Source organism: Diuraphis noxia, unplaced genomic scaffold (genome assembly GCF_037042655.1).
Source record: "Diuraphis noxia isolate RWA-SAM2 unplaced genomic scaffold, SU_Dnox_SAM2 contig0002, whole genome shotgun sequence".
In the NCBI taxonomy this organism is placed as follows: domain Eukaryota; kingdom Metazoa; phylum Arthropoda; class Insecta; order Hemiptera; family Aphididae; genus Diuraphis; species Diuraphis noxia.
Genome location: NW_028301712.1, coordinates 46,551,510 through 46,695,688, shown reverse-complemented (window position 1 = coordinate 46,695,688; position 144,179 = coordinate 46,551,510). Strand labels below are relative to the sequence as shown.

Below are 144,179 nucleotides of genomic sequence, written 5' to 3'. Positions count from 1 at the left end.
TAAGGTATTACAATAGTTATTATGAAATACAATATTTAGTTATAATTTTTAAAAATGTATTTTTCTTGCTTTTGATGACGCAGAATCTTTAACTAAATCGTCAATGTCAAGATCATTCGCAATTTGATTTTCAATTGAAATTGTCGCCAATCCAACTAAACGATCCTGTGAAATTTGTGATCTTAAATAGTTTTTTACAATTTTTAATTTTGAAAAGCTGAAAGAAGCTGAAGCTGCAGTTACTGGTAATGTTAATAAAATTCTTAGAGCTACGTATACATTAAGAAATAATTCTATTAATTTGTTTTCACATATAAATTGTAAAATTGCTTTTGGATCATTTTCATTTTTCAAATGTTTTTGTAATGCATTTATTTCTTCACAAAGTTCAACAGAATTTATATCAGAATTTAAACCGTCATTTGAAGAAAGTGCTAGCTGAAGATATTTACAGCACTTCATTAAATGTTCATAATTATTGACATTAGAAATATTATAAAGAAATGAAAATAATTTACTATGGTCTTCAAGTTGAATAAATCGGTCATTTATTGATTGGAGCATATTGTCTAATATTTGATGAAAAAAATTTATTTTGAAATTCTGTTTAGGATCTGTTATAGGAGTATCACGAGATTCGTAATCAAAATGAGTTTTTCCACGTCGATACCTATTCTATACCTTCTTCTAGTCCTAACCCAGTGGCGTATTTACAATTTTTGATTAGGGGGGGGGGGGTGTCATATCATAATACAATAATTTATAAATATAATTATTATTATAATATTTAAATATTTAAAATTTAAGGTCTCCAGACGCATTCAATAATTCTTTCCCCAGCACCCCCCCCCCCCTTCCCATAAATACGCCACTGTCCTAACCTATTGTGTAATTTCAAGCATAAAATAATTTACGAATTTTCGTAATTTTTACGTATGTTGTCAAAATTCAAACTTTGAATGTTTATAAAAAAAAATTGTGACAATGCATTTCCTTTATTTTGCAACTGCTATTATAAAAATATGTTAGGAGCTTTGTATTACATTTTCAAATCTTAGATCTAAAAAGAAAAACTCATGAATTTCTATCTAAGATAATTTGAACATTGTCGTAATTTTTACGTATTAAGTCAATATTTGAACTTCTAAAGGTTAATAAAAAAAAATTGTGCCTATGTATTCTTATAATTTTTTAACCACTATAAGAATAAGTTATGAAAAACTTTGTATTAAATTTTTAAGTATTTAGATAGGGCCAAAAAAATTTTATCGACACTTCAAAAAAAAATTTTCAGTAGAATTGAAAATTTCAGTTGTCTATAAATATCTCAAAAAAAAATCAAAATATTTTGAAAATTAAATCATGTAAAGAAAATGCCAATCTAAATAACTGGTAAAATTTTCAAGTATCTACGACTTATACTTTTTGAATAATAACAAATATTTAAAATCGTTTGAGGATAAATCGTTATCGTTACGGTTTTTCGTAAAAATTTAAAATTCAAACGCACTTAAAATTTTTCCTATAATGATGCTTCGAGTTTTCTCTATAGCTACTTGAAGGAAAACTTAGTGTTGTATTTGTAATCCTTAGTTATAAACGCAAAAAAATTTATGATTTTTCAACTTCAAAATTACTTGCAAACATTTATATGTAATGCGAATGTATTCTTGGCAATTATCATTTGCCAAAATTACGACTAGAGCCATCGAATTAAATGTTTTATAGCGTTTAAACTTTTCTATAATTGCCTGTACGGGGATTAATGCTATCAATCATAAAATCAGAATCTCGGCGATAATTTATATTTTGTAAACAACCAATGCCTATTATTTATACAAATGGTTAGAGCTGTTTTTAAAATCTATTTTAAAAAAAACGGGTAAGTGGATGTTGCTCTGTAGAGCCTCTGCTATAAGTTAGGTAAATTTTGTAAGAAATAGAAAAAAAAATCATATACATTTTTACTAGGTACATTTTTTTTCTTATGGTAGGTGCGGGATATTTAAAAAGGCTTAGGGCCTAGGGCGGCACCTGTTTTAAATCTGGTACTTATAGTATCGTGTCACTTAAATCTAGTTCATAAACTAATATATAGGGCTATAAATTTGTAGGAAAGTGTATTTTAGTTTCTGAACGGAGTGATGAAGGTATTGATTTAGGTATCATTTTATAATGATGTGTTTATTTTTTGTGTCTGTGTACAGCAAAACTAGTCGAAATAATGCTTCAATTTCAAACTTTGGGGGAGGTTTCCGATGGCAAAGTGAATATACTTGGTGCATTATAGAGGTCAAAAGTAAACATTTTCCAACAGTTTACAAAAAAATCGAGAAAAACAAAAAAAAAGTGACGAAAAAACGGGAATTTTTACGCATAACCAGTTTTCGACCAAATCGATTTTTTTTATATGGTTGTAACTCAAAAACTAATCATTATAAATACTTTAAATTTTCACCACATGTTTATATTATAGTTATTAATAAATGGCTAAATCTATCATCAAAATATTTTAATTTTTGTTTAGCTATTTATAGATCACTGAAATTTTTGATTTTTCTGAGAATTTTTTTTTGAAGTGTCGATAAAAAAATTTAGGTTGTCCAAAAAAACTTGAAAATTTAACACAAGTTTGCTAAATCGTAGGTATAATTCATAAAAATGTTTGTATAAGTAAGAGTTGAAAAATAAATACGAGATTTTCCATAAATTTAGCTTATAATAATTATAAAAGAACTTAAATTTTGGTGTATTCATCAGGCCATTAAAACATAAACCAGTTTTTTCACCAACTACCTATTCGAAATTATATCATAGGCTGACAAATCATCTTCGTTCAAAATTATTTTTCGTATACAATGATACCTATCATTGGATTAAAATTTAACATTCATATAATATATAATAGTGATCTACGTGGCACCTAACGTACAGCAGAGCGGTACCCACTTACCAGCTTTTTTTTTTGGTGATTGTGAAACGTAGCTTTGTGAGTACATAATTAAAATTATGTAACAACAAATAAATGTATGAACATTTTATTTTGCATTTTTTAACTTTTTAATTCTTTTGGTAATTTTGTTTTTTGCATTTTAGGTCATATTTTATTGCATTTTAGATTCTGAACGAAGTGATGAATGTATTGATTTTACAATGATGTGTGTTTTTTTTTTTTTTTTTTTTTGTTTTTTTTTTTTGTGTCTGTGTACAGCATAACTAGTCGAAATAATGCTTCGATTTCAAACTTTGGGGGTGGTTTCCGATGTAAAATTGAAGATCTTTGGTGCATTATAGAGGTCAAAAGTAAACATTTTCCAACAGTTTTCAAAAAAATCGAGAAAAACAAAAAAAAAATGACAGAAAAACGGGAATTTTTACGCAAAATCAGTTTTCGACCAAATCGATTTTTTTATATGGTTGTAATTCAAAAAATAATCACTTTAAATACTTGAAATTTTCACCAAATGTTTATGTTAGTGTTCTCTATATTCAGTTTAATTTTCAAAAATTTTTGACTTTTTTGAGTTATTTATAGACCACTGAAATTTACACTTTTTTTGAGAATTTTTTTTTTGAAGTGTCGGTAAAAAAATGTTGGACGACCAAAAAAACTTGAAAATTTAATACAAGGTTCCTTATGAGTTTTTCTTATTGTATCTAAAAAAAATTAAAAATCGTAAGTCACAAATTTTTTTAATAAGCTTTTATAGTTCAAAATTTTACGAAATCTGTCGAAAACGCGAAAATTTGCAAGTAATTTTGAAGTTGAAAAATCATAAAATTTTTTGCGTTTATAACTAAGGATTAAAAATACAACACTAAGGTCTCCATAAGTTTTCCTTCAAGTAGCTATAGAGAAAACTCGAAGTATCATTATAGAAAAAATTTTAAGTGCGTTTGAATTTTAAATTTTTACGAAATAGCGTAACGATAACGATTTATCCTGAAACGATTTTAAATATTTGTTATTATTCAAAAAGTATAAGTCCTAGATACTTGAAAATTTTACCAGTTATTTAGATTGGCATTTTCTTTACATGATTTAATTTTCAAAATATTTTGACTTTTTTCGAGATATTTATAGACAACTGAAATTTTCTATTTTTTGGATATTTTTTTTTGAAGTGTCGATAAAATTTGTTTGGCCCAATCAAAATACTTGAAAATTTAATACAAAGTTTCTCATAAGTTATTCTTATAGTGATTAAAAATTTATAAGCATACATAGGCGCAATTTTTTATTAGCATTTGAAGTTCAAATATTGACAAAAATTTATCAAAACCATGAATATTTGCAAATTATTTTGAAGTTGAAAATCATAAAAAATTTCGTGTTCATAACTAAGGATTAGAAATACAACACTAAGTTTTCAATAAGTTTTTCTTCAAGTAGCTATAGAGAAAACTCGAAGCGTCATTATAGGAAAAATGTTTTGAGTGTTTGAGTTTTAAATTTTTATGAAATCAGGTATATGTATATCTATTATAATATAAGGTATTATAAATTATGATAACTACATGCAATGTTTTTGGAAAAATTGATTAGCCATGCCTTATGCAAAATACGTCTTAATTGATAAATAAAATATTTGTTTCAAAATAGAATATATGACAATATTTAAATATAATATATCCTAGACTGACAAATCATCTCCGTTCAGAATCGTTTTTCGTATACAATGATACATATCATTGAATTCAAATCTAACCTACCCTAGTCAGAGGTCTACCCCACCCCCTAATGTACAGCAGAGCGATACCCACTATCCCGCTTTTTATTATTGGAATATTATTCTCAATAAGTTTTGTAATCAATGATTTTACTCTAAGATGACTATCTATGTAATGGCGTAGGCCGTAGAGAGAAAATGGTGCGCGAACAATCCTATTAATATAGGATATTAATATATATGTAAAATAAAAAATAAGAAAAAAATAGATAAGCCTATTGTAATTCAAAATCAAAATGTACATTTATAACGTAGTTTTCATTCGAAATGTTATTATTGAACTTGAATGTTTCATGTTTATAATTATATTTCTGATGATTGTTGAAAACAAAATTTTGAATTTAAAAACACTACCCTAACACAGATAATAGGACCGGAGAACTCTTGAATTTAATTGACGTAGAAAATAATCGCGGCGAATAGTTCGCGGCGAAATGATCAGCGGCGAATAGTTCGGCGGCGAAATGGACGGCGGCGACTAGTTGGCGACGAAACGATGGCGGCGAAACGACGGCGGTGAAATAAACGGTGGCGAAACGATCGCGGCGAAAATACCGGCTTCGCTATTCGCCGCTGATCATTTCGCTGCCGAAAGAAATTATCTGCTTTAACAGTTTAAGAAAAATAACTTAAAACATTACATTATTATTATATCTACAACAGATACATTAGATAAAATACAATTTTCTAATCATTATACATATTTATTTAATTTAGTTACGACTTAGCATAATTATAAAATAATTTTATAACCTAGGAATAAATTATAGTTAGAATTGTACATTTAAGGTACATAAGTATTATATAAAATCTAAATTTGACTAAATGATTAAAAACTTAAGAACGATTTGAAGTCTAAAATGAGGAAAGTTTTTATGATGTATATTTAATTTCATCCGTGTAATATAAATCTAAAATCATTCAATTTAAACAAAATGGGCAAAAGATTTTTAATGTTGAATCAAATTTTTCCATGTAAAAATACTAGTTGGGAACATCATAACTCTTACAAAGGAAATTTTGTTGAGTCGTTAGTTTAAAAATTAAGACTTTGTAATTATCTCTTCTGTCTTACACTTCCCTTTGTTTTAACAGTCACAAAATTAAATTCTAATCCATTTTTACATGTTACGACTTATTATGTTTATTTTTTGCTAAGGTATGCACATACCTACAATTAAAATATAATATAATGAGTTACTCATATATAGGTACTTTGATAGAACTTGGAATTAAATTAATTTTTTTTCTTAAGTTATATAAAATAGTATTAGACAATTGAAATTAGTTTATAAAATTTAAAACATCTTCAATTTTAAATACATTTAACTAAACAACCAAATTTGCTAAAAGCACTAAAATGTAGATACAACTTTTAAACTAAATAGGCATTATTGGTATATTCCCGTGATACTAAATGATTAATTTGCTTCAGGTCTATTACAATTCAAAATGTTACATGTAATAATAAATAGATAATAATCTTAATGTTTCCTAAAGGTAATCATCTTTAGAACACAAATCTTTAAAAAAGGTATGCTTAAAATGTATAGATAGTTTTATAATTTACATACCTACGGCTCGAATGGTTATATACAGAGTGATTCATGAGGTGTAAAACACTCATTATTTATAAAAACTATTTACTTTTTTCAATTTTTTTTTCTTCAAAATTTTAGATCTATGCTGTTCTAAAACTATATAAATTTTTATTATTTTTCACCCTTATATTTATTAGGTAAACCACTACCACCTTTTATTTTTAAATGTCAACCTATATTAACAATATCATAAATTAATAAAGGTATTTTTTTTAATGAATTTTCACGTTTAAATTTTCATTTTTCGTTAATCCGTTGACGAGATATAGTCTTCCAAAGTTGGATGGTTTTGGGGTGGTGTTTGTGTATAAAATATGTGTTATACCATATGTCAGTACCTCGGCCGCGGCCACTGGGATTTTTGTACTCTAGCGTAAAACATAATACACTTTTCAAATAAATTCAGTAAGTACGATAGTTAAGCCTCAGTTTTGCCCCAAAATAGGTAAACATATTTACACAGGACAAACCAAAACCATCCAACTTTGGGAGACTATATCTCGTCAACGGATTAACGAAAAATGAAAATTTAAACGTGAAAATGCATTAAAAAAAATAACCTCATTAATTTATGATATTGTTAATATAGGTTGCCATTTAAAAATCAAAAGTTGATAGTGGTTTACCTAATAAATATAAGGGTGAAAATATTAAAAATATAATATATAATTTTAGAACAGCATGTACCTATCAAAAATTTTGAAAAAGTAAATAGCTTTTATAAATAATGAGTGTTTTACGCCTCATGAATCACTCTGTATGTTACGGTCAAAGTGTATAAACAGACATTGTAGTACAATGCGTCAATACCCAATTTCAATGGAGAATGTGGAAAATTATACACTTTGCCCGGGCTTTGTACAGAATGACCAGAGCACAGTGAGTGATTACAATTAATTAATTAAAAATGTATACAACAATTTTTGTTATCTTAATAATTTACAATAATTTATTTTATGAATATTAACAAATTTTTTTTTATTTTTTTTTTTTTGCAACTTAAGCTATCATGACATTTAGAAGTACACAGTTTACCTGCAGCCTTACACTTATATTTATTTGTTTTGCATTAATGTTTACAGTTACACCGGTCATATCCTTGACCGCCAAGATTAGAAAATTTTTTAGCCGCTTCTCTTAATGATATCGGAGATGTTGTTGGTAGGTATTGTTTCAATCTGGACAAATGACTCTTTGCATATTTAAAATTGATTTCTAACGTAAATTTGTTGAATTTTACTTACAGTAGTACCAATTTCATAATTATTGTTATTTACTGAAAAAAAATCAGGTTTTAGTTATAACATAATAAAAAAATAAAAATCATTATACAAATTACCAGACATAATGACTACTAAAATAGATCGCAGATCACTCCGTGCTTTATCAACATCAGGTATTCTAGTTTTAACACTTTCGCCAATTTTTCCTTCACGAAGTAGATTTTCAGAGATAGTCTTCATTTTTGAGGCTTTCACCTGTATGCATAGTCCGACACTTTAAGGCACCTTAAATCACTTAGGTAATACTTAATCACGGGACACCTAAGTGATACGTAGCTGACACGTAAGTTTTGGTTGCATAGTTGAAATTTAAGTAATCCGTAGTTACTACTTAAATATTAAGGTATTACTTAATAATTATTTTTCGTCAAAATTAATTTATTATTCCATGCTTATCAATAATTTTTATGATAATTATTGGTGTTATCAGTTTGATACTTATGAATAATAAATACATTATAATCAAACGGATTTTTTCAACTGGAAAGTGAAAGTACCTACTCGCACAAAATGGATTTAAAGACAAATAAAATTTCGAAACTTGAAAGATGTCCAAATTGGGAAAAAGATGAAAAAACTATGTTTTTCCATTGCTACCAAAATGTGGCCAAAGTATTGGAAGATCCGAAAAAGGATTTTAATACAAATACCAAAAAAAGTCAAGCTTGGTTAAATCTAATGAACAATTTTAATGGCCATTCTAATGTTAAAAAAGTAATTATTAAACACTGCTTTCAAAATAATTGTTTGGAGTATTATGTGTGTGTGTGATGTGTATGTATGACATGTATAAAATGTACAGCATAAAAATAGGTAGGTAAGTTTAGTAGGTACCTAAATTAGTATACTGTGTACAATTAATATTCATGTAATCTTCTAATAATTTTGAAATGTTATTCAGTATAATAAATAAAATATAAATACTCACAATAAGATAAATAATAGTTTGCTAAGTTTCCAAAAAAGACTAATACAAATCAAAAAAGTAATGGTTCTTGGTGATTTTAACTCCCATTCTAATGTACAAAAGGAAATTAATCTATTATGAATGTTTATGTTTAGTTTAAATGTATTACCTATATAGGTAGTATAATATAAACATTAATTGATACCTAATTATTTAAAAAAATATTTATTTATGTACCTATTATAATTAATAAAGAGAAAAATTAAGAATTTGAAAAAGTTTTGGGAGTCTGAAAAAGCAAAATCCCGCAATGCCTTCACAGCAGAGAGAAGTGCAAGATTAGGCACTAGAGGTGGTTGCCTACCAGAACTCCAACAATCTCAAGATCCTGCCGTGGAGGAATTGATTGGAAGACCGCATATTGTTGAATGGACCAACAGATTTGACAGTGATGGTGTTGCCATCTTAAATTTGAATAGTAGTTTTACTGTCTCATATAATATTAATTATGTTCAGTTTCTATAGTATGTTTATATTAAATTTTTATTAATATTTAGAAATTTTAATGGACAATGGAACTCTTGGGCAAAGTATAAGCATAACTGGTATGTATATTAATAAAAACATTAAGAGGATGTCAGCAATGTTTTCTAGCATTAATAATAATAAATATAATGAATTAATAGTCCAATTACTTCAAGGTTAGGTAATATGAGGTAATGAGGTAAGTGGAACACAATTTAAAAATTCAACTTCATCTTAAAACTGAAATATGTTTTGAGGCTCTATACAATTGGTTTCACATTAAAATTAAATACATCTTTAATATTACCTATAATTTTTTTGAATCAGGTCATACTATGATAATTGAATTTAAAAATATTTTAAGTTACCTTAGATGTATGATGTATTTATCCTGCTATTCTCCTACCAGCATTTAAATATCCTGCTTTTCCGCCATACCTTATATTTTTTTATTAATGTTAGAGAGACAAAACTTTTCTTCTAATAATATTAGTTAAATATAATGAGTCATTATATTTAAAAGATTATATTTAATAGACCTTATACTAGTATATAGACCTTATACTAAACACACGTAGTACGTACACGACTCGGGTCTCGGCATGCCATGTTGTTATCATTCTATAAATAATCACATCATGTATTCGAGTATCGTTATAGTCGGAAATTCCCGGCCGATCGTACGTCAATGTGTTTGTCCGCGGTAGTGCTTGTTCATACCGTTTTAAAAAAAAAGACAAAATGCCAAAAACTTAAATTTTCAAATATGTTATTTTAAAAGATTTATATTTTTTTTTAAGTTTTCTATTAGTTTTTTAAGAGTAACTTCAAATGATCTAAAATATTTATTTTATATCATATGTATATATTTTATTATAATATTTATTTTATTTATAAATGATTTGAAATAAAGAGCAGTGGATATAATCATTTTTTTTTGTTTTTGATAAAATATTTAGAATTTTCTTTGGTGTAAAAGTGTAGTTTTTTAAAAAAAAAAAAAACACATTTTATAAGTGTAACATAATGCATATAATTGCATATTTAGCCACTTTTTCTTTGCATATTTGCGTCATATTTGACACTTTTTTAATGCATATAAATCCGGGCTCTAAATTAATGACACTTTTCAAAAATGTAAACTCTAAAACCAAATACTATAGATCAGAATGATTCTACCACACAAGGGATAGTGTTCGAAGAAAATGTGGATACTGAAGCTTTAATTACAAATGGTTTGTACCTATGCAACGAATATATTTGAATAATATTTTACATTTAATATGTAAAATTACATATATTATAATACTTATCATCATTTTCCAGATGATAATCCTATTGTCATTACATTAAGAGAAGATTCTATAGATAAAGGTAATTGTTTTCAACTTTGACATTGTGGAGGTATTAACTATTAGGTATTACATTTGATAACTTAGGTTGTTAATTTTTAATCACTAATCACTGCAATTGAGTACCCGTGTTAATATTAACAATATCTCTATTGCCTTGACTATTATATATAACACAGTAAAGAAAAATCATTTAACAAAAGACAGATTTTAATTATAAAATACAATAATTCATAATCTATTTTTTTAAATAAAATTTGTGTTTAAATGAATTTATGTTATATAATGCATTATATAACATATAAAACAAATACAATACATATACAAAATATGTATTGTAATTAAAGTTGAATTTTTTTTATAACATATTAATGACTCTTGTTTATTATTTAATAATACTATACCAAAATATTAAATTTGTATATTAATGTATTTATGTACCTATGATTTTGATTAGTAAAATCTGATACTGGTATGGCTTCAAAATATGTTAAAGGTAATAAAACGGATCATATTTTAAAAGAATGTGAACTAAGAGTCAAGCGCCAAAAAATAGCCTTAGATCATGAACAAAAAATGAATGAATTGCAGGTAAATATAATATACAATTTTTAAGAAGTGGATATACTTCAAATAATTAAAATACAGATGCAGATGATAAGTCACAAATAATATGAATAATGCATTATTAACAACTTGGTGTAATAAGTATCTATTCAAATATGAAATTGTATCTATTTTTCAATTGTACTTAATTTTTTTTGGGATTTCATAGATTACAAACATATGGCCGTATTCATAGTCATTTTAAGTAACACTTAAATGATTTTAAGTGATACATAAGAGACTTCCCGTAACTTTGCGTTGCATAGTCATAATTATGGGACTGTTGGTACATAAAGTAGTCCGTAAAGTTAAGTGGTCAATATTCATCACCTAACCATCCCGTAAACGTTTATTTTGTTGTTAACATACATTTTATTTTTAACTTGTTGTAGTAATAATTTTTATTATTATTGTATTTAAACAAATTTTCGTTTAAAGTGTTTTGTTATTGTTTATTTATTGTGAAATGGAGGAATTCATGGAATTTATTGATTTTGTTCAATACTTAGAAGAACCTACTCCAATGGCATTAAACTTTGCAAATAAATCGGTCATATAAGCAACATCGCTTTTAAATAGTAACAACCTGTTTTTGAGCTTTACATCTTTCTCATCAAGAAACTCAAGCACAGAATCGAAAAGATTCCAAAACCTATTGAGGCAGGCACCTTTGGAGAGCCAGCGAACTTCGGTGTGTAAAAGCAAGCGATTGAATTCTTCGTCGTTTTCCTTGCATAGCTTTGTAAATAGTCGATTGTTCAACGAATTACTACGAATTTTATTCACAGCAGATATGACATATTGTAATGACTGATGCAAACGGTCACTGAGGTTTTTTGCAACTAAATGTTGTCTGTGAATGACGCAGTGAATAGCTAAAATACCGGGTATTTCATTTTTTTAAAAAGCTATGAACCCACGATGACGTCCTACCATTGCAGGTGCTCCATCAGTGGCAATAGATATAACATTTTTAAGAGGAATATTTTTTTCTTTAAAAAAGTCTTTGACTATATTGAAAATAGATTCACCTTTAGTAATGGCACAGGCACAGGCTTACATTTACAATAGCAATTATTTTTATCATAATAATATTAAAAGTTAAAATAAGGTAAAATATAAATTATCACATTAAAACTTAAATAAACATTTTCTTTCTAGATTTTTTGGAAGCGAATATATCAATGAGATGTTTATAATCGACTGTGGACGATACTTCTTCTTCGATTGATATTAAAGCTAGTTCTGATAGTTTGTCTTGACCTAATTGATTGCGTAAATAGGTTTTTATTAATTTTAACTTGGAAAAGCTTCTTTCCGCACATGCTGATGTCACAGGAATGGTTAGCATTATTCTTAAAGCAATGGTTAGATTAGGAAATGATCCGTAAGTAGTTTTTAAAATATTAAGTGCCTGTAGCGAATTTGTGTCATCGTCAACTAAAGATCGAAAAATAATCAGTTCAGAAAATAAATCAAATCCATCTACATCTTTTAAATCGTTATCTGTTAAAATAATTTGCAAATCTTTACAGTGTTTTAATAAGACATCATTTTCCATTGTTTTCAACTTGCCAATTCGATGCAAAAATCCAAAATTGTCCGAATAAGTCTAGCTGTTTAAAGCGTTTCTCAATTGACTGTATTGCATGGTCAAGAATGATGAAAAAATAATTTGTACGAAACCTGTCTTCATTATTTAACATGGGTTCGTCGACGTTTTCATATTCGAATAATTTTTTCTTTTTTCTTACTCGTGGATTTTTGAAAACCACTGTAATATCAGCATCTTCGGCTAATTTGTTAGCAGCAATTTTCGCCAAATTAAACCCATTTTCTCTGTATTGGTTTAAAAACTGAAGAAGACTTTGAACCATTTTTACAGAAGTATTTATATCCATGTTATGATCTTGTACATTTTTGCTCACGATATTTACTTCTGTTAAAATATCATACCAAATCACAAGACTTAATATAAATTCATAGTTACCGATTTCATTAGATAGTGAAACAGCCTCACTCTTGGCCATCAAATCATTAGCGGTGTTAGAAACTTCTTCTAAAGCATCTAAAATACTAGAAAGTTGAAAACGTAAAGCTTTCACGCTATTTATACGACTTTCCCACCTCGTTTCTGACCATTGTTTAACTGTGAATTGTGTACAATGCTTTTTAATAATACTCCAGCGATATGTTGACGCAGAAAATAATGTGTAAACACGTCGAACTATACCAAAAAATGTAATCGCTATTGTTGAGTTTTTAGCAGAATCGCAAAGGACTAAATTTAAATTATGGGCAGCGCAAGGAGTAAAAAATGCTCGAGGATTTATATTTAAGATACGGTTTTGAACGCCTTGATATTTTCCTGTCATGTTCGATCCGTTATCATAGGCCTGGCCTCGGCAATTTTCAATATTTATTTTGTACGATTTAAGTTGTGCGATGAGAACATCTGATAAATTTAAACCAGTAGTAGAATCAACTGTCACAAAATCTAGGAAATATTCTTGTATACTAGGCGTACTGTTTTCATTTTCTTCATCCATATGTACTATCCGCAAAAGAATAGCAAGTTGCTCTTTGTGTCCAATATCTGGAGTGCAATCCATTATGACCGTAAAGTACTTTGCAGACTGTATGTTTTTTATTATTTTTTGCTTAATTTCATTAGCCATCATATTAATAAGTTCATCCTGTATTCTGTGACCTAGATAATGGACATGTGTTTCTTTATTTTGAATTCGGCTTACATGTTCCATGATTACTGGATCGAATTTCGCCAACATTTCTATTAAGCCAAGAAATTTCCCATTACTTTTTGTATAAATAACATCTGACGAACCTCGAAATGCATCATTATGAGCAGCTAAATAATGAATAACTGATAAAATTCTGTTCAGTACATTTGTCCAATGAATTTTCTCCTTTTCAATAATAGACAAGTGTTGTTGATTAACAGATTTTTCTTTCAAAATTCTTTTTTTTAATTCTGTCCAGGCTTCAATGGATTTAAAATGTTGAACAGAACGCTCATGAGTTATAAGTTTCTCAGGCAAGTGTTTCCAGTCATTTGTCCCGATAGTGCTTAGATGATTGAGATGGGGGTTTTCAAAAGAGAAAAGCTTACAACTATAACAAAACACGCAGTTTTTCGAAATTGAATAAATAAGCCAAACTCTATCAATTTTTTCACCATTAATTAAATTTCTTTTATACATATTTTTGGTAAATTTTCGTTTAGAGCCATCATCTTGGAGAGTCGTTGGAAATTCATAATCCATTAAGCGTATAGGTCCTAACTTTATTATATCATATCTTATTTGATCGTCTATATTGCTCGGCCAGTTTCCAGGGTCACTCCATATATGTGATTGATTTTTTAAACAATCATTATTATCAATAATATTCTTTTCAATAAACTTATTATTTTTCTCTAAAATATTGTTTTCAGTTGAAGTCTTATCGTTATCAATATTTATAATAGTTGGTGTGTTATCTAAATGTAACGAATTTGATTCTTTTGGATTTTCAATAATTTTGGTATCTTCATTTTTAGATGTAGACGATGTAGTTAAGAATTTGTGCATAGTACCCCGGTGTTTCTGCATTAACTCTTCAGCCTTCCGTTTTTTTTCCCGTTTTACATTTCCTGACTCATATTTTCGAAACTTGTCACGTTCGCGACTAGTCATTGTTTTTTTATTACTTTAATAATAACCAAACACTAGCGACTAGCCAATAATCCTATCAATTTTAAACGTATCAATTAATTATTATTTATATTAATTTCATAAATTGAATATCCAATAATTATATTATTTAATAAAATTGATATCGAATACGACAGGTAAAAACCGTGTAATATCCTATCTTAATGTGATGACTACCTAGAGAACGGATTTAAATTCTTTGAAAAACAAGAAAAATGTCTAAAAAAAATATGATTTAATGCACTCAAACAGACACTTATTAAAAAAATTCACTAATAAATTCTCTTAAAATTATTTTTATTTTTAACATTAAAAAAATTCTTATTCTTATATGTATACATATGTATTTAAGTGTCTATATGTGTCAAAAATAATTTCGTTTGACAACCCGTATTATAGGTGGTTACGATGCGTCGATGCCATATTTATCTAATCGGTAAAAACATAACAATTAATAATAAAAACAGAAGTATGACAAGGCAAAATAAATAATATTAATTTTAACTGTATTCTTTTAGAATGAATTTTAACTTAACTTTTATAAAATGTTATCCATTCAGCATTCTTATTTAAAAAATAATTTAAGAACATAAAAATGTACGAAAAATGTAAAAAAAAAATCAAATCCGTTCCCTATTGTTAACCTAAACTAAATGGTAGCGACGCGAAGGCGCGTAATGCGTATAATCCAGGGATGGCAATTTACATTATATATTTGTAAAAACTGTAGGTACTTCTATAGTCCTATATACGTTTGTAATTGTACAGTTGTACATTACACGTTATTCTATATTATACGATCTACAATTTTCCAAAGATAACAATTCAAGTAGAGAATAATAATTATAACAAAAATAACTTAATAATATAGCTTAAAAAGTTATATGTTATTTTAATTAATTGTATTTCAAGTTGTTTTCTCCGAACCGACAATTTCGTTGCCAACATGTATGTATAAGAGGGCGTTAAGACCCATTTTTAAAATCTTTATTTTTGTAAATTTTAAAATCCTCAAAACAGTCAATTTACTTAAAAATAAAAATATAAAAAAACCTAATACTCGGCAGAATAATGTAATTATAGACGATAGCGTATGCATAGAGGCAAATGAATAATTGTACTCCCGATTCCCGGCATCCCGCCTACATGACCGCGTCGGTCTGCGATCGTTCTATGTTTTGTTATTGATATTATCGATAATAATACAATAATAATACCTATAATAATAATAATAATAATAATAATAATAATAATAATAATAATAATAAAAATAATAATAATAATAATACCTATGAAAATAACTGTCGCTGTATGTCGGTACCTACTCTATACCTGTATGCAGTTGCCAACTGCGTACATTAAAATTTATTAAATGGTAATAGACATGGTAAGTAAATTTAACTACTGAAAATAGTTAAAATGTTAGAAATATTTTGACTCATTTTGATAAAAAAATAAAGAGTGATGTGCAAAACCTTAATATAATATGTAAAGTGTGTAGAAAACAATTTGAAGTACAATCAATTTTATAAAAATAGTATAATAAATTAAAGTATTGTATATTTTATACCTACCTTTGTCGTTTATAATGTAATAATATTATACTCGTACATTAAATAAACAGTAAAATTTAAAAAAAAAATGAATTTCCCATCAAGACTTCTTTCGTTGGCGACGTCTAAATGTCAAATAAAACTAAGTAAAAAGTGAAATGATCGGTATTGTCGAGTCGTATTGTTTTCAAATTGTATATGTACAACAAACAAAAATAAAACGAAATAAACCACAGACTGATTGCATATACCGAGCATTAACTGAATGATGCGATAAAATATTAATGTGATAAATCACTTTTCGACTAGCTATTTTTATAACTTATTACTATTATTGACCACGACCACAATATAATACCTATTAATAACAATAATAATGTCAATTTTGTATAAAATACAATAAATACTATTTCATCAACATAATATACTACTTTAGGTCTTCAATGTATATTTTTTTATTTAATTATTTAGCTATCTAGTTTTTATGACGTAAGCGCGGGGCCCTAAAATTCGCGCGGGGCCTAGGACAAATGTCCCAGTTGACCTACCCTAGGGCCGGCCCTGGACACAAGACGCCGAATTTGATCACCGACCTTCAAACTATACAAATCTCGAGTTTCAGAATCGTCGTACAAAAACTTAACTTTTTCCAAAATACACTTAAGGGGAGGGGGGGGGAGTCGAAGACCCCCGACTCCGGCAGTACGTTTTAGAAGGGCTTAAATCGAAACGTTTGGTAACTTAAAGTCTAATATTATCCTATGTGAACGTCATCTACAACTTATAAATGATTTATTGAACTTTAAAAACAATTACATTTTTACATACGTTTGTTCGCATATGGTAATTATGCAGTATACCTATTCATATAACGACATAAATATTAAATCTTTTTAAGTGTGTTAAACATGAACAAGTGCTTATATAATTGATGAACTTTAAATTTCAATCATCACAGTTAGGTAATGATGTATACGTCTCGAAAATGCTTATAATTAAATATATTTTGTTATAATACGACATGTCTTAAAATCTACTAACACTGTACAATAGATATAGACTTATACTAAATTAGTAAATGACAAATGTATATTATAATATTAGGTATCTATTCAGAACTATTGTGGTCGTCCGTTTGTGTATGAGATTAATCCTACATAGGAGAACGAGAAATGAGGAAATTTATAGTTTATCGATAGAAAATTTTATGGAGATTCCATTTAAATGGTTGGTGTAATGAATTTTCCAGTAGTTAAAAAGATAGTTTTCAAAAATCATAAAAAAACCAAAAATCCATACATAATCATTGATTTTTAATATGATAACGAATTATTAATTAGTTTTTATTCTTATCACTCCGGGAGAACTGGGGTATCACCGTTCATTTCCATAAGAAATTATATGGGATGGGATATGAATTTTATCGTTGGTACCACTGTTGAACTTGTCCATTCAGTCCATTAAGTTCAGTCAATTAGACTCTCCTCACATTAATGTTGGTTGTATTACTTATTAAAACAAAATTAAAACAATTAAAATGTTTTTAGATTATTAGATAACAGTTATCTGAAACATTTTAACATATTAACATATCAAATAACCTTGTTTGGTAATTAACATAATAAAAAGAAAAAATATAGTAAAAATTATAACATTCCTTGCAAACTGATTTTAATAATTATATTATTTCTAATTCATAAATTATTCCTTTAATTGCTTAATTTCCATTGCTAATTTTTGGCATTGTAGTTTGTATAATTTTTTTTCTTCTAATCTATTTGCTACTAGTCCTTGCATAATGAGTTTTTGATTTAAAATCTAAAACCACAAATAGTTAATTCTAGTTATATTGTCATTTAAAACTTTCTAGTCAGTGGTTGACCACTAAACAAAAAAAAATAATATTTTAAAACCACTAACTAGTTTGAAAGTTTGTAAAAACCCACACAGCATAGATATATTTATTCAATGTTAAATAAATATTTAAGAATAAATGTCAATCATTATTAAATATCGAAATTTTATTGACAATAGATTTTTAAATATTTAATTTTGATTAAATAACCATTGGGTGAACCCTTTTGCATTTTCAATTAAATATTGAAAACCAATGTTAAATAAATTTTTTTTATAAATAATTATTTAATAGTATACATCCAAAGTTAAATCAACATTTATAAAAGACATGCAATAAATGTTGGCCTAATTTTTGTATAAAATATTGTAAATCCAATATTTAATTTGTATTGCAAGACACCTAGCTAGTTAATGAATATTTATAAAAAATAAATAAATTACCAACGCATTATGATTATTATATTAATTATATTTATTTATTAATACAAAAAATATTGATGCATTATAAAAATCATTATAATATGTATTTCAAATTATAATCTTTAGTATCCTTTTACATTTTGAAAAATTAATAAAAATTAATAATAAGTATATAGAAAATTATAAAATTTAATAATTAAAAGAATATAGAATCATTTTTTTTTTTCAAGTCTTTTAATATTGAAAGGAGCTTGTGCCAATACATATTTTATAACTTCCTCCATGTCATTTTGAGTAACGTTTTTGAATTTATGATTTTGTTTAACTGCATCTGCAAGTATAAAATGTATTGGAAATCATTATTAATATAATAATAATTAATAGGTATACATCAGTTGGGTCAGTAATTAATCATTACATACTAATTATTTAAATATTAGAATTAAGATAATATTAAGTTATTTAATTCAAAATACTAAAGAAGTTGATTAGATGTAAAAATATTTATTGATTATAAGAGCAATAATAAAAATCTGCATGCATTATTTATATTTTTTTAATGAAATCTAGAATTATTTGGAAAAATTGATTAGGTAGTCACAGTTGTTAGCGATTATGTATTGAAAACAAATTTAAAACTTTAAAAACGGAAAAATTTCTCTGCTGTATAGTAGTTTTCGAGTGCACCTCGCCATTAGGTAGGCCACTCGTAGATGTTTTAAATTTGAATTCAATGATAAATTATTGTATATAATAAAAAGTGATTTTGAAGAGAAATTATGATCTCTATCAGATTAAGAATTAAGATATCAATATTTTAGGATATTAATATTTATTCATCGCTCTATTCAGAATCTAAAATAAATTAATAAAACCAATGTAATTGTGAACTTACCAAATATGACTGAACAAACAGCCAATTGTGAAAACTTAATTTTTCCTTTTTTCCCGCTAAATGAATACAATTTCAACAACTCATCTGTAAACAGCTTACTCATAATCCTTTTAATCATTGACTTACAATGTTTTCCACCGATGTAAGATAATTGATTGGTCTTAAAAAAACAGAAAATAATTTGACTATAGGTATGGGTTATAAATAATAATGTTAAAATAATTAGGGCTGTGAATCTGATTATTATAATCTGATACATTCAATATTCTTAAAACACCGTACAATTCATTAAAAAATCAAAATTCTAATATAAGAGTCAATAGTCATATAGAAAATAAAAAACCATTTTATGAATAAAAAATTTTAACATTTAAACTATTTCAATAGTTCCTCAATTAAAATAAAAATATTCATCAATGGAAAATTATATTTTGCAATAAGCTTAATAAAAACGCTTATCCAAAAAATTCTCAGCTCTATTCAAAAGTAATTAATGTTTAAAATATGTTGGTTAGTATACCAAATTAATTCTGAATTTGCTATCGCCAGATATTTTATCGTTAAACGTCTCAAGGTCAATTGTATTATCCATAGGTAAAGGACAGTCGATTATATTGTTCAATAATGACTGGTTATCTGGATGACTAGCATGTGAAATGTCTTCAAATTTGGACTCAAATGTTTCAAATCTCTGGCTCAAATCCAATTGATTGTTTACAACTCTTCTTAACTCATACTTTATAAAAGCCAATCTATGCAGGACATCTTTTTGAAAACCATTATCTATATTGCAGGAAATTTTAAAACCATATTTGTATAATTGTTTTTTTTTATTAATGAATATCACACAATGTAACTTACCCACTGATTTATATGAAATTATATTAGTTAATGATTGGTCATCTGGGGAAGCGGATGTATTATTAAAACTGTCATTTATTTTCACAAAATGCTCATAATTTTTTACAATACCTAGTCATGGATTAATGCATATTGTGTAATTATTAGTTTTGATAATTAGAAATAATTAATTTAATTTACCTGGTTGGGATTCAATAGGTTTTGTTATATTTTTATCAACTTGTAAAACATCAGTGGTATTAATGTCATTATTATTTCCAACACTGCAGTCCCCATCATTATCAATTGTATAGTCATTGCGGTTTAATGGTTTTTTAGTTATAGTTTCTGTTACTGTAAATTAGATTACAATTTATAAATTATAATAAGATGTTTCTATATTATTTTAATAGTACCTATATTATATTTTTACAATGAAAGAAAATAATTTGCAGATGTAAATGTTTGTAAATGCAAAAAAATAGCTATTTATACTGAGTATTGTAGTAAAATTGTATAAAATGTTCATCTTTTACTCCCAATGCCGTCACTACCAACATTTACGCGTCTTAGGCTGAAAATAATTTATTTAAACCAACATACCTTCATTTGCAATATTATAAGAAAGTTTTCTGGAGATTGATTTGGTTTGTGAATGGTGATCCATTTCTTTGTAATAGCTGCTGTTTACGATTTTAGTATTTGGAGAAATTGGACTTATCAAAACTATATACAAATGGGATGTATTACTTTTATTTATTATTTTATAGTAGGTATTTCAGAAAAGTATAAGTATTTAACTATCACATTTACTTTTTTTCGGTGACGGTGACCATCCACTCATAGGTGTATTCCTAGCTTTAGGTTTGTCAGTACTATTGTCATCATCATTTAACCCACATTTAATTTTTTTCGGTGACGGTGACCATCCACTCTTAGGTGTATTCCTACAGGAAGCTTTACGTTTGTCAGTACTATTGTCATCATCATCATCATCCTCAGATGCTAAATTAAAAAAAAATCTTTGTTTTTTAACAAACATCCAAGTAGTTTGGTATTTTAATATTTAATGTAGATACCTGAGTAAGTTGGGCAGGAGGAACCGGGCTCCATTATATTTTTTAATGTTGTACCCTTACTTTTCCGTTTGGTTCTTACAATATTATCATAGTCCTCGGCAGATGATATATCTGTTCTATTTAAACCTTTTTTTGTCATTTCTCGAGCTCTAAGCAATGAATCTATAATATTGTACATTTTTAAGTATAATGTATAACAACTATGAATATGATAGTATGAGATATATCAACATATTCATTGATGTTCTATACTGATTCTTTATAAATGTATAATATAATAATATGTTACTATTAAGGTTATATTATAGTACTATTATGTTTATGTTATAAGCAGGACTTATTGCTGTCTCGATAGTTAAATAAGTGACATATTATGGAAATTACATTCAAGATATTAACCTTTTATAGCTTATTATTGATGAATTTTGTTTCTTAGTGCACAAACTTACAAGTCATGTTGGTTTATTATAACCATACCTAACTTGGAATGCAAATTAAAAATACATAATGATACCCATAAATAATAAGAAATACCTAACTATAAATATAACAATACCAAATATACACTAAATTAAAAACTATAGTTAAGTTTACTTAAGTTTAAGTAAGTATTTTACCAGTTGTTTTCAATACTTTGGCGTTGAAATAAGTATATTCAATTTCATTAGGGACACTTCTTCGCTCAATTAGTTTTCTAATTGTAGAATGATTTTTGGTTATTGGCCAGGCACACTTATTATTTTTAAACCAGTTTGTAGGAACAGCTTCAATAGAATTATCTTCGGTGAAAACGACCACTGAATAGGTATTCATTTTTATACCTTTATAAAATATAATACATATAGAATACAGTAATAATTTTGTTTATTAAATTAAAATTTCACACATTTAGCAAATACAAATTATATAATAATAACTGATAATTTAAAAATATTTAAAAAGTGACAAAACAATAAAATAAAATTCTTAATACCTATTATAATTAATATTCACACTATTCATAATATGTATGTATAATAGGATATGCAATACTATGGTTGAGACTATAATCATACATAATCATATATTTAGAAAATTCCGTTTCAATATCAATAATTGTAAAATTTTTTGATAGATTACCAACTTTAGCTATACCTAGCTTCAAACTGTTAATGGGTTTATCAAAAAATGGTTCAACCTGAGTAAAACTTTTACTTAAAAATACATTTTTACCTGAACGAGGATCATGACATATGTTTAGAATTTTAAAAATGGATAGTTTGTTTTGTTCTTTGAAACCAATATATACATCAGACCCAGACTTAGTATTAATTTTAAGGTTATTTTTAATAAGAATTTGAAATTGAGGTCCAGTATAATGTTCAGTTAAAGGACCATTGGTATGTTCTTTTTTGAAAGATACATTGCTATTATTATTGACCAATGGTTTGTTGAAAGTTATGAATTCTTGGTAACGATTTATCACCTGTTCCAAAGGTTTTTCATGTTTCCTAACCATTTTTTTTAAGAACTTCATGAAATTCTCAAAAGGGAAACATGAACAATTATCCAGGGCTCCATATTTTCTGTAATCATCAGCAAGGTGTATTAAACCATGTATATTAAGAGAAGAAAACTGTGCCCCATATAATTCTTCAAATGTTTCTACAAAATATACGAGTAACTTTTCAGCAAACTCTACACGATTCATACTACTGTGTGGTGATAACAGAATCCTAAAGGCTACATGTAAACATAGAAAATGAGAATAACATTCATCTGTAATTACACCTTTTAAAACAATTGGTCCAACATATACTAGCATAAATTTAAACTCAGTAGCCTTAAACCTCAAAATTTCATTTAACCCTCTAGTCTTTCGAGGGAAATCACTTGTAATAAATGATTTAATGGATAAAAGATGATTAGATATTTTTGTTACATCACAATTTTGTAATCGAACTGATACAGATGCATTTTTCATCATTCCTAACCAAAGGAGAATTAACTTTTTCATAACACCTAAGCACCCTAAATGCATATAATCTAAACTGAAACATGTAACCATATCAATATATGGTACTTCAGTTAATATAGAAACATCATTAGTGACATGATGATCATCATCAGTACGATTTAAAAAGTCACTATGGGTTCTTTTACAAAAAATTGTTCCCAAAAAGCATGTTGTAAAATTAATCCTTTCACCCACAACAGTGCATCTTGAACAAGAATTGTATCCATTGAAATTCTTAGTGCGAGTAACAAAACTTCGAGCAGGAAGATCACAACTTATTAAATCTAAAACAACAAACTTAGTACCAAATTCCGTTATCATGCCACTATAGGATAAACGTTTAAGTTCATCAACCATATCACTCAGAAACAAATTACTACATTTAGGTTTTTCTTTCCCCCAATAAAGACCTATTATAAATAAATTCGGTTTATATTTAGGATAACGAGCATAACCGAGAATGGGCCAGAATGTACTTGAAGAACTCTTGGTCAGTGGTAAGCCATCAATCCCCACAACTAAATTAATTTTTTCCTCAAAAAGACTCAAATCATAAAGAGATTTTAAACCATTTTCAATACCAAAATGGTAATATAAACCAGGATGAATAGTTTGAATTTCACTAGATTGATTTTTCTTATTTGTTTTTAAAATTGTTCTTGAATCAATAGGAAAATTGTTGAAACAACTATGACCTTTTAATATTTTTAACAAACTAGAAAAAGATTCCGATGTAATTGAATAATTCACAGTCCATTTCGCTAAAGAATTTAATATTGATTGTTTTTCATCAAATATGTCCAGCATATTAATTTCATGACAAATAGATTCATCACTACTAGAATCAGAAGTTATTGAAAAAGAACCATGTACAAAATTATTTTTTTCAGTAGCATCAAGTGGTTGGTTTAAAATGTTTGATTCAGTTATAAGATTATTAGAGCTCTCAGAACTTGACATAAAAGGGATTTCATAAGATGAACAAGATGGTTGAGGACCTAATTCAGGTTGGTCATCGATCAAAAAATTTACTGTTTCAAGTTCTTCTAAAAACCTTCTACGCTTAGTAGATTTACTAATATTATGGTTATACATAACTGAATATTGTTTTTGATTATATAAAAGTAATTATTTAACTTAGTAGGTAATACCTAGGTGTATAAATACAAAAATTACTTACTGGCTATCAAAGCTATTTACTATTAGTCTAAATCTATGGTGATCGTCAGATTAGGCTTGATATATGTGCAACAACTAGCTGAAATAAAAATATTGTATGTAAACATAATTATATTCTTATGTATAAATAAATTATAATTAATATACCAATAAAGTTTGATCATTATAGGTAAAAAGCTGCTATGTCTTAGTGTTTACTTGTAGGTATATGCTAGGATTTATTAATTGTTGTCAGTAACTTTAATTTTATTTTTGATATTTCACTAAAAATTAAATTTGTACAAATGAAGATTTACAAATCATGATGATAAAAGTTGATGCATAACAGCAAAAACCAAAATTAAATTATTATTATTTCTTTACACAAATTTAGCATAGTCCAGGTAATATGCCTACCTAGTATCTTTAATTTACATTAACTTCAGTTATTGGTAATACCCTTTTTTCTAGCAATTGCATCTCAAAAACCATTGCTCATCCAACAATAATTAAAATAGAACAATATGTCGTATTATTATGCTTGTTATTTTGTTTAATTTGGAACACTCAATAGAGGAAAGTATTTTCTTTTTTTAATAAAAATAAATAGGTTAGGTTAGGATACTATCGGGGCGATAGTCAAAGGCGATGAGTAATATTATTATGATATGCGATTATAACTTATAAGTTAGGTAATTATTATGTGCATATAGGTATAATATATAGTATATACTCATTATTATAATATCTATTATAAAATTAGTACCTACTGGTTACTACCTACCTAGATATATTTCTATTAATTTAACTGCAAGTAGTGCATTTATAACTATATTAAAATTAGAGTCCCTATTCATAGATGTATTTAATATTTATAATAAAATAAACAAAACAGCAATACCTAAACTTCAAAACTATATAGTAGTTTCCAAATTATTTTTTTGCATCATGGTTCTTAACTATTTAAAATAAATAAGTAAAAGAAAATCAAAAAATACAGTAGGTAGTTAAAGTGAAAATTTTCCAAAATTCAATTTTCGATTTTATGGAATATGATTAGAAGATAATAGGTACTTCCTAAATTCTAATAACAGCTATAGTAAAACCTAGCAGCTTTTTACAAAGCGATCGGACAAGAATACGTCTATTATTATTTAGTAATATAAGTAGGTATAGCAACAATAATAATATTGATTAAGTTATATACTTACAACATTTATAACTCCATGTGTGATATGTGTCCATATAGGTATATCGTAGTGAGGTAGTGAGTATATAATAATAGTGTCGCAGTGCCAAATACTTGAACTTTCGATGTCGCACCAAAATAATTGATTATTAGTTATTACCTATAACGCGTTTGAGTTTCTTGTCTACGGGACAGTTTCGAGTTTTCGACGTCTCGGACTTGCTCGAGCGGACAGTGGACATGGAAAAAGATTAAATGCAGAATTGCAGACTGCAGACGCGCAATACGCGCTACGCAGAACAGCGGCTGAAATTCGTAGTTCGTACCGTCGTAGATAATGAGGAGTAGGGTGGGGTCGTAATTATACGCTTCTAGAAAATTCACGGATAATATAAAAATAGCCAATATTTCAAATTTTCCAATAGATTACGGAAAAAACAACTGTTCATTTATCCATGATACGCGATAGCTCTGGCATTATAAAATACTAATACGTTGTGTGCTTGCGTGTATATAATAAATATTACCTATCTTATATTAATATAATTATTATTCAACTATTACAAAAAATCAAAATAAAATAATAATTATAAACATTGAATAAATTATTAGTATTAACAAAAAATAAATATTAATATAGTTTAGTTATTTAATGTTACATCATAAGATACATTTAATTTCCAATTTGCATTGGAAATAAAATATATTTTATTCAACAAATAGAAAATAAATATAAAATATTAATATTAAAGAATGAATAAATAATGAGTTTTAAACCAAAAATAAATTTTTATTTTGTCATGTTAATTAAATGTTAAATTTTAAGATTTATTCAATTTTTAATCATCTTTAAAAATTAAATATTGTTAAACCAATATTTATTTGTAACTATACAATGTTTTGATTAAAAGGTAAAAAATAAAATATGTTATCAATAATTTATTAACTTTTAAATTTAAATATTTGAAACCCAATTCAAATTTAATATTTATACAATTGTTTTGATTGACAAATGCTGTGTGGGAATAAAATATTATTTGTACCTGTAATTTATTCATTTTGTTTTCATGTTGGATGGACATTTTTTGTTTTTTTACTCTCAATTCAGATTCTTCAATAATACCAGCAGTTTTTTCCCCTTGAAATAGTTTTTTTACTTTTTTGTTTGTTATGGCTTTGGAGTTTTGAGTTTGTGGATCTGGTGTAGACATTACAACAGGAGTATCATCTAAAAACAAGCAAGGTATTTTAATTGATCAAGTATCAAGCTTAAGAATAATAAAAACAAACCATCAATAATAAAGGTCATAGTTTCTGTATTTTCTTTAAATGTGTCATCTACATAACTGGTGGCGTTGTCCACAGTGTTTAACTGCATAAAACTGGAAGTATTAAGGGGGTTCTAGTCGGTCATTTTCTAAGGAGTAAGATTTAGGCAAATTATGTGTCACGTATAACCTGGCCATATCAATGTGTGCGAGTGTAAATGATCATTAGTGTGTGTGCGCGCTGCCGCGCTGGTGTACAGTGTTCAATAATGCATTACGACCCGTATCCGCATTCTAAGAATCAAACAATAGACTACATTACTTGTAAGTTATAGTCTACCGGGTACCCACTACCCGCACGCATCATACACTACTATTATTATAATATAATATTTTTTTTTGTATTATTTATAAATGCATAGATAAAAAAGAGCTATAAAGAGCTCACTGTAAATTGCGACCCATTTTTTATTTTTTATGTAAATTGCGGCCCGGGCATATTTTGTACATACGTAAACTGCGGCCTGGCTATATTTTATATATACCTAAATTGCGGCCTGGATATAATTTTTACTACCTACCAAATATTTTTATTCATAAGTAATAATTACGTCAAAGGTTTTTATTGAAAAATCAATATTTTCCTTCTCATTTTCAGACTTAGGACTGTCATATAATTATATCAATTGCTCAAGCAATGCTGTTTTTTTGTTTTTAATTAAAAATATTATATTATTAGCAATTAGTAATAATGTGTATGGTTAAAAACCAACCTTACGTATGTTTTAAAAGTACATAGGCCGCAATTTACGTAGTACCTATATTGTATTTATAACTATGACCTTTTTTGGGGCAATTTACCGACTCCGAGATAAAGATAACGCACAATAAATCCAATCAACATCAGTGATCTGTTTATTTTTTAATACTGCATGATTTAGTAGAAATCATAAGTACAATGTACATACATAATTACATAAGTACGTAGAAATTTAAGTTGCTATAGCGTGATAATAATTATTCAGTGTAGCATTTTAAATTTTTAAATTTTTAAACAATTCATATTTTTTTAATACATATTTTTAAAAACGATTTATCTTGTAAAAGCATATTTTATTTTATAATAGATAGGTAGTAATAAATATTATATTAAAGCAAAAAATAATAATAAATGTATATAGGTATACCGTTACCTACCTTACATATTTATATATTACCTATTATGTAAATATTATTTAGAAAGAATAACTTATGGTACCTAGTAAATAAATGTAAAAATGTAAAAAAAAAACTAATGTTGGACATAATTACAGTTCAATTTATACAAAGAATAAACTGAAAAAAGTATTCAATAAAAAAAGCAATAGGTACCTAGTTTATTAGCTTAACTCATTCAGTCCATCTCTCAATGGTAAATTTCTATCATAGCGTGGATCAACCATTTCAGGTAATAAACAATTATTATAAAAGTTAACTAAATGGGGTAACATTTTTACTTCCCAAAAATTGTCATCTCTTTTTATTTTTTCATAAAGGATACCTCGAGAAGTCCAAATACAAAAATAGCAAAACTTTTTTTTCGAGATGTGGAGTTTCCCCTGTACCTGGTAATAATAAGAATTCGTTCGTTTAAGTTGCATTTTTCCATTTTTTATTTCGCAACTCTTTATTTTTTTTTTTTGCAATTCCATCTTCAGGCGATATATCCTTAGCGCTTATTGGACATTTGATTTCTACTAAAGAATCCTCATCTATTAGGCCATCTGGAGAAGCAGCTAGAAATGGTAATTCATAATCAATAATTAATCCAGACGACCTTATGGGTTTATTTATAATGTTAGACAACGCCGACTTCGCATTTTCTTCATTTTGTATCCCATATTTCGTTGCGTCGTTACCACAAAAAGAACCGTATAAAATATGTCTGCTGTTGCTCCGTAATGCTGATCTGGTCCCGATATTGTTTTTTTGTAAACGGGAGGATTGAATAATCGACGTTTACTTCTCTGAATACTTTTTGAAGTAGATTTTGAAATAAATTTTTTAGTATACAGACCCGGACTGTGTTTTGCAATTTTTTTATGTAACAAATGCAAACGTCTAGGCCCTGCATTGTAGGATGTTACTGCAGCGTTGCACCGTAAATTATACGATCCACGAAGAGAAAAATTTACTCGCTTACCACCAATAAATTTTGCTAAAATTGAGTTGTACGACTCTGCTGCATTATTACTTACTCTGTACAATAAACTTTCAGCATGATATAATACAAGACTTTTCGCTGCAACTAATTCTTCCCAAATACCCAACGATTTCATTTGTGGCACTAAATTTATTTCACCGTCTTTTTGTCCTTTGTAAAAGTAAAACTGACAATTTGTATGATCGCCAAAAACATGACTTGGTCCATTTATTAAATCTTTTTTTAAATTTAATAATTTATGTTCAAATGATATATCTTCATGATGTTTTCTATATTTTACAGCTTCTGTTATTGCATACCTAAGTCTAAGAATTCTATCTTTTATTGCTTGTCTTATATTTCCCGGAATATTTACGCCTCTAGTAGTTCTTCTTTTAGTAGATATGTCTTTTAATTTATTTACATAATTGCGCAGAATATGGTTGGAACATTCAATTTTTTTAATCACAAAATTATACCCGTATGGTTTAGCTAGATGTAGTCTTTTCATCACGCTGCTATCTTCATCACCTAAAATTAAAATATGTGGTTAAAATGCGCTATCAATTTTTTTAATGCTCAAAATTAATATTAAAATATAATCCAATTTAAATTAATACCTATAAGCTTAGAGTATATCAGATTATGCATATCAATACTTCTTTTAAAACCTTCTACAATAATATCTGCTTCCATAGCGGTTGAAGGCAAGTTCCAATTTTTGAAACAAAGGTGTTCTTTAGCATCTATATTATTTTTAGACGCTCTCTGACAAATACAACAATACTTATTTCTTACGCCAATGAATAAAACTTTTTTTGTTTTAGCTCCAATTATGCAGGCCTACAAATATTGATAAATAGGTAATTTAATTGATCACATTATTAGCTTATCAAAATAAGGTCGGATTGTATTTTGACAATAAAATAAAAACATCTGAGTAAAAAAAAATATGCAGTTTAAAAAACTTGAAAATTTAAGTTGTTTCTTAATGATTTTAAAAATTTCAAAATGTATTTGTGATATTTTTTTTTTTTACCAACGTTATCAAATTTAACGAAATATGTTAAAATAGCAATAATTTTGCATGTTATTCGTTGTTAAAAAGTATACAAATTATTATTCTCAATTATAGCTAAGAAATAAAAATCTAATTCCAGGGCTGTCAATAATAAGGTTTGTTTACAATAATTATAAAAATGTCGAGTGTTTTTCTATATTAGAACATTTTTACGAGTGTAAAGTATAAATTATTTCGAAATCAAAAATTATAATTATAATGATTTTCCTAGAAATTTGAAGGGTAACAATGTCCAAATACAGCCCTGTTTTCAATAATTATTAACCTTGATTTTATTGTGATATTAATTAAATTATTAACTTACAACTCCAGAAAGTGCATTGTATTTCGTTTTGTAAGAGCGTTTAGACCAAGCACCATCTGCAATCACTGCTATCATTGGTCTTCCCCTGACATCAACTTCATTATTTTGTATGGCAATCTTTGCTTCTTCCTTACCAGCTAACTCAATTTCTTCCCAAGATATCTCATTAAAGTACGTGGCAATTTCGTTGTGCAATAATTGATATTTACCATTAGACATTACTGGCATGTTTAAGATAGCTCCCAATTCTTCTATCTGCGCATGTCTATTACAAAACATATAGGGTGAGGAAAAAACATACTAATACGAAAATTTTAAATTAAATAACTTACCCTTGTCCTATATTAACTGCTGCTGTTACAATTGCTAAATTGGTGTTAAATTTGTTGCCAGGTTCTTCTGAATGTATCACCTCTACTTGATTGCAAAAATTACATTTAAAATAAAATGAACTTATGCATCCATTACGTATTTCATGAGTAAAAATTAAATTTTTAAAAGTGCACCCAAATGGATGTGAAAACGATTTTATTGTATTGAATATATAATTTATGTCCACAATTCGTCTTCCTTCTAGTTTCATATCGGCTAGATTGCAGCTTTGATTTAAATCTAGGGATAATGCCAATTCTTCCGTGTCATTTATATTCGTGGTTCTAAAAGTGTATTAAAATTATGAATAATACTGTCTAAATTAATATAGTTATTACCTAGCGTTCAAGAGAAATTGAGTTGTACCTAATTCAAATGCTCATAAAAATTTAATTTGACTTTCCGGTAAAAATTTTTTATTTGATAAAAGTAGACAAACTTATGATGAATTTTGTATTGAATTTTAAAACCTTAGATTTAAAACGATAAATTTTTATGAATTTCTAACTCAAAATAAAATTTAAATTGCAAATTTTCGTGATTTTTACGTCTTTTGTCAAAATTCGAACTTTGAATGCTTATTAAAAAAATTGTGACGATGTATTTTTAATAATTTTTAACTGTCGGTGTAGCTATATTATATTATATCGTTTATGTCGTTGTATATATTAGGAGCCTTGAATTAAAATTTGAAGCTTTTTCACCAAACGAATAAAATATTACTGTAATTTATAAAAAAAAAAAAAACTAAAAAGATCGAAAAGTTCAAATGTCTATAAACAACTTAAAAAGATTTGAAATATTTTGAAAATTTTATCTAGTATAGAAAATTTTAGTATAAACATTTAGTGAAAATTTCATGTTTCTACGGTAATCAGTTTTGGAGTTACACCAATATCTAAAATCAATTTTTTCAAAAAATTTTTTTTTTGTTTTTCCCGGTGCTTTTGATGCTTTTATAAACGATTGGGAATTTCATGTACACAGACACAAAAAAAATTTTAAACAAAAATTTAAAAAAAAAACCACACACACAACGACACAACATTGTAAAATCAATACATTCATCGCTCCGCTCAGAATCTAAAAGTGGACTTCGCGTATAAAGCTATACATTGGAATGGACAACTCTCTAACTCTCTATCTCCAACACAAGCCTTTTTTCGAAAAAAAAAAAAATAAAAACAAAACAATTAGACTGAGGCGAGCCGCTTCGTACTTTTAAAATATTACTATACTTTTTGAACCAAATTTTGGATATTTTTCTCAATTAATACTATAGTTTTATTTTATGTTTTTTTACTTACATCTGGACATTACGCTGTGATGTTACTAATTGTCGTTCACTGCTACTACATGGTATCATTGTTAGGGCATTATTGTCTTCGGAAATGTCATTATGCCCTACTACAAGATCGGTTTTCTGTGAAAATTTACAAATAAAAAATATAATCTTGGACAAAGAACTATACTATGTGAATATGTGGATCACTGATTTGTTTATATTCATCCCTAAAGAAGTTTAGTCTTATATATCTATTATAAAGTCATTTTTATAACATGAAATACTCGTTTTCATATTATTTTTTTATGCAAAACAACTTCTAATCTTCGTGATTTTCTAAGGTATTTAACCAGCAAAATTGAATTTTATATTCTGATATGTATGGTGTTCATATAATTTTACATAAAAATGTGTAACATTTTTATAATAATATTTTGTGAAATTAAAATTTAATATGACCAGTGACCCAACCAAAAGCAATTATGACAGGTTTTTCAATTTAATTGTACAAACATTAACTTCACTTACCTTTTTTTTTACAAGTGCAGCAATATTTCCTTTATTTTTTCTGCTTTTACTCGGAAAACATTTTGATTTTTTACCCATTCGCCAATTTTTCGTATTATCCATCGTTAAAAATATTTGAAAATAGGTAGGTAAAAAAAAAATCACAATATGTTCAAATTACAATCAAAAATAAGAACTGTGGTATAAGAGTAAGGTTTATGACTGACTAAATGTGATTATGTGAATTTGCAGTTTTGTGGTGTATTATAGAAAAACATTATTATTATTATTGTTATTATTATTATTATTGAACGTATATTATAATATGATAAACATCGAAAATTGTTTCTCGGTAAATGGTCGGCATCCGGTCGACGCGCGACGATCCGGGTAAACGTCGCGTAATTAATTGGTTATCGGTATTTGGCGTTCTCGCACTCGCAGGCACATGTCAGGTTAAATTATATTAGAAAAAAGTATTCAGTTACTCTTCGTGTAAAAACATACTTCGGCTGTGACAAAATTGTGAGACTTAGGTTGGTGTTATTTTAATTCTGTAAAAATCCTAAAATATTTTAACACCTCCTCTATAGAACGGATGAAGAGTTTTTTTATAAATATTAATTTATTCAATACATATGATTGAGCGAAAATGTTGTAAAAACTGAAAGTTGTATGATATTATAATACTGTCAAAAATTAAAACTTAAAAAAATTACCCCGGCGGTTCTACAGAGGAGATGTTAAGAAATGTTATTATTTTTACAGCATTAAAATCGAACCATCCGAAGTCTCACAATTTTGTCATAGCGGAACATCTAAAAACGATATTTTTTGATCGACTGGAACCACCTTAAATAATAAATTTATTTTATTTGTTAATACAACATTATAATAATATTATATAAAAATAATAAACATATAATAAAACATTTATATAACTATTTAAATTAAAACTAAATACCTAAGTGTATTTGTAAAACGTCATTATAACATAGCATCAGTCAATTGATTTTCAGGTACAGAGTCACCGTCATAATCATTACACCATTCAACTATATGGGGTTTACCTAATAATGTTTCCACATCTGGGTTTGATGAATCAACAATTTTTTCTTCTTCACCACCGCCAATTTTCATTCGGCTGTTTCGTTCTGTAGTGAATGCTTTTCTTGATTTGGCTTTCTCAGTCTCCCAGAATTTTTTTAAATTGCGTACTTCTCTCTAAAGATTATTTTGAGATCAATGAAAAATAACTTTTATGCTAAATTCCAAATAATTTTTTTTTATCATTTATGCATTTACACAAAAGCATTCAATTGTAAAATTAAAAAAAATACATACAAATTAAATATTTAAAATCATGTTAGTCATATTAACTACCCTAACCTAACCTTTTTTTTTTGTTTTTAGAATCGCAAAAAGGGGAGGTGTTGTTTATCACAGTACTTCTCTAATATACAATTATTTTAACATTTATCTGGGGGCCTCTAACCACCCTGTAGTTGGCCTTCGGCCTACAACCTGTAAATCCTTAACTACTTTTACTCTTGACTAGTCAGCTCTTCTGCCTCTCTAACCTAACCTAGCCTTCTTTTTTTTGCGTGGTATCGAGGACCGGAGCGGGGACTGCTTTCGCATTACTTCCGCTCCGGCCCCCATCGTTTATTTATTTAAAACAATAAATAACATTAACGACACTGAAGGAGGGTGGGACAGTCCCCCACCTCACCTACTCACAATTTCAATAGTTACATGAGATTAATTACAAAAAATAATGTACGTTTATAAATCGCGGACTCTGTGCTTACACCCTTGCGGAAACCGTATTGGTTTGTGGCCCTCCTCCGGCCGCCGTGGGCGTCGAGGTGAGACTCGAGCCTTTGTAGCAAGAGTCTCTCGAGAAGCTTACCGGAGGAGTCCAACATGCAGATAGGCCTATAGCTGGAGGGCTGATCTGGTGGCTTGTCCGGACCCTTTTTGATCAGGACCAGTCGCGCTCTCTTCCAGCAGGGCGGGAAGGTAAGGGCCGTAAGGCAGTCGTTGAAAATATCAAGCGTGGTCTGTGGGCGGAATCTCGCAAACATCTTTAAAACCTCATTAGGGATTCCCGAGGGTCCCGGTGCCTTCCTAGGTGACAACCTCTTGACGGCTTTGGAAAGTTCGTCAGCTGTAAACCGGGGAATCACCATGGCGAAGTCGAACGTGTTTAGATCAACGTCGAACGCCTCAAAAATATTATTTACTGCGGGAGATGGAGCCTCGAACCAGATCGTCACTGGGGCGGCAGGGAAAAGGAAGTCGGCTATCGCGGCCTCTCTGTCCTTCGAGTCCGAGCCGCGGTGGCGGGAACCGAGTTTTCCCATCACAAGTTCAAACGGTTTGCCCCAGGGATCGTTATCCACCTGATGGCATAAATCCGACCAGCATCTCTTTTTTGAACCTAACCTAACCTAACCTAACCTTTTTAACATTGGAATGTGAATTGAAATTTTCGGTAAGGCTTAACCATGCTTGGTTTTTTTTGCTATTGGTGTAGAAGTCTTTCTTGGTATCCTCCAATACTTTAGCCACTTTTTGGTAGCAGCGGAAAACAATTATTTTTTCTTCTTGTTCCCAATTTGGTCCTCGTTCACGTTTCATCATTTTGCCTTTTACATCCATTACGTCCATGCTTAATGGTTTAGTTTAAAAATTACTCAATAATTTAAAAAATTCAATCAAGTAGTCAAGTCTCAAAGCACAGACGGAGGTAACGGTATTATAAAATGGTTATGAATAAATAATTGTTATAAGCGTTTAAACAACACTGATAAGTGATAATACAGCTAAAACTTAATGATAAGCATGGAAGAATAAATTAAATTTTAAGAAAACAATATTTAAGTAATAGGTAACTACGGACTACTTAAATTTTAACTATGCAGACAAAAATTAAGGGTCAGCTACGTAGAACTTAGGTGTCCCATAGTTAGGTATTACCTAAGTGATTTAAAATGTCCCTAAGTGTCGGACTATGCATACGGCACATAAGCAGGTACACATTGATAGTTCAACATTTTTAAATATATTTGTAATACCTCATCCACATTATTATCAGTATTGTGTCTTTTCTTATTATTTTTTATTGTTCCTTTTTCTGAATCATATATCGGGCTAAACCTTTTCCTTAAATTAATTCCTTAAAATATTATGTTAGAACCAGATGTAAGTAGCTTGTATATTTTAATAATATTATAGTTTGCTTCCAAAAAATTATCTTTGCGCATTCACGATTTTCTGCATACTTGTATTACATTTTTGTTTAAAGGCTTTTTCTTATTTAAATAATTGTCTTTTTTTAAAGAGTGGTATTTAATATTATTTATACATTTTTATAATAATAGTCATAATATTAAAATAATCAGTTTTAAAAATGCATACATGTAAATGGTATTCTTGTGAATTTAATTCACAGGCCTGGTAGTAAATAACATTTCATGGTTTTAGATTTTGAACCAAAAACTCATAATGCAAGCTACAGTGGCCAAACGGTTGGAATAAAATAAATTGTTTAAGCTCCAGTGTCAAAAATTGGCCTTAGAAATCAAAAAAATACATCTTTAGAACCATACCCTTGCAGTTGATCTAAAAAAAAAAAAATTTAATAACTGTAAGCTAAACATTTCTATGTCAATTCAGATAATAATATTTAGACAAAAAAAGTTAACTACCACCATCTCCAAGTAATAACATGTTATCTGTACGTTCATCAAAATATTTATTTGTGTAACTGCTACTGAAAATAAAACTGTCATGACAACTGCCTGGTCATCTAACTACTATATCCATAAACTCCATTGATGGACCACATACTGCCTATAGAATAATTTAAGTATTTTAATTATTAATGGTATTAGTTAGGAATGCTATGGATAAAAGTGAATTGAATAATGTTTTTATAATTATTTATTTTATTTTTTTTATAGGGCTTTGAAAACAGTTCATTAGCTTGAGATACTGTAGGTTTTTAACACGTGTATGTGTGGTAATGATTGGCCACTAAAAATCCCGGGTGGACACCCATTGCGAAGCAAGTGACACCGGTCGGTGCGTACACTCAGAAAAGGTTTTGTAAACTGAATGCACACAACAAGCCACTGTTTCCAGTATTACAAATATTCATTTGTGATATACAATATAATAGTATAATGTAATATAATAAAATAACATATTTTAATATAATGTAGTATAGGTACCTTAATATGTTATTATGATATATAATTATAATTATATTATTAACCTGAAAACTTACATGGACATTTAAAGAAAAATAACCCTTAGGTACGGTTTCTAAACACTTCCGAATCCTGACCACCTGAGTTTTGAATTTTAATGTGGGTGCAATCAATGCATCTACCAATTCCAGGCATTTTGTACATTTTATAAAATTTATCCTGTACAACTTTCCATTCGTCAACATTTCTAGGAAAATGTACGTGGTGTTTTGCATTACTAGCCATAATTTTTGATAGACGAGTTATTATTCTGGAAACCGTTGATTGGTAAATTTGCCTTAAATCACCATTAACAATCTTAAAAAAATGCCCTTGTAATATAATTAAGGTAAGAGCAGTATTGATGGTTGGAAAAGGTTAATCATACATGGTGGGAACAAAAAGCTCAGAAATACTTTTAGAGGCTTACTTGAAAGTTGGATGTTCCATACAACCGCGAAAGGGCTAGAAGCTGAAATAGAGGTGTGATTGGTAAACCATGATTGTTCCACCTATCTTCAATGTTTATCATTGGCATTAATTTGTCTCTTACTATTTTTTTCGAGAACCTAAATTATGTTGAGTGTATTTTAGTTAATCTGCTTTTTAATCTTGGTAGGTATTCCTTCATATAGGTACATTCACTAATTTATAATGAACAATGTACAAAATTAATTCATTATTTTTACGAAAAAAAAAATAATGAATGTTTTTTTAGAGCAGTGGAAAAAAATTAAGTTACAAAAAATGTCCTATATCACGAATTAGATTTTTATGATTTGTATAAATGTATATATAAGTAGAACCGTAGATGTAACAGGAAAACCTGATGAATAAAATAACTTTGTCTATATCAATATTTTTTAATTTTTTTTTATATATTCTTAATTAATTTACAAACGCTTAGGTTACATGTTTCAATGTGTGTACCAATAAGTAGTAGGTAATAGGTATAAAGATGTGTGTTTTACTTTTTATTTTTGTGTCTATCATTTACGTTTGGGGCAGTAAAACTGATTTGATTTTCTTCAATAATATCTTATTTGAAGGGAAAGTGAATCTAGTTAGTGCTTTCAGGAGGTCAATATTTTAAATTCTAAATAGTTAACAAAAGCGCAAAGAAATACAAAAAAAAAAAAAATTAAGGAAAAACGGGAATTTTTACTCAAAATTGGTTTTCAACAAATTGATTTTGGTTTTTGGTGTAAGGTAACTTTAAAACAAGTAACCGTAGATACAAGATACCTACGTGATATTTCACTGTGGTATTTTCTATACAGCTTACGATTTTCAAAATATTTTGACTTGATTTTAGCGGTTTAAGGACATTTTCATTTTCCAATTTTTTTTACTCTTTTTTTTCTATAAATGGCAATACAATTTTATTAGTTGGGTAAAAAAGCTTGAAAATGTAGTACAATACTCCTAGTACATTGTTACAATAGCAGTTGTTCAAAAATATTAAAAATAAATAATTACAATTTTTTTATAAGCATTTAAACTTCAAATGTTGACAAAATACGTAAATCACGAAAATTTGCAAATTATTTTGAGTTAGAAATTCATAACAATTTTCATTTTTAAATCTAAGAATTGAAAATAAAAATAATATAAAATAATAGTTTTTTATAAAAAAAATTTATTAGATGTAAAATTTTCTTTTTAAAATAAAAATAAAAAATTGTCATATTATATACGTGTAGCACACGAGTCAAATAAATTATATAAAAATAACATCCATTATCAAAGAAAACCATCAGCACGCTATATAGTATCTACTACCTAAATATACTCGATATTTTTTCTGTAGGTAATAGGTATAAATGTATAATTCAAATTGATACGATTAGGTATTCATAATATCAAAAACTTTTTGAAATTTGACCTCATAGTCAGAGAAAAAAATTTTGAATCCAACGCAAAAACATATGTATGTTAAAAAAATTTAAAAAATAATAAAACAATTTATTTTTTTGTCATGTTTTCCTTCGACCTGCTGCAGTATATTTTATATTTTATACAAATTTCTCCTCATCCTAAATACAATATCATCTGTAAGAAATATGTTACAGAAATGTGTGTAAGTCACAGTGATGCTGGTATTGGAATGTTAGATGTACTGTATGCTGTAGGTAGTTAAATAGAATATGGATTAAAAGTTTGGAATAGTTTTGAAACATAAACACCAAGTATAGGAGTTTGGATTACTATACAAACATGAATTTGCATCAACAAAATGTAGGTAACTATTCATATAATAATTCAACATTTTTTTATGAAACAATGTTTTTTGAAATGTAGATACTAAATTTAAATGAAAATGCTAATATAGAAGTAGTTTCATTTATCGGTATATACTATATTTTATGTCGTCCCTACTCCCTAATGAGCGTGATGATTTGAATTCTGCATAAGTTTATACCCCCATCTTCTATATTTGATATATGTTAGGAACGACAATGAATGCAGCACGAGTTTGTGCAGGAAGAGTAGTCATTGATAGGCCACTTCATTTTAAAACTTAATAGAATAGATAACTTTTTTTTGTCATTATTATTTACATATAAACACTATTTTATATAATGTTTTTTTAATTAATTAATTTAGTTTTTGAACGTTTTATTAAAAGATAATTGTACGAGATAAATTGGCTAAAAATAGAAATAAAAGAATAAGTTATAAGATGTATGAAAATATGAAATTATATACTTTTATGTAGAAAATATGAAATATAATAAACTTGTAAAAATAAAAGCTTTATGAAATATTAGATATTGTAGTATTTATATTATACTTAGTCACTTTAGGATCGTTTTTACTAATAATTTGTATTGATAAATCAATGATTTAAAATGATAAAATAAATACATTCTTCCATTTGTATACTACAATATAATAAATAAAATTTTAAAGAAGTGCTATAAAAAAACTAATGTAAACGCCATGTACTTATCAACATAACAAAATGTTATTTATAAGCGTGAAAATTTATTTTAGTGTGTTACATAAGTTAATGTTAACAATGTAATAATGTTAAAAATATTGTTCCTATTCTGTAATTGTATTTTCGAAATAATTTTTTTATAACTACATAATATCTAGCTAATTTTCACGAAAATCTATTAAATATTCGATTTTAAAAGTGTTTTTTTTTGTTCCTGTAAAAAATGAAAATGTGATTTACCCCCTTTTACCTAATTATTATTTATTACGCTACATAAGTGGCATCAATATAATAAACTATATCCAATAAATATCAAAAGCATGAAAGATATAAAAATGTTATATTATTTATACCTATAATAGTATTTTAAGCTATATTTTATACATTTCAAAATATTTAAAATTGTCAACTATCAATATTAAACAAAATTACTAAAATTATAATCAACAAGACATAATTGACAGATACCTAATCTAAATTAAAATAAATTAACATTCAACATAATAATATTATTTTATATTATTAAAAATTTTCTATTTAAACAGGTTAATTTTTTAATTTCACATTTTTCAGATATTATATTCTACTTATTTCTTCCATTGTAAAATTATGCTCTCATGAGATATCCTTAATTTCGAGATTAAAAGGCAAATTATTTAAAATTAATGAATAAATATGTTTTCGCTTTGTAATTTTTGTTAGACATCAATAAATTACTAATAACAATATAAACTGAGCAATAAGCAACATAAAATCAATTTTTAAAGCTGATGATTCAGCTGAATATCATGTAATTCATTTAATATTTATAATTGGAATTTAAGTCAAAGACTGTCCATTTATTTTAAATATTCATATCATTGTTCTTTTTAAAATGCCTTTAGATATTTGTAATTATTTTTAATGAAATTAATTTTTAATAGCTAACTATGTATTATAGTTACTAATAATGCAATGTTATAACTGTTATAAGTAATTACCTACACAGAAACTAGGTAACTCTGATTCTCTATCTTAATCGGATAATACTTGTTACTTAACTTATTAGAACTTGATTTCTGAAGTATATATTATATACATTTTTATTTGTAAAAAACTTTCAGAACCAACCTTATAGTGAACTTAGATTAGTTTGGACGAGTTTTATTAATATGGCAATAATAATATTGTGTCAAAAAACTAAATAATTTGTTCATACATTTCATCTTAATTGTATATCTATTATTTAATAAATAACATTGAATTAATTAAAATTTGTAGTATATATCTTAAATTTAAATAATATAGGAAAATAATAAGATAATTAATACATTAGAGATGTTACCGACCATAATATTTAAGGTCAAACCAAACTTTTCTATAAATTAACGAACTCTAACAGATCTAACCTACACACTTTTAATCGAACCCGAACCGAACCGAACTCTTCAAATATTTTATTGAACTCTAACCGAACATTAAAAGTTAAAATGGATATTATTTTATTTAATATTAAATATTTATTTATTTATTTATCATTTAGCCACCATACCTCAGAATTATTGAATAAAGATTTTACTACCTACTATTTACTTAAATACTTTAAATATTTTAATAGTTAATAATTATTATGCATGAGGTTTTTAATTTTTGATTATTAATATGATGATAACTGATAAGAAAAAGCGAAAAACATCAATATTTAAAACAAGCAAACATTAAACAACTAATATTAATCTATTAATTATTTAATTATAATTTATAATTTTAGCCGTTACTCCATAGACTTTTATTTTTATTTCTCTGGTTCGATTATCGAACAGAACTATTAGATATTTGGTTCAGTTCGATTATTTGGAATTTCCAGTTCGGTTCGAAAATCGAACAGTTCATAACATCTCTACAATAAATAAATACCTAATGCAATAAATTAGTACCAATATTTAAAGGGGCATCATAAAACATAATTTGATACAAAGGCGGGGGATTTACATTGCTTTTTCTTTTAGTCTAGTAAAAAAATTTTGCATTGATTTTTCTATAAGTTGTCCATATCTAAATTATAATTCATTTATCAAATATCTGGGATTTTGTCACTTTTATACAATATAAAATACTAGCTGTAGTTAAAGTTATAATTTATATTTTAATATATTTATTCATTGTTTAGGTTATTTTAAAATTAAATATATTTATGGATGTTCGATTTTGGTGCCATCATTTGATGATCCCTGATATAATATTACTATCCTTCAAAATAAAAAAAAAATAGTAAAACTGTAAAAACCAAATTTTGAAAAATAAGATTATTTAATGGAAAATGATATGCTTCAATTTCTTAAAGAAAAACTCAGTAAAAACTATTATGAAAATCTTTAAAAGTTATTTAAAAATGTTGTATCTACCAGTTAGTTCAAAAATATTATGTAAAACTATGAAAAATACAATAGTTGTTTAAGAATATTTTACATTTTGTTGTTTAAATCATTAATTGATCAATTGGTTAACATTTTCATATAAGTGTAATGATTATGATAATCTAAATAGCTATAATTTTTAAATAAATTGTTATAATCTATAGTTCAACTTTAAAAGGAAGTTACTCAAGGCTTTTTAATAAATTTTTATTTACATTGTTAAATAATAGATCACCTATATATTTATCTAGAATTAACAATTTTTAAAAGTCAAATCTTGAATTTAATTCTATACTTTTTTTACTAATTTGCTATCCGGCCAATCTAGTTGGATTGTGCCATACCTGTGCCATTCTTAGCAATGCGTTTTCTCATTATCACCAATTTCTTGAGCTGCTTAAAAATTTTCTGGACATCTTTCAGCTTAGCCATGAGTATAATATCCGATCCAATGAACCCGTTTGATCGCAACATGGCCAAGTGATAACTGTCAAAATAGATGACGAGTGAAATTGATTAACCACTGATGATCACAGTCAAATGATTAGAAGTAGAATAATGATTAGTGTAAAGAGAATAAAAATAAAAATATGAGGAGTCTAGATATTTGTCACTTACTAATCTCCCCTGTATAGCGCAGTATCAAAGTATTTAAAGAATATATGAGCGAATGTTTTTGTATTGCTTGAAGGCAACAATTTCTGGACTAGGTCATCCAAGATCACCATCAAATCCGAGTATATATACGGTGATAAATTAATGCATAGAATATTTTGTCCATTGATTTTTCTTTTCTGAATCTATATTTAAAAAAATATACAGCATGCATTTAAATATATATTATATTAAAATAGTAAAAAAATAAATATCTGGTACTCTAAATATTAAATAGATAAATTATCTAAATAATAAGGTATTTTTATTCATACTACATGCTTTGAAATGCCTATTTGATTAAAGTATCATAATCCTGTTATTTATTGCTATTGTTATTTCAATTTTTCGAATAATAACCATTTAAATAATAGTAATAGTCTTAAAAATATTCCAAAAATACTAAGTTGAAAAAAAAAATTAAAGAGTAACTTTTTTCATCTATAAAATATACTGTGTACCTACTGTATACACATTGCTTATAAAAACACAAATTAAAATCATTACTAAAAAACAACATATCCATAGTATGGGCAGTATATTACATTCAAAAATAAAACGTGTGTATATAAAATGTAGTCAATAAAATTATAATTTATTATTAACCATTATAGTATTTTATGTAAATTATTAACTTATCTATTGTGTATGAAGTTAGCTTAAGCTGATGCATATGCAATTTTTGTAAACAAAATACCTACCAATAAAAATTTTTGTTGAAAAAAAACCAATTAGTATTAATATTTAATAAAAGCTGGAAAATAATATTATTTTATTCTAAACCATAATTATTTCAGCTAATATTATAATATTAAATATTATTATAACCTTATACTTAATGTTATCAAGTGTTTGAGTTAATAATAAATTGTTATTTGATGTCATAATATCAAGGCATGGTAGTGGATAAGTAAAATCAGTAAAATCCATTGAGCTGGTTTGATTAATTGAACTTCTGTCTTGAGGCATAATTGTTGAATCTTGAAAATCCAATGAAAACACAGTGTGAAAATCTATCGATTTACTAAAAACATTATTTTTATATAAGGTCACAATGTAATATTAATAATAGTATAGAAAATATAACCCTAAGTTGAATCCAAGCTCTAGATAATACTACTATTGCATTTTAAATTAACTTAAATTAAACATTAAATGATTTTAAATTTGTTATACAATGATAACAGTCAGACCAGAGCCATTTCAAAACAATGTTAACTATAAAAACTGTATATGTATTTTGTATGATTAATTATTATTTATTAATCTATGAAATGCCTAAAATTTTACATAAAAAAAATATTAAGGTCAGTCTAAGATCCCATGTAGGAACATCTTATGTGAAGATAATAACTGGCGATGGCACTGTAAGAAATTGAATGTACTCATTAATATGAAGTTAATATTATTATTATAAGCTAATTACCTTAGTTGTTGATACTGTACCAAAAATAAAACAAAAAATTATTTATGTGTTTGGAATAGTTCATACCTATTTCTTAATAACTTTAAATATTATCGTGGATACTACTATTGTAAACAATTACAAATATTGAAGCAAATAATTTCAAGTTTCTATGATTTTGATGTATAGTAAATACAGATCAGCAGCCAAAAAGTATCTGCTAACAATGGATTTTCAATTGTACCGTCTTACACTGTAATAATAATAATACGGATGACCAAAAATTAAAAGTAGTTAGGAAATTGCTATCAAACGAAATTACAGCAGGACGATGGAAAAAATTACGTCAACTACAACTCTTGTAGCATGATGATCTTAATCACTAATAACTATTGACCGATTCCGATCTAAGATAGTAAGATCTCTCACTGACACCGCATTTATCGCCACCATGGTTAAGATAAACCGGTATCAATGGAGTAAATAATAAAATCCTAGGATTTGTAACCATATACCTAATACCTTAGTATAACCATAGAACATTATAGAACCGATACACTAGGACGGCCAACGTAAATGAGTCTACATATTCCATCAGATTAAAATGGCTTATAATTTCTTGTTTTACTGACAAAATCATTATACATCATATTACATATTATTCAAAAAGTAATGACAATCTCCTTTTGTTAGAAGCAAATAAACTAATTGATTAAAAAAAATTTTATCATACCTTTGGCGGTGTATATTAATTAACCCCAAGCTACTCAGTCTTTTGTTTCCCATCCTATTTCTAACCCATATATTTAAACGGTGTATAGTGCTAAAACATAATAAAAAAGTTATTGTTAAATATGAATTTACACACAGAATAATATTTTGTAAAAAATTTTATTTAAAAACCATACCCAAACGATCTTTCTACTGAGCAGGAAGTTACAGGTTAAGTAATTGAAATTTGTATTGTTTGGCATACCGCTGGGTAATATGTGGCGTAATCGAGAATATCAATTAATTTCATAGAGAGTTCGACTTCTTTCTTTTTCCATAGATCATACCATTACAACGCTTGCTCTTTAAAATTGTCTAGAAGTGAACCATAAAGTTTACAAATAAAGTAACACTTCCTACAATTTGTTGGTCGCCTTTTAGATTCATATTTTATGAGTGTAGGTTGTATAATGCAAATATTTTGAATTTTTCATCTGAAATCTATCTTTTAGAGACATATAATTCCAAGTATGGTATAAATAAAGATTTTCTAAATCTAAAATATACCTCCACATCGTAAGTCGGATAGTTTTTGCGATGTACTAGTTTAACACTACGCCGTGGTAACTTTAACCCACGATCTATTTTAGAAGCATCTAATTTTACTTCATTAAATACTGTATTAAATATGTTCTCACAATTATTACGGTCTGTTGGTCTTGAATATGTTTTGTAGCTTCTTGCAGGACAACATATATCAACATATTCAAATATTGATGACCAAGCACAACCTTTAAATCGCTTGTACAAAGTAAGACCATTAATTAACTATTTTAATAATAAAATGAATGCTATATACTATCCAAAAAAAGAGCTTTCCCTTGACGAATCTATGGTTTTGTGGAGAGGACGTCTTGTTTTTCGGCAATACATTCAAAATAAGTGCCTTAAATATGGCATAAAACTTTATATGCTAACAGAACCGGATGGTTTAGTTATAAAGTTCGCTGTTTATACTGGAGTATTTGATGATATGGAAGGACAAGGTAATGCTTCTATAGTAGTTTTGTATTTAATGTCTGAAAAATTAGAAAATGGTCACTCCTTGTACATGGATAATTTTTACAACAGCTTTGATTTGGCAACTTTATTAATTCAGAAAAATACGTATTGTACCGGAACGTTGAGATTAAATAGGAAAAATACACTAGTAGAAGTGAAGAAGGACGAAACTATTGCTAGGTATTCAAATGGCGTGGTAATTGGAAAGCGGAGAGACAAAAGAGAGGTAGCTTATATATCAACAGAGTTTAAAAATAACTTGGTAGTTTCTACAAATACACGTGGCCATAATCAAACTAAACCAGAACCTATTGTTAACTATAGCAAGTTCATGAGTGGTATAGACCGTCAGGACCAAATGCAAAGTTACTATCCTTGCATTAGAAAAACTATTCGATGGTACAAAAAAATTGGGATACATATTGAACAAATGTTGTTAATGAACTCATTTTACTTATATAATAAGTATAAAATTTGATCTAATATGCTGTTATTAATTTAGGCGCCTACAATATTAGTAAACATCCTGTTTCTTAACAGTATATCGAATAAGGATTTTTGGGCTACTAAGTGGACTGCATTTTATTAGGTCTAATTTAATAATAAATAGAAAATAAGAATATGTTGCTGACTAGTATAATATAAGAATAATAAATATGTTCACTATTAGAATAACAATAATATGATATAATGTGCTCACCATTGGTATAATAAAAATACCAAATTTGGTTAATAATTTAAATAATTTAGCTACAACAATTGATAAATAATTTTTGGTGTAACAATTCAATCAATATAAAAAAAAACAAATAAAATGATATGTTTATTGAACTAATAATAGTAGCAATTACAAATAACAGAGGTGCTCTATGCTATAATAATACAAATATCTAATAGATGCAACTATCATAAGCTACAAATAATAATAATAATAATAAATAAATAGTGGTGCACCACCTACCTAGGTATGATTATGGCTTGAGCAATGCCGGGATCCGTAGTTAAGAAATTATACAATAAGAAAATAACAGGTGTGATCCCGCACATATGCTTCAACACCGCTAACCACACAATGACTAGACACGCTGAGATCACAAAAACCAATAATAACCGCAGATTTCTTAATGCTGAGTTCTTCGCACCAGGCATCAACAATAATTAGATAAATACTACCTAGTTAGGAAAAATGATATAAATACAAATGCAATGATGAATAATATAGGAACAATTTTTACCAGATTCCTCAGTGACTGGCGACTGCAACTAGTAATAAAATAATGCAAAATTACTACTTGACCAGACTCGGTTGCGACAAGAATAATAAAAGAACCTTTAACAAAGGCAACGAAACCATGTGCGTTGTCCAGACTCGGCTGCGACAAAGGTACAAAAGTACAAAAGAAAACAAACTTCGAAGTATTCTACGTAACCGTGTTGACTGCTCGGCAGATGTAAGAAAAAAGAAATGATAACTGACAATCAAGACGCCGGCCGTCTTTGCCGGTGGACAGTCGTGGTTACCGCACAGCTGTTGCTGATAAGCCCACTGCCACCAACATAATAATAACAAGATTTGAGCGCGAACATATGCTTTTATACGACTATCGATTATTTGTATTGAGCGCTCTTCTACCAAAATTCCATAACCAAGATTATTATCCTCAAAAGTGAATCATTTACCAAAAAAAACACGAAGTCGGAAAAAATGGAAGAGCAATAAGAAAAATATGTCAACTATGTTATACGAAGTAGATTCGAAAAGATACTGTATGTTTTTGTGATGCTTGCCCAGAAAAACTCAATCTGTGTCAACAACCATGTTTCAATGATTTTCATTCAAGAATAAATATTTAGGACAAGTAACATATATGTAGATGAGGTTAGTATAAAATTTCAATAATATTTAAGTTTTTTAATAAAAATAAAAATGTGATTATAAAATGTTTAATAAGCTGTACACGATTGTTTTATAACTAATATTGTAATAAAGTATTCAAGTATTTGAATAATAATTATTTTAATTTATATATTTATACCTTGACACCCAATGGCGTCGAACAGCGTCTGGCTAAAGAATTATTCAGTGAGACGCTAATGACGTCCATGGGGTTAAGAAAAAAAAGCAAGTGAGAAAAAAGCATATTGTAAAAAAAATCAAAAACCAATTATTATTATAGTTATAAATTTTACATAATAACAAAAATTACTACTATAGTACCTATAAATATTAGGATTATAACGGGCCTAGGTAAATTGAGTCCGAGATAAGTTTGGTACATTTTGAAAGCGGTAAATTGAGTCCCGGGGAAAAATAGGTAGTAGGTAAGTTGAGTCCCGGCATAAAAAAAAATGCATATTGCTATTTTCAAAATCATATACATGCAGTCAATGAATTGTCCACAAATCACAAATAAAAATTTTATAGTGCATATTTTTAAATTTTAAATGCATATAAATCGTTTTTCCCTGGGACTCAAATTACCTACTACCTTATTTTTTCTGGGCCTCGCCTACTACCTATTTTTACCTGGGACTCAATTTACAGAGTTAGGGTCATTTGGGATTCAATTTAATTTACAAACCCCCCAATTTACCAAATTATGACAATGATGATATTGATGATAATTATTGTCATATTCTAATGACATAAGTGTCGGATCCTACTACCCGTTTTATCGGTTGCCAATTTAAAAATCGTTGGAAATAACTCGTCAATATTTTTGTTATCGCTGCAGCTCGGATAGCTTACGACAGCAACGTGTTTCCAAATCGCACACCGATTATAGATTATAAAAATTTAAAATTACCCAAATATAATATTTCAGACTTCAGTCTGTATGTCATACCTACACTTATGACTTATTATAATATACATAATATATTTAATTAATGAATTATTTTTATTTGATTTTTTTCAACAAACTATTTGTAATAACTTATACCTATAATAATAATAATTGGTTTTCGCTTTTTTTTCCATATGCTTTTTTTTCACTTGCTTTTTTTCCCTTTGCTTTTTATTCGCTTGCTTTTTTTTCCTTTGCTTTTTATTCACTTGCTTTTTTTTCCTAAATTCGACGTCCATAGGCGTCATACAAAAAAAACCACGAACATTTGACCAGCACCGGAGAAAAATGTGAGTTTTATTTTTAAATAGTTAAAAAGATTACTTACATTATAATTAATTAGTAGTAAATAGTTATATTCTTAAAAAAAAATTGTTTTAAATACATCCTATTTGTTATTTAAGTAGGTACCTAGGTATACTATTGTAATTGTATTGTATTATTATATTAGTTCATTTTTGATAAAATATTAACAAAAAATTAAATAAAAGTAATCAAATGTAAGAAACTCAATTTATATTTTACAACATGCTTACTTCTTTAAAATTAGCTACAGTACATTCAATTTACCAAATGGTTAGCTCATATTATATTATATTACAAAATAGTTGTTGTGCAGCTTATCAAAATGTTGTATATTTTCTCCAACTTTTTGTCTTATGTACCTATACTGACAATACCTATTCACTATTCAGATGATGAATTATCAGACAATGATGAGTACTATCAAGACAAGGACAACAACCCATACTATGTGACTTGTAAGACTATGTTACATTTAATTAGTATTTTAAAACATACTTAAAAAATACTTGCATATTAGAAAACTATAAAGAATACCAAGAAGTTTATACAGACCCATCTGAGATACAAGACCAAGTACGGATCTCAATACTATATAGAAACAACAACGTATTATTTAAGTTATCAAACTGATGCACCATAATATACACTACCAAGGCAATAGCGACACTATAGAGGTACCTATTAAAAGAATCATAGACGATGAGCACCCTACCATATAATATGCGGTGACACCCTGGATACACTCAATTTGCATAGAAAAATCAGTTCAAATCCGTTGACAGTGCAATAAAAATAATGAATAAATTAAATGAAGCATTATCCAAGAACAAATAAATCACTCTCACATGGATTCTCGGGCAAATTCGCCTTGAAGAAAATGAACTATCCGACAAACAAGCCAAGATCTCAAATTGCCACAAATTCCAAAATTAAGACTATACCAGGGCCGTCCTACAACGACCTTAAAAAGCGCATAAATGGAATTACCAACAATAAATGCCTCAACACATGGAAACTACAAGCCCCCATGCTCAAAACAATAAAAAGAAGTACTTCGGTAGTAAATATTAAAAACAAACATATATTTACAAATAAAATTAAGTATTGTTTAAGTAACAGTTTTTTTTCTAGCTTTTTGAGTAGCAAATATTTCTAACGTTTTATCGAAGCTTAAATTTTGAAGAGCATCATTTTCTGTTGATAAAATCATTAATGATGACAAATTATCTTGTGTTTGAGAAGATCTATTTTTATTTTTAATTCTGGCCAACTTCGAAAATGCTCTCTCAGCAGTACAATTAGCAACTGGAACGGTAAGATATATTCTTAAAGCAATATGAATGTTAGGGAAAATATTAATAACATTACATTCAGTCATCCATTAAAATATCTTGAGTACATCACTTCCATCAAATGTTGGTTTTAACTGATCCCAAAACTGCTTGAAATGTATTATTTCATACTTTATTGAATCATCAATATCATCTTTATATTATACACTGATGAATTTGTTAACACTTTCCTCAACATCAATAGTAGACTCAACATGTAGTCTAGTTAAGAATAAAAAATTTTCAACCACTACACTACATGCATTTATTCTTTTGTCCAGTTCTGAGCAATATTTATTAACTATAACATGATATGTTTCAACCCGAAATTTATCAATACCACTAAGTGCAGTTAAAGTTTTATTGTTACCATCAGGAAATTTTTTTATAATTTTTCTTTTATTTTCATCTTTATATATGATACTTATTTGTGAGCAAAACTCTCCAACCCTACGTTCATAGACCATGTTTAAATCCCTTAAACTTGAAACAACATTTTTTAAACTTTTCAACAAATTCACAGCTTTTAAAATATCATTGTTTTTGCTTTGTAAATCAATAGATATTTTATTAAAATGTTGTAATATGTCATTCCAAAATAGACACAAATAGCCTGTTTCTTTTTTCTTCAACAACACCTTTGCATTATATTTTTTATCCCCACATGTGTCCTATGTGTCCCCACTTACCATGCTATAGGTGGTAAACACGGTCGACGGGCCCCATCGCATGTTAGTTCAACCAATAAAAAAATAAAAATATTCTTGTAGGTACTATAAAAAGTGAAAATTATCACTCGATGTAATTTTAAGCCGAGAAGACTATGGGCCCTTTACACTCGTGGGCCCCGGGGACTTGGACCCCCCATGCCCCCCCTTAATCCGGGCTTGGTACTACCAGATGGATTAATAATTCATTAAAAAAGAAAGAAGAAATGGTACTACACCGATTGAAAATTGGATATACGTGACTTACGCACGGTTACCTAATGATAAAGGATCCTAAGAGGGTTGGGCTATACGAAGCCTGCAGTGTCCAACTAACTATGAAACACATAATCACTGAATGTCTCAAACACCAACAACATCGACTAATCATTGGGCTAGATGGGTCGTAGGCAGTTGTCCGAAAAATGATAAGAACTCAAGTCGAATGACGGTACCATTAAAGTTATTGCCAACATACAATTTAAAAAAATTATATTATAAAACTTTTTTGTTTGTTTGTAGGGTAACACTGATCAACTAAATGATAATTCTTATATTTTTTGATAATAATTATATTATTAAATACTATTGCCAGACTATTAATAGATGTAAGATGTTTACCCACTGATTGCCGATTGTAATTTCAAGAATTTATTGAATTAAATAATATATTAAAGACCAATTTAATACGGAAAATAATAATCCTACGTTTTATCATTTTATACTGTCTATATTTTTAAAATTGTTATTTGATTTTTGAAATGATTACAATTGATTATTGTTGTCGTTTAACTAAAAATAAAAATGTTGGCCGATAACAATTAAACAGCGACGCAGCGTTAAATCACCCTACAAGAACACTATCATGTGCTAATATTATAAGTTATAACATTAATACAATAACATTATATTATTTTCATCAGGCATAATGGACATTATTATCATAAATAAAATGATTTCATTATCGATATTCGATAACAATTTCATTTGCTTTTGGAACACTGTCGTAAGTCGTAGTGGTACGTGCAGGTTCCTACAATCCTACTAATATACGATTCATTTAGAGACGTCAAAATTACGTGAGTAAATATTTGAATTATTCGATTTTATAAGGCTCATGTGAAATTAAGAAATACTCGTACATGTAAAAGCTGTATAATATAATATGTAAATACGTAGGATAATTCGATAGATTATCGGGAACGAACATTGAACAAGTCTTATTTCAACTCTTCATGATTAATAAAAATTTTCTGAAAACATTAAATATATAAATATAACATTTAGATCATAAAGTATTTATTTATACGATATGAAGTAAAAAGACCGTACAAATTATTAAAATCCCTTTATTTAATTATATTTAATATGAAACATTAATTTACAAAATAATTCTTATAATATTATGAAAGACACAGTCTTGTAAAAGATACTTTTATAATAATTGTCAAAAATATTGTAAAATTAGGTAAGTTTTTGTTGTAGGTAGGTGGGTGAATGCTGAAAATATCAAACCTCTACAGTAGGATAAGAACCTAAACATATCTCTTGTATAATATAACCATCTACTCTGTGTCCTGCACGTCTCAAAAAAGATAAGAGGCGATCTGAATTTAAGTCTTGAGTGTAGTCTACCAAAAAATCTTTAATTACTTCAGTATTGGCTGTTCTTGCCCTTGTTGGAACACCATTTCGAATCTATGAAATATTCAAAGGGTATGAATGACAAGAATTTATAATTTTCAAGAAACTTTAAGTTTAATTCTAACCTTCAAATTTTGTTGCAGTTGTCTGAATTCCACAAATGACTGATTTTCTAAGAACAGTAGTTGGTCTATAAATAAAGTAAAGAATTTAAAAATTAATTAGATTAAGTAATTGTCATTTCCTAAAGATAAATATAAAATAATACATTTTTAAATACAATTAAAACAAAATACAATTTTGGACTTACTTATACCTTAGGTTAGGTAACAAATTAATACAATTAACATATAAATATAAGTTTGGTTTAAATACACTGCCATTATTGTGGAACATCTTGCAATAAAAACATTGCAGATTCATACTATACTCAACAAAATTATTAGTAATTAACTCACAAAAACAATAAAAAAAAAAATTAAAAATACAATTTTAGACTTACTTATACCATGTACATTGTACATCCTTAGGTTAGGTAACAACTTAATTCAATAAACATATTAATATAATTTTGGTTAAAATATACTTTGCCTTTACCGTGGAATATATTTACCTTTACCGTGCAATAAAAACATTTTACTGTTTTAGGTACATAGTAAACTGCCACTATTAATTCACATTTAGAACAAAATTAATAATTAGTGTTAAATCCTACTAAGGAATTCCCACACTTTGGGATGAGGTTTGATGAGCCTTAACAATGAAGCGTGGTAACTTTCAACAAAGTTATATGTTCGGATATCTTTTTTAAACACTGTTATTGCTGTAGGTCCCATCGTTTCAAACCAATATCTCCAAATATAATCATATAAAAAATGTTCAAAACACATCATCAAATTGGGAAATTGATTAACGTAATCAACAATTGTTTGAAATCCATCCTCCATTGATGGGATATCGTCAGTTTTTACAGCAGGCAAATATGGTAAAGCTAAAACCTGTAAGTAATGAATCTAAATTAAATTTTTGTTAAATTAAGAAAAGTACTATTTTATAGTTTTAATATTCAAAAATTACCATTCTTAACACTCTGGCAGCTATTGGATTTTTTGTAATTAAGTGGTATATGCTAGTTTTTTTATTTCTAACAAAACGTATTATTGCCTAAAAAAATAAAATATTAATCGAATAGGTATACTTTCATAGCCATTAAAAAAAAAAAAAAACTTAAGTGTTTGAAATTAATTTTATATAGGTATTAGGTACCTGGCAAAAATGAAAATAACATCCTTGATGATCGCTTTCAGGGAATACTGTTTTCACTGCATTCATCAATCCATATTCATAATCCGTTATAATTGTGAGTTGGCTATATGTTAATGGTAACACATTTCTAATATATGACAGCAACTCAACATATATTTCTTCGGTCTTTCCTGACAATATTGCGTACACCAATGGAAAACTCTACAACAAAGTATGTGCATTATGCCATTATTACATAATTGCTTATTTTATTTATTGTTATGATTTTTAATTATTTGCCCATTGATTATAATATTTATGCCTTACCACATTTTTATAAATTATTTGGAAAGTAAATATTTGGTATGCATCTTTTTTTTTTTAATTTTGGCACTGTTTTAAATGTCCCATCACATCCTGCTACCTGAACCTAATATTTTAATTAATAGTTACTTAAATAATTATCATAATATAATTTTAGCCTTAAGGTTTAAAACATTACATACATTTCTTAATAATTCTGGTCCTAGTTGTTGAATATTAGTTGTATTGCAAAAAATTAAACCTTTGATTTGTTGGTTTATTAATAAAGGACCTTGATAAAACCTATTAAAATTTAAAGTTGTTGATATTTAAACTACTTAGATTAAGGAATAAATATTAATTTACTTATTTGATGGATTTTGCAGTGTTGATGTATATTGGCTATTTGCCATTAGTAATATGTGAAGATCTTCAATATTGTCAGGTGTTGCAGGAAATGACTTTCCCCCCCCCCCCCCCCCCCCCGAAAACAAATCCTGGGTACGGCACTGTCATTATATATATTATTAATTTTGAGTCTATACATCTATAATCATGATTATTTATGTCAAATGTTAATTAAATTCTTTAATTCTTACCATGCTCTTGATTGGTAAAATTATAGGCATGGTCATGATTTACAATATCTAAACAAACTTTCAAAATAATTTTTTTAAAAAATGTATAAAAAAATCAATATTATAATAATAATATTTACCGTTATTTGTTGGTACATCCATTTTAAATAATAATTTAATGTCCAAGTCAAACAAAGATTTTCAGATGTAGAATAATAATTTTTATATATATGTAGAGTATAATATAATTTTTATGTATATGTGGAGAATAATATAATTTTTGTATATATGTTGAATATAATATAATTTTTATCAATTTTAAAATAGAGATTTTTTTGTCCGATGGTTGGCAATAACTCCATGCTTTCGGAGTCTTATCAAGTTTCTCTCTCTTATCATTTTTCGGACAACTGCCGATGCCCCGGGTGCATGATTTCCAAACCTATTAGAGTTGTGAGTACAGTGGATCTGATTGGCCCATATTTTTATGGCGGTAAATTCAAAACTATAAAATCAAATAACATTGTATAAATGTGTATTATTATTATGTATTTTGTGATATAATTTAATAATATTAAATATTATATTATATTATTATATATTATATATATTATATTATATTATATATATATATATATATATTATTATATATATATTTATATATATAAAATGCAAAAAATACAATATAAAATGTCAAACATTACAGTATAAAATGCACTTAAAAAGGTTTTTAATTTAATTTTTATATTTATATCGATATTATAAGATATTATACAATAGTTCATTAGTACATTACATTTTACATGTATAATGTAAATAATGTAAATTTTACATCAATAATGTTGATTTTGATTTAAATTTCACATGAAACATTTTTTTAAATTGTGTAATACTTACAAAGCTATGTTTCACAATCACCAGAAAAAAAATGCACTTGCCTACAAACTCACAGCCCTAATTATAATATTTATTTTGTTTATAATATTTAGATATTAAAAAAGCATAATAGGTGATTAGGTACTGATTATTATAAAAAAAAATGTGGTAGGTACTCATTTTCCTTTGTAGGTACTCTTCTATCCACCTATATTTTAGATTCCTTTCTCTAATTCTGTTTATTTTTATAATACATTATTATTCACTATTCTTTATTCAGTAATCTTGTATCTTAACATTTAATAAGCGTTTAATTTTTTTTTTCTAGTTGTAGCCAGGTATATTTATTGCAAGTTGTTTACCATATTTAATTGTATATTATATTATTAAGAAGTAAATGTAAACACATAATATTTATTCATTATAATACAACTTATTAGTAATTTCAAACTTCAAAAGTATTTACATTTAATGAAAGCCAAATAGGTAATCATTATTATTATAATATCAGAAATTTAATTAAAATTATATTATAAATAAAACATAATATGAAAGCTTTAAAATAATTGAACCATTCTTGTCTAATTATATGAAAAATAAAAATAATGTTAATACATATTACATAATAAATAAAAATTATACATTTGTTTCATCTCAAAACAGTCAAAACTATAAAATCAAATAATAATAAATTATTGTTTTTTTAAATGTTTTTTGTGATAAGGATAACATTTAAAACTACACTGCAAAGCTCTTATTAACAATCTAAAAATACACATTATTTGATATGAAATTTGGATCTTATGATTGAATTCACAAATCAATATTATTTTGGGTTTCTATACCTATTGACTATTATGTTTGTTTAAAATTACCCTCATTATATAAATATATGATGCATACATTTCATGAGAATTGTTCTTTGGTGTCGAGTGAGCTGAAATGTAAAGTAAGTACACACATTTACCTAAGTTTGAAATACCTACATATATTTATATCTTTTTATAGAGATACTTAAAATTATTTTATGTCTAGATATCACAGATACTACCACCACAATATCGCTCGTTAATATTACAAATAAATAATGTGGATAATGGTTTTTCTTGTTTATTGCGTACATCAATTAATAATAAAAGTAATGCTATTGAATGGAAAAAAGAGTTTGAATTACTAAGTTTAACAACTTATTCTGTGAGTGGTTCTTTTCCTGAAAATACGCAAAAATTAGTGTTTAAAGTAAGTATTTACAGATGAAATTTGTCTTGTTAAGTATTCTATACTTGCCTATTACCTACCTTTACAAAATACCTATATAATAAACACATATATTTTCCTCGATTTCAGAAGAGATATCATTGCCATCACAATACTCGACCAAATTCGAAAACAATTAAGCCTCATGCAAAACATACATCATGTACAGCAAGATTCACCATTACTGTAAAGCAGAGCAACATGAAAAGGTAAAATAATATTCACTTATTTGTTGGTATAATATATATATATAATATATATATTATTATAAAATATGCATTTAAATGTTGATCTATTAAACTAGGATTTTTAATTATTATGTAAATAATATTATATTACAGAGTATATTTAAATAGCTTATTTGACATTTAATACTAATTGGTTTTGGTAACAATTAATATGGTTGCTAAAAATGTATGTCGTTCAAAGTTGTTAATTATTAGTAATTTTTAATTGAATAACTTATCATTAAAATTTAAATGTATATACAAATATAATGCTAATAGCCTTAGTTGTCGAAGCAGAAATTTATATATCAAGACCTATAAAAAAAAATTTACTAGTATTTATTTATAAAAATAAAAAATTGTGAAATGAAATTCTTAATTGTGTACTAATTATAGGTACTTATATTTATAATGATAATTGTTATTTTTCAGAAGCAAAGATATATACTTAAAGGAATATCCATGTGAAATAGATATATATTTTGTACATAACCATCTTCTGAATAATGCTGAGGCTTTAAGACATAGGCATCCTACTGAGGAGTTGGAAACTATTTTTTCTGAGTATTACTCCAACAATCATTCTCCTTCATCTGCTTTAGAAATGTATAAAATTGATTTACAAAGTAAGCATGGTGATGAATATTTTAAAATTATAGCAGATGGTTCAAAGTGTCCTACTAGGAAGTGGTGCTATGATTTATATTATAAAATTTTTAAACAACAATATGGGGCACCATCTGGTGAACAAATGGTTGTTTGTTTGAAAAAATGTATCGAACAATATAACGAAATTAATAAAATGGAGTGTGCTATGTTGAAAGAAGATTCTGGATCCTTAATATTAGCAATTTGTAGCCCTCTTATGAAAAGAGTATTAATTGAATTAAGAACATCCCATGAAATAATGTTTATGGATAGCTCTGGAAATATGGACAGACATAATAGTAGAGTATTTTTATTATTAGTACCGTCAGTTGCAGGAGCCTTACCTGTGGGAATTATTGTTACGTTTTCTGAAACAGAAAACAATATTTATCAGGGTCTTGAACTTTTTAAGAAATTAAATGGCGTGGACAAATTTTCACCCAAAATAATTATCACAGACGATTCAACTGCTGAGCGAAATAGCTTAAGAAAAGCATTTCCTAATTCAAACCTCTTGCTATGTAAATTCCATGTTTTACAAGCAATTTGGCGGTATATTTGGGACAGTAAACACAACATTGATAAAAATGATCGTCAGTGTTTATACCGAATGTTCAGTAAGACATTAAATAGTGAAACCAAAGAACTTTTTGAGAAACATTTTGAAGAAATGGTGTTGTCAGTTGTCACAAAAAAGTATCCCAAGTATATTAAATACTTATACGACTATAAAGTTAGAGCTTCAGAATGGGCTATGTTTTATCGAAATAATTTAATGACCAGAAATAATCACACAAACAATTATAGTGAATCATCTATAAAACTTTTAAAAGATAAAATATTAAAAAGAACAAAAGCATTCAGTGTTGTACAACTATTTGATATTTTAACTAAAATATTTGATAGCTTTTATGAAAGAAAATTAATTGATATAGTTAATAATAGATTTGAAGGATACACAAAAATGAAGTACTTCATCGATGAAAATAAAATAAAAAAGTTAGTTGTTAGTAAGATTAATAATCAAGAATATAAAGTTGACTCAAACTGTAAAGAATATTATGTGGACTATAAAATTGGAAATTGTACCTGTGTAATTGGTAAACATGGGGCTCCATGTAAACATCAATATGCTGTTGTAAAAAAATTTAATTTAACATCTGAACAATTTTTTCCTATACATGATAATTTAATGAAAAATAAATTATATTTTATTGCAACTGGAAAACATATAGATGACAAAACGTGGTGTGATGATTTATCTATTAAGAACACAAACAAAGTAATAGAACAAGAACCTACTGAAGAACCTACTGCATATGAAGAAAATATTACAGAACAATGTACTGAATCAAATTATGCAAAACAAAATACAACATCACAACCATTTGACGAACCTGTAGTTCAGGTTGTAGACAATTTGAAACAAATATTTAATGTTTTAGAAAATAAATTAACTATTGATAGTCAATTGTTCCAAGAGCCTATAATCAAATTCATTACTTTATTTAATAATATAAAAACTGACTCTGGTCTTATAAGCGCACTACATACTTTTGGAAAATACAATGGTGGCTTGGTGAGGCGCGGTCGTACGCTCAATCTGCGGAAACGCACTGAGCGTACGTACCGGCCGCAGTTGCTAGCTCCCGGATGGGTGACCACCCGGGATTTTTAGCAACATATCCTTGCCACACTTACACAAACACGTGTTACAACCCTACCCAATTAAAAACCTACAAACAAATATACAAAAATAATCTCTACCGTACCACCCCACACCCAATGGCCTATGTTGCCGCGGGTTCTCCTTACAAAAAAAAAAAAAAAAAAAAAAAATACAATGGTGCTGGAATTCCACAGATTAAATCAAGAAAAAATCTACAAGGATCCAAGGTAATTGGAGTACAACCTACAACAATTTCCAGAAGAAAAGTATGCCTCGGAGGACGAAAGGTACAGACAGCAGGAAGACCAACAAAAGAAAGCAGAGTACATGAGCATGGCTATAATAAAAGAAAAGTACCATTATCTATTGACAACATACCATTGAACAAAAAAAAGGCACCTCATTCAATTGAATATTGTACCAATCAAAATATAAATTTAGGAAAGCAACATTAATCTCACAATAGTTAATCTTTTATAAGTTTAATTTTTTGTTTATTATATTATATTACACTTTGTCACTTATTATTTTAATTGTTTGATCGTTTTATTATTATTATTTGATTTTATAGTTTTGACTGTTTTGAGATGAAACAAATGTATAATTTTTATTTATTATGTAATATGTATTAACATTATTTTTATTTTTCATATAATTAGACAAGAATGGTTCAATTATTTTAAAGCTTTCATATTATGTTTTATTTATAATATAATTTTAATTAAATTTCTGATATTATAATAATAATGATTACCTATTTGGCTTTCATTAAATGTAAATACTTTTGAAGTTTGAAATTACTAATAAGTTGTATTATAATGAATAAATATTATGTGTTTACATTTACTTCTTAATAATATAATATACAATTAAATATGGTAAACAACTTGCAATAAATATACCTGGCTACAACTAGAAAAAAAAAATTAAACGCTTATTAAATGTTAAGATACAAGATTACTGAATAAAGAATAGTGAATAATAATGTATTATAAAAATAAACAGAATTAGAGAAAAGAATCTAAAATATAGGTGGATAGAAGAGTACCTACAAAGGAAAATGAGTACCTACCACATTTTTTTTTATAATAATCAGTACCTAATCACCTATTATGCTTTTTTAATATCTAAATATTATAAACAAAATAAATATTATAATTAGGGCTGTGAGTTTGTAGGCAAGTGCATTTTTTTTCTGGTGATTGTGAAACATAGCTTTGTAAGTATTACACAATTTAAAAAAATGTTTCATGTGAAATTTAAATCAAAATCAACATTATTGATGTAAAATTTACATTATTTACATTATACATGTAAAATGTAATGTACTAATGAACTATTGTATAATATCTTATAATATCGATATAAATATAAAAATTAAATTAAAAACCTTTTTAAGTGCATTTTATACTGTAATGTTTGACATTTTATATTGTATTTTTTGCATTTTATATATATAAATATATATATAATAATATATATATATATATATATATATATATATATATAATATAATATAATATATATAATATATAATAATATAATATAATATTTAATATTATTAAATTATATCACAAAATACATAATAATAATACACATTTATACAATGTTATTTGATTTTATAGTTTTGAATTTACCGCCATAAAAATATGGGCCAATCAGATCCACTGTACTCACAACTCTAATAGGTTTGGAAATCATGCGCCCCGGGCTAGATTGGTAAGTGCAGATAAGCCTACGCATTCTGGTGGACAATAATCATACTACTGAAAGTAGGAAAAGTTCATCAGCAGCTGCTCGAATCCGCATTCCGCATGCTGCATGCACTTAGTGGTCTTGCGTAATATTACTAATATTAGTATTTAGTAATATTATGCACGGTGTTGTTTAAATTACGATTTCTCATTTGAATAATATATTTGGTTTTTGTCATTTACTTAATGTTAGTTGATTTTCTTCTTTAATTTGGTAGTAAGTGTTTTTAAAGACCATGACCGGAAAAAAGAAATGTAGAGTGTACTGTTCTGTATTTGGATACAATACCTACTATTCAAGTGACAATTTGTAGAACACCAAGTGATCTAAATAGTATATCTATTGGTTCAAATTTCATTAGGTATAGTACTTATACATTGGCTTATAGTTTTATTATCTTTCTAGCACATATTGGGTGGCTTTGTATAAATTTATTATTTTTTCTAGAAATGAATTCATTAAAGTTTCTGATACAACAACTTTATCACTACATGCCCAAGGTAGAAATACTTATTTGGACAATCCAAAATTGGTACCTTGTCCAGTAAATGTGGATTTGTTTCCTATAACTGACCATGTACTTCTTACTGCTGTGGAAGAATATGCAGTATTAAACTTAGGAGATTGCTGCAAAAAAATGATGTTCATACTAATTATGCAGTATGATTTGGTATACATCAGAAAAATAAGTGAAAATAATAAGGCATTTTGGCATAGTACCAGACAATTTAAGTAGGTACCTTTTAATTTTAAAATTATTTGTAACAAATACGTTATCATCAACTATTTTACAGTATTTATTCTGTAAATTGTTCATACATTAATATTATGGTTACAAGACTCATGTATCATTCTTTCAAAATAAATTATTTTTAAACTTAACAATAATTCAGTACAAAAATTAATATTAATTTCAACATTTATAACAAAAATAGATTTTTCTAAACTATCAAATATGATAAAATCACAACTATTTACATTTAACATTATCACCCCCAATTAAATTTGTGCATAGTATGCATCTTTATTTTTAAGTTTCCCTTGACCGTAAGTTCCTTTAACTAGAAAGTTAACATTGCTCAATAGTTCTGCTAAACCAACCAAACTTCCTTTAAACGGACATTTTATTTCTATGAGCTTTTTTGGGTGCTTCAAAGTATCCAAGACTACTCCATCTGGAGAATAGCCTAACCATGGACACTTCTTTTATGTAATGAAACCTCTTGTGATAACATTATTTCCAGTGTTCTTAATGTACACATCTCTTGCTGTTAGTTCATATTGTATTCCATGTTTCACAAACTTGTTAGTGAATACTTGAGACCAAAAATATTTACTTATTTTTATAGCCCAATCTTCATCGGTATGTTGACGTTTACCATAAGTAAATAACTGGTAACATCTGCTGCCTGTTATTCTAAATTGTCTGGTACTATGCCAAAATGCCTTATTATTTTCACTTATTTTTCTGATGTATACCAAATCATACTGCATAATTAGTATGAACATCATTTTCTTGCAGCAATCTCCTAAGTTTAATACTGCATATTCTTCCACAGCAGTAAGAAGTACATGGTCAGTTATAGGAAACAAATCCACATTTACTGGACAAGGTACCAATTTTGGATTGTCCAAATAAGTATTTCTACCTTGGGCATGTAGTGATAAAGCTGTTGTGTCAGAAACTTTAATGAATTCATTTCTAGAAAAAATAATAAATTTATACAAAGCCACCCAATATGTGCTAGAAAGATAATAAAACTATAAGACAATGTATAAGTACTATACCTAATGACATTTGAACCAATAGATATACTATTTAGATCACTTGGTGTTCTACAAATTTTGTTCACACAACAATAATCACCTGATATCCATAAAATATATATTATTGATTAAGATAATTAATGTTATAATTTATAAGTAATATATAATAGCAATAATTTTCAAGACTTGACAAGTTAGCAATTAATAGTTGACATTTTCATACTGTATATTATATATAAATACATTGTGTTAGGTACCTATATATGCATTTTGAACTTATTTATTGGTACAGGCTTATACTGCTGCAATGATGGCTGCTTCAATTTGTTCCATTGGCACTTAACATCTGTCGATGGTAGGTAGATTAAGTCTTCTAAATGAGTTCTGTGTATAAATATAAGTTTATTACCTCAAAGCAAAATTAAAAATCAAGCAAATTTGTACCAACCTATTTAAATGTGATAATACAGCTACAGTATGCTTACAACATTCAGAAGCACCTGCTTTGCATGAGCAAAAAAATTGTTTGATAACTAATTTAAATTGCTTTGAATTGTTTAATTGCGCTTTCAGCAATTTCCCAGTAATTTCATGAGGCATTTCAGAAATTTTAGATGTTTGAATTACTAAAGATTTTATGGTTATATTTAGGTCCTATGAAAATAAAGCAGTATAACTTTGATTGGTAGTTATGAAATTAGATATTGTTTTTCTTTAAATTTTTGTATTATACATTATCTTATATTTTCAACTAGTAGTTTTCCAGACAAAATAACTTGGTTAGAATTCAAAACTTCTTCGGCTTCAATACAATTTCTCGTGTTTGGAGTGCATTTAGCATATGAAAAGATGTCACTTAATGTTAAAATCATATTTAAATTACATTTGTAATCAATAAGCAATCCAAACTTGGTGCAAAATACAAAAGAAGAATACGAATATACGAAAACTAAAAATAAACTCTTAATGTTTTTCATAATCAGTGTTTGGCGGTAAAATCTATCCTACTTTCGCGGACATTTAATAATGACATACAGCGCTCCCAGTGTTATCTAACTTTACCAATAGTATCACAGAACTGATTAAATCAGAAGGGACACTTTCAATGTAAACAAAAACGGGGCGGCAATGTTCCCATTGGCTACTTTATCAATTTAGTGTTATCAGTTAAAAAACTGAGTAGTATATATTTGTATGTTCACAGCCAGCTTTTCCACGGTAAAATTTTTTTTTCAAGGGGAAAATTCTCGCTTGGAGCACACTGATTTACCGCGTAACACAATACGGTGATTACACAAGATTGTCCACCTATTTGCCCCTTACACAAAAATATTTACCGTATCAACTATTTTTTCCCTTTTTTTAAAATTTTTTTAGTTAAATATCGCTAATTTTTATAAAAATTATATTTCAAGTAAAGAACACAAATTATTTAATAAACTTTTTTTATTTTGTTCAATAAAATTACACAAGTTTTCTTACTTCTCTAGTAAAAGGTACATATTCTACAATACGATCATGAATTAATAAACAATAAGCAGTTACACCTGTAAGGGATTCCGATGCTTCAATTTCCAATTGAACATCCACTGCTGAGGCTGCTGCCGAATCATTCTGTTTTGAAGTATCAATAACTATGATGGGTGCGTTTGATAGAAAAGTAGATGGACTCAATATAGGGTTCCGTATACTTTTTTCATAGTACGATTCTTGAAATGATGTATACATATCATATAATAATGTAAAATTATTTTTTGAAAAATCTAAATTCAAATTATCATACGGATATGCAATCGAGTTTAGAAATACTTTAACGTTCGTTAGACTACAATGGTCAAATATACTACAATCTTTTGTTATTGTATTTTTACGACCTTTTTGTAATCCAATTATAATAAATCGTGGTTTTTCTAATTTTGAAGCGGTTTTCAAGTTCCATACTACTTTTTTAGTAGTTCCGAGTTCAGGATATTCAAAAGTTTCGAAAGATCTAAAAGGAATAAACAAACTTTTTTCTTTTTCTACAAGTTTCAATAACTTTAACCTTTCTTCATCATCAACAGTAATATGCGGAACCTTCCAAACTATTTTACTTAATACAACTTTACCTAAAGCAGCAACTACATCACTTTTAAGGCTAAACGCATTTAAATCAGTATGACTTCGAGTTAATATTAATTCCAATCTTGAATTTACTAATATTTTTTTATAATCTTCAAACAGACCTAACCAATATTTCAATGGAATGCAAGCACTGAATTCACCTTTATCGTTTGTTATTTGTGATCCATTTTTAAAATTCCAGCCAGAATTTTCGTAACAATTATAGTTATCTGGTGTACAAGATAAGAATTCTTTCAGCGAGCTTGTAATTCCAAGAACACGTGTGCTATCTGTTGTGATAAGACTGGATTACTAATTTTGATAACAGTCTTATAGGTTATAATTTGTTTTTAATATTATTACTATAGTCGCTACACGCTGGCATCACCATGTGAAATGTGAATTTGCTTTAATAATTAAGTTATATAATAATTATTAATATTTAATATAATAATGTGTTTTTAATCTAGTTTTTTACGCTCCAATAAACTAATAAAACATGGTGCAGTCGTGAACTTATTATGATTATTACGATTAAATAAGATAAAAATTGAAGTGAACTAAAGTGTTCCACATTCCACATACGACCGTTCATCATGGAATTCAACAAACCAGACTGTTTGAAACTAACAGGAAATGTTGCTGAAAATTTTAAATTATTCAAAGAGGAAGTCATGGTATTTTTTGAAGCAACGGAAACAACGGCAAAACCGGTAAAAGTACAGGTAGCACGTTTATTAAATTTAATTGGAAGTGACGGGGTTAAGATTTATAGAACATTTAACATTGACCCAAAAGAAGAAATTGTTAATGTCATTTTTGACAAATTAGAAGGGTACTGTACACCAAAGCGAAATGAAGTTATGGAACATTACAAATTTTTCATGAGAAAACAGGATTCAAGTGAAACATTTGATAAATTTTATGCTGACCAGAGAGATCTCATAAAAAGTTGTGACTTTGGAAAGTCTGAAGAAAAGTTATTGCGAACGCAGATTGTTCTTGGCATTAGTGACAAAGATCTTCAAGGAAAATTGCTTCGTGAAGACCTGAACCTTGATAAAGTCGTGCGGCATTGTCAAGCAACTGAGCAAGCGGAAATTAATAGGAAGTTATTGGTGCAAGAGAGCGAGAACAAAATTTATGTCATTGAGAAGAAAAATGCCAACAAGTTCAACTCAACAAATTATCATAGAAGGAAGCAGCAGCAAGAAAATGTGTCGGAACAATTTGGAAGAGAACATTCAAAGAAAATTTCGAAGGAAAAGGGTAATGTAAAAACATATAAATTTAATTGTTATAAGTGTGGTAAAGTACACGGTATAAATGAATGTCCGGCCTATAATAGAATTTGTAATACATGTGGTAATAAAAATCATTTTGCGTTGATGTGTAAGAATAAAGCTAAAAGTGAAAATAAAAAATATGAGAAAAGAGAAAATAATCAGGTTAACACAGTAGAAAAAGAAAATGAAGTGTATGAATATTTGTGTCTGGATGAGGTTGAAATAGGTACAAGTAACACATGGACAGACAATGTAAAAATAAATGAATTAAATGTAGAAATAAAATTAGACACAGGTGCACAATTAAATGTGATGCCAATAGAAATGTATAAAAAAATTAAATCAGCACAATTGGAAAAAAGTGAAGTTGTTATTAAAACATTTGGTGGGTTCACAATGAAATCGCAGGGCAAAATTAATGTTCAAATTGAAAATGATAAATGTAAGACAAATGTTGTTTTTAAATTGTTAATTATGAAGGAATGCCAATACTTGGTTTTAAGGACTGTAAGACTTTAAAATACAAATTTAATGAGGTACATGAAGTAGAAATAGAAACTAAAAAAAAACGTTTTGTTAAAGAGAATATTGATATATTCACTGGAATTGGAAAATTTCCAGATAAAATTAAAATTAAAATTAAAGAAAATAGTATACCTGTTATAAATCATCCTAGGAGAATCCCTATAAAATTAATAAAAAAACTAAAAGAATTAATTGAGAGATTGTGTGTTCAAAATATTATTGAAAAGTGTGAGGAGCCTAGTGAGTGGCAACATCCTTTGGTTGTCATAGAGAAGCCAGACAAGTCGCTAAGAATGTGTCTGGATCCTAGAGCTTTAAATAAGTGTATAGTGCGTGAAATGGTACAAATTCCTACTGTTGATGAAGTAAGAAATAAACTAACAAACAAAAAATATTTTACATTATGTGATTTGAAAGATGGGTTTTATCAGTGTGAGCTAGAAAGTGAGTCAATGAAACTTTGTGCTTTCAGTACACCATTTGGCTCATACCAATTTAGGAGGTTACCATTTGGATTAGCCAACGCACCAGAAATATTCCAACAATTAACTTCAAAATATTTTGGAAGTATCAAAAATATCTGTGTGTATTTTGATGATATACTTATTAGTGGAAGTACTCAACAGGAACATGATGAGGCATTAAAACAGGTAGTGGACCAGGCCAGGAAATTAAACATTAAGTTTAATTTGAACAAGTTGCAGTATGAAAAAAGTGAAGTGCGTTTTTTAGGAATGATATTTAGTGAACAAGGAATAGCTCCAGACCCTGAAAGAGTCAAATCTGTTGTAGAATTAAAAATACCGCAAAATACTAAACAGCTTCAGTCATTTCTAGGAATGGTTAATTATCTTCGAATATTTATACCAAATATGTCTGAATTAATTGAACCACTTAGAGGATTATTGAGGAAAGATGTTGTGTGGTCATGGAGTATAAATTGTGACAGTGCGTTTAATAAATTAAAAAATGTTCTAACTGAAATGACAACTCTTAGTAATTATAATTTGGAAGATAATTTTACTATTCAGTGCGACACATCAGAAAAAGCGTTAGGATGTTGTCTTCTACAAAATAACAGACCTGTATATTATGCTTCAAGATGTATGAGTGAAACAGAACAGATGTATGCTCAAGTGGAGAAAGAGATGTTGGGTATAGTCTTTGCATGTAAAAAATTTCACAAATTAATATATGGGCAAAGAATAGTTGAAATATTCACTGATCATCAACCACTTATATCAGTAATGAAAAAAGAAATAAACAAAATACCCAATAATAGACTGAAAAGAATGAGACTTAAGCTATTGATTTATAATACAGATGTTAAATATTGTCCAGGTAAGTACATGTATATAGCAGATTTGCTAAGCAGGAACTATATACAAAGAGTTGAAAACACTGAAGAAAATTTAAATGATGTAGTACATGCAATTAATGAGGTCGAAATACAATTTAAAAATGATAGAATAGAAAAATTTAGAGAAGAAACAAATAGAGATGAACATTTAAGTAAAATATTAAAATATTTAGACACAGGATGGCCAAACAAAATGATTGACAGTGGGAAGATTAAACATTACTTTAAAATTAAAAATGAATTAACTAAAGAAAATGGAATAGTTTACTTTGGAAACAGAATAATTGTCCCTAAAGTACCTACTAAGAAACTATGTAACTAAAAAATTGCATGAAACACATTTAGGAATTACAAAAACGTTAAAAAAAAGTAAACTCATTTTCTACTGGCCAGGAATGTCTTCAAAAATTTTATTGATAAATGTGAAATATGTAGGAAGTTTAGTATCAGTAAGGTAAAAGAACCACTACTACAACATAAAATCCCTGAGTTAACGTTTCAAAAAATTGGAATAGACATAGTAGAGGTAGAGCGTTCCAATTACCTAGTTGTTATGGATTATTATTCAAGATGGTTAGAAGTTTTAAGCATAAAAAATAAAACTAGTGAAACAGTCATACAATTATTAAAAATATTATTTAGTCGGTTTGGAATACCAGAAGAAGTTGTATGTGATAACAATCCTTGCGGAAGTAGAGAATTTAAAAACTTTGCTAAGGAATGGCATTTTAATATAACTATATCAAGCCCAAACTATCCCCAGAGTAATGGTCTTGCAGAAAAGGCAGTAGGAATAGCTAAAAAATAATAAAGAAAGCTAAAATTGAAAATAAAGATTTATCTTTGTATTTACTTAATTATAGAAACGCTCCTGTAGCAGGGTTAACATGGTCTCCAGCACAGATGCTGCAAAGTAGAGTTTTAAGATCAAAAACTAATAGTATAAATAAAAAAATTTTAAATCCAGCTGTAGTAGACTGTTCTGAAGATAATAAAATTCAAAAATTAAAACAAAAAGACTGGTACGATAAAACTGCTACATATGTTGAGAAAGAATTTAAACCAAATTAACATATTATGTTACAAGACAAATTTACCAAACTATGGTCTAAAGCTGTTGTTCTGAATAAAACTAAGTGGCCAAGATCTTATTTAGTGAAAGATGAAAAGGGAAAGATACTCAGGCGAAATACAATATTTATGAGGAAAGTGAGTAGCTATGACTTGGATTTGAATGAAAGTGATGATGAAGTTATAGTTAACGATGAATTGAATAAAAAAGAGGTAGAGAAAGTTGAAAAACAAAAGAGTGAGATAGTTACAAATATTAATTTTAAAACACAAAGAGGAAGGGTAGTTAAAAAACCTATTAGATTAGGTATTAATTAAAATTTATACTATGTTAAACTATGTACTATTATGAACTATATTATTATTATTTGTATTTGTATTTAAAAAAAAAAAATTGTCAAACTATTTACTATTATGAACTATATTATTATTATTTGTATTTGTATTTAAAAAAAAAATTGTCAAACTATTTACTACTATGAACTATATTATTATTATTTGTATTTGTATTTAAAAAAAAAATTGTCAAACTATTTACTATAATGAACTATATTATTATTATTTGTATTTGTATTTTTAAAAAAAAAAAATGTTCAAACCATTTACTATTATGAACTATATTATTATTATTTGTATTTGTATTTAAAAAAAAAATTGTCAAACTATTTACTACTATGAACTATATTATTATTATTTGTATTTGTATTTAAAAAAAAAATTGTCAAACTATTTACTACTATGAACTATATTATTATTATTTGTATTTGTAATTTAAAAAAAAAATTTTGTTCAACTATAAATTATTAAGATTCTAATAATTTTTTTTTTGTAATAGGGAGATGTTGTGATAAGACTGGATTACTAATTTTGATAACAGTCTTATAGGTTATAATTTGTTTTTAATATTATTACTATAGTCGCTACACGCTGGCATCACCATGTGAAATGTGAATTTGCTTTAATAATTAAGTTATATAATAATTATTATTTAATATAATAATGTGTTTTTAATCTAGTTTTTTACGCTCCAATAAAACTAATAAAACACTATCTACTTCTATTCCATTTATTTCTAATCGAATTTGTTCAAAGAGGTATGAATAACCATTATTACACAGTTTCACTTTATCAGAATCAAATATTATTCCTTCTAAATAAATAAAGCTCTCATGTAGATACGGATAAACATCTGTTTGCTGTACTGATATCCGTATTTCATCATTATTATTAAACGATGTTGTGTACGGTGTATATGAATGATATTCAATTTTCGTTATTTTAGAATCCGTCTCGTACCGTGAACTTATATCTAAAATATCACTTTCAGGCATTCTGTTTTAATTGATAACCTAGAGCTTGCAAAATTTTTTTATTTTTCAACGTCAATTTTTTTACTTTATTTGATGTTACCGGTACCACTTTAGTCTTATGACTAGTTGAACTGATCCGAAGTAGCGGATTTATATTGAATTTTAATCCCATATCAGATCCGTAACGTTTAATATGTAACACGATTGTCAATGCCTCACCAAAATTATCAATCGGATTATGATCTTGATCAACTAGCTGAACGGTTATCGAATCAATACTTGTTTTATTCAATTTGTAATATACTAAATTTAGCGGTGACTGAATTACTTTAGATCCTGTCCTTCCACTCGGGAAAAACTCGTAAATCGAATGACTGAAGATGGTTGCTGAATGATCCTTGAGCTATATTACACAATACTTTTATAGAATTAATTGTGTTTAAATTTACTGCTTTTTCCGATCGATGAATTGCATACTCTGGTTTATATTGTCTTTTTTTAAAACCGAATACAGGTGCCATACTATATGGAATATCAAAGTGTAGTATCCCATTACATTTTATATACGATCTGAAATCATTAGGATCAACCGAAATTTCGAATGTTAATTTAGTTAAGTTTTCACTATTATAGACATCTATTTGCTTCTTAATTCGTTGATTAATATCTTCAATTTCATAACATCCCTCTTCCAATTTAATATGACACATCATAGGCATCATATCATTATTGTTTTCATCGTCAACTATTTCTATCGAAAATGTATTATTATTTTCATTAATATTTGGGAATGAATTAAATGACTGTAAACATAACAAAGCTATTTCTGAGTCCTCGTAAAGGTTTATAGACGGAAAATAATTTACAGATAATATGGTAGCATTCCCAGTTAAGCTTAAAGTAACTGACTCATACATTACAAAATCTAAGATATAAATTTAATAATGAGATCCGTGACGTTTAATATGTAGAACAACTGTCAATGTCTCGTTAAAATCGTAAATTGGGTTATTGTTTTGGTCAACTAACTGAAAAGTTATTGAATTAATATCTGTTTTGTTTAATCTGTAATATATAAGGTTTGACGGAGATTGAACAACCTTTGTTCCTGTTCTCCCAATCGGGAAAAACTCATATATCGAATGACTTTGAAGTTGGTTATTGAATGACCCATGTGCTATATTACACAATACTTTTATAGAATTAATCGTGTTTAAATTGGCCGCTTTATCCGATCGACGATCTTCATGAAACGGTCCACATTGTATCTTTTTAAACCCAAAAACAGGTGCTATACTAAATGGAATATCGAACCTAAGTAGTCCATTGCATTTTATATACGTTCTAAAATCAACAGGATCAATACGTACACTGAATGTTATCTGTGTTCCATAGTCTTTATTAACTCGGAGTAACTCTTTTGCAATATAATTGTTAATATCTTCTATTTCATAGCATCCATCTTTCAAACTAAATTCAAAACTGCAATATTTTATGTTATGTTTCTTTGAAGGAATTACTTCTATTTTCAGTCGGTTATTAATTGGATTTATAATATTTGGAAAATGAATTGAACGTTTGCAAAGATAACAAAGCTATTTCTGAATCCTCGTAAACGTTTAGAGATGGAAAATAATTTGCAGTCAATTCAGTCGATTTTCCAGTTAAAGTTAGTGTAATAGATTCATGCATTGTAAAAATTCAAGACATAAATGCCCACAGTTGAATGTATTGAAGTCTTGGTAGTTAGAATAGTTATAAACTATTTTAAACTTTTTAAAATAACGTTGTAATTCAATTGGTGGAGGTAAATCACCAAAGCTATCAAAATATATGACTTTATCTTTATTTTTATGAAACGCTACCCAATGGCTCCCGTCGCCTGAAGATATGTCCAAGTTTAATATACCACATTCATTTACATACGGTTTTTTAGGTAAGTTATCACGTGAAAACACTCCACGGAAATGATTGATTTTCAACTTAGTTATACATTTTATAATATCTTCTGACGAAAGTAGTCTGTCAGGTAGCGTATTTAACAGTTTTTTTTCCATACCTTGTTTTTGTTTAAATTTAGACCACTACCCTTTTTTCTTTTTGAATTTTGAATTTTGAATTGCATTATACACACTAGCACCTCCAGACATTAATCTACCAAGTGCTGACAATCCCGCAAATATAGGTATTAAGGGAATTACACCTCCTGTTTGTCTCGGTGGTAAAATCAGTCTTTTGCTACCATTTTTTTTCTTAGACATTCTTTTTTTCTTTACTGCTATCATGAGATTTTTTATTTTTGTAGCACGTTTTTTTTATAACCCATTCCTATTTTTCTTTTAGCTTTCATCGCGTTTGTTACCGCGTACGCTACCAATTTCTCTTTTCTAGGAGTGTCTTTTGCTTTAAATCTTTCCCAGGCACGGTTTTCTAACACTTTATCAGCTTTATGTCTATCGTCTAAATTTTTACTCGCTGCATACACAATATCGTGATCACGACAAGCAGCGTCTAATGGGTTTATTCCTATGTCACCTCGATTTAATCTTTTTTTTAATTTTGTACCTGGTCCACAAAACTGATAACCTGGAATATGGGATTCAAACGGAAGACTATTTATAAGAGAGTTTACAATACCTTTACCAGTCTTTTTCGATTTACACTTTCGCGTTGAACGCATCATCAATAACTGAATATAAAATAAAAATCTTCGAGTATTTATAAGAAAATGAATTTAATTGAACAGAAAGATAAATTAGAAATAATAAACGTAGATGTACAAATATCAAAAAAACCATCAAGACATGGTTCGTTATTACCTGATACTATACGTGCTATATTAGTTGGTCCTAGTGGATCGGGTAAAACAAATATAATGTACAATCTAATCACACATGAAAACGGGTTAAGATTTGAAAATATCTATTTATACTCTAAAACCTCTAATCAAGAAAAATATGTTTTGTTAAAAAAAATAATGGATGATATACAAGGTGCTAATTTGTTCATATTTACAAACGCAGATAAAGTTATAAAACCAAACTTAACCAAGAAAAATTCTATTATAATTTTTGATGATGTAATATGTGATTCACAGTCTGTTATTAGAGAATACTTTAGCATCTGTAGACATTCAGGTGCTAGCTCTGTATTTTATTTAGCACAAACATATTCTAAAATACCAAAACAGTTGGTAAGAGATAACTCAAACTTTTTAATAATTCTGAAACAAGATAATATGAATTTACGTCATATATTCAATGATCATTCGTCGACAGATATGGATTTCTCAGAATTTCGGAAAATTTCTCATTTATGTTGGAATCAAAGTGATTATGGGTTTATGGTTATTGATAAAACTCGAGAAATGAATGAAGGAAGATATAGATGTGGTTTTCATACGTTTATTAAAATAAAATAATTATATATAATATATATATAATGTAACATTGTTATTATCTACATAGTCTTGCCAGTGGTCATACGATACAGTAATATTGAGTTTATTATTTACTATGAACAAAGAAAATGTTTTGCTGAAAAATTTAATAATATCAAAAAAAAATATTAAACAAAAAATAATGGAAATGAAACGTGGTATTATAGATTCAGATAACTATTTCCGTGAAGCATTTAAACCAATAACTGAACCACTCAGTACAAAAATAGAAAAAAATACATCGTGTAACTTACAACTAGCTGATTATAAAAATGCAGAAACCTCATACACTAGTGGTGAAAATGAAGATGATGAATTAAATTCGACATTTGTAAATTTTTTTGAACGTCCTAAATCACAACGTTATGATAAATCTTATGGTTTACATTATGATAGAACTAGTGATTCTTACAAAATAGGAGATTACTCTGTAACTTTTAGCCATGGTAACTTACAGCTGCTTAATAAATACTACCCATGGACATTAGGACTACAATCTTTATTATGTGAGAAAGAACCAAAAAATACAACTATACAAGATATGGAATCTTATTACGATATTTTGAAAACTTCTCGAGTTCATTTAAAAGCGGATGGGAAACCAAAAACCTCAAAGTTTCATAAATGGGCGACCGTTGTAAAACCTCTCTACGAAAGAATGAAAAATGAAGAAAAACAGTTAAACGAAGAAATAGTTAAAATTAATAACTCTAGAGCTCCTCGGATAAGCTTTAAAGAATTAAACGAACATTTATCTAGTTCGAGTGCTAAACGTAGTAATGTTCATAATAATACAACCATAACAAATGAACCATTTGATTTTAACCCTACAGCAAACAGTTCTATGTCTGTAGATCCTCCAGTTGAAAAGATGTTTAATTTTACTGCATCACCACATGCTAAGAAAGGTTCTGGTTTATATAAAGATGTAATACCTCAAACACAGTTAGTTTATTATGATGATCCAAATGAATTAGTAACTAGATTAAATCTTTTAACATCATCACAAAGAGTTGGTAATACTGGCGTTAGTAATGAAATCATATCTATTTTAGAAGAATTACGTGAGAGAAATATTATAGTATAATGACAACCTTAGAGAATATAGCTAATGAGCTACATCGACCAGCGAGAAAAATATTTCCTAGACGTAGCGTAGTTACACGGTTTAAAGATGATCTCTGGCAAGCTGATTTAATAGACATGCAGTCACATTCTAGACAAAATAAAGGTTTTAAATTCATTTTAATCATAATTGATACATTTACCAAGTATGTATGGGTAGAAGCACTAAAAAATAAAACAGCGGAGGAATGTACAAAAGCTATGTTTAATATATTGAAAAAAGCTAATCCAAAATTGTTACAGACAGATAATGGTACAGAATTTTATAATAATCAATTTCAAGATTTAATGAAAAAATATAAAATTAAACATTATAGTTCATTCAGTGTCATTAAGTGTTCAATTTGTGAACGTGTAATACAAACTCTTAAAAATAAAATATATAAACATTTTACTGCAACAGGTACATGGAATTGGTATAATACAATATCAAAAATTATACAAAACTATAATAATACAAAACATAGAACAATTAAATGTACACCAAGTGAAGCTCGAATGGATGCAAACAAAATTAAACTTAAAACACATACAAATATCAAAACATTATACAAACCAAAATTTAACATTAATGATAAAGTAAGAATATCTAAATATAAACATATATTTGATAAGGGATACACACCAAATTGGACGACAGAAATGTTTACAATTTCAAAAATTTTACATACAAATCCAGTAACGTATCAATTAAAAGATGAATCGAACAATATCATCTTAGGCGGTTTTTATGAACAAGAAATTAAATTAACTGATTTTCCAAACACCTTTCTTGTTGAACGTGTTATAAAAAAAGTTGGGAATAAAATGTTTGTCAAGTGGTTAGGTTTTAATTCAAGTCATAATTCATGGATAACGTTGTCAGATATATTAAAATAAAATTTTATATTATATTATTTTTTATCTTATTATTATATTTTACCTTTTTCTTTGATAACACTAAAAAAAAAATTTGTTTATTCACATGAAACGTTTAACAATTAAAACATTATATAATACTGATAGATAGCGCTTTTTGTTTATTTCGATTGCGGATATATAAAGTTTTTTAATTTATAGTGGCCATAAGCCAATGTATTAATCTCATCATCCATTATATAACGTTTATCATCGTTAGCACTAAGAACAAGCTTAGTCATAGTTTTCGAATGGACAATATGTTTATTCGATTGAATAAAATTCATTTTTCTATGAGTTTGTTTATCCTCAACAGTTACATGGTTTATAAATGCATTTAATATATCCATGTAATTTTCAAATTTCATGTGATTTTTAATTATATACTTCTTTACACCTTTTGCTTTTTTTTCCTCAACACTATGTATAGTTTTATACGCATATAATTTCGGTCTTAATGATGAGACAAATTCTTTTAGAATTATTCCTTTCATTTCATCCTTAAAATATCCGGGTTGATTTTTATGAGTCTCACTGAAACAATAATGGTCTTTAGGATAATTAGATGTATCAAAATATGGTAGTAAACTATTTTTTAAATCATCGAAAAAATTTGTTGTTTGGATAGCGTATACCAACGAATCAGTATCTGAATACAAAGAACTAATTTTAGCACCATATTTTTATTTTTTTCATTACATTATAATGAAAGTCATACATAAATGTTTTTGAAACATCTAAAATTGCGAATCCTACATAAATTGCCTTGTCAAATTTAATGATTTCCTTACGCTGATGAATAGCCATAAGATTCTCAGTGTATATAGTTCTGTCTTTAAAATTAGTTTTAACCATTAATTTCCTAGCTTTTTTTGCTGATGAAACAAGTTTTATAGAAGTTCTTGCGCGAACATTATCCATACATTTACCGAAAACGCTATTGATTAACAACTTCCAAAAATTTTTTTCAAACTCGTTTTTAGCTTCAACTCTCATAGTTGTACACAATTCAATGTATGATGCCATCCATTTGCTTTGTGAAAAGCTAATAGCTCGATGAATTTTCGTTACTTTAATACCGTTTAAAATCGCCTGTTTTAAGTTTTTATAATGTACTATATAGTTTTTTTTTGATGATAATGTAGTAAGCAATTTCTTAGCTTTAGAATTAGGAGGACACTCATTAATAGGTAAAAATGGGAAATCATTATGACTTTTATGTAAATACCTAGGGTACTCGATATCGACTTCTAATATATACCCAACTTCTGAATCATCAGCAATTTTAGTGACATCGATATTGAGATCATTAACCCACTCAAAATCTTTGAAAGGCAATTCTGTTAACATAGATTTACCATACAAATTTACACAGTCAAGATATGTAATCCATGTAATTGGTTCATTTGAATTATAGTCCAGTCCTTCAATATTTGGTATATTTGCTTTAGCATATCTTTTAGTTGATTGACAAATGCCACCTAGGATTGAGTTTTCAAAAAAGAGGAGCATGTTGTAATCCTTTAACCTTTCCAATTTTACCTTAGTGTACTTAAGCATACAATCAAAAGCAAATCCAGGAGCAGTCATGTAATGAGCAGGATCTAATCTGAGAGTAGATAAACATAAGTCTCTAAAATTTTCAAACACGTCAGCCAGTATGGTAACGTCAGTCTTTAAATAAAGATCGCTATACTCACCTAAAGTCTTTATATCGAATGTTCGCCATATATTTTTAGCATGCATATAATCTTTATCGCTTATTTTTTCGTCTGTCAAAGAGTTATAAAATTCAGACTTTGGTGGTAAAAAAGTATCATCTAATTTACTCCAACTATCGACATATTCATAAGGGAAGATTCCTTTTTGAGTGACTAGATCTAATGATTTCATGGAAAAATTTTTAAGAGTTTCTCTAAACCTTAACTTATCTTCAGATAAATTTAATGCAAGTTAACTTAATGATTCGCTCATGAAACGGAATGTATCGACAAATTTAATACTAAATCTATGTGCGATTTCTTTACTAAAGGATATATATTTTTCTGACGAATTAGGAATAACGTGAATATCTTTATCATTACAACCAAGTTCCCGAATTATGAAATGACTATCGTATGATAAATTATGGAAGAAAATTGGTACGAATGAGGGGTTAGTTATTTCAAAATTACATTGAAGACAAATACATTGTCTATATTTACCAGTAAAATGACAGTGATCTCGAACTTTAATTAAATTATTATTTTTAAAATGTCTCGAACATTTTCCACAAAACTTAGTATTTTTAAAATTACTTTCTTCTTCTTCTTTAGTTAATTTATTCATCGGTTTATTTGTTTGATACATTTTATTAATATTATTTCCAATAACAATCATATTTTCCATAAATTTTTTTGCAGCATTTTCACCTCTATAAATTACCACCTTTCTCGGAATTTTGAACTGTTTTACTAGTTCTTTCGATATAACATCATAGTTAACTTTGACATAAAACCCATAGCTCATAATTTCATGTAAATGTGTAGCATAAGTTTTAGATTTTTCGCATCTATTAAATTCACTAGACTTCTTTTTAGGAGTTAAAATACATTCAAAATCTACATAAATAACAATTGGTATTCTCTGTGTATTTTTATAGTTTTTAAAATAAATAAAATCATCATCCCCCTTTTCAAACATTATTGGTCTCCCTAATTGGTTCTTTCTACAATTATGCTGGTGTTCACTCAACCCTTTCTTACCCCAAAGTTTGCTTTTACATGGATTTTCACTAAAAGTAGTAAAACATCTTTTACAGATAATTAATCTGGAACAGTTTTTAGTTTTCTGACTTCTAATAAATCTTGAAAAATTTTTTATATAACAATAATGTGATGTGTTATTATTATTAAACAATAGTAGATCAAAATGTTTTTTTCTTTCAGTATTACAAATATATAGAGGGAAAATATGTTTTTTATCATTTAAACTATAAATATTAATTGATACATTATTTATACGTTCAAATTTTTTTATCTGACTGATTGGTGTAGGAAAATCTATACATTTAAAATCTAAGCCACTTTTTTTTTCTAACATTTCAAAATATTTCTTATTAAAATAAGTTTTATTTGAACGATTATCAAACTTTGATAGTATTGAATATTTAAAACATTTAACATCATTATTTTTTACATTTATGACTGCTCTTTTATCTTTGATATATTCAGGAAGATCTAGATACGTTCCTCTTCTGAGAGGATTTACTATATTAATTCTCAATTGTAATGCATCTATTGTTTTAAGTGACCAGCCAGAAGCTTTTGCTAAAAAATCATCTTCTTCACTTAATAATTTATTGAACATCCCATTCAGTAATTTATTAAAATCAGAGGAATTACATGCAAGTGTATTAGAGGTTTTAAATGCTATATCCTGTACTTCTTGTTTGATAATTCGTTCATATACACTATCTACATATAAATTAAATTTTATAGATGTTTGTAGACATGATTCCTTTAACTTTGGAATTATTTTGTCTAAAGTATAGTTAAAAAAAAGTTTATAGTCTAAAAATTTTAAATTATTCTTAACTATAAAAGTTTTTGAACATTTTTTAAATCTTTCAATTTCAAATATTCCTTCATCAGCATATGTCATTCGCTGACGTTTTGTCACCATTTTTCTTTTCATAGTTAAGCTGAAAATAAATTAAATGAAAAAAAAAAATATAATAAACAATAATAATATTTTAATAACTTTATTAATATAAATCATACAATATTTAGCAAACCTAAGCAACTAGTTTAAAAAAAAGAAATTAAAGAACTTAATTATTATTTAATAAATCATATAGGTATGATAAATGACAGTTTATACTTTTTTGACATCGATAACCTATATAATTTGATTCATCGTAATTAGCTTTAATTTCTTTTTTTTTTTTAATAAATTTTCTCTGGTCGACTTAAGGTTTGCTTTTTGGATTTTAATATTAATATCGTAGATTAATTTTTTAAATTTTTTGTCTTCTCTTTCACCATATTTTTCATTTTCAGCCTGTTGTTTTAATACTCCATTAATTTCTTTTTCAATGTATGATGTCATGTTCTGTAAATTATATAGATTTTTGCAAACTATCTGCTAGTAATAAAATATTAAAATAGTAACACACATCATCATTAAATAATAATTGTTTTTTATTTTTACAAGTAAAAAAACATAGCTATAAACATTAAATTAAAATCATAATTTCTTAGAAAAGAAAATGTCATGAAATGTTTGACAACGTATCATCATATCCATACGATATCTTTCTCCATAACAGATTTCCATTTTTCTAACATAATCAATATATTTATTACCATATTTATTAAATATTTCTCTTTTTTCTTCTTTTAAAGAAAACAATTTATCTCTTAATTGATCGATTTCAAATTCATTTGATGATGAACATATCCTGATTAAATAAATGTTATGTTTTGTTTCTTTAATTTTTTTATTAATTTCTTTCGTTTCTAATATATTATTTTTATTATCTTCAATATTCCCTAATCTTAATGATTCCATAGTTTGTAAATTATATTGATATTTATTCATAAGTTCATCTTTATTTTTTGAATCCATTGTCTGTAATATTATTTCAAATTCATTAATGTTAATACACAGTATGTTAAATCATAGAAACATAGACGGAAAAAATCTAATTATCAAACATGTTAAACAACTGTATTGTATATAATTTAATTTTTATCTGAATTAAATGAACTTCATAAAAAATTAAAAATTAAGTTTAAAAATGTAGGTACACATATTATATATTACTTATAACTGTGTATTTGTTGTGTACTAAATTTATTTTTCTCCTGTCTAATGTTAAATGAATACATACAATTTGTCATAGATAGATATATTTTTTTATATCTAATAGCAGCCAGTCTTATTGAATACTTATTAGAATTAGAATATTATACTGCCTATTTAAATTATTAAAAGTTAACTCAAATTGAGATATTTTTTTATGTAAATATTGAATATTATACTGTGAAGTTTTAAAAATATAGGTACACACATCATATATTACTTATACCTGTATATTTTTGTATAATAAATGTATTTATTTTTTTCCCTTGAATAATGTTAAATGAATACATAAAATTTAATAAAGATAGATGGAAAAATGTAATAAAATATATTAACCAACTGTATTGTATACAATTTAATTTTTATCTAAATTAAATGGACTTTATAAAAATATAATCATGAAGTTTAAAAATGTAGGTACACAAATATATATTACTTATAACTGTATATTTGTTATATACTAAATTTATTTTTTTCCTTGAATAATTTAATATAGAAAAAAATTTAATAATCTAATATATTATTAAGCAACTACATTGTATATAATTTAATTTTTATCTAAATTAAATGCACTTTATAAAAAGATATAATCATGAAGATTAAAATGCAGGTACACATATTATTATATATTACTTATAACAGTGTTCAATGTCATATACTAAATTTATTTTTTCTCCTGTCTAATGTTAAATGAATACATACAATTCGTTATAGATAGCTATATTTTTTTTATATCTAATAGCAGACAGTCTTATTGAATACTTATTAGAATTAGAATATTATACTACCTATTTCAATTATAAAAACTTAGCTGAAATTAAGATATTTTTTGTGTAAATATTGAAATATTATACTATGATATTCATGAAGTTTAAAAATATAGGTACACACATCATATATTACTTATACCTGTCTATTTGTTGTATATTAAATTTATTTTTTCCCTTGAATAATTTTAAATGAATACCTACAATTTAATATAGAAAAAAATGTAATAAAATATATTAACCAACTGTATTGTAAATAATTTAATTTTTATCTAAATTAAATGAACTTTATAAAAAATAAAAAATGAAGATTAAAATATAGGAACACATGTCATATATAACTATAACTGTGTTCAATGTTATATTATACTAAATTTATTTTTTCTCCTATCTAATGTTAAATGAATACATACAATTCGTTATATTTTTTTATATCTAATAGCAGACAGTCTTATTGAATACTTATTAGAATAAGAATATTATACTACTTATTTCAATTATAAAAACTTAGCTCAAATTGAAATATTTTTATGTAAATATTGAATATTATACTATGATAATGTAACATTTTTTTATATTATTGATATCAAATATTATAAAATAATAAATATCGCGTTCGGTGATAGTACAACTGTTCTATGGTGATAGAGACGGTATATATTTTAAGGTTATGTCGGTTAATAGTAGATTGCTGATGTGTAATAAAATGTAATTACTGACTAGTGATAGTAATACTATCTTATAAATATCATGTTAACATTTTATCATATAAACATAGATAATATTATCATAAAAACTATATTATTATAACGATGATGTGTTTAAATCATTGTTATTCTGTTTCTAGTTTTTTTTTAAATATAGGAGTAAAGATTAAAAGTTTTAATAAAATAGGTACTTACATAGTTAGTATTGAAGTATTCTAAGTCTGACTGATGACTGTTTTCTGAGTCTGGCTGGCGGTTGCTCTTCACTGTTGTTGAAGATGTTTTTTGTGTTTTTTGATGGAAGGTAACTGTTTTGCTGGAGAGTCGAGGATGGTTGCTGTTCTGATAGCTTCTTGGTCTGTTGGAGCTGCTGGTGAACTGATGATTTTATGTTTAAAAATTCGGTGTTTTCTACTAGAGTTTAACCCTCTCTTTGAACGTTGAATATTAGGTACCTCTCATAATCCTGAGGTGATTGTACATTACATTATCAATACCATTCTCTTTTGTCCATGTAAGAACATGTTTGTAGTCTTTTATGCAAATTCTTATTACATTATTACATGAGAAGTCTATTTGAATATATACATTCTAATTTATTGTAAATTATATTTGATATTTTAACCAGTTCATATAATTTCATGTTCATATATAATCATTTTTTTTTTTTGGAAATGTTTTTCAGGTCATTGCTATTAACCGTTAACGTTTTTATATCTGAAATCCGGTTCATACTAATTATTTTTTGATTCTAATAAATGTTAATATTATATATATATATATTATACTATTATTGCTTATATTACATATTTGTTGAAAAGTCTTTTAAGGTCATTAACGTTTCTATATAAAATCTGATTTTCAAGGCGGGTGATTATTTTAGATCCTGTTTCTTTAATAATTCATATAATGTCACTTGTGTTCATGTAAAACAAGTTTGTAGAAAGGTTTTTCAAGTCATTGCTATTAACATTAGCATTTTACATATAAAATTATTGTGGTAGTGGCTAATATCTGTGTATAAAAAGCCAGTGTAAAACCATTAACGTTCATCAGTCTTCAAGATTTCAATTCAGTCCTCAACACAGTCTACAACGCAGTTCAAAAATGTCTTATAGAACATCAATTATTTCTTCAGAATCAGAGGTAGGTAAGTAAAGTTTTTTTTTAAAAACCAAATAACAAATTGGAGGTCAGTCGTAACACTACTCAACGTTATAGTTATAATTATTAAGAAACATACATAAAAATAAAATATATTTCTTTTAGATATCGGCTATAAAACCACTTTTACATTTTTAAATTAAAAAAAATATATTATTTTTATGTTTCATAGAATGAACATTTCAGTGGATCCGTTGACTCTAAAGTTAAACCATTAGAATCAACATCTAAAACAAAAACCACTTTAAAACGTGGTGTTGAGAAGACGATTGAAAAAAAATCTATGAAAAAGAAGCAGATGAAAATGGTTGGTTAAATTATTTTTTATAATGATCACATAAATTCTTTTTCCTTTTTTTTTTTTAGAATGCATCATACAGAGACAATGTTGGTGATCATTTAAGATCAGAAGAATATGATGAGGAAGTTTTCAATTCGTTAACTTTTCGACAAGGTGATGGTTTTTTTTTTTTTTTTTTTTTTTGTAAGGAGAACCCGCGGCAACATAGGCCATTGGGTGTGAGGTGGTACGGTAGGGATTATTTTTGTATATTTGTTTGTAGGTTTTTAATTGGGTAGGGTTGTAACACGTGTTTGTGTAAGTGTGGCAAGGATATGTTGCTAAAAATCCCGGGTGGTCACCCATCCGGGAGCTAGCAAATGCGGCCGGTACGTACGCTTAGTGCGTTTCCGCAGATTGAGCGTACGACCGCGCCTCACCAAGCCACAAGGTGATGGTTTAATTACGATAAAAACTACATTTGAGGAGAAGCCAACAGATTACTGGGTGATAACACATTATAAATGTTCAAATATTGAAAATGTTCCAGTTAAGGATAGGTAAATAATTTATCACTAATTTACTTTTTTTAAACTATTGTTAATCTTTTTCAATAGGTATTTTTATTATCACTTCATTTCATGATTAAAAAAAAAAAATAATTATAGGTGGAAGTTTAGTGAAGCTGGTGTTAAGTTGTATACAAGCGAAAAGTCAAAAGACCAGACATTGAATGTTAGCTTGAATCAGACCATGCAGTCAATATTTGACACGATGCTACAAGACCCAGGACGTCGTACAATCAAAAGTAAAATAATAGGCTAATTATTATATGTTTTTTTTTTAAAAAAATGGGTTTTTTATTGAATAAACAATACAATATATTATATAAATATTTATTTATTTTATACTATTAAATCCTGAAGTATTAAGTCTGACATTGTATTAAAATGGTATTGTAATATTTCATATAGGAATGATGTGTCATCGTTTTGCAGATGAGTGTAATAACTAAAATCATAGTTTTGTATATACTGGTTTGTGAATTCATTTCTCTGACAACTGATAGGTAGACCACGGACGTCGTTTTTTATTAGATCGTAAGCTGTGTTAAATGTAGCTTGGTAACTTGGTAGACGTTTCTGTTTTTCTGCAATGTAGAGGTCTACACAATGTTGAAGCTGTTTAAGTCTACATAAATCTATATGTGATAAAGTGATATAATCATCATTGATATGTAAAGTAATTGAACTCTGCTTAACATTAGTTGAATATGTGAAGTTATCAGATATTTTTGTTCGTCTACATCTGGTGTGTAAATTATTAGTAATTGAAATGTAATTAGATTCAGACATGAGTGTAAACCATTGTTCTAAGTTTAAAGTAATTATCTTCTTTGATAATTTACATTCTAATAACACAATAATCGAAATTTGTTTATTAATTAATAAACCGACTGAAACGCTCTTCTTACTATACGGACGAATGTCAAAGGTTGATTTTGATACGATTATAGGTAGAACCATGATGAATAATATTTATAATAATGTTTCAGACTATCAATATGAAAAAATCTAGTATAATGTAACTGATGGAACATATACTTTGAACTGAGGTTTTTTTTCATCAGTAAACATATTATATACTAAATCTGTTGCGAAAAAAAAAAATGGTAAAAAAATGTGAACGTACAGTTCAGTAGATTAGTGTGTAGTGAAGGGAGTAGAGGGAATTATTTATACTTACTTACCTGAAACATGAAATTAACTTATTAAATTAACTTAACGCACTAATCCACTGAACTACACGTCCACGAGATATTAGATTAAAAACTAACACATATAAGTTGTTTATAATATTTTTTTTATTTATTACAACATATAATGAAAGAACATGATTTAGCAAACGGTATCGTATGACCTAGTTTCACAATTACAAATATATTCATTGTTACAATATTTACTTAACACTTTTTGAACAAATTGATTTCCCTTCATTAATAATACATATATACACTTTGGATTATATCTGCAATGTTCAATCCAAACGTCATCTTCTCGTTTCCAATTATGAAGAATAAGTCCACAGCAAAAACATTCGACGATATCTTCTACTCCTGTATATTTTAACCCACATTCAGCTAGAGCATATTTATTTTGAAAAGGAAAATGTTCGAAAGATCTTAATCTTGAATAAATTGAAGTATATCCTGGATGGGTTGGAACTGAATTATTTCGTATACGATGAACTAATGATTGAAAATCGCTTGAAAGTTTTGGTAAATTCATTTCTTTAATTAATTGAAATAATAACTTGAAAAAACACAACTCGAATACACGACGGATCAGCAGTAACTAAATTTAAAATTATTAACTTGCAACTAAATAGTAGAAATTAAATATATAAATTTTTAAAAACTAGAACAGTGTAACCAACGTGATTAAAAAACATAAAAACAATCTCCCTGTAATTTTTATAAAAATTAGCGATATTTAACTAAAAAAATTTTTAAAAAAGGGAAAAAATAGTTGATACGGTAAATATTTTTGTGTAAGGGGCAAATAGGTGGACAATCTTGTGTAATCACCGTATTGTGTTACGCGGTAAATCAGTGTGCTCCAAGGGAGAATTTTCCGCTTGAAATATATACTACTAAACTGATATAATAATTCATGATTTAATTTAAAACATTTACATTAAGATTATTAAAAAGCATTTGTTACACGTGTTTTAGTGTGTACTGCTTTTTAACTGCAGTTAACTGTTGTGATCTGTCGTCTGTATTTTTTTGAATAATACTGTGCATTAGAACTATTAGAAGCATTATATAATATATCTACATTGTATAATTATTACAATGTATAGAGTCGTTAAAGTGGTTATTCTTTTAAATGCGCTGTGAAATGGTGTGGAGAATTGAAAACGCAAAAAGAATCTATTAGTTTCTTTTCTTTTTCAAAAGATCCTGTTCGGTAAGTTTAATTTTATTATGATGTTAACTATCAAACAATTGTTTGTGCTTGTTTAATATACAACATAATGTTAAACAGTTTCTCAATATATCAAATGTTTTTAGACTAGTAAACAATCCTGTGTATATATATAACGAGGTCCATTTGTGTGTTTTTTAGTATAAGTAAACAATTCTCACCACACTTTTTTGGTATGAAATTGGGTCACAGCGCTGTAAACTGTCGGCTGATATTTTATCTCAAAAATATTTTGAGAAAAATATGTTTCTTAATTTTTTGGAGAACAGGTTAAAATCAGATGCTATACCTACACTATTTCCAGTATGTAAGAACTAATATGACATTTAACAGCAATAATTTTATTTACCTTTTTTTGTATATATATGTTACGGCTGAAGTACAAAAACGGTTAGTGTAAATATTACCCGTCTAATGTGAACCTCATCCATACGAACAGTGTAATGTATACATTATCCTCCTTAAGTATGTAGTATCAAATCAATTTATACATTATCCGGTGTGCTGTGGATAATGTATTCGTATAACTATAATCGTAAACTTATAACTTCGGTACAACATGACCAACGCATCAAACACTTAAAATGGTACAGATTATACAAAGTCTTTCTAGTAGCAAAAACCAAAAAATTATATTAATTCAAAAAAAAAATATTTATTATTATTACTATTAAACTATAAATTATATATTTGAACAATTTTACTATTTACTTAATTAAAATTTAAAAGCAAAATACAATTATTTATTAGAACAATTTGAGTTTGGATGACATTTAGAATTACAAAGTATTCCCCCGGATTTACATTTACATTTATTTGTTAAGGTTTTAGTTTTACATAAACACTTCTTAAAACCTTGACCACCGGAAAAAGATTGTTCATTAATCATTAGCTATTTCACGCAAAGATTTTTTTGTGGCTAAAACTTCTAAAATGTTTATTAATGGTTCAGAGCATACAGTGAATTGATTTCTGGAATAAAGTTGATGAGGAGTGCGATTTTTATTACCGAGTTCATAATATTGATTATCACTTATAGACTCAACCGCAAAGAGTACATTCTGTGAATCACCCTTACTTCTGTCTACTTCTGGTAGTTTGACTCTAACTATGTCGCCAACATTGTATGGTGGGAATTTGTTGATGGATTTGAACTTCATTTTTTTTTGCTTGTTGCTGAAGCGATAATTTTGAATTGCTTCTACCATTTTCTATGGTGTTCTGAAACATTTTTAATAAAAATAAATAACATTTTTTCCTAAATAAAACTTGTTTTGTAATAATTATTTTTTATCACATAAACCACAAATAGATGTTTGTTCATTACCAAGAATACAGCCACACGATTCACAGCAATTAGATACAGTACTGTCCTGTTAAGAAAAAAAGTAGAAGTGATTAAATCTGGTATAACGACTATACAGGGTGATTTTTTAAGCATGCTCGCCCCATTTTTATGCTTAAATTATGCATATATTCAAATTTTGATTTTTGGAATATTTAAGTGTAGTTAAAGGCGATATTTTTGAGTACTTAGATTTTTCACAACTTTTAAGGAGTATCCTGTAGCGATACCAACTTTGGTTTTTCAAATGACAACCTATATGTTTTAAAGCAAAATGTGATTCAGATAATTTTTCTAATAAATTCGAACGAAAACTTCCAGAGTTATTCTACTTGAAATACTAAGGAATAAGGATAAAAGTCTAATACTTAAATGCCTACGTTGTAAATGGATACGATAATTATAATTCGGTATACAATATAAAAATAAAATATTTGTTAATAATCACTTCTTATTACTAAATGGCCAAATATTGCATCTGACAATTTTCAAAAGAAAAGAAAATATGAATAAAATAATATCCTTTTTATTTTATCCATGTTACCTATACCTTATAGGCAACGTTAATATTTGTATAGCATAGGTATACCTACTTATAATAAAATACCGAACAATAGTGTACAATAGCACAAATGCGAAATATGTACGTGTATCCATTTACAACGTAGGCATTTAAGTATGACTTAGATTTTATTCCTTAGTATTTCAAGTAGAATAACTCTGGAAGTTTTCGTTCGAATTTTGATTGCAATATGTCAACATTTTCAGAAAAATTATCTGAATCACATTTTGCTTTAAAACATATAGGTTGTCATTTGAAAAACCAAAGTTGGTATCGCTACAGGATACTCCTTAAAAGTTGTGAAAAATCTAAGTACTCAAAAATATCGCCTTTAACTACACTTAAATATTCCAAAAATCAAAATTTGAATATATGCATAATTTAAGCATAAAAATGGGGCGAGGATGCTTAAAAAATCACCCTGTATATTGCCAACAATTTACCTCTTTATCGGAAACACTATGATTTTCTCTTTGTTCATAGTTTGACACGACACTTTGCAATATTTCTTCCAATTCTTGTTCAGTGGTTAATTTTTCCGCTGTTTCAGCTGATAGTAAAGATGATGAAAAACCAATTTTCACATCAGTACCAAACATGGCCATGTATGGAGATCTTTTAATGCCAACGTGATAGGCCCTATTTTTCATTAGCTGTACAAATCGAAGTCCCTCTGACCATGATTTACAGTTATTTGTTTTCATCCATGTTATCAACATATTTTGTATGTCTTGGTTTGCTCTCTCGACACTTCCTTGTGACTGACTGTGACGTAGCTTCCCGTGAACGATTTTCAGTGTGTCCCACATTTCTTTTAAGTCTTCTATTATTTTATTTACGAACTCGTGGCCATTGTCAGATTGTAATATCATCGGAGCTCCGAAAATACAAAATATGTCGATAAGGTGTTTTGCGACTTCTTCTGCTCTCTTTGTTTTTGGGTCTTAGTTGATCGAATTTAGTAAGGTGATCTTCGTATACCATAATAAACCGGAACTCTCCATCCCCCTGTGACTGCATATCAATCAGGTCCACTTGGCATCTACTATTCATTTCCGAAAACACCATTGGTTTAATCACTAGACCCTTGTTTTTAGATTTTTGTTTAGATTGACACGATTCGCAAAACTTTAAGTAAATAGACTGCTTCTTGTGTTATATTTTTATACCTTTTTTTAATTTCAGCATTCATGCGGTGTTTTCCACCATGCCCAATACTCAAATGTACATCGTGTACAAATATATAATACACGCGTGTATTAAGACGAACTACTACCGTACTAAATATTATTGCGTGTGTTTCTTCATAAACATTTATCTACAATCGTTATTTTATCGTATACATTTTATCAAAGTACTTTACCCACTCAGTCGTAGATAATGTGTAAAATACCCGAGTAAAGTACGAAATAAACGTTTTATAAATAGTATTTTTACTTTATCCAATAGGTACAGGTAGTGTACACATTACCCAGATAATGTGAACACCAACCATATTTTGTACTTTACCCGTAACATATATAATATATATTCATCATATTTTAGTAAAATTTTGTTTAATTATTATTTGTTATTGTTTTTTTTTTTTTTTTTTTTTTTTTTTTTTGTACAGTTTGGCATATAAGTAGCTACTTACTTGCCTAATTTTTAATAACTTAAAAAATGTGTTAATTTTATTTAAAAAAAAATGCAAAAATCATAAATAAAAAAATATTTTAGTTTAATTTGTCAAGAGTCACTAATGGGTGGCTGCTTAAATCACGCCTGTCACGTATCATGTACTATTATCATATAAGCTTATTGTGCAAACTGTACAGATTGTTAATTTCAAATAAAAAAAAAAAAAAAGAAGAAGTTTAATTTAAGATTACATGCTATCTAATATTTATTAAATAATGACTTATTCAATGTTAAAATTTTAAAGGGATTTAGATACCAATATAGAGAAAATACTGAAAATAGTATATAGATGCAAGTTACAATTAACAGTGTCAAAATATTGAAATAGAAATCTCTCTAAGACACCCTGCACATTACTGGCAGTGAAGTGATCTCATTAATATCATTTAATTATTTTAACATGGCTAATATAATATTGGTCAAATAAATTAATTTATGTTTTATTTTTCAGAAATATTGCACAGTCTGCTTCTGCTTCTCCAGCTTCACTTTTATTCCATGCAAGTGGGATTAACTACTCTTATTTTTGCTCAACATGTCACTATATTCCTGCAATAACATACTATTTTTATCTTTTTCCTTCTCAATCTATTTTCTTATTTTTAAATCATTATCTTAATGTAACTCTACTATTCAAGCTTGCCTTCAAACAATCGTGATCTATAAATTTTAAAACTACATAAGTTGCATTTTTGCTTCTAATAAATAAAATATATATTTTATTTAATAAAACGTGTATTTTTTTCAAATATGTAATTAATATTAATTAATACCTATTTAATCATTAATTTGATTTATACTAACTTTATGCAGTTGCTAATTTTAAAATTAAGAATTTTAAGCAAATAGTAAGTAATTTGAATAAAACTAGAGTTGGGTCTATACATTTTTGGAAAAACATTGTATTTAACAATTTGTTTTTCTGATATGGTTACACTGTTTAGCCAACGGGAAGATGGCCGCCACGTTTTTAAGTATTGGGCACGATTAAAGATATATAGGTTGCACATCGCCCTATAGTAAACCGCTTCCAGACTGATTTACAAAGTGACTATAAAAATCAGCTGTTAATAATTAACCAGTGGCGCCCATGTGACGAAATTTAGAACTAATTTTAAACTATATTACATAATATTATTATGATAAGAAGGTAATATAGACAATATAATATATTTTATATTTTATCGCCTTTTTATGTATTTTAATTTTGATTTTATGATATAGTATTAAAGTATATCATTAACCGTTTGTTTATGAGTATTTCGGTTAGTTTCGGCAACAGTATTTGATTATTGTGTAGTTTATTTTTTGCAGGGTAATAACTTAAAAACCTCTAAATATCTTTTATAAAATAGTATATATTAATATTTATATAAATACATTTAATAGATACATAGCAAAGCGTTTAGTTAACAAAACTAAATGCTTAATTTGCATTGAAGGCTTAAAGAACTTATATACATCATCAGTAGGTCAAGAGGCTGCTTCAGTTCAAGCAAAAAGTAAAGGATACCTTACACATCCAGATCACAATTTGTTTATAGTTCTAAGATATCTGGAAACTTGTTTTGAAAAACATGCTAACTCAAATGATGTGTTTGAACTTACTTATAATGAGTTCTTTAATAATAAGTTTGAGCTTAAATTTTCTTGTTCAATGCATAAAGTTGAGGTGTTAACTAATATTTTTTCTTATTATATTACAATGAGAATAAGACAGTACACTTATCTAGAAAATATATAAAATAATTATATATAAAATAATTTACTATTTATGCATGGAGGCTGATTTTTTAAACATGCTCACCTAATTATATGCATTTATTCAAATTCTGATTTTTGAATTTTTAAATATGCTTACAAACCATATCTCAAATTTGAGATTTTTGTACCATTCAAAAATGATCCTGTAACAGACAACAGTACAAAATACAAACTTATATTTTTCAAATATAAACTTTATTTGCTTATATACAATATCTTATTCAGATGCCTAGGTACCTTAGATTCAATAGTATTTTGTATCTTTTATGTTATATACCAATACAGTTATGAGAAGTGTCAAGTATTTTGTATTGCAATACAATTTAAGTTATCGCTACTGATTTGGCAACAACACGTAACTGACAATCAATACATTTTTCAGGAGCAACTAAAAACTAATTTATTTCTGTTTAAGATATTATTATGTAATATTTTTAATTAATATAGTTTTACTTTCAGATGCTATACTATTATATGACAAATTTTATTAATATTTGTGGTTATTAATTTTTTTTATTGTAGTTACGGGTTATTATATTTCAAAAGTTATATACGTGGTATTGTTACTTGTAGATACGTGTTTAAAAAAATATTTATTTTTTAACTTACGTGGTATTGTAACTCTACAGAAAATTTTTTTTAAGTATTCAATTATACTATAATTGTAATGTTTTCTTAATCACAATATTTTATTTAGTTTATATAGGTATAGAATAACAAAAAAAATAACAAAATAAAAATGACAACTTATAAGATTTCAACAAAATAAAATAATAATAACTTTTTAAAATTACTAATTTTTCAACTTCTTAAAATCATAACAAAACAAAATTAAAATTTATAACTTTTTAAAATAATATAAAATATTTTTTCTTATTAAATATTTAAAAAAAACCAGTCTCACTGTTTTCATCAAAAATCACAAATTATAGTATATATAGTATATACAAATAGTTAACAATAGGTAACAATATTATATTCCTGGGTGTTTTCTTTGTTTTAATGTATCTGCATGTGGTAGACTGTCATAAAAAGCATGGGTGTCAACAGGCAAGACATGCTTAAGCTTCTGTAAGTCTGTCCACTTGGATAGAGTCAATGGAATTTGTTTTGCATACAGCTTAGGATAATGTTCTATAAGCTCAAAATGTTTGTTTCTTGGTAATGTTAATGGTAAATAACATGTATCCTTAAAATCAAGTTTATAGTAGATCATTTGAAACCCAGTATAATTTTGGCCAAACATTCTATTTTCCATTGCAGTAGGACGTTTCTTTAAATTTTTCTTATTACTTGGGTCATTTGTAATATCACTATTCATTTCAATATCATCTACATTCAAATATGTGTAAGAAACTAACAATCAAAATAAATCATTATCTACACAATATACAATAGTCATAGTTATTTTAATTTTGTTTGTTAAAACATTACCTTCAGTAGTTAGCTCAGCTGTTGAAGTTTGTAAAATATTAATTGTGTTACAATCACCATCATTATTGCTAGTTGTACCAGTACCAGTTTGTACAATTTCAAACGTTTCAATAGCATCAATGTCTATATCCAAACAAGAAACTAAAAATAAAAATAAAATGCCCTCAATTAATTTCTATATAATGCTAAAATGTATAAATAATATCAGAGTATGTAATACAATAATATTTTTACTTTTATCTGTATCATTTTGTAAAATGTTAAACGTTTCAAATCCTTCAATGTCTACATTAAAACAGGAAACTAAAAAAAGAAATTATTAATAGGTATTCTGTCTTCAATTAAACTATATAATATTATGCTAAAATGTATAAACTTTATGAGGGAAGATAATAAAATAATATTTTTACCTTTAACTGTAGTATTTTTGATGTCATTATCTTTAATAAAAGATGTCATAAACTCGTCACTTTTCACACGGGGATTATCTTCAAATACTTTATTATATTGTGCAGGTTGACTAGGATTTTTAACTAAATTGACCATTGCATGTGCTCGTTTCTTCGACGTCATATTGATCTAGGTGCATTGTACATAAAACAACAATAAATAGAATGTCATGCAGTGTACACTATTTTATTATGAAATCTATCATTTCGAAAATAAAACATACAATTAATATAGTACTTACCTATTAACTTAAAATTCAGTCGACAGATTAATGTTTAAAAAGGCATTAATGCCTATAATGGCAGTATTGTACTGTTATTTTAACATAATATCTGATTTGCAGTTACGTGGTTTTAAAATCAAATATTTGATACGTGGTATCACTCAAACAAGTTTTAGCGGGAAATAAACGATAGTACGTTAAACTAACCTCAATTAAATTATATTCTCCTTGAAAATACGAATCCAATGATACCAAAACGTCAATTTTGAAAAAAATGTCAGATACGAGTTGTTGTCAAATCAGTAGCGTAATATGTAGTGTCTATTTAATATAGTCATATAACAAATTAGCAACCCTATACTATAAAGCATAAACTAATATATAAATGTATATATTATATATTAGTTCATACTATAAAGATATGAAAGAGAAAATTGTATTTGATACAACACTCGTTTGTGATCTTCGGCACGATTCACTAGTCGTACTATGTTTTCTCTTATAGAATTTATAAATGACTCTACCAGAAACCGATTTTACTTTCAATAAATTATTATTTTTAAAACGGTACAAAATTAAGTTAACCTGCAATAAGTAATAACCCTGTGTCATGTGATCTACTATAGGTATATTGTATTACGTTCACAAATTGGAATTAAACATTAATTATATACTCTAATTACCATAATTCAATATTTCAATATCTAGTATAGCAGTATGTACATAAATAATAATTAATAATTGTGTTGTGGAATAATTTAATTACTATATTCATTCTTTTGTCGTATTTATATTTGGAGCGCTAGTACTGCACAACTAGAATGCAACCAATATTTTACTTTTGGGTTTTTGACACTCACATTATATATTTTAATATTTTATAATTAGGTACAATTCCGTATAACAAAAAAGTCATTATTAGAATTAAATTAGTGTGTACTATTGCAAAATAGACCTCAAACATAGACAGTGGCTACTAGAGCTCGGCAAAATGAAAGTAAGTATTTTTAAAAATTTCTAAATCCAGCCATTTGTGGTTTCGGCTGCCGCGTATTTCATTAGTTGCGGCCGGGCTTTCGTAAGCTCCTGACATTTTTCCGGGCCGACTCGCGCGTACTGATTGCACATTCAAAATCTACACTTCATTACAAAAATTTTCATATCTCTTAAAAAGTGGCGACGGACTTGTAAGTATTTTTAAAAAATCACCAAACTCGTCCGGACGCGTAATTCGTATTTCAATAGTTGCGGCCGGGATTTCGTAAGCTCCTGAAATTTTTCCGGGCCGACTCGCGCGTTCTGATTGCATATTCAAAATCTACACTTCATTACAAAAATTTTCATATCACTTAAAAAGTGGCGACGGACTTTTAAGTATTTTTTTAAATTTGCCAAATTGTATGTGTTCTATTGTTAAATTGTTATTTTTTTCGGAAAACTGTGCTATCTACCGGTGAATAGTGTTTTATTGCTAAATTGAGTTTTATGGACATGTTTGGGAACCCTGCTCACGCTTATCAAATATTGCTAGCGGAACATACGTCCTTTCCTTCGATCTACTAGTTTCAAAATGTAATTTTAGTTTGTTCCATTGATCAATTATTCTGACAACGGCAGTTTCTATAGATAACCATCGCGTATTGCATGCGTGAACAATTTTTAAGTGGTTCATAATTTTCATTCATACATTTATACAGATCCTTATAGCATTGTTGGCGTAGAATGGATTTTGAAAACCAATTATAAGATTCAGAAATTTGAAAATCTAAATGTCTTGGAACTGTTTCGGCACAAGCTTGTGATGTGGCTAACTGAAGTGAATGGCGCACACATCTAATTAAAATTAGCTTGGGATTCTCTTTTTTTAAGATAGCATAGAAACCATTATATTTATTCCAACCATTACGCTTGCATTATCTGATCCGATACCGATTACATTTGTTTATTAAGATTATACCCTGTAATGCAGATTTCATTGCATCAACTATAGCTTGAGTACAACACTCTCTCAGTTCTTCTAATGCAAAGAAAGTTGTAAAAATAACATTTTTGTCTCTACTGTAATAAATTATTGCCATGCCAAGAAATTTTAAAACTGATATTTCAGTGGATTCATCGATTAGCAAACTGTATTTAGATTATCCTATATCATATCTCAAATCTTTAACAAAAAATGGGGCTAAAATATTAATGATAATTCTAAAACAATTTTGTTCTATGCATATTAATATTATCTCCAGTAAAGTTAGTATTGCACAACTCATCTATAAATGGTCAATTGCCATAATCGCACTGTGTGCACTTACAAATAATGCCACACTACCTTGTGTATGCTACATTTGTAAATTATTTGGTTTAAATTGAAATGATCTAGTAAGTGTGGATAGTGCCCGAGTGCCATAGTGGATATAAAGTCCAATTTAATTTATATAGTTTTCAGGTGTTTGTTTTTGTATATAAATTATAAGTATAATATTATAGACAATATAAATATGTATATATAAATATATTATAAAAGTAAGTGAAATTATAATAAAAATTAAAATAAACAAAAATAAAATAAATAAATATCAAATTATTCATGGTGAAAAAGAATCATTTTTGTTAATTTTGCTTTCGAACGGCCAAATTTAATGTTTTGATTATTAATTTTCCTGATTTCATGAAATAAATGAATATCTAGATATTTTAAGGCAATCAATTTAATTAATTGATCCTGGTATGAATCCAAAAATGATTCTTGTTCAGGGCACTGGGAAAACAAATTTGTATTACGTTTATACAAATTCACTTTAACTTTTGTAAATAAATAAAATAAGTGGTGGGCTAAAATATTAGATTTTCAATAAGTGATAACACAAGTCGAGATAATAGGCACCTTTGTGACGAACCGTTCTTCGCAGGAAAAATTTTTCGTATGATCCATTTCCTTATCACACTTATACCATGGTAATGACCACGTTAGTGGTTATTATTTAAAACCACATCACTTATCACGGTATTATCATAGAACAGTATTATATATTGCAAGGTGGATTGAATTTGTCTTATTGAATTTATTGAATTTATCAATCCACCTTGATATATTGTATATAAATTGTGATTGTAGATTTATTAATTGCTGCCAAATGTCATAATTTTGGCGGGGAAATATGATTTATACGATTACCCATCAATGTATTTCGTAAGACATTAAGGGCCTGTTTTACAATCATAGTTTAATACCTCGGTTACGCTTAAACCACTGATTTTACCGGCCGAATTCGGTGGTTTAACCTGAGTTTAACTATTGTAATACGGGCCCTAATAATAAGAGCAATAAGAGGATAGTCAAAGCTAAACCTATTCATTACATAATATTTATCGCATTAATTGGGTCATAAAAATAAAAGTAGAGCACTCGACAATAAATTGGAGATTTCGGGGTTATTGGAAGATTGCCTATTTTAGTAGTGTACTCCTTGTTAGTAAAGCGCCGACTAGTAGATTTTCCGGTTTCCCAATTTTATGTTTTATTTTGACATACAATTTTTTTTATAAATTAGTATATTATTTTTAATGTTTTCCTGTGAGGTTAGGTGTTATTATTTGTTTAGTGTTTTCAAATTTTTTTTTTTTTTTTTTTTCAAGCAATTAATAAATGTCAATAATATTATTCATCAATAATTTATTATTAACAAAATGTCTGTGAATAAAATGTTGTCTTGGGTGTTGTGCAGTGTACTAAACCATGAAATATGAAAATACTAATATTTCAAAATATAATATAATATTGTATTAAGGATGTGATAAGGAAATGGATAATACGAAAAATTTTCCTGCGAAGAACCGTTCGTCCTTTGTGAGACAGAAGATATCTGCTCTCTCAGAACGCGGCACCTAATGTTATAAGCATAGCCGTGGCCTATCCATTCTTTATTATCTATGTGAACTGACTGGATTCTGAGCTGCTGGAAGTCCGCGCGATTAAGAAATCAACGCTGGGCGTGAACTACGCCCGTCTTAGAACGAACGACGAAATCGGTAACAATCAACAATAATAATAAATATTACTAGGTATTCAAAATTATAATAATGGTATCGAAGAACTTTTCAATATATCGAGCTTTGACCAGGCCTCGGGACTATTTGAAGGAAATTAAATATATCCGTTAACGTCCATGACATAACAACACACACACGCTGACATCGCATCATGGAGCTATACGACGTGACGCGCCAACTGATAAGAGGCGGTGGCCGGTGGGTGGCGGGAGCGTATTCACCACGGACTATGATTAATCATAGTCCGTGGTATTCACTACGAGCCTACAAATGCCATAGATCCGGTGGCAAGTATTGCTGTTGCGGAGCCACCACTGTAAATGTAGTTTTTATGCATAGACATATAAATATTTATATGTCTATGTTTTTATGTCTACGTCTGCGATAAGATAACATTCAAATAATTACCGCCTAAGTTTAAATATTATAATCATAATAATCATAATAAAATAATAAAACAATTAGGTATAATATAAAAAATTGAGTATTTTAATTTTTATAACTTAAATCTAAATTATTAAGTGTATAAGTCAATAATATAATTAATTATTATAAAAAAAATTTTTTGCCGTACATAATAATTAAATAATAAATTCTAAAAATATTGGAAAATCTAGTGTTCTTTATTTGCCTTGTTTTTTTGGCACCTGTAATAAATAAAAAAAAACATATCTTATAAATGTATTGGAAATTGGAATGAAAATGTAATGTAGATGACCTACGTCGAAAATTCTCTTTTGAGGTTTCATTTTACCCCTGTCCAATTTATGTTTTTGCTTCAATGGTACAGTTTCAATTTGTGAAGCAGTGATCGAAAAATGGATGGGTGCAACCAATTTTTCATTTATTTTTTGTAATTGTTCTTTTGAATTTATTTTTTTTAATGATTGCTCAATTTCTTTTAATATTTCGTATCTAAGTTGTGTAAATCTAAAAAAAGAATTGGAAAATGTAATTAAATCACCATTTTTTAATTTAACTAATACTTGTTACAGTAGCGTATCTAGGAATTTTTCACGGGGGGGGGGGGGGGGGATATAACAATTTTAAGACATATTTAGTATAACATACACATTTATTCATATTAATATATAGCGTATAGGTACATGTTGTAATGTGTAAAAAAATTTGTTTTTTAATTATAAAACAAAGTCCAATTTTCTTGAGGACAATGCAAGTACATTGAGTACCTCATCAGGTGTAACAGTTATATTTTTGTGCACTGAGAGCATACAAAGTCCATTAAGTCGATTCTAAAGACAAATTTTAGCACATTATAACCAACAGTAAGTGTAAAATTTATTTTAAAATTTACCTGAGCCGTAGTGTTTCTTAAATAAGTTTTAACTCGTTTGAGTGTAGAAAACGTTCTCTCAGGGGTCGCTGTCGAAACGGGTAATGTACATAAAATGTTTAATAATTTATTAATGTTTGGAAATATTTTTGAATCACACAGCAAAAATGCTTCAAGACTTGTTTTCGGAACAATATTGAGCCAGGAGAGTTTAACTTTCCACAACATTAATTCTGCTGTTGAATTATTGGAATCTATTAAAGGCGTATAAAACTCTAATAAATTGTTGAATGATTCTAATTCTTCTTTATAGGATTGATTAGAAAATAAACATTCAAATCCTGCAAAATAATGAAGCATTAGTTTACATAAAACAAATGCTTTGAAAAAAAAAACAATTAACTACTAAACGTCATAACTTACCTTTGAAAATTTTTTTATGATCCACAAATCTTAACTCTAATTGAGAAATAAAATTATCTATATATGGTATAAATATTGAAATTCTGAAAAAATCAACTAATTCCATGTTTTCATCATTTTCAGTCTTGTAATTAGCTCGGTGTTTCTGCTTATTTGTAATTCTTTTTGTTTTTATTTCTACATCAATAATGTTTGCCATTTCCTGAGGAAAAAATAAGAGTTTATTTTATTCAAAAATATATGGTTTAATTTTAAATGAAGTATTTACTTTCACTGAGTTATATATAATTTGAAATTCTTGTTCTATATTTTCTCTAATATTTTTAAAAGAAGTTATTGTATCTTCTGCAAGTTGCACAGCATCCTTGAGGTCAATTCATTTTAACTGTAATTGTCTACATAGTGGAAGTCCAAATGAAAATAATTTCTATAAAAAATAAAAAATCCAAAAAAAATTTTAGAAAAGTACAAAAACAAAAAAAAAATTAAAGTATATTGCTTTTATGACAAATAATGAAATTAAAAATTCACTATCAATAGCCTTTTTCAGTATTGAAGCATCTGCACCTGATGAATCTCTCCATTCTGATATTTCATCTAATTATAAACATGCAGTTTCATTTTACACTAATTGTCATTATTAATAAAAATTGAAATATATCTTATGGCTAGTAACTTACAAATAGCTTTTCTTCGTCATTTAAGCTACGATTAATAAATAAAGCAATATCATTAATTTGCGGAAGCGGCTGAATATTAGAATTTACGGTGCAATTAGTTTCAATCTTCAAAATAAAAATAATATTTAACATATTTTGATGTATATTATAACTTATAGGCAGTAAGCTGTACAAATGTACAATTAGTATAGTTTTATCACTTAAAAAATAAAATAAATATAACATAATAAACTTACATCACAATCATTACTTTTTTCATCCAGATTTTCATTATTAGTAACAGGGCAGGAAGTGACCAGAACTTTATTTGTCTTAGGCCCGGTTTTTCAATCATCCAGTTATTCGTCAGATAACTATTCATCGAATAAACTTATTTGTCGAATAATCTTCCGAATAAAGTGATAAGTGTTTTTCAATGTTATCTTATTTTCCAGATAGCTATCCGTCGAATAAAATTAATGGCATGAAATTGATACTAATGTGTAGTAGAAATTATGCAGTATGGAACAAGTTACACAGGCTTATTTTCATTATGATTGGTCAATGATAGCGTTGATTATTCAATTATTGTGATAATGTGATACGTCTTGATATTTAAGTTTTAAATTATTTCTGTTTGACACTTTGATGTTTCGATGCTCGTGTTCTAGATAAGTTATAATTATTTTTTGTTGATTACCTACGTCCTGTTGTAAATTATTTATTTTAATAATATGTCGAACACAAAGAACACTGAAAAAAGGGCCAGGGCAACAAATTTTAATTTTCGCGAAAAAGAGCTTTTATTAAATATCGCACTTGAAAACCGGCACATACTTGAGAACAAAGAATCAAATGCAGTATCCTGGAAGGACAAAAATAAGTGTTGGTTGAACATTGCTGAAACATATAATTCTACAACAACAGGCTGTGTAAGAATTTCAAATTTAATTTTCTGTATAAAATATGATTATTTATATTATACTATTTTTGTTATAGCCAAGAGATTCCAACAGTTTACGTTTGAAATATGAATCGGTTAAAAAACAGTTACGTGGCACTAAAAGTGATTTGTTTAAAACAGGGGGTGGTCCTTATAAAGATCCATACACAGTGTCCAGTGATTCGGAGAAAGCTTTATACCAAATATTACAACTGTCAATTGAAGGACTACCTAGTCAATATGATAGCGATTGTAAGTAATTTTCTATAAACATTTAATATATTCTATAAATTAAACCATTCTTATTTTGTACCTATAACCCATAACCTTTATCGTGTTTAATTAAATTCATAGCTATCTGATAAAGTGTTATATTTAAATATGATGAATATTTTAATTATTATAATTATTATAGCAAATTGAACATGTAAGATAGCATTTCTATATAGGTTGGTAATTTAACTCAGGTTAATTTAGTTAAGGTTAGAAAACTGATTACTGTAGTTCGTTCATTGTTGCACATTCAGTTTTCTGACGATGAAACATTAAATTTGTCTGGTGTAAATCGATCATCAAGTTAAGATTAAAGTTTTGTATAGAGCTCAAAAAATTATTTGAATAGGTACTCTAAAAAAATAAAAAGAATACTCTATGTCTAAGCACCTTTTACAATAAATATTTAAGTAGGTATATTTTTAGTTCATTACCAATAATAAGAAACTTCTTACATTGATCGTAATATATATTAATATTATGAATGTAGTAGGTAATAACTATTGAATGATTTTTTTTTTCCAACAGTGCCTGAAAACATTGGTTGTTTAGAAGAATCAACTAAACATAATCAAGGCCCACTGACACAAAAAAAAGAAATTGAACAGGAGATAATATTTCATGGTCTTGAGTTCACGGTTAATGAAGAAGATGAATCCATATTAGTTTGTAAAGGTATGTTCCTACTATACTAATAATTATAATAACAATTAAGTTCTGGTCTTATGTATTTTAAGCCGTTTTTCTTTATTAATTATTGTGGTATTACTATCTGGGGTTGGTGCTTAGGATACAACACTAACTCCATTAAAAACAATACAAAACAGAATTAAAAAAAAAAATCATTTGTATCACACAGAATATCTGTATAAAGAATTAAATGTATTGCCAGTAAAAAAAACTGTTCTATAAAGCATCAGTAATTTATATAATTAAAAATAATCCAAATCGTGGTAATCAACATGGTTATATATAACACTGTAATAATTTATCTTTCTCTAGTGGCTGTTTTCTAATTGGAAAATTAGTTTATTAAAGCCTATTAAAGAAGGAAACAATTTATTGTATATTTTATATTTATTTTATAGAAGCATTGAGCTTTGATGACACATTTCATGCAACAAATGAAACGCCAAAGAACAACAGTTCAATAAACAATCAGCCTGGTACTTCTGGTACTTATGAAAACGCTCAGTCATGGACTCCTTTAGATTCAACAAAACTGTTAAGAACAACAGAAAAACATAAAAAATTAGCCAGTAAGAGAAAAATACCTAAATATTATCACCACCTGCTTAAATATATTTTTTTTTTATTTGTAGCCAATTTTAAAAACAAAAACCATAGTCAGACATCAACCAGTGAAAAATTCACCATATTAGCTGAAAAAAAACAAGTATTGGTTGAACTTCAGATATCCTTGTTAAAAGAAGAACATGTAGAAAATATGACATTCCTAAAGACAAAACATGCACTTGAGCTTCAGTCATTAGAACTTGATATTGCTATAAAAAAAACAGAAATTAAATAGAAATGACTTCTAGGTTTTTGTATTAAAATGTTTTACACCCAGCTTGTTTATTATTATTATTTTTTATTTTAGAAATGTATGTTATATATTGTTATAATATGTACAACTAACTTTATTCTTTGTTAAAAATATTTAGTTTGTTTGTATTGTTTTTTGTTTTAATAATACTGTTAGAAGTTATTATTTTTATTTTATAAATGCTTAAATGTGTTTAAATGATTAACAAATGATCAAATATGTACAACAAATTAAAATAAGTTACAAAATATATTTATTGCTAAATAAACATCTAGAAATATACATCAATATTTACACAATCTTAATCATATCAGTATTCAATTGGCATTCTATTTGTGCCTATGAGTATTGGTCATAATCTTGATTCTTAGCTGAAACGATGTGGTTAAATCAAAACTGAAAAATATTCTTCAGTTAACTGCTGTCTCGCATTTCCAACTTCTGGTTCATGTTCCTCTCTTAAATTGAAGTCATCTATAACTGGCATACACATACCTAATAGTTCGGGTGGTTCTAAATCATTATGATCACATGCTAAATTATGTAAAATACAACAAGCAACGATCATAGCTTGGGTGGTTTCCATTTTTAAACGTGATCCAAAAGATAGGACGGGAAATCTACGTTTTAGAACTCCGTATGATCTCTCAACTGGATTCCTAGTTCTAATTAAAGATTCATTGTATAATCCTTCAGGGGCATTTTGAGGGTTTAAGTATGGAGTGACAACATATTGTGAATTACCGTAGCCACTATCAGCAACAATTAGACTATTTTTCCAATAACCACTGACCAATTTATTGTAAACACGAGACTTCTTAAAAATAGTTTGGTCGTGACATGACCCTGGCCAACGTGCAACAACATCCATTATTTTTAAATCCGGACATGAAATTGTTTGAACGTTTAATGAAAAATACCCTTTACGATTTCTAAAGTATTCACCATTTGGACCACCTATTAACATTGTTTTAATTAAAATCATACAACATTACTACCAAGTGTTACATTAACTCTTACCAGGGTTTTGAATTTTTATGTGAGTGCAATCAATTGCACCTATTGTTTTTGGAAACCGTGCTATTTCATAAAACCGGCGTTGTAAATTTTTTATTTCAGTTTCAGTGTCTGGCATACGGATGAATCTTGGTCGAAGTTTTGCTATCGTTACACTGACATTACGTACAATTAAACAAGCTGTGGTTTTACTCACACCCATAAAATCACCAGCCGTTATCAAAAAATTGCCAGTAGCATAGAATCGAAGGGTCAGCAATAGTTTGTTGATCGTTGTTACGGCATTATTTCTAAAATACATTCATAAAATGATGTAATTTGTTACATAAAGAATATTATTAATTCACCTGTCAAACATGTATTTAAACTCACCTATCAGTTGGTGATGATATCTCATCTTCAATGTACTCTAATACTTGAAGAACAACATCCTTTCCAAGTCTAAATCTCACCCTGAAATCATAGTCATCCCATTTTAACAAATGGTCGACTCTTGGGTGTACTGTGTACACACGACGGTGATAGTTTAAAAATTGAATTAATTCGTAGTCATCGTCGTCTTCAAATAAATCCATAAGATCCATATTTAAATTAACAGAAAAACCCCACTGTTGCACTGTAGTAGTGTGGTTTAATTCGTAAAATCGAAAAACAAAAGTAAAAACTGACTAATATAATAATTAACGCAGTATCCACAGCGTATAATAAATATAATCTGATAAAAAAGATCAGGTATAATGTTATCAGATGTAAGTTAACCACCGAATAACAATTATTTGTTACAAAAAGTAGCAGATAACTTATCCGTAACTATATTCGACAGATAAGCTTATTCGGATATTGAAAAACTGATTATTATCTATTTGTTCTTATCTGTCGAATAACTCTTGTTATTCGACAGATAAATTCAATTGAAAAACCGGGCCTTACCAGATTGACTATTTTGACTTGGTGAAGTAGACGCTTTTCTTTTAATAATCCATTTATCCATGATAACAATTTATTATAGATTTAAATATAGGTACGTTATATATTCAAGTATTCAACACTTTGCAACTTAACACAAGAATTCAAGATTAACTAGAAATTTCAGTTTAACACATTTCAAAAATCAAACAGTAAAATTAATTCAGTTTGTTTTGATAAGCGTTTCTCGTCTACGTTAATTGTTGATTATCAGCTCTGAATTCATCTTAAGATAAGATAATATCACTGAACAATAGTAACAATCTAAGACCGTGGTAACAATATTATATTCAACAACTAGATAGCCGCCTCTTTCTTATCATCAAAATCGACAATGCTGGAAATGTTTACAAAATGTATTTTCATTCATAGGTTAGGTTAGTTGTTCAATGTTCATACAACTATAAAAATATCGTTTTAAACATGGTTTTTAAAAAAAAAAAAAATAAGCTTCCGGGGGGGGATATGACCCCCCCCCCCCCCCCGTAAATACGCCACTGACTTGTTACCATCATCATTGTGTATTTGATTTTCCTTGTCTTTGCGTATTGTCTCCATTGGTTTATCATCATCTTTAAGTGTTGGTTCGTCGTCTTTACATGTCATCTTTGTCTGTATACTATATCTGCGTGACTGCGTGTGCTTTTAGTTGTTGTTTGTCTACATTTTCTGTCGTCTTCTTGGTTAAGGAGGTTCATTGCAACAGCGTGAATATCCTTGCACATATTATTTCTAATTGAATGGTCCTGGCAATTACATGTGTATTCGTGGAAACACGCATTACATTTTGTGCAAGGAAGTAAACAGATCACACCTTCATACAATGTACACTCTTTTACTTCTTTTTAGGGTTCCGTACCTCAAAAGAAAAAAACGGAACCCTTATAGGATCACTTTGTTGTTCGTCCGTCCGTCCGTCTGTCAAGACCGTTTTTCTCAGGAACGCGTGGACCTAACCGTGGAGGTATCAAACTGAAATTTCTATATGATACTCAGGTCTACTGTCCCTGGAAGCTGTAGAAAAATCAACCTTCTAAGCCAATGCAATCAAAAGATACATCATTTAGGCCGCAAATTTTCGAAACTCGCACGGGAATCAAAACCTACAGGGTACTTCCCGTGAACTTAGAATCTTGAAATTTAGTACGAAGTCTCGTCTTATAGTACAGATATAGGAAAAATTATGAAAACCGTAAATTTTTAGTTTCATCATATAAAAAAAAAATATTTTTTGACAATTTTGAAAATTTCAAAGTTACTACTCCTTATCTCATGAACGCGTTGAGGTATTAAATTAAAATTCATATTAAATACTTAAGTCTATAATACCTTTAAACTGTAACAAAATCAAACTTTTATGTCAACGCCAATCGAAAGAAATAATAACAATTTAAGCCGCATATTTTCAAACTCGCGACTACTTGTGAGGGAATCAAAACCTATAGGGTACTTCAAATCGATTTAGAATCTCGAAATTCAGCATGAAGCAATGTTTTATCGCACATATAACAGAAAAATTCAGAAGACCTTAAATTTTTAGTTAGATCACATTTTTTTTTTCAAATAATTTTAAACTTCTAATCCTTTTCCTCATGATCGCGTATTTATGATCCTCCAGCTTTCCATATTTTGATGTTATAAATTTCATTTTGCAATAAAAATACCATAACTATGACTCGATTGTCGTTATGGGTGAACTTTTACTAATATACCTATAGGTTTGTACGGAATCCTCGGTGCGCGATTCCAACTCACACTTGACCGGTTTTTTTTTTTAAGTACATTGTACATAATGTTTTCATCAGAGAACGATTGAACATACCAACATACGCTTTTGACTTTTAATCTACACATAGTTTTTTCTTTTAGAACTCTATGGAAACTTTCTAAGTTCATATTTGTGTTATTTTACAGCCAGCATTCTGCCTGTAACAGTATGCCCAAAACTGTTGATTATGGGCATAATATTAAAAAAAATAATCCAAAAAACATTGAAGATCGTCATCGTTGTTTGACAGAAAAGTGTGTAGTTTGTTTTGAAATGTTCCTATATCTAATTCAGTCGATAGATCATAAAGCATTTTAATGACGATAACTTTCTTTTCTTTATTTTTTATTTTAGACAAATTTTTATGCCAGGCTTCGTGCACATGCCACGTCCAAAATAGAGCATGTTTCACGGGACCCATTTTTTTTATCCAACTGTTGAAATATGAACTCTGTATATCTGACATAATTGTTTTTGGTGACACAGTACCAAGTCGAGCTTTGATTTTTTCAAGCAGAACCCTAATTACCACTTCGTCGTTTCTATTGGTTAGTAAAAAGGCAACTGGGTAGCCTTCGGAGTCTAAATCTGTTATTAACAATGTATGTAAAATAAAATAATTTGGATTCGTTCCATGCGTACCGTCAAAACATATTGTTTTGTAACCATAGCGTTTCAAATTAAGCTCTTGATTTTCATTCATGTATCCTAATGCAAAATCGTCTTTTTTTAATGTTGGAAACTGATTATCTTCGATTCCTTCTTCTTTGTAAAAAAGTATTGAATTGTTGTTCTTTAAGACAAAACTTGCAATATTTTTAGAATCTTCATTAAATAATTTAGGAAAAGGTTCGTTAAGATTAAATTGCTTTGCAATATTCGTCACATAATTATAATTTAATAATCCAATACGACTGCATATTTCCTGATTGTGTGTTGATTCATATTGTCCTAATAGAATATTACGTGGTACACCTAATGACAACTACTACTACTATGATTCTTGTATTAATCATTTTTAAAAAATATATTTAAATGAATATAAAGATTTATGTTATACAAATAAGAATACTCAATTTTATTATGATTATTATAATATTTATATTCAGGCGGTAATTATTTGAATGTTATCTTATCACAGACGTAGACGTAAAAACCATGGCTAAATCATGATAAAAACAACATTTACAGTGGTGGCTCCGCAACAGTAATACTTGCCACCGGATCTATGGCATTTGTAGGCTCATGTATTCACTTAGGTGTAGCCAACACTACCTCCGTAGTGACCACTAGTGATACCCAAATCTAGGCGCGAACACAGTACGTCTAATGCATTTTGCACCTAATGCAGATGTGTTTATTACAACTAGATTCTAAAATTTAACAACTATATAATATACTCTATTCAAAATAAGAAACACAGTCGGCGGCGACCAGTTTTCGTCAGCAGCAGTCAGGCAACGCCTATTGTTACCCCCGCTTAATCAAACATCTGTTCGTCTGCTGAACCGACGACGACCGACGCGCCATGCTGACGTACAGGTACAACTACCGGTTGACTCACAATGACAGATCAAAATAGTGTACAACAGTATATTTTAAGTTATTGTTTCACAATGCTGGTCGACAATAGACTAATGCGAAGCTCTAGCCGGCGGCGTTGTTCTAGTATGGTGTTTTGAATGAAACCACACCCATGCGCAGTAGTCGGCCGCCGACTGTGTTTCTTATTCTGAATAGAGTATGGTTGTAGCAAGAAAAAACCAGATTTAGTTATAAAAAGACCAACTTGGCAACACTGTTAAATACAGCTCACTACGATTACGTGGAACGCTGCAGTTTCTTAACGGCCGACACGGCGGCGCTCGTCTTGTGGTGGGGATGCGCGAACAAAACGAGTTTTGGTCATCCGAATGGCGAGTGGTTCACTCTTACCAAGTATTGAATGAGTATAGTGCGCGTGTGCGATCGTGGGACGCTGCATATCATCAACATGAGCAATTACTACATGTTCCGTCTATAAGTCTATATTATAGTTTTCATGGTATAAGGTATAATTCTGAGCTACCAAACTGCCGCAATTTTTTGTGTCATACGCCGTCGCATCATTGAAAGAAACGGGACTGGTGTTATCTTATCTTCTCTACCTCGTGCTGTATACTAAAATCTTTAGTTTTTTTTTTGAGGTTAACTCAAAGAAACCATTTGAATCCGAAAAAAATGCCTATCCGTTTTTAACTAAAATATAAAAAGAAACTCGTCGTGTAAACTCTCACTATTACGCATCGCTCCACGTTAGTTGAAGTTATCAACACAAGAATTATAATTTTATGAACATAGCCGATGAAGCGTCGTCGTAAACCTGTAAGTAATAAGCACCATTGTATTACATAAACAAACCAGGTAATGTACTGAACAGTGAGCACCTGACTTAAGTGAATGGTAAATCGTCCTTTTTTTATTATTACCTTCATAATATTATCCCAGCCGATTCCTGGCAGAATTCAGTTAGTTGTCAGTACTCAGTAGTGAGCACACTCCGACTCGCAGTTCTTATCGCTTATCGATTTATTGAACACTTAGTTTATCAACGAATACTCTATAAATTCCCATTCAGAATAAAATGCCAACCAACTTTGATGCACGTAATATTCAATGGCACTACAGCAGAACTCAACATCACGACTCATTTGTAGCGTGAGTTCAAAACCTGTTATTCGGTACCTCAGCTGGTGCTCACAAAAAGTAGTCAGTAGTATTTTTAAATCGTACGATGTGCAACAGTGCGGCCGTTGTAACTATCTTCTATCTATAGACCTATATAGTTATTACCTTAAATAATAAATTTAAATGCTATGTTCTAAGGTAGTTACTGAGTTAAGTACTTTAATGCAACGTCGCTATTTATGTCAAGTTGGCCATTTACACGTTTAATCGTTCCGCTGATCGCTGATGATAATATAGTTTAACAATACACGTACGTATAATATTAAGTTTATTGTTTATTATTTATCTTTAATTTCATAATTTTATAAAAATTCGATAGTCAAAGTATTGTAAATACTATAATTTCAATATTTCAAGTATAAGATTAACTTATTTAACTTTAACAACGAACTACTTTCTTAAATTAATATTATGTTTCGTCATATTCATATTTATATTATTATGTATGTATATATTTTGGTTTACCATCCATCTAATTGTGAAGGAAACTCTTGCAGTGTTTTTAGTTAGTGTTAAAAAATTTATATTAATTGTTAAATAAATCGTTTCTAAGACATAATTTGATTAGTTTCATGACTGATAGAAAACTATTTAGGTATTTGTAAATGATAACTGTAAAGTGACATCAATCAATTTATAACTATAAACTAACTAATCAAGGCTCAAGGAGTGTTTTTTTGTTATCCTATACCTATAACAGTCGATAACATTGATATGTCAAAATGAATGCGGTTTTCTTGTAAAATAAAAACTATTGATGACTTGAATATTCTGTGTTTCGAATATAGACAGCTAGTGACAGATAATTTTTATAATCATTATCTAATCAGATATTGTGTTACAATAATTTAACCTAATTGTTATTAATTGCTGTAATATAAATTTAAAATCAAATTAAACACATACCTTTATATAAACATAAAGCAATTATTAAATTATTATTGATTATTATTGGTTATACTCATTTATATAAAAATGTGCAATCAAAAGCTTATAAAATTAAGTCAACTTATTAAATTTGGTTATTAAAAATGTTTATTCAGGTATAATTTTATAGTTTAATTATCATACCAAATAAAATCTTCACTAACATTTACTGTAACTTGTGAGTTATAATTGATATTAATTAGAATACACTGCACATTAAATGAAACCAAAATCTAATTAAAATTAATTTTTTTTCAACAGAATTAATACAAATAACTTTTTTGTTTTATTAACAAAATAATGAACATAATTTATACATAATATCAGTTTGTATCATTCCTTCTTTAGTGTTAACATCATTTTAATTAAGAGTGTAAAACAGTTGAGAATTTTTTCTGTCTTACACATGTAAAATAACTGAATAACCTTATCTAATCAATTTAATTGTTTTCTCCAACTTACACATGATGTATAATACAGTAATAAGAACCTCTTATTGAATTTCATTCTGAATACATTTTTGAAATTAAAGTATTACTAACCTATAGTATTATAATGATAATCCTCAAGTTTAAAATAATCTATGTTTGTAAGATTTTTTTAAATATTTTTATTTTTAAGAAAATTATTAAATAATATTTTTACTTAAAGAACTTATCAATTTAAGAATTTAGGTATATAAAATTTTCAAATAAAATACGCATAACATTGTTCTTTATTGATAAAATAAATTGTAGCATGACTTAAAAAAATTTGACAATAAAAATATAAAATTAAAATATTTGTATTTACCTAGAATAAAAATGTAAATAAAGTACTGTATTTCAGTATTTGTATATCAAACACAAAACAAATATTATAATCCTTTAATTTATTCAAATATTTAAAACATGACCGACTATTATTGATCAAAAGAATATTAGTTTACATACATAGTAAATAATAAATATATAATACATTTTTAAATACATAATAATAATTTTTTTTCAATTTTCTATCCCTTTTAAACTAAGCTTGTGTTGGAGATAGAGAGTTAAAAATATTTATACAATATAGATAATAAATTATAAAACCAGTAACAAAATCAAACATAATTTTGTACTCAAAAAAAAAAAATTGAAAATTTTAAAATTATTCAACATTGTACATGAACAAATTCAAATGTACTTCTTATACATTAAAATTTGAAAAAAAATCGGGTAAAAAATGTTAATTTACTAAATAAATTAAAATAGGTATATGGTAAATCACACTATAACCATTCATTTACTAATAATTTTATTTTTTTTTTTTATAAGTAATATAGACTATAGACATATTTTCACACAAATCCTCGTTGCATTCGGCTACATCATTACAAAAATGTAAAGTAGTTTCATCAAATGAATAACTGAATCGTGTATACTAAAAGTCATAAAATATCAAATTCTTAGAGTTAAATAGTTTAACTACTTTATTGTAGTACAGAAATCCACGAATTATCTGTAAAATGTAGAGAAGTGTCATCTGCATAATGTTACAATTTTACAATCTATGTTTATGTTACATATATTATTTATGTATAATATGCAAAATATCAAACCTAGTACACTACTTTGTGAAACTTCATATTTAATTTTCCTTTTTTGACCTAAATGTCAAAATTTATGTACAACACACATTTTAAAACTAATCATACTAGTCATAAATATACTAGTTTTAATAGTTAATTTGACCTTAAGTTATATAATGGAGAGTATTTGTAAATGTTTTTATGTCTTAAAATACTAATAACTCACTTTAAAATTAAAAAATTATAAAAAGCCTATGAGGTTGTCTAAATAATTAGGTATCTTACCTTCAAATTTTGTTAGAGGTCAATTCACTCTAAAATCTAAATTTCTAAGCTAACGGAGTTACACGTGATCTGCTAAGCATAAAATTTGCTATGTTATGCACTTGTAAGGCAGAGACAACACATGTGGGTATCAGGTGTTCTTGATAGTTTTTGAATTATAAAAAATTGAGAAAATTGTTCTATAGTAATTTATTAATTAACAGGTGAATGTCTAGCTTCAAACATTCATAAAAAGTTGATTCAACTTAACTGTAAACTTTTTCTTATTAGATGTAGGTAAGAAAACATGTAGAATCTTCTTATTAATTTCTAAATCTTAAATATATATCAAATCATTCTTATGCATTTCTAACTCAAAATATTTTGAGAAATCTTGTGATTTTGATTAATTTTGTCAAAATTCTTACTTCAGAAGCTGATAAAAAATTATTTGGGATTTACACTCAACTTTATTTTAATTTTCAATAACAATAACTTATATATTACATTTTAATTGTTTGACTGAGGAAAAAAGTTTACATGGATAATAAATTTAAAAAAAATAAGATAAATAGAAATTTTTACTGTTTAACCTCTTAAGCACTTACTATTTTCACTTTCCAACAAAAAAGATGGTGAAGTAGAAAATTAAGGCCCCAAAAGTTGATGACAGTCACAGTTTCTTAATTTTATACTTAATTCTCATAATAATCTTACTATTTTACAAATTATTCAAGCTAATATTTAATTTTTAAATTTTAGCTAAAAATGAAGAATTAATCATTGTTGAGAAACGTCAAAGAAACTTCACAGTAAAGCAGAATTTTGATATAGTTGAATCTAACGAATGTGTTAGTAAAAATTATAAATCTTTATCTGACTGTACTGATTCCGAAGATGAATGGGGTGCTATGAATCAGCCTGAAAATATATTAAAACAGTCACTACAGACCCCTTCTAAATTTTTACCTAAACTAGAAGAGCAAGTATCAGAATCCAAGAAAATGTTTGACTAACCTGTGTGATCTAACCTGTTTGATACTAATCAGAGTGATAAATATAATCAACATGATAAAACATTGGTTTGTCCAAAAAAAATATCATTTTTAAAAGAGAAAAATTCAATGTCAATGGCTCAAGGTAATATACATATATTTGTAGATAATAGTTCTTTCTAGGTAATTTTAAAATATATATTATAATTAAGTATTGTATTTAAATTTTAAATACTTTGTTCAAATTGAAATCAGTATCTGGTGGCATCAAATTTTCGTCATGTGAAGTCACTGGCTTTACTTTAAATTAACTTAAACATTATAACTATAAGCATTAATATTTAAAAAATGCCCACAAAAAAAAATAAATATTTTTTTTAAAAATTTCTATCTTTCAATTAATTTATTAAAAATGTGCCTTTCTGCTGAGTAGGAGAAGAAATAACATTAAGGGGATTGGAAGCGGTGATTTTCTGTCTTTGTCTTAACACATGGAACATACAATACGCCTGATAAAAATTAAAGTACTTCTAGTTGCTCGATTTAAAATATGTAAAGATTTTTGAATTGGTATAAAAGTTTACTTTGCATCGGTCGAAGCATATTCTTAATATTTGTAATATATTTAATTAAAACCATTGACAAATTTATAAAATTTAAAATATTTATTCTTATCCAAATATTGCTATAATCGAAAAAGTGCTTCGACAATGCAAAATAAACTTGTATACCAATTAACACATCTTTACATGTTTTAAATCAAACAACTATTAGTAACTTAATTTTTGTCAGGCGTATTGTATGTCCCACATGTGTTAGACAAAGACAGAAAATCACCACTTCCAATCCCCTTAACAATTAAAATATCAGTTGTTATGCTTTTTAAGAGGACTGCAGTAAGCACTATTACAAAGAGATAAGTGTAATAGTGTATGCAAATTCATAAGACAATATTTTGGTGACTAGTCTGTTAGTCACTACTAAATTTACATCATCTACTCATAATTCATATTAAATAATGTATGTGTAATCTATCAGAAAATTGTTTCTCTGTCCATTTAAATGAACGGTATATTATTGTTAATCAACTTACATGGCTATATACTTCTGTGCTTACAGGCATATTTCATAAAATACTATAATAGTGACATTTTTTTAACCACTAATTAAATATTCTCAACAGTATAAAATCTAATACCTATTTCCTATTAAAAATATAGGGCTTTGGTTCAGCAAATTTTTATTTATTTATTAAAAACAATTTTAATTTAAATATTATTCATAAATGTAAAAATGATATTTTATTTTATAATTTTCGTTAAAATTCTATAAGATAAAATGTTTTTTGAATACTTAAAATCTCTATGGTTAAAACATAAAAAAACATGTAAATTAATCAAAATCTTCTGTTTGAGTCCCACAACTTTCTTAAGTGATTACCACTTATTTATTTAAAAACTTTATTACATATTATCAAAGTAAGACAAATGGTTTTCATTATGTTGCCTTATTTTTATTGTTTATGATCATTGATCAGCTTATATTATTATAAAGTTAACTTAATTTAAATTCTTTCTATTTATTACTTGTTGATAATTCTTATTTTTTTGGATAGTTGAAATTGTATTAATATCAATAGGTTTTTAATATTGAATGACATTTATTACATAGCAAGCTATGTTGATTAATGATACATTTTATTTTTTGAAAGTATCAATTACTTATACTTTTTGTTTTTACCAAAATATTATGTTTTTACAAAATCTTATAACATTTACTGGCGTTGTTCACATTATATACAAAACAAAACAATATTTAAAATATTATATCAAATTATTTTATATTTAAAAAATAAATAATATTATTGTATACATTATAAATACTTATAATTATTTACTATTCTACAAACTATTTAAGCTAATTTTTTTTAATTTTTTTTTTTTAATTTAGGTCTGTATAATGAAAATAATAAATCCTTATTTGAATTAACTGATTCTGAAAGTGAATAAGGTATTATAAATCAGCCTAAAAATAAAGTTGAACAGCCACTGCATATCCTTTCTAAACATCTTAAACCACAAAAGCGATTATCAAAAGCCGAAAAAATGCTAAAATATGATGCTAATCATACTGATGAAAATACAATTTTAGAACACATTACGAATAAAGTTTGTAAGACTAAAAAGAAAAATAAGTCGATCAAATCTGTTAAATTACTAAAAACTCAAAATGAAGTAAAATGTAGCAATAACAATAACACATTTATTAATAAACAAAGATTGGTTCATACATTTAATAGTGATAAAAATATAGATAATGTTTGTAATTATGAAGAAGTTGTATTAACTGATAATGATACAGAAGAGAACCAAAAATCACCTAATGGTGTAAAGCAAGTTGAAGTTATAACCTTAGATGAAGATATGCAAATTGATTGTGAAATGTTAAATGATAATTTTGAATCATCAATCTCTACTTTTACTGAAAATAAAAATAGAAACACCAATGTAAAAGATAACTCTAAACAAATAGAACGTTCTGTTATTTCAATAGAAGATGATGATCTAATGATTATTAGTGATGATGAAGATGATGTTCAATGTTTTTCAACTACTGTAAAGCCTGAATGTCCACCTTCAAATACAAATTTAAATAAATCATACAACTCTGTTTCTGCAAACAGACAAATGAAGCCTACCAAGTATATTCAATACCAAACATTATCTTCTATGATATCTCCAGTTTCACCAAATGTTTCTAATATGTCAGCAAATGTTAATACTCCAAAAAGTATTGGTGATGATGTTCAACGTTTTTCAACGACTGTAAAGCCTGAATGTCCACCTTCAAATACAAATTTAAATAAATCAAACAACTCTGTTTCTGCAAACAGACAAATGAAGCCTACCAAGTATATTCAATACCAAACATTATCTTCTATGATATCTCCAGTTTCACCAAATGTTTCTAATATGTCAGCAAATGTTAATACTCCCAAAAGTATTGGTGATGATGTTCAACGTTTTTCAACGACTGTAAAGCCTGAATGTCCACCATCAAAAACAAATTTAAATAAATCAAACAACTCTGTTTCTGCAAACAGACAAATGAAGCCTACCAAGTATATTCAATACCAAACATTATCTTCTATGATATCTCCAGTTTCACCAAATGTTTCTAATATGTCAGCAAATGTTAATACTCCAAAAAGTATTGGTGATGATGTTCAACGTTTTTCAACGACTGTAAAGCCTGAATGTCCACCTTCAAATACAAATTTAAATAAATCAAACAACTCTGTTTCTGCAAACAAACAAATGAAGCCTACCAAGTATATTCAATACCAAACATTATCTTCTATGATATCTCCAGTTTCACCAAATGTTTCTAATATGTCAGCAAATGTTAATACTCCCAAAAGTATTGGTGATGATGTTCAACGTTTTTCAACGACTGTAAAGCCTGAATGTCCACCTTCAAATACAAATTTAAATAAATCAAACAACTCTGTTTCTGCAAACAGACAAATGAAGCCTACCAAGTATATTCAATACCAAACATTATCTTCTATGATATCTCCAGTTTCACCAAATGTTTCTAATATGTCAGCAAATGTTAATACTCCCAAAAGTATTGGTGATGATGTTCAACGTTTTTCAACGACTGTAAAGCCTGAATGTCCACCTTCAAATACAAATTTAAATAAATCAAACAACTCTGTTTCTGCAAACAGACAAATGAAGCCTACCAAGTATATTCAATACCAAACATTATCTTCTATGATATCTCCAGTTTCACCAAATGTTTCTAATATGTCAGCAAATGTTAATACTCCCAAAAGTATTGGTGATGATGTTCAACGTTTTTCAACGACTGTAAAGCCTGAATGTCCACCATCAAAAACAAATTTAAATAAATCAAACAACTCTGTTTCTGCAAACAGACAAATGAAGCCTACCAAGTATATTCAATACCAAACATTATCTTCTATGATATCTCCAATTTCACCAAATGTTTCTAATATGTCAGCAAATGTTAATACTCCAAAAAGTATTGGTGATGATGTTCAACGTTTTTCAACGACTGTAAAGCCTGAATGTCCACCTTCAAATACAAATTTAAATAAATCATACAACTCTGAGTCTACAAACAGACAAATTATATTTGCCAAGCATATTCAACAACAAGAACAGCCTTTTATAACACATACACTTTCACAAAACGTTACTGATATGTCAGCAAATATTAATATTCCAAAAAGTATTGGTGATGATGTTCAACGTTTTTCAACGATTGTAAAGCCCGAATGTCCACCTTCAAAAACAAATTTAAATAAATCATACAACTCTGTGTCTACAAACAGACAAATAACGTCTACCAAGTATACTCAACTCCAAGCACCATCTTCTATTATACAAAAACTTTCACAAAACGTTACTATTATACCATCAAATGTTAATATTCCAAAAGGTATTAGTGATGATGTTCAACGTTTTTCAACGACTGTAAAGCCTGAATGTTCACCTTCAAAAACAAATTTAAATAAATCATACAACTCTGTTTCTGCAAACAGACAAATGACAGCTACTAAATACAGACCATACCAAAAACCATCTTCTATAATACATAAACTTTCACCAAATGTTACTCTTATGCCATCAAATGTTAATACACTGAAAAGTATTAGTAATAATGCTCAACGTTTTTCTACAACTGTAAAGCCCGAATGTTCACCTTCGAAAATAAATTTAAATAAATCATACAACACTGTGTCTGCTAACAGCCAAATAACGCTTACCAAGTATACTCAACACCAAGCACTCTCTTCTATAATACATAAACTTTCACCAGACGTTACTCTTACGCCATCAAATGTTAATAAACCGAAAAGTATTATTAATAATGTTCAAAGTTTTTCAACCACTGTAAAGCCCGAATGTTCACCTTCAAAAACAAATTTAAATAAATCATTCAACTCTGTATCTACAAACAGACAAATAACACCTACCAAGTATACTCAACTCCAAGCACCATCTTCTATAATACAAAAACTTTCACAAAACGTTACTATTATACCATCAAATGTTAATATACCAAAAGGTATTGAAGTCACTATGGTTAAAATTCCATAGACAAGAATAGACTCCAATTTTAATTCAATTCAAAGAAATTCAACCATGTCGAATGGCCATCTAGAAAACAATCCATTAACAATTAATGTGAAATGTGAACTTATTTTAAAACTAAATTTTAAAGGGGAAGTTAATTTTTATGTTAAACTACCCAACGGAACTGAACAGGATGTTCCTAATGATCTTATCAGTCAATACCTGAGTCAGAACAATAACAAGTTGCCTGATTATTGGTTGGTACCTTTACCAGTAGAAATTGCCAAACAATATGGTTTAAGTAAAAGAAATTAATGATCTTATATAACATAAAATTTTTATTCTTATAAGCTCTAAATTTTTTCAATGATTCTATCGATTTAATTTCAACATCGTTAATATTTTATTATTTCATTTTAATTTCATTTATTTGTAATACACAAATGTATGTTTATTAGAATATCTATAATTTGAAAGGTTATATGTACTGCAATGTTGACTAATAAATTATAAGACTAACATAAATAATAATTTTAATTATAAAATATACTATGTAATATTTTAATCAAAATTAGTTAAAAATACTTACTATATTACTAAGTAATAAATTACTTTGTTGGTTATATGTACTGCAATGTTGACTAATAAATTATAAGACTAACATAAATAATAATTTTAATTATAAAATATACTATGTAATATTTTAATCAAAATTAGTTAAAAATACTTACTATATTACTAAGTAATAAATTACTTTGTTGGTTATATGTACTGCAATGTTGACTAATAAATTATAAGACTAACATAAATAATAATTTTAATTATAAAATATACTATGTAATATTTTAATCAAAATTAGTTAAAAATACTTACTATATTACTAAGTAATAAATTACTTTGTTGGTTATATGTACTGCAATGTTGACTAATAAATTATAAGACTAACATAAATAATAATTTTAATTATAAAATATACTATGTAATATTTTAATCAAAATTAGTTAAAAATACTTACTATATTACTAAGTAATAAATTACTCATATTAATATAAATGCATGATAAAAATTCAAGTTTTTTTGTATGATTTTACCAATTTAATTTTAACAATCTTATATCTTATTATTTAAGTTGAATTTCATCTATCTGTAATGTACACATTTATATCCATTAAAATATCGATATTTTGAAAGTTTGTGTGTACTGCAATGTTGACAAATAAGTTTTTTATTGTAATAATCACAATACATTAAGTTATATAACATACTATATAATGTTTTATTCAAATTTAGTATAAAACACTGTATTACTTTGTGATAAAAATTACTCATAATATTAATATAAATACATGATCAAAATTCAAGTTTTTTATCTATGATTTTACCAATTAATTTTAACATTGTAATTTTTTTATAACTTAGGTTGAATCTCATCTATTTTTAATACACAAATTTATATTCATTTTAATAACTATATTTTAAAATTTTGTATACAGGGTGATTCTTTTATCAAACAACACTCATTATTTCAAAAACTATTGACTTTTTTCAAATTTTTTTTTTTTTTCAAAATTTTAGAACCATCTTGTTCTAGAACTATATATTTTTTAAATATTTTCACCCTTATATTTATCAGGTTAACCATTATCAATTTTTGATTTTCAAATGACAACCTATACTTAAAATTTCATAAATTAAAAAGGCTATTTTTCAATGAATTTTCATTTTTCGTTAATCCGTTTACAAGATATTGCCTCCCAAAGTTGGGTGGTTTTGGGTAGTGTTTGTGTGTTATAGGTGTATGTTAGGTGGTATTTACACACAGACACCATATAAGTGTTGTTTGATAAAAGAATCACCCTGTAATGTTGACAAAATTTAAAAAATGTTCATTTTGTATATTAGCTTATTTTCGTATGCCACTGTATTTCACCGTGAAATATTTGTATAGTATATAATAATATAACTGTAATCATACTAGTGGGTATAAGTTCAACTCACAGCTATACACAAATAACTATCATCAATCATCACTCAGAGCGTGTGAAATAAATGTAATTAATTCGTGCTGTGTAAAGCTCTACATGTGGGTGTTAAGAAGGCTAGAGCCCTAGGCCTAGACATAATTAGTGCCCCCTTATTTGATAATTTCAAATTAATTGTTGTTAATATTGTTATTATACTATGACTTTTTGTAAATTAATGTTGATTGATCTTTTATCATTATATTTTAATATTTAAATTAGGTAATAGATCTGTTATAGTTATAATAATAATATTAAAAAAAAAAAAAAAAAAAAAAAAAAATTAGGTAATTAAAATATTTGACTGTATTATTATTTTATATTATTTTCAACAAACATGCATAATTCTTGTTTATTAAGGTCTTATCTTAATAATCCAAGAATATCATTTCATCTGTAAATGCAATGCATTTATATTTTATATATTGTATTAATATTATTAGTAATTATACTACATACATACTAGTATTCCACTATAGTTTTATATGATATTTATGTACATTTATAGATGCCCATAACCAGTTAACTTTGATTTATAGCCTTTTATTTTTTGATGAGGTAAGCAGTTTTTTAACTAAGTACCTAATGTTATGTATGGTCACACTGCTATCCATAGTAGGTAACCTAAAAATGCATTATTAAAAACTTATGTCTTTCCTGTTCACTCTTTTTTAGTGTGTCGCTTATAAAATGTATCTCAGTTATTAATTAATAATTATTAATATATTATAATAAATTGTTCTTAATACGATTATGTGTTTTCTGTTATAATAATATGAAACATAACATGGTGTCAAGTGTAAACTCATAGATATTAGGTAGTGTTATAAAGAAAAGAAAAAACACGTGAAAATAATGCCTGATGATCACGGTTATCTACTCAGGTTGCGAAACGAGACGTGATAACGCTTCCCAAAGCGGTGTATTAGTAAACTATAGCGCTAGTAGTACTTGGCCCGTCTACTGACCGCCGATCACGAATAATACCATATAAATATATGATATTATATTAAACGTATATATTATATTGATCAACGTCATTATAATTTTATTACTTACAGTAACTTGTAAATTTTAAGTCGATTTCCATTAATTTATTTTAATTTCTATTGAACTTAAACTATATACTTACCTTTTAGTACAGTTGTTTTCAGGAATATTATTAATTAATATAATTATATAAGTATTTAAGGTATTGGTAGGAATCTAAAATTGTATTGAATAAAAACTAATACAGTTGACATTTTTTTAAATTCAAAAATGATTAATTTTTTAGTGACAGTTTTATTGATCAAACCAAACTTCCCAGTAAACATTTTTACGTATATTATCCGTTAAATATACGTTTATAATTTATGAATCAACGTATAATACTCCTAGATTTTTAGTTCATAAATGGTATAATTATGGGATAATTTTGTGTCAAAAGATAACTATTTAACGAATATTCTACGTTTAGTATCCGTTTATTGTGCATGTATAATCGATGTATATTATGCGTAAGTATTAAGTCGTTTTTTGGGATATTTTGCGTGTAAGTTTAATATACATTAAGCATATACAATAGATATTTTTCGTATAGATTTAGTAGATATTTCGAGTACACAATAGATATTTTTCGTGTAAGGTTAGTATATAATTAGAGTATGCGGTGGATATTTTTTGTGTAAAGTTTGTATATTTTTGAAGAATAGAATGGATATTTTTCGTATAAATTTCGCGTACAAAATAGATATTTTTTGTGTAAGGTTAGTATATATTTAGAGTATGCAGAGGATATTTTTTGTATAAAGTTCGTATATTTTTGAAGAATAGAATGAATATTTTTCGTATAAATGTAGTATATATTTCGAGTACACAATAGATATTTTTCGCGTAAGGTTAGTATATATTTAGAGTATGCAGTGGATATTTTTTGTGTAAACATCATATATTTTTGAAGAATAGAATGAATATTTTTCGTATAAATGTAGTATATATTTCGAGTACACGATAGATATTTTTTGTGTAAGATTAGTATATATTTGAGTATGCAGTGGATATTTTTTTGTGTAAAGATCAAATATTTTTTAAGAAAAGAATGGATATTTTTTGTATAAATTTACGATTAATATTATTTGTATACATGCAGTACCTATATTGAATAAATATTTTATGTGTAAGCTTTGTATATTAGATTTAAAGGAGGATTGATATTTTGCATACTAACTTAGTACCTATGTTAAATTAATATTATTTAGTTCATTTAAAAACCTGTCAACAGAATATTTTAAATATTTATTTGGACTCTTCAAAGAGATACAATCTTATAACTAATGTTAATTGATCAATTTATTTGTGCATAATCTGCCTATAGATTTCTAACAATACTGGGTGTTTTGTTGATTTTAAGAAACAATAAACATTTCATATTTAATATTTATAAGCAATTTTTTTTTTAATTTATAGTGCAATATTAACTAGCTAAAAATTAAATGAGATAGACATTTATACTGTTACAATATTTAATTTATTATAATATTAAATAAATAGATATATATATATATATATATATATCATTTTCTTTTAGGGGCTTGTTTCAGCCAATCACTGATATAACTTTTTATTGATAATATGGACTCATCGGGAAACATATCTTTAACGGCTTCTGTAAAAACAAAATAAAATTATTTGTTAATCATATTAGTTTTAAAATAAATAGCACTCATTTTGAACATCAATAATATTATAACAATTTTATCAAGTTGTTGGCTACCTATATTGAACTATCATCACAACGTTTCCTCCATACTCTGCGTGCACAAAGAAAAATGGGAAAACTTACAGGGAATAGAGTATATAACATTATAGCAATGTTTTTCAATTTTACTAAAAATATATTAATAATAAAATAAATGGTATATTTAATATTGAATGTAAACTAGAATTTGATTTTTTTTTTCATTTACCTACCAATTAAAATTTTAGAAATTTCTAGACGACCAAAAGCCAATTTATCTCCTCTTCTTCCCTCCATATTGATTTTTTCTGCTATTCTATTGTCTACAGTTAACTTCATCATAAGGTACGTAGTACGTTTAGCATCGAATGATTTTCCATGTCTACGTAACATATACCCCTATACAAAAAAGTAGACACTTATAGTTCACTGACATTTTCTTAAATAAATAATGACTCAACTAATATTTTTTTTTGTTCTGCATCCTCCTCGAGCTTGTTCAATTCTTCCAAATCTGCGACGGGTACTTTGAGTAGTGACAAATCATATGAATTTGAACTTGTGGTTGTTGATTGATGAATTCTTATTTTATCTACTATTTCCATAAGTGTTTCTTGATTTTTATTGACATCAACTTTAATAATATCTATCCCTTTCTGTATATTTGACATATTTCTAGAAACTTAATTAAAAATATGATGTCAGGTAAGTTTTAAATATTTTTATATTACATTTTTGTGGATATGAAAATGTATAATGAAATAATTACCATTCATAAGAACATGGCCTAAGTGCTGAATACTGTTCATTACATCTGATATAGTAATAATTTGTGAATTTTCGATACCACCAACTTTATTAGCACCACCATCTGCATTACTTATAATTGAGTCGTTATAATTGAGTTTTGTGTTAGCTTTAAAAATAATATTACAAATTAAATCATTTAAGACAGTATTACAGTAATTTATCAGCTCAATAATTATTAATTCAACTTACATATTTCATCTGTGTCAAAATCGATCTGGGTTAACTGGATTTTATTTTCTGACATTATACCAGTAGAAGTAATAAAGTGGTTTTCATTCATATTAAACATACCTAAACACAATATAATGTAATGATATTATTTATACACTATTAATTTGTGATAAAAAGACATCTAGTAAAATAATACTAGATTACTTATATTGTTTTACCATTCCTACATCAAAGAATGAGTGAATTCAATTTAAAAATCATAATTAACATTAGTAAAATTAGTACATTATCAAGACTAACTTAAAATAACTCGGCAATATGTAACAGGTCATGCACATTAGCACAAATTATTTCCATATAAAATATACAATATATTATATGACAATAAAAATTACTTTTAGGCACCGGAGCAACATTTAATTGTAACATTTTATTTGAAAATAAGGATTGACTTGTATTACTGTCTTCTGAGCTAGACCGGGTTTGCACTACAATTCATCACAAAAAAATTAATTAATACAAATATGAGTAAATTAAAAGTAAAATGTAATGTTGAAAATTAACCCACTCAAAATACGTCCTTTTTGTTTTAAGTTCTTTGTTAAATTACTTTCATCTATAACAATCAAAGAATCATCAAAGTGTTTTTTTTTAAATCTTTTTCTTGGCTGTTGTGTTATATCTTCTAGTTCTGTGGTGCTGGTATCACAAAATGAAGTCAATTTTTTTTTCCCTTCTGAATATGATTCTACAATAAACATATTACACATTATAATAAAATATATTCAATAGTCTATATATTTCTATAACATACGGAAAAACTTTTTAGGAACACAGAAATGTATTTTCCACAAACTAGAAGGTTGCTTTTGTGATGCAGACAATTTTGATACATTACCATGCATGGGCCAATGACATTTAAATTGTTTTTCAGATTGATCTGCATTGATCCAGCTGCAAGGTACTAGTTCGACCGATTGCTCATCGATAAACTCAACTATGACAAACTTATTTTTTTTTAAATTTTCTATTGTAGCCAAATATTTGCCTTCAATACAAGAATCTGTAAATTATACAAATTAATTAATTAATAAGAATCTGAATTTAAAATAGATTAATAACTATTTTACCAGCTATGTTCAATAGTTTGCCACTTCTTTTTGTCCAATTTCTGTCTACGATAGCATAATTATTAGCTTCTTTTACTGCTTCAACTAGTGGCCAGTAAAATGTATAATTGTTACCTATAAATGGGGTGTTGTTCTCATTATCACATTTCAACCATGTTATTGGAATACAAATTATGTTGTTCTCCGAGGCTAAAACAACAGCATATATTTGAGGATTCATTCTAAAACCAATAAAATAAATTATATTAATTTCTAAATTTTAACATTTGTTTAAAAATATGTCAACCTTTTTAATCAGCAATATGAAGAAATGAACACACATAGTAACTAGATGTAATATTTAAATCTTCTGATTTGGGAAAATAACAAGCTTTAAACTGAATACTATTGAGATCATACAATTCTAGTTCACTTAAGATATTACTGCACTCCATCATCCCAACAGCAGTTGAAGGACATGGAATTTCATAAATAGGGATTACATATTCAAATCGTAAACAAACTAGAAATACTTGACCATTTATAGACAATATGTTTTTAACAATACAAACTTTTCCATCATTCACAACTACACAGTCATCTTTTTTTTTACTTCGACGTTTTGAATTGGAAACTCTTAAGGTAAATTTTTTAGTCATTAAAATAGAATATTGAATGACTGATCCACTAGGCAAATTATTTGGAAGTGGTCCAAAATAATGGTGACCGTCTAAAGCCGGATAATTAATTAAAGATGAATTAACGTCAGAACTCTTGCAGTGCCATTCTTCACTGATACGATTATATAGCTGAACTAATGGAAATCGTCCAGGTTTCACTATCTTTTTCAAATGTTGGAGGTAATTTTCATACGGAAATGATGAGAATTGATCAACAACTCCATATTTCTTAGCATCATTTGCTAAATGAATAACTGAATGTACATTATACGATGCATTACCTCTTCCATAAATAATACAAAATGTTTTTAAAAAATGTTTCAGTAGATCACTTGCAAAATCATTTTGATCATGAACTGTATTAGGACATGCTAAAATTCGCATAGCTATGTTTAAAAACAAAAAATTGTTGTAGACAGGTGTACTCAAAATATTTTTAAAAATAAAAGGTCCTGTATAAAAAAGAATTTGTCGGAGTTCAGTTGCTTTGAATGTGTTAAAATTATTAAGATCAACAGGAACCCGAGCAAAATCAGAGGATAGCCATTTGGCAACAACTTTCATTCGACTATTAATAGAGAATATTTGATCTCTAGATAAGCGAACAGAACCACAGGAACCCAAACTTCGTGAACCCTTAACAAGACAATTTATTATTTTCTTCATAATACCGAGGCAACACAAGTGCATATAATCTAATGGAGTACATGACACTGGTCCAAAGTTTGGTATGTTTTGTAATGGAGACTCTCCTATGTGATGTTCTTCGTTTGAATGTTGAATAAATGAATTGTCAGTGCGCAATGGTGCAGTCCAATCAGGAAAACATACACTATTGTTTAAATGAATGCCTTCTACTTCACATTTTTCACATGCATAATAACCAGTATGACCCTTAATTTGTTTTACAAATGCTCGAGCCGGGGCATCAGCAATTATTCCTTTTAGAGTAATAGATACTGTTGTATGTCCAATTGTAATACCATTCCGTAATAGATCATTAAGTTCTTCAATGAAAAGATTAAGATACTCAAAAACATTACTTGGTTTTTTAGTACCAAAATAAGCTCCAATAATAAAAGGCTTAACACATTGTTGTATACAAACACCACACAATATTGGCCAGAATGATTGACCTCTTTTATCAATTGGTAAACCGTCTATATTGAACCATAATTCAAGTACTGATTGTTGACGCATATAATAATTCACACTATGCAAATATTTTAATCCTTTACAAATTCCAAAATGAATGTACTCTCCTCCTGCTATTTGATCAATATTCACTTTACCAGATAAAGGAGTATAAAGAAGTGTTCTATAATCTGAAGGAAGATCTTGTAAGGATGCAATATCCTTAACAGATTTAAGTAATTTTAATAAAACAGAAGTTTTACTTCTTGAAAGTCTTGAAGAAATAATAAAAGATGCCAATTTTGATTGAAATGTAGAATTATTGGAGCCATGAGCAAAAACGTTTAATTCAGTGAAAGATTGATTTTCAACATTGTTATTAAATTCAGTGAAAGATTGATTTTCAACATTGTTATTACCTTCAGTAGAGCTCAAACTACTGAGAAACACAGTTTTAGGTGAATTTTGAACCACTAAAGTATCAACACTAGACAATGAGACTGGAACATGTACACTTTGTTTTTCTCGCCGCCTTTTAGAACTCTTGGTCAAACTATAACTGGGTTTATACGCATGTTTTGGCATGTTTTTAGCATTTACCCAAGGTTAGTCTAGAATTTACAAAAAATTAAATTAAATACTATTGAATGCCAAGATAATGGTGCTTTTTTATTTGTTTTATGGTGTTTGAAAATACAATGATGTTTTCTCTCATCATTAATATTGATGTAAAAATAAAAAAGGTAGGTATTGGTAATATATTTTTTTCTGTATAGGCAAATAGTTTAAATATTTTAATTATCCTAAAATATCTATGAATACCTAATTTGTTTTAATTTCTTTAGGGTACTTAACTAATTATTGATAAAAAATTCTCTTATAACAATTTAGGTATACAGCATAATTAAATAAACAAATACTAGGTAAATAAGTTTTTAATTTAAGCGACACTAATGTATAACCAATTGGTTCATATGTCATATCAATTACTACATTTATGCATGTACATTATCAAATTGCATAGTTTAATTTAATTAAAATCTCCAGTTGTTTTTTCCCTAACAAAAATTTAATTACTGTACCTACCTACTAAGTGTTTATTAAAAAAGTGTATTATATAATTTTTAATATACATAATATTAGGTAAACGTTTGAAATATTTTAACCATTTATATTTACTTAAACAAAGACCTAACCTGACCATAGGTTACTATGTTATTCCCCCTAACCTAGGGGGAATGCCAGGTATGCAGCTGCATACCCTAAACACAGAGCCTTGTTTCCAGACGTACCAAAGATAAATAAAAATCAATACTAACAATATTTGGTTTTAAAACATGAAACTATAACAAAACAAATTTAAGTCAACTTGGTCGCTAAAATGCTTCACATTTGGTGTCTATGGTTAAAATATTTTGATAAACATAGTATTTTTGAATAATTTAGTAGCATACTAAATAAGTTTGAAGTGATATCAGTCACAAGTGACGTGAGCAATCATTTTCTAAATTAACTTTAGTGAAATCCAAACTATGAAGTGCCTCCTATGCTTCAAGGAAGATTAAATAACTTAATTTTTTTAACTGCTATGAAAGTAAACCTACGACTTCGCTGGTATGATTACCTGGACACATACTATTCATTAATTTCGATATTAATCGAAACTATACAAATATAGGTACCTAATATATTATTTTAATAGTAATTATTCCGAAAATGTATAAACAATAAAATAACGCCGAAATATATATTAGGTATACACCGAGGTATACACTATACACTAAAAGATAATATGTGCAATTAAAATCGTAAAATAAGCCATTTAGATAACAAATACATATTGCCATATTGGCTAAATGTTGAATATCAATGATTATTGTGGATATGTATCTACGGTTTATTATTTGAAAAAAATATTATGTTAGCGACATCGCAATTCGCGTGTACGCAATACTATGTAAAACTATAATGCACTGTAACTAGGTACCTATAATATTACAGTTTATAAAAGTTTTTACCTTATTTGAGTCGGTATTTTCGTTGACTGGATACGTAAACAATAGTCACTATAAATGTAGTCTGTAGACGTAAAACTGTGAACAGTGGATGCATAGACGTGAAGATGACAGATGTGTACAAATCGCAATGGAAAATGGAAATGTCGGTGTGTTTCTCCGTGTCGGGTGCATGTAAGATGTGTAAACGGCCAATGGCTATAATTACGGTTTAGTCGGTACTTGGTATAGCGATCGGCGGTGGTGGGAACGCCGATTCACAGATAACAAAGTTTCTATCACGTAAGCGCGTTTAAAAATTATATTGATTATTAATGGAATTACCCAGTCGTTTCAGGCATCCGTGTTTTGGCTATTATATATTTAGCTATAGGTTGGTTGTGGCTTTGAACAGTTTATACACCACGGCAGTAATTACTCAATTATAATACAATTAATACTACTCAATTAATTGACGATTCCGTCACTCGGTTAAACAAATTTGTTGTTAATTTATTTTAAACTTAAGAGGATGTCAGCGCACTATTCGTTTTCTCTCTCTGGCCCATGCGCAACATAGACATAACGCGCTTACGCAAAATCATTTTTTCTATGCGTTTAAGTAGTCTTAGAGTAAAGTCACCTATTATAAAAAAGATATAGAGAATAATATTTTTGAAGGAATGACATATTGATTTTATATTTTATTATTATTTGACTTAGTATTCCACTTTCAAAATAAATAAATAAATGTTGTAAATTTAAATTATGTTTAAATTGATTTGAGACAATATTTAGACAAATCGATATGTCATTCCCTCAAAAGTATTATTAACTATCTTTTTTGTAATAGGTGACTCTAATCTAAGATTACTAAGATAACTAAGATTACTTAAACGCAAAGAAAAAGTGATTTTTCGTAAATGCGTTTTGTCTATATGTTGCGCGTGGGCCAGAGAAAGAAAACTAATAGTGCGCTGACATCCTCTTAAAAAATACAAATCTATACTCCGTTTCAACTTTCAGCAAGAAATAAAGAATATATTAATCTTTTTTCTATATAGAAAAATATAAATAATAATATATCATATGATATACCGTTTTCGCGACTGGTTACGTCGGCGGCGCGCATCCTCCACCAAGAACCCCGCACGGTTCGCGACGTTCGCGCTACCACCGTCAGCATATACAGCCGGTTCCAATTAGTACAATATACGTGTTTATACTCTCGCGCTAACCGTTGTTTACAAATAAACTATAAAGTTATTTGAAATCGGTGTATGCTCATCGGACAGTTTTGATCGGTGACCGTCAGATGCGCGAAAGTGGTATATTATTCTCTTTTGAAACAGAGTATATAAATATATAATTATAGATAGAATTAGCTGGTAGGTAATCCTGGTATATTTGCCCTCTGTAACTGTTAGCAAATTTTAATTGTTTTGTAAATAATCTTACGTATGATTCTAGAATTCTAAGCTTATGTGAAGCCTGTGAAGGGTGAATATTCAATTTTAAACTATTAATAAAGGTTAAATAAATTATAACAATTCGAATGGTTAACGAGAATATATTATCTTATATATCAGCCATAGTTAATAGACCCGATAAATACGTATAATGCATGGTAGTAGGTATCTGCCATGCCCGGGTGGGGGATGGCGGCAACTTATTATATTTGTTATCCAAAGATTATAAAATACGTTTTATAGATAATAATATAGAAAAAATACATAGTTTTCTAATTTGAATATACAATTTGTCGCCATATACGCAATAAAAAAAAAAATTATAGGTATATCTTTTTAATATAAACATTAATGTTTAAAAAATTGTTTTCTGGATTTTGACTCCTCACATTGTCTTATAAGTGTATTATAACATGTAATGAAATATTTATTGTAAAGTCACACTCTTTAGAAAGTATTGATATTGATGTCATTATGTCAATCTTATTGATTCATATATATATATATATATATATATATATATTTATTTAGCAAAGACCATTATAATTGTGTTCCGGGAATAAAGTATTTAAGTCTTTTTTCATATGATATAAATTTGAAATTCGTAATAAGGTTTTATTTATTTGATGATGCCATTTTTGTTTAAATATAAAAAATGAGTCGACACATTGTGGCCCCTTTCAACCTGAGGCCCGGGGCTATAGCCCCCCCCTTTATCTAGCCTCGACTTTACTTACAACGAAATTACATTTATCAATGCTAACCATCAACGTAAGTTCGACCCAATGTCCCAATGGCAGCTATCTTAACATAATTAGAGAGAAGATTTAGGTTTACTTAACAGTCAATATTTTGACAACAAAATTACCAACAAATATTTTACACAAAAAAAATGTATGTATATACGTATCGTCAACGTAAAATATACGTTAATAGTTGCCTACATTTCAACGTAAGTTCAACCAACCAATAATAACCGTACGATCAACGTAGAATAAACGTAATTTTATCACGAAAAATGTACGAATATGTATATACGTTTCGTCAACGTAAAATATACGTTAATAGTTGCCTACATTTCAACGTAAGTTCAACCAACCAATAATAACCGTACGATCAACGTAGAATAAACGTAATTTTATCACGAAAAATGTACGAATATGTATATACGTTTCGTCAACGTAAAATATACGTTAATAGTTGCCTACATTTCAACGTAAGTTCAACCAACCAATAATAACCGTACGATCAACGTAGAATAAACGTAATTTTATCACGAAAAATGTACGAATATGTATATACGTTTCGTCAACGTAAAATATACGTATTTCAACGTATATTATACCGTTATTATACGAATTATTTCTACGTATATACATACACCAAAGTTATCCTTATTATACACGTATATTATACGTGCTATGTTTACTGGGTTGAATCAATTGCCTTTTTATAAAACTAATTTACAACAATAAATGATTAAAACAATTTTAAAAAATATTAAAATCTTGTATAATATACAAGGTGTAACAGAAAAACCTGAGAAATGAAATAACTTTTGTTCTAATCAATACTTTTAATCAGTAAGTAACTCGTTAATATAAAAAGTAAATACATTTTTAAAATTAAATTAGATTTTAATAAGAACTTACTCAAAATTCTCATAAAATATTAGAAAAAAAGGTTTATACTAAACCTTATTTACAAATTTAATATTTTGAATAAAAAAAAAATAAAATACATTAGTATTAAAAAATCAAAATTTCTATATTATATAATATGTAAAAAAAAGAGTCAATCAATTACACAAAAAAAACAAAATAAAAATATTGAGTATAACAAAAGTTTTCAATCAGGTTTTCCTGTTATACCTATATGTAGAAAGTAGGTGCTAAAGCTTATTGAGATATAACAACAACTATGAAATAAGTGTTAGATTCTTTGGGTATCTAACAGGAATTCCTTTAACCTGTAACAATATATCAATATTTTATTGAAATGAGTAATATATTATAGCTATAAAAGCATCATGCAAACAGCAAAAGCAAATAAGAACCCTGTTTAATTGTGTAAATATCAGTTTTGACAACATACGTATTACACATATTTTGAAAAATTTTACTTTTTATAATTATATTGAGAAACATTAAATTAAATTAAAAATAATTTTAAATAAAATATTATGTATTACATAATTTTGATTGTTTTTTTATTTCTCTGGATAATTTTTTGCACTTGAGATTTTCTTGATAGCTATATTGTCTCATTCTCATTTGAATATAATAAACTATGAGTTCTGTAGTAACTTCTACCAGGTGTAAGCTACATGGAAATTTGAAAGTTATATTGTGTGTTATGTCACTTATAACTTTTTCAAATACATCTAATTCAGCACAATATTTAGCAAAAGAATGTTCAACAGATCTCAAAAAATCAAACAAATATCCATTAAGATGAATTAATAAACCTCTAGATTTAGCAACAACAAGTTCTCCAGCTGAGTGTGTAACAACACCATTATTTAAAAAAGCAATGCATTTGCTACATTTTTTGTGTTTAAGTATTTTCTTGGTTACATACCCACAAACATAATAAATGATGCAATCCTGTACACTAGATTCACTATCCGAATCAATAATAGGAAGAACATCACATGCTTCCCATTCATTGTTTTCCACAAGATCATCAAGTTTTGTTTTTAATTTTTCAATTTTTTCCCATCTTTCTGAAGGTTTTTCATGAAAAATATCACGAATGTCTGCTAAAGATATTTGTTGTGAATCAGAATTTATAACTGTACAGTTTCCATACTTTGGTGGCTTTAGCACAGAATATACAGAAAGAATTTTGTACAAATGCAAGAAGGTGGGTGTAGTGGGATGGTCGTTTGGACCAGCGGCTTGTCTAATAATACCAAAAAATTTCTAAAAAAAAAACAAAAATTAAATAAATTATAGAAATTATACAGGAGTTGCATACTTCTAACGGATCCTGACACATTTTTCCCGTTAGAACGTATTCGAAACCATATTTTTCCAATAGATACATAGAAAGATCTATAGTCGAATGTAATGTTACTCGGAGACTCTGTGCAGTTTGAGGTGTTAAAAACTCTTCTGGTGTTATGTGATGAGCAATTACTTCATTTCCCCAACTATTTAAGTAATTAATCGCATCATAGAACTTCTAAAATATAAATAATAAACCCGGGTTAACAATACAAATACTATGTCAACAATTTAGTATTTACTTCAAATCCCTCATCACCAATCCTAAGTCCTTGCCAAGGTAGAATTCTATATTGAAATTGTCAAATAAATTATTCCAATATTCTACAAAATTTGCAGTTTCTGAAGCACCTTTGAGCATCAAACAACCTTTTTTCATATAAAATCTTAATGCATGTGCATACTCATACTGAAAACCTGATTAAGTACAAAATAATTATTGTATTTTACAATAGAGAAAAATAATTATTATTAATTAAAGTATTTAACAAAATAAATTCAAGCTTAGTATGAAATTTTAAGTCCCCTAACACAATGATGTTGTATTAGAATGAAAAAAAATTAAGTAAAACATATCTCACTTGTGTACAAAGGCGTACTCTCATCTTAGCCATAGAGGAGAGTTCTAGATATTGGGGAGTTATCCTTGGTATCAATCTTAAATTTGCAGGATGCAAAATATCATTTTTGTATACTTTTTTAAAATAACTCCATGATACACAATCACTGTTATGATGGAGCTATAACCAAACATTGCATATATAAGAATATAAGATTAATAAATGATATATACAAAAAAAAAATGTAAATCCTTACTCTTAAAGATGTATTGTTGTAAAGACGGTTACGCACACATTTAAAAATATGTACGAAGTCTGAAAATGCATAAATCTTTCGATTTTCATCCAAGGGATGCTCAAAATAATGTTTTAATTTATCTTGAGTTCCATTAACTCCTAGTTCTTTCCACATTTTTTATTTGTAGTGGCTCCATCACATACAATGCCATCAATTAAAATTCCATTTTTTTCTAATAATGTTATTGCTTTTAAGACTAGTTGAGCCAAAATAGTACCTTAAAATATTTCAAAAAAATTAATAATACAATACGATTATTAAATTATTTCATTTTTACCTTTTACTTCACCTTTAGTAGCAAAAACTCCGACAGTTTAGAGAAATTTGATGCCAATGATTGCCACATAAATACAAGCGCATGATTGGCATATTCTTTATGACTTGTTGAAATATCTCCATCACCATAATCTTCAAGTCCAATATACGATAAACTAGATGTATTTACTTGTAAAGATTGACGTAAATTAACTTCATCAAATATAAGAACGCCATGTTTTTCTACAGAAGACATATTCTGTACTTTCTTTGACAAAAGAGATAAAAATTCTTTATCAAAACCACATGTGGTTTTTAAAGATGAAAGTAATCGGCGTACTGTTTTCATATGTGGTAAAGGCAATAATTGACTCTCTCTTAAATATTTATAAGCACCAGGAGAACGAATACTAAATAGAAGGCATAACAATAACCAGTTTTCGCTATATCTTCGATTTCTAATATTTTTTATTTTACTAGCTGCAAAACACTCTCTGATTAGAGTTTTTTGAGATTCATTCATCCCTTCAATTTTTGTTAGTTCTTCTTCAATCAATTTATTAGAATAATTTGCCATACCATTTTTAACTTCATGTAATTCTAATCTTAAATTTTCAAGTTTTTTATTAGCCCTTAAAACTTTTTTTAAACATAATATAACAAATGAAAAATAACAAAACTCAATAAATAAAAATTAAAATTAAATCTTTTGAACTAAGAGTAACTTATCATACATTTCGCATATCAGTCTTTTGATTTACAGCTTATGTATGTACATAAAAATTTTATTTTATATTATAAGACAACATATTTTATATATATATATATATGAAAAAAAGCCTTAAAAATTATATTATTTGTTTCATTAAGCAAATACATAATCCAACAAATAACAAATGCCAAAAAATTAAAATTAAATCTATTTAAAAACTAACTCATAACAGTATTACACATTATATAGTAATAAATGGTAATAATAATATCTAATTAATAAATATTTTAAAAAAACCTAAATTAGAAAGCAGTATTAAATAATTTATAAGTATAAATTGTGTGTGTTATGTAGAGCAATGTGGTCTTTATTAACCTTAAAGTTCATACAAGTTTGATTTTTATCCTGGAATGATGAGCGAATTATTGAAATTGAATTTAATGTATCATTTCCAATTCGATTCCTTTTTTTTGTCTTCACATCTTTAATAATAGAAAAAATTCGTTCTGCTTCCGCATTGGAGTGAGGCAAAGTTAATACTAATCTTGCTAATGTACATGTATTTGGGAACTTAGGGGAATCGTTCACAAAATTCTTCAATGCTGAAATTTCTTTCCACATTTGAGCATTGTCAACCACACCAAGGTTTTTTAAATGTATAATTTGAGAATTATTCAATGAGGAGGGAAGTTGTCTCCATTCATTTATAAGCTCAAATTTGTCAAAATAATTACCAAATTGCTCGCTAAGTAGAGGCAAATTAGCAAAACCAGCACGGTTGTTTGCATCTAATGCAATTTCAGGATCTAAAAATTTGAATTCTTTAAACAAATTATTACTTATAGGAAGCCGTTTTATAATTTCTTCTGCTACTGTGATATAAAATTTTTGGCACTTTTCTTTGAATACATTAATATTATCAGCTGACTGTAAATCTAATAGTGATTGACATTCTGCACCCACAAATACTTCTTCGACAGGCAATAAATTTGAAATGTCTCCAAAGTTTAAGCAGCTAATATTATCCAATAATGATGGTTTTATAAAGTTTTGACATATAATTTTCATTAAATTTAATGACTGGTCAAAAAGTTTGTGAATCATAATTTCTCTACTTTGAAAAAGGGCATTGAATGTATTAAGATAGTTTAAAGCATATTTTAAAAATAAAAAATAACATTTAGTGTATGGATTTAAAAGCTCATCTAATATTGTTTGCGCAGATTTTAATTTGTCCTCGAACAGAGCAATTCTGAAGTACTCAATGAGACTTGGTCAACACTCTAAAACCCTAACTACACATTGGTGAAGTGCTAACCAACGAGTTTCGGCAAGCTTCAAAATTGTTTTACGTTGGTTATCAAAAAATTCTTGAATTTCTACTAATTGCGCACAACGCTTTGCGCTCCCAGATACATATGATGAAATTGAACGAATTAACTGTTCAACCGTTCTGGGAAGATTTAAACAAGCTTTTGACGCCACTAGTGCTGAAGAATGGCAGATGCATTGCATTTTTATTACATTTGGTGAATCTTCTACCATGCAAGTCATAAACGAATTGTTGTGTATTCCAACCATTACCGCAGCACCATCACAAGCTACTCCGACAATATTTTTTAAAGGAATATTTTTTTTTTAAAGACACTCTTTGAAATGGCCATATATGCTTTTGGCTGAACAATTTATAGCATTGACTGGTACAAGTTCCAAAAGTTTTGTATGCACCATACCACTATGAGGATGTACAAATCAAACTAATAAACATAAAAAATTTTGGCATGTCAAGTCTGTACTCTCATCAACTAATACAGAGAATGGATTGTTTTTTATTATCTCAACTGTTTCATTAATTTCAACTGGTGCAATAATATTTTTAATGACATTAGTGACTTTGGTACGATGAAGATTTACACCTTTACAAATTTTTGAATCGTGGAAAATGTCTTTAAGTAAAGGAGTTAAATGGTCAATGGTGTGTAGAGCAACATTGTGTTCTGCTAAAAATGCGGCTAATTTGATTTCAGAGATTTTAATATTATTTTCTAAAATTTCATTTTCGTTACTTTTAGTAAATGACAATAACAGGGATTTTGATCCTCGTAAACTTTTGACATTTGTTGAATGTTTAATACTTTTTGCATGTTTCTCAATCTCACTTTTGCCACACATGATTTCAACATTACATGCAATACACTTGCATTTGGTTGGTTCAGATTTTACTTCTCTCAATCATAGTTTATATTTCTCATCTGATAACCACTGTTGTTGAAATTGTTTTTTTCTGTATTCTCTATGACATTCTTCTTTTGAGAGTTCATTTCTCATTGCTCGTTTTTTTTTTTTTGGGTGTACTACATCCGTCTTTAGGGTCATCTGGATCAGAATAATCCATATTAATGTCTTAAACAAACGATTATGAATAATAACTATAAGCAATAAGCATTACTTAAAACCATTGTGGTGAGTTTATTGAGATTTGAGATACAATTATTTGTGAACTTGATACTGATAAGTGATAATTGATAACTGATTAGTGATAACCATTTTGTTATGTCTTTTGTGATTACCACGGATTAATATACTGGATACGCAACGATGCATTTTATCACTGCTTTTTTTGAGTCATTGTCCTTCTTCGACTGCGGCATGACACCTAGCGCTAATGAATGAAAATATGAACTAAGACAGTTTCACCACATGATAATTACTTATTATTGTATACCATAATATTGTATCAATATTACATTATTACATTATTCCATATTTATATTAATTATATTTTAATTTAAAAGTTAAAATTACATTTTAAAATTGTGATTTGTAAATAGTTTATAATATTTAAAATGTTTATAATGTTTATATTCTTCATATAAATATAAAAAAAAACTAAATATTAATTAAATACTACAAACAATTTTTAGAGTTTGAAAATGATTAATGAGGAACTAGTTTTGACAATTTTTTCTTCACTTTGTTCGTAGATTTTATTTTTTTATTACTCATCCAAGTGAATTGTCTCATTCGCATGGTTAAATATGACACAAAAATAAACTGAACTATATCATGTTTATGTTCATCACAAGGAAATGGAATTAAATAATTCTTGTTAAAAAAATGGTCTATAGTGTCATCAAAAGCATTTGGGCTTTGAGCATTAAGAGCAAATGAATTTTCAATTTGTCTTAGCAAAACATAAAAGCCACTATCTGGTTGTGTTAAATAACCTCGAGACTTAAGGTTTGTTAATTTAGCTGCAGGTAAGTTATTAATACAATCATTATTTTTAATTCCTGTTAGGCAAAGTTGACATTTTGTTTTCTTACTAAGTCTTCTTGCCAAATACCTTAAAAATACAAAAATTATACATTTAACTATCTATAAACAAAATCAAATTAGTATTCAAAAATAAAATTAATATTTACCCTGCAAAATAATATACAACACAATTAAATGTTGTATCATCATTAAAATTGGTTTCTCTAAATACATCATCCATGTCCCATTTTCCTTCCTCAACTACTTTGTCAATATAATTTTTTAGTTTCTCGGACAAATGATTCATCATTTTCTTTAATTGCATTTTTCAACTCAGTTAAAGTTATTGATGGTGTATAATCCATATCTACATTTTTAAAGTGGGTAATAATATGTTTAGAATTATCATACAAATATTATTACTAACAATTCAAAATTAAATTAAATACCATCAATAACTGTACAGTTAGCACTTTTTGGTGGTTTTACTAATGAACAAACAGACAATAATTTGTAAAGTTGAAGAAAAGTAGGTGTAGTTGGGTGGTCATTTGGCCCAGAGGTTTGTCGTATTATACCAAAAAATTTCTGAAATTTAGTATCAATTAATCATATACGATAAATAAAAATGTTAAATTAACAAACTTACATAATTATTAATTAACTAGTACAAGAATAACATACATATACCTTAGTATTATATAATAAATATATATTGCTTTGAGCTTTGATAAATTGTTATTGCATTAAAGAGTTAAATATATAATTATAGTTACTCACTTCTAAACTATCTTGATTTAGTTTTGAAGTCAAAACATAAGTAAAGCTACAATCTTCAAGTAAAAATGATACTAAATCAATTGTAGACTTTAGTGTCAGCCTTAAAGATTCAGCAGTAGTTTTAGTGAGGAATTCTTTTTCTTGTATAATACCATCTTCTAGATTTTTTTCCCATTCGTCTAACCATTGAAGATTCTGTTTTAAAACCTTCAAAAATAAATAAGTGTATAATATTTTTTTACTATTAGCTATATTTGATTGAATGTAAAAAATACCTAGGTACCTAACACAATTTGTATTTAACCCTTAAAGTATTTAACCACACAAATTTGGAACACATATAAACACAGATTTTTATAAGTAGAAATTAAGAAATTTACACAAACATAGATACATAGAAATTAGATGATCATAAAGTGTCTAACTAACAAAAATGCCACAAACATGCAACAATGCAACATAAAAAAAACCTCTAAATCGTTGCTGTTTTTCCTAATTCCTTCTGCTGGAAATTTTCTATTCAACACATCAAACATATTATTCATCCTAAGTGTAAAATTCTGTGTTTCCAATGAATCCTTAAGATCATTAATATTTTGTTCTCTGTAAAATTGGAGGCCTACTGCCATGGAATTACTAAATACCTATATTTATACATAGCATAACATAAAAATTATAGATACATTTTAAAATATTTATTTATAATATAGATATACCTAGAGGCTAGAAGTAGATAATAGACACAAGTTTTTACAAAATAAATTAATAAAATACCTGTGTAGCTAATTTTACTTTCATTTTCGTCATATTGTTTAATTCTATATGTTGCCTTGTAATCTTAGGGCATATTTTTAACATTGATTTTGTATCACATTTCAATACTTGACTGTAATGGTCCCATTTGATGCTAGACTTTGATGGATGTATCTAAACAAATTGTTACATTTTTTAAAGTAAAATATTTTTCTAAGTATCAATTATGATAATTAAAGGTTTAAGGTTTACTTATTATTTACTTTTAATTGCTTATTTTGAAATAAACGATTTCTAACGTTTTTTATTGCATGCGGGGCATCAGAAAATACATATATTTTTCGATTCTCATTAAATGGATTTTGGAAATAGTTTTTGAACTCTGTTTTATTACCAGTTACATTTAATATTTTTAGCATAGTTTTATTGGTTGAAGCTCCATCACAAGTAAGGGCAACCACTTGTAAACCAGCATTCTCTAATAAAATAATTGCTTTAACAACTAACTGTGCTAAATCAATACCTATGATAATAAACATAAAAAATTTGATTTAGATAATATTATAGTACCTATATCTATATTGTTACAAATTTTAACTTAATAAGTAATAACATAATATTAGTATTAATATATTATACATAATAGCTACTTAAAATAATTTAACCTTTAACTGGTCCCTTAGACGCAAAGACAGCTATGGGCTGAGTTACGTCATCTCCTAAACTTTTCCACATGAAAACTAATCCATGATCCGCTAATTCTGAACTATTAACCTTGTTTTCTATTTCACCTCCAAAATCTTCTAACCCGCTGTATGTTAATGTTCTTGTTTTTACGTTAATGCTAGTCCTTAGGAATATTTCATCTAATAATAAAACGCCTGTTCTTTGTTGTTGAGTTTTATTAGAAAACTTTTTCTTTAACAACTTAAAAAATGAATTATCAAAACCACATTCACTTTTAAAGGCCAGTAAATGTTTTCGAATAGTGTTTACACATGGCAATGGTAAAATATTTTGATCACGTAAAAATTTGTATCCGGAAGGGGATCTATACAAAACATAAATACAACATGTGAAAATCAACTTATAATCTAATATCTACTATCTAGTAATATTTAAAACTATAGATCCAAATTGTATTTTATAGTATATAATATTTACCGTATTTGAAATAATAAACATAGAATCATCCAACTTTCTGAGTAGTGTCTATTTTTTGGATTTTTGTACTTAGCTGCAGCAAATATCTCATGAATTAATTCAGATTGGCATTTTGGAATTCCGGAATCTTCAATACGCTTTGTTAATTCATTACTTGACATTTCATTTATTTTATTTTGTAATAAATTAAGATCAAATTTTAATTTAATGATTTTATTATTTGACCTCAATACTTGTTGTCTATTTTTTTTTCGTATACTTCTAAGGTTTTGAAAATGTAATTTTTTACTTGGTGAAAAATAAATTTTAATAGACTTTTTATTTTTTAGTTGGGTTTGCTTCTTTTTTATTGAATACAATAACCGTTTGCACCATAGACAACAAGAACTAGAACTAAAATTAATTAACTAAATAGAACACTACTATATTATTTTTGTAAAAATGTCTACTGAATACATTAGATAGATTTACCTATTTTCTGGTAATATTTTAGAACAACTTGAATGCTTCCAAAACCCATTAATATTTTGATACTGATGGCCAAACGATTCTTTTATATCAGGATAATTATTTACTGGAACAGCTCCATAACATACATTCAAAGAATCAAGAGTTTTAATTATACTTTCTACATTTTCTATAGTTGTATTTTCAGTTGGATGAGATGTTGAGGGAAATAGTATTTGTTTTTGTTCATTAGTTATATTTTCATTAAAAACATGTATGATGAGTTCTGAATCTATAAGCAATTATAAATTTAAATTTAAAATAGATAAATTCAGAGTTTTATGGTTAGTTATATAGCAACAAGTTTTATTTACCTTGAGTAACTATTAATTCTTTCTCAATACTATGTTGGTAATTTATATTATAATTTGACAGTTTAAAAAATGAAACTGTTAACTTTTTATTCAACTCGTTCATCGAAATATCCTTAAACCACTTAGTAGGAAGTTTAACATTATTTTGTTTGTCTACTAGGACATAAAATATAGGCTCCTATAAAATTGAAAACATTTTTAAATATATTTTCTAAACAAATGAGGTGCCTGCTGTAGGGTATATATTACTCATATTCTTATGTGTTTTATAAATTGACATATTATTTTCTTAAATATAATTAAATTACATTTTAGGTATGTGTCAATTTATTATTAATTATTATAATTGTTGATATTATAGTATGTTATTTTAATAAAAGCTACATTACAACTACTAACCTCTACAAATGAAGTACTTTGATTGCTTGTACTTGCTTCAGTAGAAATAGTAGAATCACTAATATCCATTTTATGAGTAAAAACATTTACCTAAGTTAAATTTTATTAAATACATTTTTCTAATATTTTTTTTAATACAAAAGTTAATTTTAAATTGTATATTTACATATGAGTTATTTTCATCCAACCAGGATTTCTGTTCTACAATTGGCACGGTACTGAACTTTTGATTTTGATTATCTTCACAACTTTTTATCAAATTTAACATTACCATTGGTACTGCACCTTTCTTTAAGCGAGGCTTTTTTAAACATATCTTGAGATATGTTAAAAGTAAAATTAATGAAATATAAAGTAATATAAAAATATACAGACTTTAATTCAATTATATAGTTAGGCAATACTTAATAGATTTATTCAAATTAGTAGTCATAGATGCATAAATCTTATAAATTGTAATGTTTAATCAATACTTACCGAGTACTTATTAGTCCCTTGTCCTGACACCCAGGTGTCAATTATATCTTCTTTAAGAAAGTGATCACCACAAATCCTTGACCTTTTATTTAAAGTCTTACCAATTACTCTTTCCCATTTTTCATGGGAGGCTATTGGAACACTAAACCTAGATTTAGAATTTCCTAAACAATTTTCAATGCAACATTTATCTAACCGAGGCGGCATGTTGATAGAAAATAATATATATTAGAATAAAAAATATTGGTCAGTTGCCTATTGCATAATATTATCTTTGATTTATTAGGTTATATTGTTAACACAGATTCAATTAAAATATAATCTCAAACCTTTGTGATTATTAATATATTAATCCATGATGATTATTATTATATTATGCTAATAGAGCTTACACAATACAGACTTTTTTTATAATATAATATATTACTATATATTTTCATGTGATAAAATCACGAATTAAA

The 144,179-nt window shown here is 27.4% G+C and overlaps 14 protein-coding genes and 9 pseudogenes across 20 annotated transcripts in view; 4 read left to right on the top strand and 19 right to left on the bottom strand.

The window, feature by feature from the left end:
* The window catches only part of LOC107169733 (erythroid differentiation-related factor 1-like), an 8,296-nt gene extending 7,748 nt beyond the window's left edge, over nt 1-548 (bottom strand). Inside the window, exons 1-2 of the mRNA XM_089218406.1 lie at nt 519-548; nt 70-438 (exon numbers count right to left, since the gene is read on the bottom strand). Coding sequence (XP_089074532.1) covers nt 70-438; nt 519-548 — 399 coding nt within the window. The remainder of the gene's footprint in view (nt 1-69; nt 439-518) is intronic.
* Nucleotides 549-11,502: 10,954 nt separating this feature from the next.
* LOC149058570 (protein ZBED8L-like) lies at nt 11,503-11,940 on the bottom strand. The gene is made up of 2 exons (XM_089218405.1): nt 11,925-11,940; nt 11,503-11,879 (listed from the first exon to the last, which is right to left on the bottom strand). Exons 1-2 carry the CDS (start codon nt 11,938-11,940, stop codon nt 11,503-11,505), a joined length of 393 nt encoding a protein of 130 aa, XP_089074531.1.
* Nucleotides 11,941-12,135: 195 nt separating this feature from the next.
* On the bottom strand, nt 12,136-14,699 carry LOC107169734 (zinc finger MYM-type protein 1-like; annotated as a pseudogene).
* A 3,974-nt stretch (nt 14,700-18,673) lies between these two features.
* On the bottom strand, nt 18,674-25,922 carry LOC149058568 (uncharacterized). Its single transcript, XM_089218488.1, has 11 exons — nt 25,727-25,922; nt 24,538-24,615; nt 21,979-22,182; nt 21,362-21,523; nt 21,096-21,287; nt 20,886-21,008; nt 20,484-20,636; nt 20,304-20,414; nt 19,963-20,225; nt 19,443-19,602; nt 18,674-18,878 (listed from the first exon to the last, which is right to left on the bottom strand). Exons 3-11 carry the CDS (start codon nt 22,172-22,174, stop codon nt 18,760-18,762), a joined length of 1,479 nt encoding a protein of 492 aa, XP_089074614.1. The 5' UTR covers nt 22,175-22,182; nt 24,538-24,615; nt 25,727-25,922; the 3' UTR covers nt 18,674-18,759.
* Nucleotides 22,356-24,452, bottom strand: LOC149058569 (uncharacterized). The gene has a single exon (XM_089218404.1). The coding sequence runs from the start codon at nt 24,450-24,452 to the stop codon at nt 22,356-22,358; it is 2,097 nt and encodes a 698-aa protein (XP_089074530.1).
* A 2,429-nt stretch (nt 25,923-28,351) lies between the features above and the next one.
* On the bottom strand, nt 28,352-32,826 carry LOC149058567 (uncharacterized; annotated as a pseudogene).
* A 4,196-nt stretch (nt 32,827-37,022) lies between these two features.
* On the bottom strand, nt 37,023-43,031 carry LOC149058566 (uncharacterized). Its single transcript, XM_089218403.1, has 6 exons — nt 42,918-43,031; nt 42,644-42,786; nt 41,875-41,920; nt 41,225-41,260; nt 37,390-37,531; nt 37,023-37,277 (listed from the first exon to the last, which is right to left on the bottom strand). Exons 1-6 carry the CDS (start codon nt 43,025-43,027, stop codon nt 37,023-37,025), a joined length of 732 nt encoding a protein of 243 aa, XP_089074529.1. The 5' UTR covers nt 43,028-43,031.
* Nucleotides 43,032-50,391: 7,360 nt separating this feature from the next.
* Nucleotides 50,392-54,926, bottom strand: LOC149058565 (uncharacterized; annotated as a pseudogene).
* A 15,716-nt stretch (nt 54,927-70,642) lies between these two features.
* On the bottom strand, nt 70,643-71,862 carry LOC149058564 (uncharacterized; annotated as a pseudogene).
* Nucleotides 71,863-71,883: 21 nt separating this feature from the next.
* Nucleotides 71,884-72,637, bottom strand: LOC149058563 (uncharacterized; annotated as a pseudogene).
* Nucleotides 72,638-73,238: 601 nt separating this feature from the next.
* On the bottom strand, nt 73,239-73,625 carry LOC149058562 (uncharacterized). The gene has a single exon (XM_089218402.1). It carries the CDS (start codon nt 73,623-73,625, stop codon nt 73,239-73,241), a length of 387 nt encoding a protein of 128 aa, XP_089074528.1.
* Nucleotides 73,626-74,526: 901 nt separating this feature from the next.
* On the top strand, nt 74,527-75,471 carry LOC149058561 (uncharacterized). The gene has a single exon (XM_089218489.1). It carries the CDS (start codon nt 74,527-74,529, stop codon nt 75,469-75,471), a length of 945 nt encoding a protein of 314 aa, XP_089074615.1.
* Nucleotides 75,472-78,765: 3,294 nt separating this feature from the next.
* Nucleotides 78,766-80,081, bottom strand: LOC149058560 (uncharacterized; annotated as a pseudogene).
* A 2,770-nt stretch (nt 80,082-82,851) lies between these two features.
* LOC149058559 (uncharacterized) lies at nt 82,852-85,062 on the top strand. Of its 3 annotated transcripts, none has more exons than XR_016190091.1 (5): nt 82,852-83,871; nt 84,062-84,196; nt 84,256-84,343; nt 84,453-84,729; nt 84,838-84,878. XR_016190091.1 is itself a non-coding variant. In XM_089218493.1 (5 exons), exons 1-5 carry the CDS (start codon nt 83,833-83,835, stop codon nt 84,992-84,994), a joined length of 528 nt encoding a protein of 175 aa, XP_089074619.1. In that variant the 5' UTR covers nt 82,852-83,832; the 3' UTR covers nt 84,995-85,062. The 3 variants fall into 3 exon arrangements, 2 of the variants coding, with proteins under 2 accessions (XP_089074619.1, XP_089074620.1); XM_089218493.1 differs by having other exon boundaries at nt 84,621-84,729; nt 84,838-85,062; XM_089218494.1 differs by lacking the exon at nt 84,453-84,729 and having other exon boundaries at nt 84,838-85,062.
* A 12-nt stretch (nt 85,063-85,074) lies between these two features.
* Nucleotides 85,075-85,695, bottom strand: LOC149058558 (uncharacterized). The gene is made up of 2 exons (XM_089218497.1): nt 85,578-85,695; nt 85,075-85,370 (listed from the first exon to the last, which is right to left on the bottom strand). The coding sequence occupies exons 1-2, from the start codon at nt 85,693-85,695 to the stop codon at nt 85,075-85,077; spliced, it is 414 nt and encodes a 137-aa protein (XP_089074623.1).
* Nucleotides 85,696-87,898: 2,203 nt separating this feature from the next.
* LOC149058557 (uncharacterized) lies at nt 87,899-88,389 on the bottom strand (annotated as a pseudogene).
* Nucleotides 88,390-88,442: 53 nt separating this feature from the next.
* LOC149058556 (KRAB domain-containing protein 2 pseudogene) lies at nt 88,443-90,119 on the bottom strand (annotated as a pseudogene).
* A 9,681-nt stretch (nt 90,120-99,800) lies between these two features.
* LOC149058555 (52 kDa repressor of the inhibitor of the protein kinase-like) lies at nt 99,801-100,798 on the bottom strand. Its single transcript, XM_089221124.1, has 4 exons — nt 100,647-100,798; nt 100,379-100,580; nt 99,977-100,296; nt 99,801-99,914 (listed from the first exon to the last, which is right to left on the bottom strand). Exons 2-4 carry the CDS (start codon nt 100,575-100,577, stop codon nt 99,801-99,803), a joined length of 633 nt encoding a protein of 210 aa, XP_089077250.1. The 5' UTR covers nt 100,578-100,580; nt 100,647-100,798.
* A 973-nt stretch (nt 100,799-101,771) lies between these two features.
* On the top strand, nt 101,772-103,784 carry LOC149058554 (uncharacterized). Its single transcript, XM_089218401.1, has 5 exons — nt 101,772-101,969; nt 102,037-102,232; nt 102,782-102,928; nt 103,342-103,512; nt 103,576-103,784. The coding sequence occupies exons 1-5, from the start codon at nt 101,772-101,774 to the stop codon at nt 103,782-103,784; spliced, it is 921 nt and encodes a 306-aa protein (XP_089074527.1).
* Nucleotides 103,785-113,800: 10,016 nt separating this feature from the next.
* Nucleotides 113,801-119,697, top strand: LOC107172024 (uncharacterized). The gene is made up of 2 exons (XM_089221404.1): nt 113,801-114,163; nt 115,969-119,697. The coding sequence occupies exon 2, from the start codon at nt 116,124-116,126 to the stop codon at nt 119,148-119,150; it is 3,027 nt and encodes a 1,008-aa protein (XP_089077530.1). The 5' UTR covers nt 113,801-114,163; nt 115,969-116,123; the 3' UTR covers nt 119,151-119,697.
* Nucleotides 119,698-123,691: 3,994 nt separating this feature from the next.
* Nucleotides 123,692-130,450, bottom strand: LOC149058553 (uncharacterized). 5 transcript variants are annotated; one of them, XM_089221015.1, is made up of 11 exons: nt 129,789-130,449; nt 128,190-128,381; nt 125,978-126,198; nt 125,746-125,910; nt 125,416-125,595; nt 125,243-125,335; nt 124,866-124,967; nt 124,636-124,782; nt 124,328-124,548; nt 124,100-124,265; nt 123,692-123,794 (listed from the first exon to the last, which is right to left on the bottom strand). In XM_089221015.1, the coding sequence occupies exons 3-11, from the start codon at nt 126,195-126,197 to the stop codon at nt 123,703-123,705; spliced, it is 1,386 nt and encodes a 461-aa protein (XP_089077141.1). In that variant the 5' UTR covers nt 126,198; nt 128,190-128,381; nt 129,789-130,449; the 3' UTR covers nt 123,692-123,702. The 5 variants fall into 5 exon arrangements, with proteins under 5 accessions (XP_089077141.1, XP_089077142.1, XP_089077140.1 ...); XM_089221016.1 differs by lacking the exon at nt 128,190-128,381 and having other exon boundaries at nt 129,789-130,450; XM_089221014.1 differs by lacking the exon at nt 129,789-130,449 and having other exon boundaries at nt 128,190-128,564.
* An 8,192-nt stretch (nt 130,451-138,642) lies between these two features.
* On the bottom strand, nt 138,643-139,689 carry LOC149058552 (uncharacterized; annotated as a pseudogene).
* A 2,717-nt stretch (nt 139,690-142,406) lies between these two features.
* Nucleotides 142,407-143,925, bottom strand: LOC149058551 (uncharacterized). Its single transcript, XM_089221658.1, has 6 exons — nt 143,719-143,925; nt 143,408-143,557; nt 143,238-143,331; nt 143,060-143,130; nt 142,843-143,020; nt 142,407-142,760 (listed from the first exon to the last, which is right to left on the bottom strand). Exons 1-6 carry the CDS (start codon nt 143,923-143,925, stop codon nt 142,489-142,491), a joined length of 972 nt encoding a protein of 323 aa, XP_089077784.1. The 3' UTR covers nt 142,407-142,488.
* Between the last annotated feature and the right edge of the window lie 254 nt (nt 143,926-144,179).

What these genes read in the sequence shown, in the direction of transcription:
- LOC149058568 (XM_089218488.1), bottom strand. Translation starts at nt 22,174, where the DNA reads ATGAATACCTATTCAGTGGTCGTTTTCACCGAAGATAATTCTATTGAA. An exon ending in CAAAGTATTGAAAACAACTG is followed by an intron (nt 21,524 to 21,978) that starts GTAAAATACTTA and finishes ACAATATTATAG; the next exon opens with ATTCATTGCTTAGAGCTCGA. An exon ending in TGTTTGTTCAGTCATATTTG is followed by an intron (nt 18,879 to 19,442) that starts GTAAGTTCACAA and finishes TTATACTTGCAG; the next exon opens with ATGCAGTTAAACAAAATCAT.
- LOC149058569 (XM_089218404.1), bottom strand. Translation starts at nt 24,452, where the DNA reads ATGTATAACCATAATATTAGTAAATCTACTAAGCGTAGAAGGTTTTTA.
- LOC149058566 (XM_089218403.1), bottom strand. Translation starts at nt 43,027, where the DNA reads ATGGTGATCTTGGATGACCTAGTCCAGAAATTGTTGCCTTCAAGCAAT. An exon ending in GCGCTATACAGGGGAGATTA is followed by an intron (nt 42,787 to 42,917) that starts GTAAGTGACAAA and finishes CTATTTTGACAG; the next exon opens with TTATCACTTGGCCATGTTGC. An exon ending in AGACTAAAAGAAAAAGCAAT is followed by an intron (nt 41,261 to 41,874) that starts GTAAATCCCCCG and finishes GTTAATTTATAG; the next exon opens with AAAAGTTTGGTTTGACCTTA.
- LOC149058562 (XM_089218402.1), bottom strand. Translation starts at nt 73,625, where the DNA reads ATGCGTTCAACGCGAAAGTGTAAATCGAAAAAGACTGGTAAAGGTATT.
- LOC149058561 (XM_089218489.1), top strand. Translation starts at nt 74,527, where the DNA reads ATGGAAATGAAACGTGGTATTATAGATTCAGATAACTATTTCCGTGAA.
- LOC149058559 (XM_089218493.1), top strand. Translation starts at nt 83,833, where the DNA reads ATGTCTTATAGAACATCAATTATTTCTTCAGAATCAGAG. An exon ending in AAAAGAAGCAGATGAAAATG is followed by an intron (nt 84,197 to 84,255) that starts GTTGGTTAAATT and finishes TTTTTTTTTTAG; the next exon opens with AATGCATCATACAGAGACAA. An exon ending in AATGTTCCAGTTAAGGATAG is followed by an intron (nt 84,730 to 84,837) that starts GTAAATAATTTA and finishes AAATAATTATAG; the next exon opens with GTGGAAGTTTAGTGAAGCTG.
- LOC149058558 (XM_089218497.1), bottom strand. Translation starts at nt 85,695, where the DNA reads ATGGTTCTACCTATAATCGTATCAAAATCAACCTTTGACATTCGTCCG. An exon ending in GATTATTGTGTTATTAGAAT is followed by an intron (nt 85,371 to 85,577) that starts GTAAATTATCAA and finishes TATCACATATAG; the next exon opens with ATTTATGTAGACTTAAACAG.
- LOC149058555 (XM_089221124.1), bottom strand. Translation starts at nt 100,577, where the DNA reads ATGGCAAACATTATTGATGTAGAAATAAAAACAAAAAGAATTACAAAT. An exon ending in TCATAAAAAAATTTTCAAAG is followed by an intron (nt 100,297 to 100,378) that starts GTAAGTTATGAC and finishes ATTATTTTGCAG; the next exon opens with GATTTGAATGTTTATTTTCT. An exon ending in TAAGAAACACTACGGCTCAG is followed by an intron (nt 99,915 to 99,976) that starts GTAAATTTTAAA and finishes ATTTGTCTTTAG; the next exon opens with AATCGACTTAATGGACTTTG.
- LOC149058554 (XM_089218401.1), top strand. Translation starts at nt 101,772, where the DNA reads ATGTCGAACACAAAGAACACTGAAAAAAGGGCCAGGGCAACAAATTTT. An exon ending in ATCCATATTAGTTTGTAAAG is followed by an intron (nt 102,929 to 103,341) that starts GTATGTTCCTAC and finishes TTTATTTTATAG; the next exon opens with AAGCATTGAGCTTTGATGAC. An exon ending in AAAACATAAAAAATTAGCCA is followed by an intron (nt 103,513 to 103,575) that starts GTAAGAGAAAAA and finishes TTTTATTTGTAG; the next exon opens with CCAATTTTAAAAACAAAAAC.
- LOC107172024 (XM_089221404.1), top strand. Translation starts at nt 116,124, where the DNA reads ATGCTAAAATATGATGCTAATCATACTGATGAAAATACAATTTTAGAA.
- LOC149058553 (XM_089221016.1), bottom strand. Translation starts at nt 126,197, where the DNA reads ATGAATCCTCAAATATATGCTGTTGTTTTAGCCTCGGAGAACAACATA. An exon ending in TTTTGACACAGATGAAATAT is followed by an intron (nt 124,783 to 124,865) that starts GTAAGTTGAATT and finishes TTATTTTTAAAG; the next exon opens with CTAACACAAAACTCAATTAT. An exon ending in CAGAACAAAAAAAAATATTA is followed by an intron (nt 124,266 to 124,327) that starts GTTGAGTCATTA and finishes TTTTTTGTATAG; the next exon opens with GGGTATATGTTACGTAGACA.
- LOC149058551 (XM_089221658.1), bottom strand. Translation starts at nt 143,925, where the DNA reads ATGCCGCCTCGGTTAGATAAATGTTGCATTGAAAATTGTTTAGGAAAT. An exon ending in TGGATGAAAATAACTCATAT is followed by an intron (nt 143,332 to 143,407) that starts GTAAATATACAA and finishes AATTTAACTTAG; the next exon opens with GTAAATGTTTTTACTCATAA. An exon ending in CTACAGCAGGCACCTCATTT is followed by an intron (nt 143,021 to 143,059) that starts GTTTAGAAAATA and finishes TCAATTTTATAG; the next exon opens with GAGCCTATATTTTATGTCCT.